This window comes from Labeo rohita, chromosome 9 (assembly GCF_022985175.1).
Source record: "Labeo rohita strain BAU-BD-2019 chromosome 9, IGBB_LRoh.1.0, whole genome shotgun sequence".
Classification (NCBI taxonomy): domain Eukaryota; kingdom Metazoa; phylum Chordata; class Actinopteri; order Cypriniformes; family Cyprinidae; genus Labeo; species Labeo rohita.
Window position 1 is genome coordinate 7528858 of NC_066877.1, and position 110068 is coordinate 7638925.

General features: G+C 36.5%; 3 protein-coding genes across 5 annotated transcripts in view; all 3 read left to right on the forward strand.

Annotated features, from left to right (window-relative positions):
* Positions 1-15184: 15184 nt before the first annotated feature.
* On the forward strand, positions 15185-74587 carry fstl1b (follistatin-like 1b). Of its 2 annotated transcripts, none has more exons than XM_051119249.1 (11): positions 15185-15356; positions 15489-15545; positions 57556-57660; positions 60691-60820; positions 62040-62072; positions 62610-62740; positions 66628-66746; positions 67823-67935; positions 70405-70515; positions 70821-70909; positions 72640-74587. In XM_051119249.1, exons 1-11 carry the CDS (start codon positions 15354-15356, stop codon positions 72679-72681), a joined length of 933 nt encoding a protein of 310 aa, XP_050975206.1. In that variant the 5' UTR covers positions 15185-15353; the 3' UTR covers positions 72682-74587. The 2 variants fall into 2 exon arrangements, with proteins under 2 accessions (XP_050975206.1, XP_050975205.1); XM_051119248.1 differs by having other exon boundaries at positions 15193-15356; positions 57559-57660.
* A 2041-nt stretch (positions 74588-76628) lies between these two features.
* Positions 76629-85418, forward strand: lrrc58b (leucine rich repeat containing 58b). The gene is made up of 4 exons (XM_051119768.1): positions 76629-77341; positions 81448-81576; positions 82324-82601; positions 84146-85418. The coding sequence occupies exons 1-4, from the start codon at positions 76887-76889 to the stop codon at positions 84337-84339; spliced, it is 1056 nt and encodes a 351-aa protein (XP_050975725.1). The 5' UTR covers positions 76629-76886; the 3' UTR covers positions 84340-85418.
* Positions 85419-90680: 5262 nt separating this feature from the next.
* Positions 90681-110068, forward strand: part of gpr156 (G protein-coupled receptor 156) — a 21268-nt gene continuing 1880 nt past the window's right edge. The window contains exons 1-11 of one of the 2 annotated variants that reach the window (XM_051118416.1): positions 90681-90822; positions 93107-93350; positions 102322-102475; positions 103121-103248; positions 103346-103481; positions 105498-105608; positions 105703-105828; positions 106031-106126; positions 106237-106473; positions 106992-107153; positions 109086-110068. The exon at positions 109086-110068 is cut by the window's right edge and continues 1880 nt beyond it. In XM_051118416.1, coding sequence (XP_050974373.1) covers positions 102359-102475; positions 103121-103248; positions 103346-103481; positions 105498-105608; positions 105703-105828; positions 106031-106126; positions 106237-106473; positions 106992-107153; positions 109086-110068 — 2096 coding nt within the window. In that variant the 5' untranslated portion in view covers positions 90681-90822; positions 93107-93350; positions 102322-102358. Of the gene's footprint in view, positions 90823-93099; positions 93351-102321; positions 102476-103120; positions 103249-103345; positions 103482-105497; positions 105609-105702; positions 105829-106030; positions 106127-106236; positions 106474-106991; positions 107154-109085 lie in introns of those variants that run through there. The other variant, XM_051118415.1, reaches the window with a different exon arrangement.

The following is a 110068-nucleotide window of genomic DNA, read 5'->3' on the forward strand; positions in this document are numbered from 1 at the left end:
TCATCTTCATCTGCTCAGGTTTCCTGTTACAGTGTTGAAACATTGGGAGAACAACAGAATGCAGTTTATTATGAACAGCAAACATCATATAACAATGTCAATATGATAAAAATCAGAGGGTGATCACTGGATTTGTATTGTTTAATGGCTCACAAATGTATTTAATTTGTCCACAACAGACATCAGGAGATCACAGGAGAATTACGTACATATATATATTTTTTCTAAAGAGTCGACTAATACTCTAATGAGAGTTGTGCGTTCCAATTAACCTCAATCAAACTTCAGTTGGGTTATTCTGTTATAAAGTAAAAATTACTAAAACGTACAGCTAAACTAACAGAATAAAGCACAATAAAAACATGATAACATAAAAAACACACACACACACACACACAAAGAGTTATCTGTTTTTTGCAAAAAGTGTTACTGGAAAAGCTATTAAAATATATGCATAAAAGGCATTTGTAGCGGAAATAATTTATGATGGCATGATATAATGTGTCCAAGACATTTTTAATGTGACCTTTATATGACAAAATGAAAAAGTAGAAATCTGTTTGTTTTAATGATTATGAAGTCTTGGGACATAAAAGTGTGCAGAGTTGAAGAACCACCATATAAAGATTTATAAAAGTGATTAGAAAGAATATTTAGAAGGATATTCATAAACACTACTATAAAAACACAAAAAATAATGACTCACCTGTTAATGAAGATGCTGATGGTGATGATCAGACAGATTATAATGACTCCAGAACATGAGATGATGGTTATGATGATGTACAGCGGCATTTGATTAGGTGATTGTGGTCTGGCTGTGTTTTCTATAAGATACATAAAAGTCAAACAATCATGATATCAGTCAACCAGCACTACTCACTATTAGTTAAAAAATACTGCTTTGCATCTATATAAGTCCAAGAAATCCAAGAAATTAAATCATGTAATAACCTGTTATTTTTAATGTCCATCTTATCGCTGCTGGGTAACAGGTGTAGTTTCCTGCATCAGACGTTTGTATTTGATGAATTGTTAATTCTCTGTGAGCTGCTGGGTTGATGTGAATCCTGTTTGAGCTGAAATTTGTCTTAGTTATGTTAATATCAGAGACCTTTCTAAAAATAATAGTGTTGTTGATTTTCCATGTGAAATCATCATCCAACTGAGTTTTGTTGCAGTGAAGTTTAACTGTTTCTCCCACAAACACTGTTTTGTTGATGTGCTGACGAATCTTTTGCTCTTGATTAGATTTAAAATAATCTGATGAAAAGACAGAAAATCACAATCACTGCAGATTTACAGTAATTTCACTGGACGGAAAAACTGAAATTTATTTCACTGTCATCATGTAGTAAAAACAATGCACACATGCAAATGCTCATGAAACACATTGTTTATATGGCGACGTGATGAAAACATAAATGCAATCATAAAATTTATCAACAACTACACAAATGTTAAGTTACTAATTACTAATATTTCATCATAACACTGGGCTTTATACTCATTTTAACATAGATAAAGTAAATCCTGTTTATTGGCTTTAGACATCATAAACAAGCAGGGGGAAATGTTTATATTAAATCATTACCTGCATGAATCAGGAGAATAATGATGATAGAGAGATCCAAATGAAGAATTCTGGTGTGAAATTCTGCCATAACAGGGCTGTGAAGGAGTAACTGCTCAGGATCTTGTAGACATGCTGTAGAGACTGAACTAGTAAAGGAGAGGGCAATGCCAACGACAGCCGCTGAGTTAGCTGAGTTTGCTGAGTTTGCTAAAGCTACCGTAACATAATAATCACTAAATGATGTGGAATAACTGATATAACTCATGATTTCACACTGTCATGCAATTCAGTAATGTTTAAATACTTTGAATAATCTTTGTGTACATACAGTACTAGAAACTCAAAATAAATATTTAAATAACTTTTTTGTGACATTTTAAAATGTCTTTTTTTTTTTAAATGTATGACATTTTAAAATAAAAAAAAAAAAACAGAATTCAGTTTTGATTTTTAAGTATACTTCATGTGATAAGCAGAAAAGTATAAAGTAACAAGAGTTAGGATTAATGATGCTAAACACGTTGTATAGTGATGATTCACTAAGAGTGACAGGAAGACAAGCAGGAAGCAAGAAGCCACAGAGAGCTAATAACAGAAACAACAGAATTCACCTAATGCTACAGCGAAATGTATAAAGCACATAAAGCACATGTACAAAATCTACAAAATTCTGCACTTTAATTCCTGAAAATGAGTGACAAAAAACTGAAATAGTGAAAACATAAGCACTGCATGCGCAGTCCAATTTCCAATTGATATCCCATTCTGAGCTCTATTATTAGCCTCTCTTTTATTATGAATTTTTATGTGTACACCAAAACATAACATCAAACCTTGCCTGTCACAACGTCATGAATTTTGAGATTTGTATATAGCGCCATATGATAAAATGCTGTCTGATAGCAGCACAAATGTAACAGATGTAGCTGTGGTCTTGTTTCCTCAACCAAATCAGTTATAATGGCAGTCTTGCTTATGTGTAATATTTAATCTATATGTGGTAAGATAGCAAATTATTATTATTATTATTATTATTGTAGAACACAGCTGTGGTGTAACACTGAACACCATAAAAACTGATATAATTATTCACACTCATGCACCAGCAATTTGTAATTACGTGGTATAATTAAGGATTCCTTGTTATTGGAGCACCACCTTCATGTTTAAATTAAATTAAAAAGTAATAAAACAAAAATTGATTTTTGTTATTATTGATTGTGTGTTAAATGCTTTTTTATTTATTTTCCCTCAGTTTCACTGTCTTTCCTGATTTCATAAAGTCTTACCTACAGTATGTTTTTTCTGTTAATAATGTGGCATTATGCTGCTTGGTTCACGCCATATGGTAATTACCGTAATTTCGAGATGACAACATGTGACGTTCTACTCGGAGCTGTTCACGTCCTCAGACTCGGAATTATGCTTTTCTATGGCAACACTATCAACGCCTAAACAGAGCCTACGTTGGTACAGCGGTCATATGGCACAAGTCGTAGCTCTCAGAAGACTCCCAGTTGACAAGTTGTAATTACGAGTACGTGAACGCTTTTGGAACCTCCCGTAATTGCGGGCTATGGCGTGAACGCACCTTTACTGCATCAGCTCAGTTTTTGTTATGGCGCCACCTTGTGTTTACTTGTAGTAGGAACCTCAAGTGCTTCTAAATTTTGTAACTACACTGCCGTCACATCGACAGTGTCAAATATAACAGTTCAACCTTATTTATGTGTTTGTATTAATTTTGTTAAACAGTTCTTTGCAACAAACCACCTTTCAATCACTTTATTTCCCTAATGGATCTTTTCTTTTTTGTTTTCAGAACAATATCCTGATTATTGATAATGATCGATCTATCTAGTTATGCATATCAAAGATTAAAACTCATATTCTTCTGTATTAAAATGAAATTTATTTGCTAGATAATTTTAATTAAATAATCAAACAGCATTTTAAGGACAAATACACATTCACATGCAGTTTCTCTTAGACTGAAAAGAAATGTTAATAAAAACTCAGTGTCTCTCACCTGTGAATGCAGATGCTGATGGTGATGATCAGACAGATCATAATGACTCCAGAACATGAGATGATGATGATGATGATGAAGTACAGCGGCATTTGTTTGGGTCATTCTGGTCTGATCTGGTTTTCTGACAGACACAAAACAAGTAAAACCCACAAAATATCAGTCAACCAGCACTACTCACTACTAAATACAAAAAGCTGCTGTACTAAAAAATTAAATAATGAATAAAATCAAGCAATAACCTGTTATCATTAATGTCCATCTTATCACTGCTGGGTAACAGGTAGTAGTAGTTTGCTACATCAGACGTTTATATTTAATGTATGGTTAATTCTCTGTGAGATGCTGGGTTGATGTGAATCCTGTTTGAGCTAAAGTTTTTCATTGTTTTGTTACTGTAAGAGTCCTGCCTAAACATAACAGAGTTGTTCATTTTCTATGTAAATCATCATCTAATTTGGTTTTGTTGCAGTGAAGCGTAACTGTTTCCCCCACAAACACTGTTTTGTTGATGTGCTGCCAAATCTTTTGCTCTTGATTAGATTTGGAATAATCTGATGAAAAGACACAATCGCTGCAGGTTTACAATAGCTTCACTGAATGGTACATTTGTGAAAATAATTTCATTGTCATCATGCAGTTAAAAAAAAATGCAAACTTGCAAAAATGCAAATGCTAAATCTAATGAGACAAAACACATTGTTCATGTGGTACTTAATCTTTTAACCTGATGGAAAAATACATTAGAATACAATAACAACATTTTTCAACTACAGCATCACAATATAAACATAGGGTACATTCTTTTTATCGGCTTTGAAATATCGAAAAGAAAAGTACCTGCACAGTAACGACACAGAAATCCAGATGAAGAATCCTGGTTTGAACATTTGCCATATCAATACACTCAGTTTATTGTCCGTGAAGGAGTGTAAACTGTCTTACTGTATGCTCTGCATCTTGCAGACATGCTGTAGAGACTGAACTAGTAAAGGAAGAAGTAAATATATTTACAATAGAAGAGTACTGAACATAAAGATCACATTGTCAGTTACACGGAATATAGTTCGCATTGGTCATATGCTAAGTATTTAAATTTTTCGTAACGCTGTAGTTAAAAAAAATTGCTACAGATTTAAAGTGTGAATGCAAGCACATCTAAACAGTACTCACATACACTTTTAAATACTCTTTTAATTTGTGATAATTTTGCACTGATAAGGGACAACACAAACTACGAAAACATATTTTATTACATAAACAGTTTATACATAGAAAAAACATGAATTTTCGATTCATCAAAATATCCATCATTAGCAACTATTACAGCTCTGCATAATCTGGGCCTAAACTCATTGTTTTCATGTCTGACTTTGACATGTATATATTGCCATTATTATGTAATCAAAATGAAAATTATTATTGCTGGTCTTCAATGATAATGTCAAGTTACTTTAATGTATTTGCACCAAAAAATGATAAGGATTTATGCTGATATCGTCCCAAAACCACACCTTGCCAGGGGTGTTTCCAAACTATTGGAGGGCAGTGTACACATTACTTATGTAAATGGACGTTAATGTATTGTATACAAATATGTTTATTTATTTATTTATTTATTTATTTTATTTTTTTGCAGTGACCAGTAAAACCACAGAGCACATTTTCCACAGCAGAACTGTCACATCCTGTCAGTGTGTTTGATTGTCTTGTTAAGCAGTTCACACTAGTTCCACTTTGTGTTCACTAAAAGAATCTCTCCTTTTTTTCCTGTTGTTTTCATACATTTTTATTTCTGCTCTGGCTTGTACTTAAGTAGTTTGTTTTCATATTTCTGAGCTGCCCTATTACAACCCATCAAGTTGCATATACATTTGCCTTACAATCATAATAATAAAGGTGCTTCACGCTGCCATAGAACAACCTTTTTGTCTAAATGGTTACATAAAGAACCTTTAACATCCAAAGAACCTTTCTTTTTCACAAAAGGTTCTCTGTGGTGAAAGAAGGTTCTTCAGATTATAAAAAGGTAAGAAAGGTTCTTTAAAGAATCTTTGACTGAATGATTCTTTGTGGAACCAAAATGGTTCTTCTATGGCATTGCTGTGAAGAACCTTTTAAAGCACCTTTATTTTTAAGAGTATACAAAGGTAATGTAATGTAGCATCTTCTTGCATTATTGCTGATCTTTATCTCAAAAACCTCTGCAGTTTTTGCCAGTCATCTCAGACATCTTTGACATTCCATTAGCATAGTCAACACAATTTGCAAACTTACAGACAGAAAAATTCCTTATTTTTGTGTGATTTATATTGAGATAATCTTGCTATGAGATTCATTCAATTTATGAGCATTTCTCAAAATGATTTTATTTAATAGTTTACTGTCACTACATGAAGTAACACTCAAAATAAACACAATTCGCCGCTTTGGAATTATAAGGTTCTATCTGCATTCTGAGCACTTTTGAGATATCGAGCTTCAAAGTTTTTGCGTTTCATACTTCTGTAGATAGAACCCTTTTTGTTTTCTAAAAAAAAGGCCCACAACATACACAGCTTACAAAAGAAACATTGCATAATGTAAACAAGTTGTCACAGAATAAGAATACAGTATGTGAATAACTCCAATTTTGACAAAAATATCAGATAGAACCTTATAATTCCAAGGTGGCAAATTGTTACAACATTGGTAAGATGATATTTTAAACTGTTATAGGACAAACTGTTGCATAAACAAATCCAGGGATGAAGAAGTGTAGGATTCAGTGGAAGTGGTTTATTAGAATGAAACAGAAACAAAACCAGGAATCCAAAAAAGAAGGAACAGAACTGAGGCACCAACAACAGACAACATTAAATGACAATACCTGACAAAGAACACAGAAAAACACAAGGGCTTATATACACAGTTGAAACCAGATTAACTAGACAAAAACCCATAATGACAAGTATAAACTGGAACACGAACCAAGCAAAACTACAAACTAAAAGTGCACAACAAAGCAAGGGCACAAGGACGGGAAGAAAATTACACAAATATAAAATAATTTAATATTAAATTCAATAAATACAACTGTCCCTTCCCAATTTTATCGTTGCCCATAGCGCACGTACATCTGCAAAATGATCTGTTAAAGATCGTTTGATCTGGAAAGCATCTGCTGTATACAGACATCTGACAGACGTCTGTAAGATATCACTTTTACATACATTCTAAATCATAAACATCTATATCTATTTGACATCTGATAGGAAACAGCCTATAGACGTATTGCAGATGAGCAAACGCTCTAGAAAATATGTCTTCCAGAAGTACATGCAGACGTCAAATGGACGTCTCCATGATGTATGTGTGCTATTAGGGTGACAGTTAGCATTCATTTAGCATTCAAGATTTTCAATTAGCTTTAGCATTCAAGATTTTTATGCACACATAACATGGTTGACCATATAGAGGCTTGACTAATTAAAATATTCAATTAGATATATTCAGTAGCATTTAAGGAGTGGGCAAATATGCAAATATACTTACATGAATAATATCTAAAGTTACATCAAAAGTAAAAAGTAATCAAAATAAATAAATAAATAAATAAATAGGAGGGGTGGATCCAGAAATTTTGAAACTAAAGCACGTTTCATGCTCACATATTTACTTATTTGGCATAAAAACTCTCATTATTGAGGCTAAAACCATCACACTAAATAACCAAGCTAAACTACTAAATAGCACTTCACACATCAACCACAAAGGGGAAGTGTTGCATCTCTGAGACCATTTTCACATTCTCAATCTCTGCTGATTGCACAGACTACTACAAGATTTTGCACAAAGATATTAGATGATCAAGCATGCTTTCTGCTGTTGATTAATTTCATTTTTCTGAAAAGCTGCTTTCGAAGTGGTGTTCATAGTGAAAAATGCATTTATTTATCAACTAAATAATTGATTGATTCATTAATTCACTGTTTTTAAAATGCTACAATGATGCTGTAATACAATTACTGTCAGTGAGAACTGTAAAGGTGATGTTGAGGGGTTATGATTACATATCAGTCGGGGCAGTCGTGGCCTAACGGTTAGAGAGTCAGACCTGAAGGTTGCGGGTTCGATTCTCAGGTCCGGCAGGGATTGTAGGTGGGGGGAGTGAATATCCAGCACTCTCTCCACCCTCAATACCAAGACTGAGGTGAGACCCTTGAGCAAGGCACAGAACCCCCAACTGCTCCCTGGGCACCGCAGCATTGGCTGCCCACTGCTCTGGGTGTGTGTTCACAGTGTGTGTGTGTGTGTGTTTGCTCACTACGCACTACTGTGTGTGTGCACTTGGATGGGTTAAATGTTGGCCACACATCACATCATTTCCTTTCCTTCCTTATATGCTTTATTTATTCTGTACATTTGTGTCTAAACAGCCAAAGTAAATTATTTGAAGGGATGCTCAAGTCAGATAACAGGAAGATTTGTCCACAGTGTAACAGACTCATGATTAAATGGATGAAGCATCTGTAGCAAGTGTATCGTGAAACACTCTTTCTGTGCTGTATGAGACTGATCAGCTGTGATGGACATCTGGCTTATATGATTCTGACAGGATTCTCTGTGATGGGAGGGAACTTGTATTACTTTGACAGACAGGAAAGTTTTCACTTTTACATTTGCTGAGACTGTGACTTAATTCCAATTACTGTCAAAAGCATACAGTACCATAATTAACATATCATTGCTTCTGAATACGTCTAAAACTTTCAAAGCACTTGATTTGCAGTGATTCAAGGTCCTCTGATCTCTTATTTACAAAGAAAGAAAGAAAGAAAGAAAAATTTGAGTTTTTTTCTTCATTACTGCCACCATATTGTGCAGGAGTGAATTTTGGTTAGCCCAACAAATAGCCTCATGTGGGTCTTATAAAGTCAATAGATCATTTGTCGTTTTGTTCGCCTTTTCATTTTGCAGTTAGTGTAAACAAGCGATTGACTGTGAATTACCAAACCTTTCTTTGCTCCTTATGGACATACCTATATCTTTTATATGTTTGTACCTGCAGAGTTGGCGGTTGCATGAAAGAGGAAGATAAATGGATTCTACAGGAAGGAAAACAAAGGCTTCATCAGCACTGACCTTGCTTCTGAATATCTGACTGGCCGGTGTTAAAGGTGTAGAACAGGAGATTGAATAGCAGATGCATTTGTGACGGGTTATTCATTCATGAAGTGAATTTATGCAGACACTGTTAGATAAACAGTGATGAAAAGTAGCTGTGGAGAGGCAATTATGTGCTGTTCTGATTACCAAGCACTCTTGGCTGAAAGACATTAGGAGGACAAAGACTGGGTTAGGTAAGCCTCTATTTGCTCTTCCTGATTGGCAAGTCTCACAAATAAATCTGTGTGGCACAATGAATGTACTTGAACACTGACTTCAAGGCAAAGTATTTGGCATTATTTCAGATTTTTCACTGTCACAACACTGTCACACCCGACTTTTTTGATACATCAAAGCTCATTTTCTCTTTTTAAAAAGAAGGCCCTGTGTGCATTTGCTGTGGATATCATTTCAATTTGATCAGTCATTTGGCAAACCTGCATCTCATCAAAATTCTGCATTTCAACTAGACTAGCCACAAGAGAGACTTGTTGCTATGAGAAGCAACTAATGAATTGTTAGGTTGTAGTGATAGTTCACCCAAAATGAAAACTCTGTACACCTTTATAATACACTGAAATTCAGCATTATTTGCTTCTCCTAAGATATTTCATCCACACGAGATCTCATTAAAATCTTACACATTATGATTTCAGTTTCATAAAAGTGCATTTAGAATGACATAAAGGTGAGCAGGGGCAAATGTACTGTAGAAAATCATTTATTTGATTGGTATGAGGACTAGGGATGGCAACACCGAAGCAAGCGTTCATGCATAGCTCATGTGGGAATCATTTGTGTCTAAAAATGAGCAAAACAGTTTTATTTTCTCTAATGGTCTACAAAAAGTCTGTTTCAATTAAAAATAAATAAAGTGTAAAGGTCCAAGGCAAAAAAGCCTTGTCTGTTAAACACATCAACAATGTCTGATTTGGTCTATCATTGCAAAAGTTGTGTTAATAATTTTCCTACTTCGTTGACATACATTAAAAGAAGATACACAAAAATAATCGAAACTCACCATTAATGTCACAAAACAACAAAAACATCAACAAAACCTTTCTGTGTTGTTCCTTGCCTCTAGAATTATTGGATTTAGGTTTTTTTTTGTTGTTTTTTTTTTTCATTTTGTCAGATGGCAAAAAGGTTCCACAAGCCAGGAATGAGAAAATGCTAGCCTCTACAAGACAAAGATCAAAATAAGAGAAGTGTTGAAAAATAATAACACTTGTTTGACTGCAATCACACACATTCCTTTTCAGTTGAGATATGATTTCTTAGAGGACCTCTGAGTTAGTCATGGTAGGGGTTTTTTTTAGCTATTGTACTACTGTACACTGGCTTTGCTGTATGTTTTTGATACACTAAAAAGAACCAGCTCATAAGAGCCATTTGTTTGTTTTTGAATCAGACTACATTGGATGTGGTGGTGCATGTGTGTGCAGCCTGTGTGGACAACTTAATAGAAAAATGTTCTGTCTTGCCATTATTTCATGGTACACAGGCTTTCATCTCATTACGAAGCACAGCTGCTCAAAAGAAATGAACCACTGCTTATACCTTTTATAGAATGGGATGCTAAAATGACAAGTTGGCAAGGTTTTATCTTAGGATTGGTATGCCCGTTAAGGTGAATAAATCTTGACAAAATTTAGATTTAGCACACTGTCAGAAAAAAAGGTATAGTTCTGTCGAACCCTAAGGTACAAAAGTGAAAAGGTACATCTTTGTACCTAACCGATGCATTAACTTAATGGTTTGTTAACAGTGAGAACTGGACCTTGAAATAAAGTGTGACCATTGAACATATTTCAAAAACTGTCTAGTGCATCTGTAGATGTGATGTGATAGTAGATGTGCTGATTTTTTTTTTTTTTTTAAGTGAAAACAAAACAAAACAAAAAAAAAAACAGTGGGTGGAAGTCTCCATCATACCAATGTTCAGACACCTCAACTTTAATAAAAAAAAAAATCTCCTGACAGCTGATATTTACCTTAATTTTTCTTTGTTTTCTTCATGCATCACATTTCATATTTCATCTCAAACTATTCTGACACTGCTGTTTCCTTGATAAACAAGTTCTCCAACTTCTAATAAAACTCTGCTAGTGGCAACATTGGTGTGATGGAAGTGGTGCAGCAACTGTGACACATTAATCTATAATTACAGAAAAAAGATATTAATGATAATATATATAAATAAAAAAAGGAGCAAACATGTCAAACAAAATGTGATGTATGTATATATACAGAGCTGGGTAGACTACTTACTTACAAACTGCAATCCATTACTGATTCCAAATTGTAATGTATGTGTAATATAATCCATTACATTACACATATAATCAGACTACTTTTAGATTACTTGTAGATTACTTTTGACCTCTCTCACATTGACTGTTTTTCACACTGATTTAAATATGATAATCTGGTACCATATTGATATAAAATACAAAGAGTAAAAAAAGTTCCATTTGTTATCAACAACACTCAGTTAAATTCAAGTTTATTTGTATAGCGCTTTTCACGATACAAATTGTTGCAGAAAATTAAAGTTTTTACAGTATAGTTAATAGTAGCTTACTAGTGGTGACTATGTTAAATTAATGAACATATGTTGAGATGTACGGTAAAAAATCAGTTAATGACGTAATCAAACACACAATGAACACTATGAATTATATGTTGCAATCAAAAGCTAAATTTGGCAGTGCTGTATATTATTTATGGATTGGAATAATCTGAGGTCCTCTGAGGTGTTGGCATCATCTCTTCTTAGGTGTTCTGGATCCAGACTGAAGCTTGTGTAACAAGCTGTGAAGCCGTAAAGACATGAAGTGCATTAAATATTATATTACGTTAAGGTAACTAAGGAAACTAAGTTGTGAAGGAACTCCAGGGAGATTAACTAAATCATAAAAATGTTAAAACAAATAATTTTATAATAAGTCAAAATAATACATTTACTGAAAAAAAACTAATATTTTATTTGTTTACCAGCATTTCATTTCATCAGATAGCAATGAACATTGAAATTATAATGAGATTTATTTTAAAATCTCAGGATTACTTTAAATAAAAATATATTAGGTGAAAGAGGATCAAATTTGCGCATTTAAATGTGTTTGAAAGACAAACGCCTTCCAAAGTAATACATTCCAAAGTAAAATAATCGACTGAGTGATAATTCAAATAAAAATTATTGTGTTCATCAGTAGTTAAAACACGTCTTAAACCTGAATGTCGCCACCTGACTAATGACAAGTCTATGTGTGAATGTCCCCAAACTGGAAGATTTTCTGAGTATATATAATGGTAGGCTATTTTAGAAAGTAATATTTAAAGGATGAAAAAGAGAAATAGAGGGTCTGGTCAGTTACCCTGATGCGCGGCCATCGCGGCGATACTCATATGTAAACAGAAGCATTGATTGCACGGTTAGTGTACCACTGAAGACGTTGTTCTACTAATTTATGCCGTCTAAACTACAGAAAATGTGTGGAATCATATAGAGCTGCTAAATCATATAGAGAAGGACTTATTAAGCAGAAAAGGTCGTTTTATTTTGACAAACTAAAGTTAATACAGGGCTCAATGCTTAGCAGTGTTTCCTTGGTTACTGCTGTACACAAAGCTCCACTACGCTGCTTTATAATGCCTTACACAGATGCTAGATGAAAAGAAAAAGCCATGTAAACTTTTCTGAAAACAGACAGTTCCCCTCAGAGACACATTCTTATAAACTCCTACCCCCAATTCATTATTATGGGTGTCTTCCAATATTTCGTGCATCGTGAACAGTGAGATTGATCTGCCTGCTACAATATTTTCTCCTTTTTATGTCCGTCTTCAGCTGTTAACGGCCTTTTACAGACTAAGTATAATAATAACATAATATTTCCACACAAATGACATTTTGGAACACGAATGCAGTGCAGTGAATGTACTTGCATGGGCCACAGCGCAGTCCATATTGTCCAGCCCTGTAATACGTGGTAAACATCCGTACGATCTGCCTCCATTGTCGGGCGGATGACCCGATAGTTCTTCCCTCTATTTCTTATCTCGACATAGTGAATTACTTTAGTTTCTTAGTTTTTTCGCCAAACCTACACTGTAAAAAATAAAAAACACAATTTGTTGAGTCAGCATAAAATAATTTCTTACCCTGCTGCCTTAAAATTTTAAGTTCAGTCAACTAAAATAAGTTTAGTCAAATTGAAATGTTAAGTTGTACTAAGTAACAACTTAGATATTTGTGTTTGCTAAACTTAACAGATGGGTAAGTAACCCAGCTGCCTTAAAATTTTAAGTTGATTCAACTCAAATATCTAAGTTGTCACGTAGTATAATTTAACATTTAAAGTTGAATAAACTTTTTTTGAGTTGACTAATTTTAAGGCAGTCAGGCTACAAATTATTTTAAGTTGACTCAACAAATTGTTTTTTACAGTGTATACGCGAGTTCCATTCGGTTCAATGGCATTGTTTACACTCAATGCCACCGCAATGGCCGACTTCCAGATTGATGACGTAACGTGAAAACACTCTATTAGGGAGAATAAACTATACAGTAAACCAGTGGTTCTCAATTCCAGTCCTGGGAGCCCCCCTACTCTGCACATTTTGCATCTCTCCCTTATTTAACACACCTGACTGAGATTATCAGCTTGTTAGTTCAGTTCATGGTTCTCTCTCCTAATGAACTGATGATCTCAATCACGTGTGTTAAATAAAGCCAGGCTCACACTACAGGATTTTTAAAATCCTATTCGATTATGAAATGCGGTTGCAGCGCACAAGGAGAATTTTTGCAGATTATCTTCCCTTAAATCTTAAACATGCACACACTACAAGATTTGAAAATTGTGGCGCATCACACACTACAAGATATTATTAAGATTATCATGAGGGAGGGAGCGCCTCACGTGATCTTACGCAATAGATTACATATGTTTACATATGTTAGCTAGCATGCTAGCAGCTTTATGCACTTACTATGTTGAAAACTTAGATGATTTCAGTCCACAGCTTTCAGGCGCTTGTGGTATGTTTTCAACATATTATACAGACAGTGTTACTACAAAAACATAAGAAGCAGTTTCCTCCATCTCCACTATCCAATAGACTGTACAGCAGCTGTTTTGCAGTCGCACATTGCCTGTTGTGAAAGTACTGACGTAATCATAGTCGTGATCATCCCGATTTAAAATCCTGAATATCAAACATGTTTGATATGATCGGGGCGGCCCCGATTTGTGTGAGAACAGATCGGGAGGTGCAAGATTCAATCTGTGAATGTCTCACATTACCAGATAATCCGTGCCGAACATCGAGACCGATCGAGGTGCTCGACAAGATTTTTGCTCCGATTCTCGGGAGGGCAAAATCTGGCTAAAAATCCTGTAGTGTGAGTCTGGCTTTAGGGAGACAGAGCAGGGGGCCCCCAGGACCAGGATTAAGAACCAGTGAAATAAACTATGAATAAATCATTGCTATTGTGTAAATAATATGTAATCATGTAATCCATATAAAAGTAACTGAGTATGATTATGAGTATTTTAAAGTGTAATTTAATCAATCTCTCTCTCTCTCTCTCTCTCTCTCTCTCTATATATATATATAAGAATGTCCAAGGAAAATTAAAATCTTGCCCATATAATGGTCAGCATTCAAAATGTAACCAACAGCGATTATATATTTGCATATTGAATTACAATTGGCATAATTTGCCATGTGTTCCATCCATTTTCATACTAAAATGGCAATTTCTTTTACAATAGATGCAGAATCTATATTCATCTATACACTGTAAAAAACAATTTGTCGAGTCAACTTAAAATAATTTGTAACCTGGCTGCCTCAAAATTTTAAGTTCAGTCAACTCAAAAAAAGTTTATTCAACTTGAAATGTTAAATTATACTAAGTGACAACTTAAATATTTGAGTTGAATCAACTTAAAATTTTAAGGCAGCTGGGTTACTTACCCATCTGTTAAGTTTAGCAAACACAAATATCTAAGTTGTTACTTAGTACAACTTAACATTTCAAGTTGACTAAACTTATTTGAGTTGACTGAACTTAAAATTTTAAGGCAGCAGGGTAACAAATTATTTTAAGCTGACTCAACAAATTGTGTTTTTTATTTTTTACAGTGTATATCACATATTATCAGTCTCAGTCTGTGTCCCTTTGCCCGCCTTTATTTTCAAATCTAATTTTATTTTACAACTTTTCAAATTATCATTTGACCTAAAACAATATTCCATTGCATTGCTTCCACACAAGCAATGTTTTCTTGTAATTTAATTAATTTGCACACAATATACCCTGGACTGGTGTAATATGGACTCTGTAACCTCTAGCAGTCTGAGTCGGACACTCACTCACCGAGGAGTGTGTGAATTTGAGCGTGTGCTCTTTATCTGGATCTGCTCCACGGCGTTTCACGGGCCACGTCACGTCACGGAGGGGGAAGAAACGGATTCCTGAGCGCTGCTCGAGTTTCCTGCGATCACATCCTCAGATCCACATCTACAGCGGACCGAGACGCCGCGCTTTTTCTCGTCCAGCACACTCAATCGGCTTTTCTTACAAAAATGGTGAGAAACCTGAACACCATCTTTTACAGCATCTAAACAACTTGTGTCGTATCGCCTTGAACGCTTTCTCTGTTTATAATGTCTTTTCCTCCCGTCTCTCTCTCTTCTCTCCGCCCGCTACGCCCGTTACAGATGTTTCGATGTTTACCCGTGTTTTTCCTCCTGGCTGTTGTCTGCTGTCATGCCGAGGTAAGTTATATCAAACATGCGTTCATTAAGGAGAAGAACTCGTCTTTTTAAAAATGTTTATGGGGATCCGGATTATAGTCTTTCTGGAATCCAACTTGCACCTAATGAACTGTAGAAGAGACGAGTCCGGTCAAGTACCGTTAACTTAGAACAAAACAAGGGGGTAGGCTAATAATGATTATTTTAAAGCTGAACTCAATATTTTCTTCTTTTTGCTAATCGGAAAAGTTTTACAAATGATGAAAAAGAGTTTTAATGCCATTAGATGACTCCAGACATCAGTCTTCTAGCGAGAAAAAAAAAAAAAAAAAAAATGGTGCATGGAGCGGGTCGCAACTTCATGGGCGCCGTCATGTTGACATCACGTGATTAGTCGTGCAATTGACTAACTATACTACTAGCTACTACTACTGCTACTATTTTATTTTGTATATAGCTTTGATGTGTTGTGAATAAATACTTTTTTATATAATTTTCCCCTGCCACTGAAAAAACTTGGTAGTGAAACAATTTTCACTCAGAAATTGCTAGTAAATTTCACAAATAATTACAAAGAGACGGCACATTGAATTAAACATGAATTTTTGAAGCATAAAATAGTATTTTCTTGCAAATTATACTCTAATAATCATTGTACCCAATTTATAAAGGCACAGCTGAGATGTCAAGATGCATCTGTCACAAAACACACATTTGCATCACCTGGTTTGTGTTTGTGTGGTTAATTACCTCATTGTGTGGTGAGAGGTTGGTGGTCTTTGCATTGGAATTTCAAAAGAGCTGTAAACAGACAGCTGTTAAAACCAGTCAGATAACAAACTGTTAGGAGGTGTTTGGCCAGTGAGTTTACACTGATTTCAATGCTCAGCTTGAGCTGATGATGGGGGCCATATGTTGTCTTTGTTAGTGTTGGGTTAATTGTGTTCTTTCGCAGTCTGGTGTAATAACAACCTGCCAGGTGAGCAGCATTTTAAGCCACACAAGAAGAGGAACTCAACACTTACAAATGAAAACATTCTTACGTTATATTGTGAAAATGACCTTTGAAATCCAAGATAAAGCCTTCTACTTTTATGTATTTTAAGAAACAACACATTTTGGTGAAAGTTGTTTCTTGTGTCAGTGATACACGTATCAAGAATGTACTTCCTGTGTAAAACATCTGCAGTTTCTCAAACAAGCACAAATATACTGTGTGCTCAAAACAAAGTGGCTTTAGTTTTTAAAATGTATCACATGAGATTACCAAGCATTATTTTTTTAATTTTAATGAAAAGTAGTCATTGTTAAAGCATGCTATTGTATTACAACATGCACACTATTGTATGGTCTCCACTCTAGAATGATCTGTAAGTAATTTCATGCTGACACGCTTGATAAGAAAACACTTAAGCTAAAAGAACAGCAACTCATAATGGGTGTCATGCAACCCGCATGATTCTTCTCTCCACTATTCACGCAGTTCGTGCTGTGGTTTGTCTCTTTCTTGTATCTCACTCAGTGGGGGCTTTGGAGCTGTCAGAGCTTGTGTTCCCTAAAGGCATGATGTGCTGCTTACATAGACAAGCTCTTAAAGAGTGTCACCCCAAATTAAAACACACTGAATTTCCTACTCCTACAAATACAATTTGTGCTGCAATGATTTCGTAGTTGGTTGGCAGAATATGCACATTATAAGTGGAAGTGTATAGATTTGTGTGCATGTTGAAATCTGAGGCAAAGAAACATTATGAAGTATTTTCCACATTAATTTCCGACAAATGGAGAATCAAACCAGCTCCAACACAAATCATAAACTTAAAGCAAAAAAAAAAAGTATATGAGAATAAGACAGGTCAATAATTGTAATGAACTACTACTACTCATCCAGTTAACTAAGTGAATGATATAACTGAACAAAAAATGAGGTTGCAGTACACAACTATTGATTTATACTAATATCATTGCTTAACAATCTTTTGTGGTAGTCTTAACTGAAAGGTTTGCACATAATTGCCAAGCAGTTCTCTATAGAGAAAGTCCATGGGGTTTTAAGTTTTGCACTTTATTGCATGTTTTATGATAGGTAGTCAGCAAGAAACTTGCTCTGTCATCATTTACTGTCATTATTTACTCACCCTGTTGTTCCAAACCTGCATGACTTTCTTTCTTCTGTGGAACATAAAAGATGTTTGATGAGATGAGTTTTGGTTACCATTGCCTTCCATTGTATGGACAGAATAAAACAACCCAGGCTTATTGAAAATACCTGCATTTACATACATTTCTGCAACACCGTAATAACGTACCTTACTGCATGTTTTGTGGCAGTTTCAAAGTGAAATGTCCAGAGACCGGTGCTAAAACACACATTCAATACGTGACCGTGGCACAGTTTTATGATGTTAGTACAGGCACGTATTGCTGCATTTTTATTACGCTGTTTAAGGTACGCATTGCGGCTGTTCAGAATTCAAATATCCAGGGAGTGTCGCTAAAGGTTAATGCTTTATCATGTTGGAAATATCCCCTACACCAAACCCAATCCTAAACCTAACCAATAGTGTTAACAAATGCAAAAGTGATATAAAAACTCATTTGTTGACGCAGCCATGCTATTTTAACTTCCTCATGCGGAGTTGAGATGTTTTCCCGAATCGTAGTTTCACAGAGTTCGTACCGGAGCTCTTCATTACTCAAGCGCATGGTCGTATCACATGAGCTACCGAACAAACCTACTGAATTAGAAAACTCATGTATATGAAGCTTTATATGTGACGACAACATTCAAAAGTATCAGTTTTCAAATGGCGCAGGATGTTAAAATTGTTTTGAAGCCATTATATAATATTTTGCAAGTAATTGTGTGAAAATTAGACTTTATTAATCAAAACTTTGTGTGTAAATTATACTTTGTGTGAAAAGGAATAAAAATTGTGAGAGTTTTACTGCCTCTAGTGTTCATTTCAACCGGAAACTGCAGTTATTCATACATATAGGTACGCTTTTTTAGTTCATATATGTATATAAAGTGTATATAAAGACACGTATTTCCAATGTTGGAATAAAACATTAAAGGTGACCTACTATGCCCCTTTTTATAAGATAGTAAGTCTCTCATGTCCCCACAGTGTGTATGTGAAGTTTTAGCTCAAAATATCCGATGGATAATTTAAAATTGCTTGTTAAAACTGCTATTTTTAGGGTATGAGCCAAAATGCGCTGTTATTGTGTTCGTGCTCCTGGCCCCCTTTTCAGAAGAAGGTGGAGCCTCAAGAGCCGACAAAAAAACAAAACAAGACAATCTCATGCACTCAAAATGTCAGAAACTCTCAGCACAGTTTTATATTATATTAGAACCGGAATCAGTTTAAAAATCTGAGTCTGATTGTACTGTGCATAATAAATGCGCATTTATAAATTGCACAGGCAGGGAGCATGGTGTGATAAACATAACGACATAGCTGTCTCATGGTGCCATTGCGTGCTGTCACAAACTTTTAAGTCCTACTTGCGATTATGAGCTCGACAGATTTAAGCGACTGACTTTACATTGCTTTCATATGCTGTTTTTAACTACCAAATTCCTATTTACGATCATTCTGGTAGAACCTGAAAGCAGCATCAGTGAAAACAGGCAGAGACAATGGTAGCTTTAGCAACATTAGCCTTACAGAGTGCCAAGAAGCTTATTCAGAAAGGCAGTTTGGAAAACAAACGCCTGATACTAACTTTGTCTGGAGCTGACGTTTGCACGCGAAGCGTTGGTATTGATCCCTAAACACAGTATCCTCAGTGGCTCAGATGGAGGGAGTCTATGGAGACTCTTATGTCTGTTGGTGCATCCCAAAACACAACACGTAATGCCTCTTTGGCGCTGACATTGTATATCTTCAGTAATGGCAGACTGCTGCTTCTCACTCAGGGCTGTCTATGCTAATATGGCAGAGATCATCACAAATGGACGGGATTTTTTCCTTATGATTATGTGTACGTATAGGGAGAAATTTGGAATTGCGTATTCAGAGAGACTGTTTATGTTTTGTTTGGATTCTAAAAAATGAGTGCGTGTTCAAACACCTTATAAAAGTGATTTTTACATAATAGTTTACCTTTAAGACATCATTGTAAGCGATATTTAATCTTCCACAGAAGAAAAGTCATACAAGTTTGAAACAACATGAATGCGAGTACATAATAAGATGAACTTAATGCGCAAAAGCCCATGCACAAATTGGCATGCTTAAGGATCAAACTCTAAAGAAAAACTCTGGTTGTGCAATAAAAGAATCCAAAAAATAGCCAACAGTTCCGTTTTAAGAGCCCTTTTTTCTGTCCCTTTCAGTCTTATCTTGTGTCTCTCTCTGTTGTTTACCGTATACATTATTGTACAAAGAAAATAGGAGAAGACGGTCCAGAATGTGAAATTTTTATCACACACGTACACAAACAAACACATCACCACAAACTTCTCACGGCACTGGGGTTTTTCTAGCACGACTAAATGTAATAACAGAGGCAGGATAATGCAGTTACCTAAATCCCATCCTACGATCAAAAACGGTGCTTGCAGAGTTTTGAGTGGCTTTCTACCTGCGTTTCCCTGCTGCCTTACAGCAGGTGAATCGACTGCGCTTTAAGCCCTGATAAAAATAGAAGTTACCGAGGGAAAAAGAAAATGAGGGAGAAAGAGAGCGTGAGGTAGGGAAAAAGAGAGGTGTAGTGAAAGAGAACACTGTCAGGGTCACAATGCCCTGTCTACTGCAGCTGACTGGTCTTTACTAAGAGACTAACTAGGCTCTAATGATGGTCTGCTGTGCTTTTTTTTTTTACTAATAATGGTGCATTTGAGTAAATTACAAATCAGACCATACGGAAATTGTTGTTTTGATCTTTCCCGAAGTAATGCCTTTGTCTTTCATGGTGTTATAATGAGAGAAATGTAAATGCACTATGCTATCATTTTGTTCCTAATGCATTTTGGTAGTTGTGCCAGAAAAGCCAGCTGCCTCACAGCCGAGTCAGTCAATGACTTAGTGTTTTGTATGAAAGCCCCTCATATGGAAACTGCTTGCAGACAGGCTTCCATAGAACCATAGCGTCATGTCTAATGATCCAGAACACATGCACGTGTGCTAAGAAACAACCAAGGAGGTGAGAGCTGTCCATGAGTGTTCCCTCTCACCTCAATGGAGCCATTGTAATCAGTGTAAATGTAACTTGCCAAAAAAAACGTTTTATCAGAATACACAACTACCTTTGAATGGCTGTTGAAGGAGAAAGAGGTGTCTTACATCAGCAGGGGCTAACTTCTAAATTCTAAACCATTTAGGCAATAACCAAACAATTTTTAATAACAGTGATACTTGCTTATCAGTAGACGGTGTTTACAGTTGAGGTCAAAAGTTTACATATACATTGTAGAATCTGCAAAATGTTAATTATTTTACCAAAATAACAGGGGTCATACAAAATGCATGTTATTTTTTATTTAGTACTGAATTGAACAAGATATGTCACATAAAAGACATTTACATACAGTCCACAAGAAAAAATAATAGTTCAATTTATAAAAATGACCCCTGTTCAAAAATCGTTCTTAATACTGTGTTGTTACCTGAATGATCCACAGCTGTTTTTTAGTGATAGTTGTTCATGAGTCCCTTGTTTGTCCTGAACAGCCCGCTGTTCTTCAGAAAAATCCCACAGGTCCCAAATTCTTTGTGGTTTCATCATTTTTGTATATAAATTTATTCCAACAATGACTGTATGATTTTGAGATTCATCTTTTCACACTGAGGACAACTGAGAGACTCATATGCAACTATTACAGAAGGTTCAAACGCTCACTGATGCTCCAGAAGAAAAAAACGATGCATTAAGAGCCAGGGGGTGAAAACTTTTGAACAGAATGAAGATGTGTACATTTTTCTTATTTTTTTCATTTAGTACTGCCCTTCAGAAGCTACAGAAGATACTTACATGTTTCCCAAAAGACAGAATAAGTTAAACTTACCCTGATCTTCAAATTCAAGTTTTCACCCCCCGGCTCTTAATACATAATTTTTCCTTCTAAAGCATGAATGAGCATTTGAACCTTCTGTAATAGTTGCATATGAGTCTCTCAGTTGTCCTCAGTGTGAAAAGACGGATCTAAAAATCATACAATTATTGTTGGAAAGAGTTCAAATTCACAAAAATAATGAAAAAACAAAGAGTTTGTGGGACCTGAAGAATTTTTCGGAAGAACAGTGGGCAGTTTAACTGTTCAGGACAAACAAGGGACTCATGAACAACTATCGTTAAACAAACAAAAAAACACAGCTGTGGATCATTCAGGGAACAACACAGTATTAAGAATCAAGTGTATGTAAACTTTTGAACAGGGTCAGCTATTATTTTCTCTTGTGGACTATATGTAAACGTATTTTATGTGAAGTATCTTATTCAGGTCAGTACTAAATAAAAATTACATGCATTTTGTATAATCACTTATTTTGGCAAAATAATTATTTTGGTGTATGTAAACATTTGAATTCAACTTGTATGTGTTCATTAGTTCTATCAGACACCATTTCCACCAACTGCCAAAACGCAAACAAAGCATTTGGGGTTTTCATAGGCAGCAAAGGACACATCTGCTGCCGTCAAATAGATGAAAGCTGAATTACATGACTTTCCAGATTTTTGCCTCAATTTACAGTCTGGACGAGTCGACACTAGTGGCTGAAAGTCCAACCAGATTTGACAGATTTCACTGAAAAAGCTCTGATTTTTCTGCTTCAGATAATGATTTTATCCAGTTCAAAGAATAACAAACACATTTTATATTTTAAACCCAAACTGTGTTTTTTAAACACAAATTGTTAACTATGTGGCACATGTTTTTGTGTTCGGAGTGACTTGAAAGTCTTGTAGTGTCTGATCCTCAGTCGTTTAGTGTAAGAAGCCCAGTCGACAAACAAATGATGCCTAGTGTTTTTCAAATCTGTTCAGTTTTAAAAAATGTCGTATTTTTCAGCCTTTACTAGACAGGATGTTCCTCACACGCTGGATTTGGACTTGATGTCTTCATGGCCCCATATAATGATACACAGCATTTTTTCTGTCAGCACAGTCAGTATTTATAAGCATCACTAAAATGCTTTCAGTAATCTCTTGCAACGAGGCTCTGAGAGAAGGAATTTTTTCTCCCTCAGGGTGTGAGTGTAGTGTCCACAAACAGCTGGTCAGTCTTTTATAAAGAGGATATAAACAAGCTCACCTGGTTATACCAGTAGGACACAGGGAAAAAGAGCTAAAATGAGAGCAGATGTTTTAAGCTGTTCATCTCAGTCTCTGAAAAATCTGCAGATTCTGTCTGGAACTGATCATATGTTAATTTAGACTTACAAAAACAGCTGAATACTAAAATTGAACTTTAGTGCAGATACAAAAGTCTTTTGTTCGAAGAACAGGGCTGATGCAAACTTGCTATGGTTGTTGTGTTGCTCAGTGTTGCTTGTGAGCTGTAATATATTTCATACTCTGACTACAAACCATCTGCTGCATATTAGCATTGGGGGAAAAATATCCACTCTTTTCAGTCTTTCCTGTATCTCTGTCACTGCTATCTCATGTTTGATAAGCTTTCACTCTTATCTTGATTCTTCTCTTTTTCTTTCTTTTCATATCACCTTCATCACCATTCTGTAGTTTGCATTGTTTACCATCTGTTTCTCTCATCCCTTCGACTATTCCCTCCCCCATGTCTCTCCATGAACGCGCAGTGTCTTGTCACTGGCTTTGTGCTGGTGTTTTATGGCCTTGTTTTGTATAGCCATCACTGCTGGCAGAGCTTGAAAGAGCCTTGTAATGAGAAGGAGGAACAGACAGTGGGAAGGATGAGGTGATGAGGGAAATTACACAAGGGATCAAGAAATTTAGCTCTGCACGTTCTGACACTGGTGCACGATGTGATACTGGGACAAGGAGAGTAAAAGTAGACATAATAGAGACTATTTTCTGGTTTATATCCAAAATAAACTCATTTTTGTGATGCTTGTTCTCCAGAAAATTACAGGCTTTTAAAATGGGAAAGCAAAATGGGATGTCTAAACGACAGTCTCAAGAAGGCCCTGTGTAATTAGGGTCCACCAGACCCTGACACATTTCTCAGAGGTGTTCTTTTGTTCAACAGCAGCTAGACAGACAGAGTGCAACAGGGTGTATTACAGTTTTAAAAGTTTTCTTTTCCTTAAAAAACAGTATGTGATCAGCCAAAGAAACCCTTTTTCATGTGTGCACAGACAAAAATAAAAAAGATTATCAGACTGAAAAATAGACAGCTGTTCAAAAAAAAAACGGTCCTATTTTTTTTTTGCTCTTTTTTTTCTCTGAAGATGAAGGAATTGTTTACAGTTTTGCTATGCTGTAACTTTAACGGAAGTAAATTTACAGACATTGTGTTCTTTGAATGGATGCCAATGGAAGAGAGGCTCCACTGCGATGAATAAATAGCGTTTTAGAAGAAACGGCTTATCATTTAATGAATCGACAGCCTATCTGCTAATCTTTAACATGTTGTACTAAACAATACTTTTGGATTTAACTATGTTTAGAGTTTGCCAGGAAAAAAATGCTATTTTATAAGAAAAGTCACTGACTTTTTGCGACAGGTGGGATTCAGCTTAAGACATTTCTCATTAATTCCTATGGTTTCCGTAAATGGCGACTGAGTGTCGCACAACTCTGACTGAAATTCAGTGACGTCAAGGCTGTAATGTGATTGGTTATTTAGTAACACATGATTCAAGTTAGCTGTTACACTTTCTCCAGTAGTAAGTAATACAGACCCTCTCATCTCCCTACAGTATAAAAATCTCTGCAGACACAACCTCTATATATTTACTTACATGTCATGTGATCATTAACCAACATCATAGAACTGTAAACATGCAAATGTGTTGTTAAATTATTCATATATTTACTTTAGAATTCAGGGAGTACTTGAAGTAAATAAAAAAAGATTCTATGTGATCCTGCCCTATTTAGACAGTGGCAATAGATGCGAACATTTCAGAAAATGGATATGTAGTGGTCTCTGTTGCATCAGCCAATGAACTTGCTAATCAATATTTAAATAGTTTTGTTCAGTGGTTTTAAAGGATTAGTTCACTCCTGAATTCAAATTTCCTGATAATTTACTCACCCCTATGTCATCCAAGATGTTCATGTTTTTCTTTCTTCAGCCGAAAAGAAATTAAGGTTTTTGAGGAAAAAAACATTCCAGGATTTTTTTTCTATATAGTGGACTTCAGTGGGGATCAATGGGTTGAAGGTCCAAATTGCAATTTCAGCCAAGAAATAAGGGTCTTATCCAGGGTTGCCAGGTTTTTACAACAAAACCCACCCAATTGCTACTCAAAACTAGCCCAAAAGTTTCGTTTCGAGGGGTCCCCTGTTAAAAATCCCATTCCGTGGGGTACCCCTGGTAAAATTAGCATTCCAGGGGCTAAATATTACATTATTGGGGTTGCTATAACCCGTGGACATTAAAAACAATTTGTGGCAACAGTGTTAAATTAGCCCAATTCCACGGGAAAATCGCAAAATTGGCAACACTGGTCTTATCTAGCGAAACGATTGGTCATTTTCTAAAAAAATACAAATTTATATAATTTATATAATTTTTCACCACAAATGCTAAACTTGCACTAGCTCGACTTCATGCATTACGTAGTCATGTTGAAAAGGTCACGCATGGCGTAGGCAGAAGTACGACTCTGTTTACAAAGCAAACGGGCAAAGAAAGTCAAACGTTTTTTACAAAAAAGGTAAAACAACAATGTCAGACAATTTTGAAATGAATGAGACCTTAGCTTTTTAAACCGAAGTACACAGATGAACAACTAACCAAGCGTGACATTTCCATCGTGATTATGTAACGCATAAAGTCGTAGTTGCGCATAGCAGAGCTAGTGCAAGATGAGCATTTGTGGTTAAGACCCTTATTCCTCGGCTGGGATCGTGTAGAGCACTTTAAAGCTGCACTGAAACTGCAGTTTAAACCCTTCAACCCATTTATCTTCATTGGAGTCCACTATATGAGAAAAATCCTGGAATGTTTCATCAAAAACCTTAATTTCTTTGCAACTGAAGAAAGAAAGACATGAACATCTTGGATGACATGGGGGTGAGTAAATTATCATGACATTTTAATTCAGGAGTGAATCCTTTGAGCAAGCCAGAAACCCTCTACCTCCCCCAGCTCCACCTGTCTAGATCTGCTACGGGTAATTTATGTATGTGTACATATGCATCATGTATGTTGTGCGGCAGCAGTACATGTTCGCAGCAGCTTGTCTGTGGATTTATTGGCAGTAGACAGTCTCTGCACTTGCTCTGCATCAATAGCAGCAGCACAGCAAATCGATTCTTTCAAGACCAAATGCATCTACATTGTCATATCCATTACCATGCTAAACTATTCAGAGAGTTATACAGTAATAGTGCTCTGTACTGGCAACAGAAAGTAGGTTGACTCTGTGTAACAGACTTGCGTCAGATGTCTAGTAGGGGACAAGAGGGTGGTGTCCCGGGCCTCACAGGACCATAAAACACCCCTGTCTCCTTTGAATAAATTACCATAATTCACAACTAAAGTGGTGTTAATGATAGCTAAGAAAACAGAGCAGTACATGGCCATTTCTGAGTGAGAATACAACATCCATCTTTGCAGACAGGTCCTTCACCATATTATGGTGCCTTGTGCAAAGAACAAGGCCATTGTGAAGAATGTGGGACTGAAAACAAGCACACTTCCTTCAGCAAACACATGTCAGCCATTGACCCAGCTCTCCCAGTCCATGACTCTTCATACAGAGCCACAGCAGACGGGCCTGGGCAGCTGGAACAGAGCCTAGATACAGATGGAAGGCGGGACATAGATTGAGAAGGGTAACTTGGGTAAAAGAGAAGTTGGCGGGATCTGCAAAAAGCAGAAGACTGGCTGTAATCCTGAGCGACAGCCAAAATGAGACAAAAGACTAGAGGCCAGAGAAGAGTAAAATGGATCGATTCACTGAGGTGCGGCGAGAGATGGTGCCACTTGAGAGGAAGCTTTAAAGAGAGAGATGGAGAAGAGAGAAAGTAAGAGAAAATGTAATTACAGCAGCTGAAATGTAGGAAATAAAAAGGGAAAAGACTCTCCCATGCTGCCCGCAGTGCGCTGGCGTCCATTCACTGTCTTATTGCCAAAACCAGATTTGGAAACTGCTGAATAGACATTAAAATGGTGTCACTTCGATGATAGAAGCATTTTTTGGATTCATTTACTTGTAGAGGTTTATGAGAAGTCATACTTAGTGCAGTATCAGCACTTATTGATACCTCAGACATTGTATTTTTAACTCACAAATTTATAGATATTAATATTATATTATAATATTTAACATCTTGCTTTAGTAAAAAACAATTTGATCTTGGAAACAATAACAGTTTTTATTTTATTTTATTTTATTTTATTTTATTTTATTTTATGGAGAAAAAAAAATCCCTCAGAAAGACTAAGTTCTATGAACTTTAACAATGGTCCTGTTGTGTTGTGTGTATTTGTGATATTTCAAACTTTATGCATTGAAATTATGACCACTAAGAATCTTTGGACAAAATTCCATACAATATAATTTTTGGTTGTCTGCAAGCATTGGTATTTAAAGGGATAGTTCACCCAAAAATTTAAATTCTGGCAACTGACACATTCAAGGCCCAGAAAGGTAGTAAGGACATCATTAAAACAGTCCATGTGACATCAGTGGTTCAAACAGGAGACAGCATTCTGACGTAGAACATCTATCTCTCTTATTTCATCGTCTGTATATTCTGGTTCAGTGCTCCAGACTTCGACTAAAATGGTCGCATTTGCGACTAATGATATTAATTTGCGAGTGAAGTTTTTGCTAAGGTCGCCAGTGGTGACTACATAAATTGATATGTTGTGGTTTCAAAATGTGCATGTAATGCCTTTTTTCCTGACTGTTGTGCCATGGCGTCATTTGCTATGTTGACGTAATGAACTGAGACGATGCGCATCAAAGTTTTAGAGAAAAAAAGTGTTTCAAACAGTCCTCATTTCTGCCGGACTTCAGCGTTGACGGCACAACTGCTGAAAGCAGCTCGATTGTGCAGTATGAGAGAGGTTGAAATGACGGAGACGTCCAAAGTGAAAGCACGGAAAAGCAGTGTCTATTTCATGTACAACTTGAACAGTAGTACTGTACAGAACAGTAGTTCAAACTTCGGTAAACGTGTGAAGCATAAACAATGCCACCCAACAATACATTTACCTCAGAATAACCATTCGGCATCCATAACCTTATCAGTCAGCTAGAAAAATAACTATTAAGAGAAGCATTTTGCAAAATTTATGCACTATATTGCATATTCCTATTTTACTTAACCTGTTGTCTACATGATAAGAAACGATGCAAGGATCTAAAGCTAAAATTCAACACATATAAGTGATGCTGACATAGTTATGGTCCATGATATTGTGTAATAAACAATTCTTTGTGAATGTATATTCATAAGTTGGAAAAGACGTTTAGTACCCAGAACATCTACACAATGGATTAAAATACTGACAAAGACAAGAAAAGATGAGATATAAACACATGACAGTATGACTGAAATGTTAAAGGGCTAAAAAAAAAACATAGCCTAAATAAAACACGTTTATTCTGTGGCACCCAAAAAAAAGAATTTGGTGCCTAATTTTGTTTCTCATAGGAGCCGATGCCTCCTGAATTGTTTTTTTTATTTCAACCCTGTGGTTGAAATAAGTAAGGCTGGGCGAAAAATTGCAAGTCATCCTCTTTGTCGTAATCTTCAGACATGTTTACGAAGACTGTTTTATGTACAGTGTGCGTCTTTTTCTGCTTGTAAACAAAGCACAAGCAATCCATCGTGGTACTCTTGGAACGCACGTCGAAGACTGACACAGAAGAGAAGAAATTGTTGAATAAAGTCAACAGTTGTTGAATTGTTGAGTTATTTGGCACAAAAAGTATTCTCGTAGCATCATAAGATTATGGTTAAACCACTGATGTCACATGGACTATTTTAACAAAGTACTTACTAACTTTCTGGGCCTTGAACATGTCAGTTGCATTGCTGTCTATGCAGGGTCAGAAAGCACTCGGATTTCATCAAAAATATCTTAATTTTTGTTTTGAACATTAACAAAGGAACAACATGAGGGTGAGTAATTAATGACAGAATTTTCATTTTGGGTGAACTATGCTTCTTGAATTGCTTCTGAAAAAGCAAATCTATTTCTACTCAGCCTTTTTTTTTTAAGGACCTTGTAGTCTTCATGGACAATTGAAATGAGAAAAGAACGCTGTTATCTTTCTTGAGTGCTGTTTACACCCCCCTCATAATGCACATTTGCTTTTCATCTTGTCTCTATCCCACTGCTACAGAGCAATCTGCGTGGCTCATTTGAACTTTTAACTGCTCTGCCACATTCACACACTCTCTTTCTTTGTGTGAGTGTCACTGAGAGCACACTCCTGAGGCCTCAGCGCCGCTGCTTACTGAGAGCTCCATACAACCTGGAATGTGATGCGTTAAAATAGAATGACATCACTGGCATTCCATTCCAACAAAGGAGAAAAATGGTCAAGCATGCACAGATTGGACGGCACTCGTTCCTTTTTCATTGATATGTTGGGAGGTTTTGTTTTGTTTTGTTTTGTTTTTGTTTTTCATAACAAAAAGTAGTTTGAGTGAACTGGAATTTCAGCTGCATATTTGTGACAGCTTCTCTGACCCATATAACTGAGAGGTTTGAAACGGGACAGACTCCACTGGAGAGACCCATGAGAATTTAGCAGAGAGGAATTCCTCTCTGTCCTCCCCGCTCGCTTTTTAGGAGGCATTTTTATTGAGTGGAAATAACTAACGCTGTTGTTTGTGGAAAATCTAGACTCTGAGTTCTGCAAGCTTGTGTATAGAAAAGAAAAGAGGAGAGACAATAAAAGATGAATGAGGGAAGAGAAAAGAAATGACATCATACCATTGCATACTTTAGAGAGAATTTGAGCTCATTAGCTCTGAGATCATCTTTTAAACATTAACCGTTAAATACACGCCCAAAATGCACTGGAATGTAGCTTCAATCAAGTTGAAAAGGAAGAAATAAAATAGATTTTAAAGGAATAGTTCTCCCAAAAGTAAAAATTCACTTAACTTCAGGTCATTCAAGATATAGATGAGTTTGTTTTTTCATCAGAACAGATTTGAAGAAACATTGAATCATTTGCTCACCAATGGATTCTATGCAGTGAATGGGTGCCGTCAGAATGAGATTCCAAACATCTGATGAAAACATCACAATAATCCACAAGTAATCGACACAACTCCAGCCCATCAATTAACATCTTGTGAAGAGAAAAGCTGCGTGTTTTTCAGAGACAAATACATAATCAAGTCATTTTTAAACTTTTTAAACCATTGCTTCTGGCTAAAATATGAGTCCATTATCCATTATACTGCTTCCTCCAGTGAAAAGTTATCTTTTCTGGATCAGGGAATAAATATGCACAGATTAAGCTCAGTTTACGAGTGACAACAATTCAAAACAGTTCCTAACAAATATGTTGGTGGATTTTGATGTGAGAAGACAATAGGGGATGGACTCTCAGCTGGACTTTCATTCTGACGGCACCCATTCACTGCAGAGGATTCACTGTTGAGCAAGTGATGTAATGCTAAATTCCACCAAATCTGTTTTAATGAAGAAACAAACTCATCTACATCTTGGATGGTCTGAGGGTAAGAAAAGTTCAACTTTAAACTATTAAACGGTAAACTATTCCTTTAATTTTTCTAGAATCATTCTTTGAATTATTCTGCAATTACACCAATATATATATTTTGAGGTCCAGTTCTTGATATTAACAAACCATTAACTACAGCTTTTGCCTCAATAAACTCCTAATCTGGTGCTTGTTAATAGTAAGATAGTTGTTAAATTTAGGTAATATAGGATTATGGATGTAGAATATGGTCATGCAGAATATGTGCTTTGCAAGTACTAATAAACAGCCAATATGCTAGTAATATGCATGCTAATAAGTAGCTAGTTAACAGTGTGAATTGGTTCCTATATTAAAGTGTTACCACATATTTAGCAAAAACCTGATAATGCAAAATTTTCACTTTCCTTGTTTTTTTGGGAAAATAACATTCCACAGCTCAGTGTTTCTCAGAGTTGTGTTACGGCACAGGGTCACAGTCACCATCTAACAAGGACATTGATTACAAACCTATACGCTCTGCCTCATTAGGATGTGCTACACTTTGCTTGTCATTATAATGCTGTTTAGAGCTGTATTACACATTCTTTTGCTTTTGGTCTTCATACAGTTGTATTTCACTGTATTTGCATGCATTCCTATCCCTTTACCAAGTTACTTACTAAGTTACATATCATAGTGTAAGACACAGTACAGTGGAGAGCGGGGTAAGATGTGCCACAGATTCCTTTTAAATCTAGGGAACTTTATTAATATTTTAATATTTAATATTTTTTCACATGATTGTAGCCCATTCATTTGTCCGTGACTGAAAAGTGCGAGTGAGAAAAATGGAAAGTAGTTATGAGCATCGATGGTGCAAGGACCCTATTGGAATTGGAATACAGTTTCTTCTTTTTCTCCAAAATGAACTGCATTTTTAAGGGCCTAAACATGATCGAAAAATTATGAAACTTTGCACACACGCCAAAAATGGTGAAAATTTACATCTGATGGGTTTCAGAAGTGGGCAAAATGGTTTGATAGCACCACCTATAAAATTTCAACAAAGCGTCCCTTTGAGCTATGTTACACATACATGTACAAAATTCGGTAGACGCATGTAATGCACCAATACCTACAAAAAAGTCCCCCAGTATGAAGTCTGTTATTTTGAATTTTTTCGGCAAGTTTTGTGCTGTTTTTGCCATTTTCAGGCGTTTCAGCCAAATTTGGTCAGTGTTATCTAAAGCTCTTTATGATGTTAAATTGTGAAGACCCTGAATTTTTGTTAAAGGGCGTGTCCATGGCGGCCTGACAAACTTTGATGTTTCGTCCGATCTGCACCAAAATTCACATGTTTGATAAGAGTCCTGTCCCGAACACATGCCCAAGCCCATATTCGGTTATAATCATAGCGCCACCTGCTGGCAACAGGAAGTGGCATTTTTATCCAACAAACTTCCCATAGAGATTTAATGACATCAACATTTAGATGGAACAGATCAACACCAAATTTGGTCAGTGCAATCTAAAGCCCTTTGCAATGTTAAATTGTGAAAATCTTGAGTTTTCTTTAAACGAAGACGTCTGTGGCAGCCTGATAAATTTTGATGTTTCGCCATGGAAAAGGAAGTTGTTATAACTCAGCCATACAATGTGTGATCTGCCCCAAACTTCACACATTGAAAACAACGCAGATAAGCATAAGTATTTAGAAAAAAGGTAGTATAAAGTGTTAATTATTATTTTTTATTAATGTATTGTATGAACAACTCATTTGTGAGCATACATCTATTTGAAAAGTAATTTATGTATTCTCTAATGATTTATCATTCCCTAAATTTAGCCAATTATTATTATTTTTTGTTGTTGTTGTTGTTGAAACATCATATTTCCATTACCCCCCCCTGTGTTATAGATCTTGTAATTTCAGGTAAACGCAGACATAATGAAACATAATTTGATGTATTCATTTTACAGCTGTCTCATTTCTCGTTGTCTAGACAGCATAAGCACAAAGTGGCCAGAGAAATTATATTTTTGTGGTATTATAGCCTTCCTGTGTCTCCAGCACTCCTTACCTCTCTTTCTTATTATTTTAACCATGTAAGCGTCTCCTGGCGCACAGCTTTTGAGTGCTTTGAATTCTTGCTCAGTGGAGGCATTGGTGGATTGCCATAGTAATAGAGATGCTGTTTGACATGCCTTTCATCTAACGTAATCAGCTTACAGTGATGCTAGAAGGAGGCCTTGAGTGTGGTTTGTGCTCTCTCATGCTCTTTAGCTCAGTTGCTATCTTTTCCCCCGTATCCCTGCTCATTTCCAGTCCACCGTTTCCCAGCATGTCCCTCGACGTGGAGTATATGTGAGCTCCAGCAGCACTATATGTGCTCGTATGCCTGTGTGGGGGAAGGTCAGGAAGTGAAAGCTTGGCTTTGTCTGGAGGGATTGCTTTTTTGCACTTGCATTCTTACGAGGAAAAATCTCAGTTCGAATTCCCAGCCTACCATATGCAACCATTTATCTCCCTTGTAGAGCAGAGGTGAAGTATGCTATGTGGACACGCAAGAACAATTGGCTTTTTAAAACATTATCTCCCAGTTGAAAATAATGACACATTAGTGATAACGGGTGGGATTAGTCATCATGGTGGCAGCAGTTTATGTTTTTGATAACATCTATTCACCATGCAAACCACTAAAACAAACATTGTGTGCCTGTGAAAGCAGACATTTTCCAGTGTGTGTGTGTGCGTTTGATTCTGGAGCTAATGTATGATCCTCTCAGGTTATTTGCATTGTAAGATCAATGTGCTTTATGCAAATATGTGTCATCTAGCATCCTAGGGACAGAGTTAATGATGTTTATAAAATAAGCCTTCAGCTAGAAAATTTTAATTATCCTCTCTGACTCTTGGGGTTGTCAAATATATATGGGTCAGTAGCATGACACTCTTTCTGATTAAGTTATTAAAAAATACATTAGAAAAAACTAATTTATACAGACTATGATTTATGAATACACCTTTTTATGATGTACAAGTTTTAATTTTTGAATTTCAATTATCTTTTGTCAAGCTTAAATGTGTGGGATGTGTAAACATTGTCTAGAGGTTATTGTAAAGAAAAAATCGTATTAAAAGCTTATATAAGGATATATTGTTTTATTATTATTATTATTGTTTTTAAAATAAAACTGTTAGAGGGATGATTTCCCTCAAAAATGAAAAAATTACCTCATGATTTACTCACCCTCAAGCCAGGTGAAAAAGACTTTCTTCTTTCAGACGAGTAAAATTTGAGTTATATTAAAAAAATGTTCTGGCCTTCTAAGCTTTATAATGGCAGTGAATGGGTGTTGAAATTTTGAAGTCCAATAAAGTGCATCCATCCATCATAAAAAGTACTCCACATGACTCCGGAGGGTTAATAAAGGGTTAATAAAAGACTTTCTTCTTTCAGACGAGTAAAATTTGAGTTATATTAAAAAATGTTCTGGCCTTCCAAGCTTTATAATGGCAGTGAATGGGTGTTGAAATTTTAAAGTCCAATAAAGTGCATCCATCCATCTTAAAAAGTACTCCACATGACTCCGGAGGGTTAATAAAGGGCTTTTGAAGTGATCTGATACATTTGTGTAAGAAAAAATATCCATATTTAAAACTTTATAAACTATAATCTCTAACTCTGGTTAAACAAAGATTCCATGTGGCCAAATAAATATGCTTTTTTTAAATATGCTTATAGACAAAGCATGTGGCAATCTATTAATCAACACCATTGCTGAGTATTTTCTCCTTAAAACTGTAGTTTCCCAAAGGAAAACTGTCCCAGAAATGTGGTTTGAAACAGCCCTTTATTTGCTATGTCAAAAACTTCAATAACCAGCCACGTCAAAGGATAGATTCCTATCATTAGCATGGAAAATGTACCAGTCGGATTACCAGCACAAAAACAAAAGTTAAATAGAGCAACACCGTTAGTCGCTAACCGGTATCTTGAATAATAACCCCCAACAACAGTGTAATAGTAGCCTGGATTCAGGCCCACCTCCAGTGTTGCCAAGTGTCCAGATTTCCCGCGGAATTGGGCTACTATAACACTATTGCTGCGTGTTGTTTTTCATGTCTGCTGGGTTGAAGCAACCCCAATAACATGATATTTAGCCCTTGGAATGCAAATTTTACCCCCCTTTGAAACGCGATTGGGCAACTTTTGGGCTACTTTTAAGTAGCAATTGGGCGTGTTTTGCTGTAAAAACCTGGCAATCCCACCCATCTCTCCCGCCTTGGCGTTCGCACAACTTGGAATTACAAACTAGACTGCATTCGAGCCTTCAAGGCATTTTGAGGGCACAACATCATCAAGTAAGTATCTTTAACAAATGTTACAGTATCCACTGTCCTTGTCCGCTAGTAAAAACATAATTTTATCAGCCATTATCCGTGAATCGCCATTATATCACATTTACAACAGTTCAGTTAGTGGATCTGGGCCTGTATTCACAAAACATTTTATCTTACCACTAAGAATTCTCCTAAATAGCAGTAAAAGTTTTTAGTTTTCTCTTAAAACCTATTCACAAAGCTGCTGAGACAAACTTTAACTAAGGAATGGAGAGAAGTCTTAAGCTAAGAGTAAGGGTGGGGTTGACATCATTGCTATGGATGATGTCAGCATGCTTATGCACACAGTGATTGGCTGATAGGGGAGGGGTCTCTGTCAGATATTTGTTCATAGATATATTGTAGGGTGTGACATTATGTTGCCTCAAATAAAGGTTAAAAAAAAGGTTGCCAAATAAAGATTAAATAAATAATGATTTTAAATGTCAGCCTCTTACATGTATGCTTCTAAATATGCATATAAACAGCCTTTTAATTAACAGAATAGAATAATCATGGTTAATAGTAAGACATGCACATGTAAAAGAAAACCAAACTGGATGCAAGGAGCTGTTACTTCTTGCCCAACTGGTTAAAGGAGAAGTCCACTTCCAAAACAAAGATTCACATATAATTTACTCAACCCCTTGTCATCCAAGATGTTTATGTCTTTCTTTCTTCAGTCGTAAAGAAATTATGTTTTTTGAGGAAAACATTTCAGGATTTTTCTCCATATAATGGACTGCTATGGTGCCCTGATTTTGAACTTCCAAAATGCAGTTTAAATGCGGCTTCAAACGATCCCAAATGCGGTTGTAAACGACCCCAGCCGAGAAAGAAGGGTCTTATCTGGCGTAATGGTTATTTTCATAAAAATAATACAATTTATATACTTTTTAATGTTAAATGCTTGTCTTGTCTTACTCTGCCTGGACTGTTTTTTTCTGGTTCATGAGAGTTAGTGTATGTCGAAAAACTCCCTCAACTTCAAAATCGTTCTATATTGCTGTTTTACTTTTTTTGTTAAGACTGGGTCAGTACTTCTGCAGTGATGTAGGATGATTTTGAAATGATTTTTGTAGTTGAGTGAGAAAATACGAGTTTTTTGACATACGCTAACTGTCTTGAGCCAGAATACACAGAGTTCAGGCAGAGCGAGACAAGATGAGCATTTAAGATTAAAAAGTATTCAAATTGTACTTTTTTAATGAAAATAACCAATCGTTTCACTAGATAATACCCTTCATCCTTGGCTGGGATCATTAATAACTGCATTTGGGATCGTTTGAAGCTGCACTTAAACTGCGTTTTGGAAGTTCAAAATCGGGGCACCATATCAGTCCATTATATGGAGAAAAATTCTGAAATGTTTTTCTCAAAAAACATAATTTCTTTATAATTGATGAAAGAAAGACATGAACATCTTGGATGACAAGGGGTGAGTACATTATATGTGAATCTTTGTTTTGGAATTGGACTTCTCCTTCAATAAAACAAAGATATAATCAAAAAAAAAAAAAAAATCTGGAGTTGGGATAACCTCCAAAAACCAAAGGTTTTTTAAAAGCTCATAACCGTCAAATGTTCCTAAAATGTTAACGCTCCGAGGCAGATTGCTGGCAACAGCCATTTTAAGATAGTTTGTAGCTTGGTCTTAGTTTTTAAGAGTCCTCTTCACTACTCCTAACATTTCACAGATTTAGGAGCTAGTTTTAGTGCTAAAATGCTTTGTGAAATACTCTTAGACCAGAAATTTCAGAGTCCTAAATTTAGGACTGACCATTATTTTAAAGATTTTCTCCTAAATTATGAGTTATGAACTACATTTAAGCTTAAGATGCTTTGTGAATATGGGCCAAGGAGGCTCTGGCTGGTGGGACTGAATGGAGGCAGGGCTAATTTGTGTATAGTAAATGAGGCAAGGGGGTTAGAGTTACATTCAAGCAGTTTTAAAGCATGAGAAAATTATTTTCACAAGAAAAAAATATTTAAATATGTCATTTTGATTATCAAAGATGAGTTTTAAGGTATAACATTTTTGACTACACAAGGACTTAAAATGTAGAGTATAACAAAATAATTAACTTTTTCACATGGTTTTCTTTGTTGTAAACAAAACTTGTTTATTGTGAGCACATTCTCACTGGTGCTTACGCTTTGTCTATGTCATGCATCATCCACTGGAACGTCACTCTCTCGTGAACGTGTGTACGACAGTTAGCGGAAGCTAGAGATTACGGTTTATAAAGTTTCAAATATAGACTTTTTTGGCTTTAAAAGGCATTCATTAACCCCTGGAGCCGTGTGGGGCACTTTTTATGATGGATGGGTGCACTTTTTGGGCTTTATAAGCTCAACAGCCATTCACTGCCATTATAAAGCTTGGATGAGCCAGGACATTTTGTAATACAACTTCAATTGTATTCATCTGAAAGAAGAACGTCATATAAACCTATGATGGCTTGAGGGATGAGTAAATCATGGGGTAATTTTTAAGTCAGCGTGGATTAACCAAATTTCTGAAAGCTATTTTGTTGTTCTGTGACAAGAAAGTCACAATGTTTAATTTCCATAATCTCTGATTTAATCGTTATTTGTCATTGTCGTATAGTGTACGAACACCCAGAAGAAAGAAAACATTTGCCCTGACCTCCAACGCGTACACCACCCTTGTGAATTGTATGTTTTATGATCGTCACAATGGTTTTTCTCTGCTCGTTTTCATCTGTACATCCTCTACTTCACACATTTACAGTTACGCCCAGCAGCATTCAGAACAGCTGAAGTCAGCGTGTTGCTGTTTCCTCGCAGGGTGACATTTATGCTTGAGTTATGGAGATGTTGATGCTCCTGGAGGGAGATCAATGAAGGTTTTCTCTGGCTGGTGACATTCACTCTGGCAGTATTGACTCAGAAATAATGTTCAAAAACAAACAAACAGGCTCCTTTGGGGTTTCCTCCGCACAACGTCAGGGGTTTGGGTCGCATCCATCTGTGAGTCTAATCAAGCCCACCCAGCTGCTGGCTTGGTTATGAGAAAACAGCTCATTCTAATCAGCACAACTTATTGGTAAACACAGAAAACAATGAACCCTGTAGCTAAACGAGCAAGCACAATGAGTTTTATACAATGGACTCTGGAAATTGTTTCCCCGAGAGGTTTTCTTGAGTTTTCCATGTTGGTGGCATTGGATTTTTGAATGATATTCATAGTTTTATTTGAAGCACTTAGAAGCATATTCCCTTATTAGATATTCATAAACCACATTCAGTTTTCTGACTGAAAAAATCTGTCATTTCACATCTGGATTGACAGAAATTGTAATTATGAAGTCCACACACCGTTCATGAAGCGACTCTAATATGCTTATTTGAATTTGAATAAGTTCTTTCTATGCCAGTTTATTGTTGTGGTGTCGAAGCTTTTATTTTCAGCACATTAAAACAAAAATTGGCTGCTTTTTGATGGCTAAAATTCAAAAGACTAACTACACAATACCTGTACATGTACTATTTCCACAAACAAGTCTTTTTCTGTTTTCTCTTGTATTAACTGTAATCTTTTTCCTGCACTCTTTCTCCTTCAGTTTTATTGTCCGGTATAGCCATTATGTTTTGCCGGTAGTATCTTCCGAATCTCTTTGTTTTCAAATTGTTCAGTTCGCTCCAACACAAACTCCCTTGCTTCTGTTTATATTCAGTTCTCCAAACTGCTGAAAGGAACCCGACAACCTCATGCCTTTTGTGTTGTTTCAGACAGGATTCTCACTGAACTGCTGTTAAAAGCAAAGACAGTGAAAGCTGTCTTAAGATAAGTGGCATCATTGGAGGACTAGCTGTGCATGTCAGATGATGTTTTTTTTTTTTTTGCACTGACGCAGGTCTTCTGTTAAAGTGCACCCTGTTTGAGCATCTATTTGTGATGCGATCTGGACAGCATATTATCTGGTTCCAGCAAATTCATCAGTAAACATTAGGCTTTTTAGTATGCAGCTTTTTCAGTAATTAAAGATTCAACTTACAAGTACATTTTCACGAGTGAAATGACTCACGCATGGTGTGCTGCCATGATGTTAGTGCTGGTACATCAATTTCATCCATTAACAAAGCACCACAGGCTACACTTTATATGTACATTGAAATGTAAAATATAATGTTAGAATTACAAATTAACTTATGTAATGCTGTGTTTGGTTTTTATATCTTTCGGTTTAGTTTGGGTTGCTTTTGTTTTGGCAAAAGGTCATTGAAAACCTAGTGGTTCAGTCATTTGTAACTGAATAATGTTACAGCTCACTAATTATTCAGATGTTATAAACTAAGAGCTGGAAGCAAACAATGATGTGGAAGAATCACATAAACCTGAACACAGATCAGACTGAGATGCAATTCAAATGTCACTCATGGCATAATTATGCTCACGCTGTATAGTACATTGCATAATTATACTCAATTATGCTCACATATTGTAAAAACCACCTGCTATTTGCCTAACGGTAGGCGGACTCTCTTATGCTCACCAAGGCTGCATTTATTTAAAGAAAAATCAAAACAGTAATATTGTATTGTGAAATATAATTTAAAATAAGTATTTTGTAATATTATACTGTATTTTTCAATTTATTCCTGTGAGTTTTAAGTCATTAGAACTAATATGCTGATTTGCTGCTCACAAAATATCGATGTTGGAAAAAAGTTGAGCTGCTTAATATTTTTATGGAAACAACATTTTTTCAGGATTCTTTGATGAATAGAAAATTGAAAATAAATGTTTTTTATAAATGTTTTACTGTCATTTTTGATCAATTTAATGTGTCCTTGCTGAATAAAAGTAATAATTTCTTTAATTCATGCAATGGTACTGTAAAACACAAAACATTTCTACAATATGATGAATTACCATTTTCGGTCAAATGTAATTTTACAGAAAAGTAAAAAAAACATGTTTTTGTATGCACAAATATTAGTCACCCTAAAGAAGCCCATTTCCTCCACTGAATAAATAATAAAAAAAAGGTTATTGCGACTTTTTATCTCACAATTCTGACTCTGTAAATGTAAATTTGCAATTCTGACTTTTTTTCTTAGAATTGTGAGATATAAACTTGCAATTGCAATAGTCAGAATTGCAATATATAAACATACAATTCTGAATTTTTTTCCTCATAATTGCATTGCAGTTGTGAATTATGAAGTCAGAACTGCAATGTATAAACTCACAATTCTGACTTTTTTTCTCAGAATTCCATGATATAAATGCGCAGTTCTGACTCTTCTCTCAGAACTGTGAGATATAAACTCGCAATTGCAAATTATAGTCAGAACTGCGATATATAAACTCAATTCTGATTTGTTTTTATGATATAAACATGCAATTCTGACTTTTTTCTCAGATTGTGAGATATAAACTCACAATTCTGAGTTTTTTTCTCAGAATTCCATGATATAAATGCACAGTTGTGACTCTTCTCTCAGAATTGTGAGATATAAACTTGCGGTTGCAGGTTATAAAGTCAGAAATGTGATATATAAACTCACAATTCTGAGTTTTTTCTCAGAATTTCTCAGAATAACATCATTTCTCAGAACTGTGAGATATAAACTCGCAATTGTGAGTTATAAAGAGAGAATTATGAGTTTGTTTCAAATTTTATTCAGTGGTGAAAACAGGCTTTCATAATCACCTTATATAGAGGTTATGTATGTGACGTCACTGTCAGCTGTAGTGGTTGCGGCTCCACTGAGTGGCAAAAAGACTGAGTGGCAGCATTGGTTTCAACGTGAATGCTGCGACAGAACACACAAAACACCTCTAAAACCAGAACGAGCTTTGTGATTGATTGTACCAAGAGATTTGACAAGAAACCTGAGGTATATTTTTACAGACTGCTGAAAGCTGCTGAAAAGAGAAGCAAATTAATCGCTGCAATTCAAAGAAACAAATGGGCTCCAGGCAGCGAAACACGGATTTGCAGTTAACATTTCATGTTAATATGTTGAATTGTGCAGTAAAATCATATCCTAAATATTGCATTATAGTATATTGACAACTCATCAACTAAATATTTACCATCTTAAATTCTGCTTAACTGGATGTTTTTAAATGAACACTGACAAAAACTATATACGTTTTTCAGCTTGACGATATAAATAACATTGATATAAGTGATCACCTGGGTTTAGACCAGCCTATTTTGTATTTAAGTGAGCTCACGGGCAAATTTGCTTTATTTATTTTCCCCAGCATCAAAATCAGACACATATAAGTGTTAGAAAACATGATTTCTGGCTGCATCAATATGCATTGACCACTGGATATTTGTTAAGTTGTTAGGAACATTAGATCAAGTTCAGCAACCTTTAGTTTAAACTGATCATCGTTTGTTTTACTCATGTTTTCGCATCTTCCCTATTAAATCCATTCACGCTGAAGGCTCTTTTGCCACTCAGTCCGGCTGAGGGGGCGTGTCCCGGTGGGAAAGTGACGTCAATGCATACCCTCTATTATGGTGAAAAAAGTCTTCCCAGATTCCTCTATGTGATGCATCACATTTGATTATATTTCAGAAAGTTATAGTCACAGTTATTCTATAGTTTGTGTACAAGAGATGGATTGAGCTACATTTCATGTTATGCATGTTATGTTTTTGTGTTTAGCACTGTGCAGGTATTTTAGGGATTTAAAATAAACATTTTATAAGTATATTATATACAGACAAAAAAAAAAAATATCACGAAACATCATATTTTATGGTGAATTTCTGGCATTTCTCTGCATATGTGAAGGGAAGTGTGACGTTTGGTCATTTTAGTGGTGAGAAGAGCAGGTAATGATTTTCACTGATTTGATTACAATCTCCATTATGAAGCCATACGATGGTCATTCACTCTTTGAATCAGTTTGTGCAATGAGAAAGTCCAAAAATGTGCTTTTCTCTGGGTGAATAAAGATCCAGCATGGAGAGCAGGCTGTATGATGGGGGAACTATCAAGAGGAGAAATAAAAAGTTGTCATCTACATTTTCCTCCTTGCATTGTGAAGTCAGTTAACCTGCAGCCCTGGGTTCAGTCTTCCCTCAATCTATCAGTCACTGCTCTCTGCATGCGCCCATTAATTCTTACCCTGAAACTAATATTGCTCCTTTTCCTGTTGTCATTCTCTCACCCTATTCATTCTGCAATTTCTTACTTTCTCTGCTGAGAGCCTGCATTTGCCCTTTATACACTTGTAGTCAGCACTGCACAATGCTCAGCACTTGGAAGCCTAATTTATAAAATTCAGTAAGCACAAAGTGTGATAAAGAATAGACAAAAACAGGCAGAGGAGGAATAAAAGGAAAGAGTAAAGTAAATGAAAGATTGAAACCATGGGAGACTCTTTCAGTGAGATAGGACAAGATTCTGCTTTTATTGTAAGAGAAAATGGACGAGTGTTATCTTCAGTTGCAATGTAGCATGTTATCTGGACTATTATGAAAGAGAGGCGTTTTAAGGTGCTCTGTACTGTTCTTCCACAAGGTCCACTAGGAACAAATGAAAACAGATAGCAGGATGATGGAGAGGTGACAAACAGATCTCAGCGGGCCAGACAAGGACAGAATAACTTTTTCAGCGGCCTTGGATGTGGAAGCTTTTTTCCTGTTCATTTTCTCCATATGTGGCTATTTCAAAATATCCTTCAGTGTTCAAAGCCATGAACCAAACCACCCAAACCATACCAAATTTGAATAGGCATGAAAATGAAAAGGCATTCACCCTATCTATTTTCTTAATTCAAGATCTTTTTCTTATTATGAATGATTCATCCATGCATGTTTCATTATTTTTTTTCTATTCTGAAATGACATATAATAACTGTATATTCAGGTGAAGCAACGGTCTTTCATTCTTCTTAAAGGGATAGTCCACTCAAAGATAAAAATTCTGTCATTAATTACTCATACCCTATAATGATAAAAATCCATGCAGTGGTTTTTAATTAATCTGTAAAAATAATATCCCCTTTTTCAAAGTGAGCCATTCTCAGATGCCTGACAGAGGCCGCTCCCACGGTAGTTGATTGACATGAGCGTCTTACCTCAGATCAGCTGTAACAGTCAGACCTCCATTGTTTCAATGCCAGAGCAGGGATGTAAGTTAAACAAGAATATCTCCGATTGAGTGATTGAGGTGTTGTGTTGCTGGATGTAATAATGAACATAGTGGTTGTCATTTACTCCCGACATCTGAGCCGCTGAAGATGCAGTAGATTACATTTGTTTGTGAAGGGAATGCGCCTCCTGATCTACAAAAATGCGTCCATGTTTGTGCAAATCATTCGTGATCCAGCTTCACCTACAGCAGAAGTGAGTACAAGGTTTTTTTTATGAATCTCTGCAATCACCTTTCCTAATAACGTGCTAGTTAGCAAGTTTCGTGGCTAAACGCGCTAAATGCGGCTAAAGTAAACAATCTCTCAGAGCAGCTTGTCACTCTAGAGAGGAGCGGGGCAAGCAGAGCTCATTTGCATTAAAAGGAACAGTCCCTCAGAATGGGATGATTTTTCCAGAGCTCATTTTAAAAAAGATAAAAAGGGTGTTGTTTTACACAACCATTAAGGATTTTTAACCAAAGTATATTACAGACTTTCATTAAGACCCTAAAGAATCATATCAACTTGTGGAAAAATGGGCATCCCATAACCCCACATTTAAGGTCCAGAAAGGTAGTAAGTACATTGTTAAAATAGTCATTAAAAATAGTCACAAAATAAGCTATTTTACAGAATGTTGGTAACCAAACAGTTGATGGTAGACTTCTATAGTATGGAAGTCCATGGCTGCTGTCATGTGGTTATCCAAATGCTTCAAAATTTCTCCTTTTGTGTTCCACCAAGGAAGGAAAGCTCAGCTGTCAGTGTGGACTGACACAAGGGTGAGTGAATGATGACAGATGTATATCTTTGTGCGACATACTGTATCTTCTTTATGTTATGTGGGTAGCTAGCTCAGCTAGCCTGCAGGAACTCACAGCTGCGGCCACCATTCTTGTTTCCATGGTAACAGTGAATTTTTCATTGGTGGATCTTACTTCAGGAATTTGGGTAGTGTAGTACTACATCAGGAATTCAGCTATTAAAAATGAAGTTTATGTGAGTTACTGCTTCTGCAGAGCCATATACTGTACCATCACTTCACAAACCTTAGAACTCAGGAAGTCTTGAAAGCTTTACACATTCTTGCTTTAAAAATTCTCTTTGGAATCCAAAAACCATTGAAGTCTCTTACTTATAATTCAATATCTGTGTTTTAGAGTTTCAATGTTTTAGCTTGTGTCTGACAAAAATATTTTTTAGTTATGTGCAAATCAGCATAATCGAATGATTTCTGAAGGATCATGTGACACTGAAGATTGGAGTAATGATGCTGAAAATTTAGCTTTGCATTACAGGAATAAATCACTTTAAATATATTCAAACAGAAAATGGTTATTTTAAATTGCAATACTGTTTCACAATTAATGTTTTGCTGTGTTTTGTAGTGAAATAAATCTTAGTGAGAATAAGAGACTTAAAAAAACATCAGATGTAATGTATTTTTATATTTGCACTTCGAAAAGAAAAGATTATAAATGCAGAACCTTATAAGAGTGAAGTGTGTAGCTGAAGACTCTTCCTCTCAGGCTTTGCTATTTAATTGGAGCTCTCTTTCCTCCCATGATACTGGGTCTTTTCCCTCTAGCTGTCCTCAACACTTTCCATCTTTCTTGTCTTTTCCACTTTTCTGTTATATCCTGAATATGCCTTCTCCACACTTTCCTGACAGTTGCATTTGAACAAGCATAGGATACCCATACTAACCTTCTGGGCTGATCGCCAACAGCCTGTTGTGGCCTAAATCAGTCATTTTCATTTAAATTAAAGAAGACCTATTATGCCCCTTTTTACAATATGTAATATAAGTCTCAGGTGTCCCCAGAATGTGTCTGTGAACCCCACAGATCATTTATTAAATCATTTTGAAAATGCCTATTTTGAGTGAAAGCAGAAACACGCGGTTTTCAAGTATGTCTCTTTAAATGCAAATGAGCCGCTGCTCCCCGCCCCCTTTTCCAGAATAAGGCTGTGCCTTTACAGCTCATACCTCAGATATTCTGCTAAAAACCATCTGTTTGGTTTTGATTATCATGTCTATCATGCTGAAATAATACGCTTTAAACCATGTTAGTTTAAACCTCTGGTATTTCTAAACGCACACATCCAAAGCACACGCACAGAAAGTGGCTGTCACATGACATGTGAGTACTAAACGAATTAATTTCATGTCTTATTGCGCTTAAACTGTCAAATACACACAGGTTTATTTTAAAACACACATGAGTTACAAAAACAGTCAGTTATGTCTGTGAAGGTAAACAGCTGGGAAAGAAATTGTATGTTTATATTAGATCTGTGTGGCAGCAGTGTAATATACGGTAAATAAATCAATAAATCCACTGCTCTCTTGTCTCCTCTGAGGCTGAGACTCTAACGTTCTGTGCTCATCTGTGCAGCCAAAGACAGAACAGTTAGTTTGCTTTGCTCAAGCTTTTGCAATGGTGTTACAACTAGTACACTGTCGTCGCTTGCAAAAAACAGTGACGGTGCATGGGTGGAAACGTACTGATCTAGGAGAGGTAAAAATATAATAAGATCCCCCCACCACATCACGGGGGAGCGAAATCTGAGTGGCTCATTTTTTCACAAACTTGCAGAAAAAGGCTTACCAAGACAAAGTTACTGAGTTGTCCTTTTTCACGTTTTCTGGGTTGGTAGATGCACCGGGGACCCAATTATACCCACTTAAACATGGAAAAAGTCAGATTTTCATGATATGTCACCTTTAAAATAAATAATTGCAATTATTATAATAACCGAGTTGCAATGTGCTGATTATTTATTACAGCACATCTGTACAATCTGACCTTTTAGCTTCAATGTGTTTGTTAGTCCCACTGTCTCGGTTTTCAGAGTCATAACAAACAGCTGTCGTCCGGTCCAGAGAGATTTCAGCTGTTCTCTGCCACTCATCATCCCAAAACAGAAATTGTTTACCCAGAAAAGTAAATTCTGTCATTGACTCACCCTCAAGTTGTTCCATACCTGTGCAGTATTTTGCGTTGAACACAAAATAAATAAGATATTTTGAAACAGGGCCGGACTGGGACAAAATTTCAGGCCGGGAAATCTCACACTCATCCAGGCCACACCAAATTTTGAAACCTCGGACAACAATATTTTTTTATGACCATCATCATCACATAAAATAGTTTCAGTTGGCTAGGGTAACAAAAAGAAAGGGAGGAAATTAATTTTCGTTTCATTTCTGTATATGAAGAGTAAGAAAGCTCTCGGATTCCATCAAAAATATCTTAATTTGTGTTCCAAAGATGAACGAAGGTCCTTCGGGTTTGGAACAACATGAGGCAAAAATGACAAAATTTTCATTTTTGGGTGAACTATCCCTTTAATGAGTTGTTCACACAGTCAGAGACTTTGCAGCTTCAGACAACATTAGCAGCACAAACTTTTAACAATGAGGCGTAGTTCAGCAATATGCAAATGAGCTGCTCCTATCAATACAATAACTCATACAGTTGTATACACTGCAGTCTAGTGTAAACTGACTGCACAGAGACTCCATGAACACCATTTCAGACACATTCACATGCTCTGAGCTGCTTCGACCGACTAAGTTGCCTCTTCCTTGCTTGAGGCACAAACCCACATGATGGTTTTTCACTATATTAAACTTATATTACCGCTGCAAGCATTTGGTTAACAGCTGTTGACAAACCTCTGCACTGAGAAAGGTTAGTAGTCAGGCTGATGTAATATTACTCTAGCATTTATGTGTTTCATTTGAAGCGAGCTGAATACACACCTACAAACTTTATATACAGTTGCTGAATCAGTCTTTACCAGTGTTAAAACTAATCTTAAACCATTGGGCCAGAGGGAAACAGAGAATAGTTTGTTATGAGATTCATTTCATATTTTAATTTAGCTGCAAATGTGAACTGATTTGCATTTTAACTCTCACTGTGGCACTGTGACCTCTGCTGACATTGTTGTTGGTCATATGGCAGTAGATTAGTGTATGTGTTAGCTGTAGTGAATGGGATTCAGTTGAGGGGAAGGTCACATTTCTATCTGGTCATGATTCGTGAGTCAGACACAGCCGCACATTCCTCGACTCTTCTGCACCAGGAATGTTTGCTCTCTGTCTTTCCCCTCTCCTCTCGCCTTGGCAATCACAGCGGCCCCTCTGCCTGCCAGAACAGCCCTCTGGATAAACAACAGCAACACTGTTCAGATGTGCTTAAGGGAAAAGACTCTTTCCCACTCAACTACTGATCTGTAACCGCTATTTTAACCACAGCTCTGACACCTGCGTTTATACTTGCAAATAACATTCTTTGAATCAGTATTTTGTTTTCCTAAACATCCCTAAAACAAGGTGAATTCATTTGAGAAAAAAGTTTCAGATAAGTTAAGTTTGTGTTTAACTGTTTTCTATTTGAATATATTTTAAAATGTAATTTATTCCTGTGATCAAAGCTGAACATTCTGCATCATTACTCCAGTCGTTAGTGTCACATGATCCTTCAGAAATCATTCTAATATGCTGATTTACTGCTCAAGAAATATTTCTCATTATCAGTGTTGAAAACAGCTTTTCTTTCAGAATTCTTTGATGAATATAAAGTTTAAAATAAACAGCATTTATTTCAAATAGAATTTTTTGTAACAGTATAATAGTGTTTACGGTGATTTTTTGCCATGATCTTTTGATAAATGTAAATGTTTTAAAAAAGCATTTATTTAAAATATAAATGTTTTGTAAAATTATAAATGTCTTTACTGTCACCTTTGTATGGAAGCCAGTTTCCACCACTGAATAAAAGATTAAAAAAAATACCTTTTTTCTCAGAGTTGCATGATACAAACTCGCAATCCTGACTTTTTTTTTCTCAGAATTGCGATATAAACTCACAATTCAAACTTTTTTCTCAGAATTGCATGGAATAAGCAGTTTTGACTTTTTTTTCTCAAAATTGTGATATAAACTCACAATTATTGTGAGTTATACTGTCAGAATTACAAGATATAAACTCACAATTCTGACCTTTTTTTTTAGAATTGCATGATATAAACAATTCTGACTTTTTTCTCAGAATTGTGATATAAACTCACAATTATTGCGAGTTACACTGTCAGAATTACAAGATATAAACTCACAATTCATATTTTTTCTCAAAATTGTGAGATATAAACTCACAACTCATACTTTTTTAAGAATTGTTCGATATAAACATAGAATTCTGTCTTTTTTCTCAAAATTTCATGAAATAAACTAGCAATTCAGACTTTTTTCTCAGAATTGTGATATAAACTCAATTCAAACTTTTTTCTCAGAATTGCATTAAATAAACAGTTCTGACTTTTTTAAAGTCAGAGTTATAAAGTCAGAATTGCGATATAAACTCACAATTCATACTTTTTCTTAGAATTGTGTGATATAAACATACAATTCAGACTTTTTTTTTACCAGAATTTAATGATATAAACTCACAATTCATACTTTTTTACCAGAATTGAATGATATAAACTCACAATTCTGACTTTTTTCTCAGAATTGCATGCAGTAAACTCACAATTCTGACTTTCTTCTTGCATTTCTGATTTTTTTTCTCACAAATGCGAGTTTATATCTCACAATTCTGACTTTTTACTCGATAATCCTGACTTTTTTCTCAAAATTGTGCGAAGTATATTTGCAATTGCGAGTTGTAAGTCAGAATTGTGAGTTTATATTACAATTCTGACTTTATAACTCACAATTACAATTACAAATACTTCTTTTCTGAATTGTGAGATATAAACTCGCAATTGCGAGTTATAAAGTGCAATTTTGAGGGGGGGAAAAGACTGGTATGATCTTAGAATTGTGAGTATATGTCTCACAATTCTTAACTCAAAACTGCAAGTTTATATCTCACAATTATGAGAAAAAAAGTCAGAATTGCGAGCTTGCATCATGCAATTGCGAGAAAAAGTCAGAATTGTGAGATAAAAGTTCTTTTTATTAACTTTAACTACCTTTTTTGGTTTATTTTTATTCAGTGGCAGAAATGAGCTTCCACACTTTGAGTATTAATTTCCGTAAAAAAAAAAGAAAAAATACATTTTGTTAGTGTATATGCTCAAAAAAAAAAATCAAGCAAATCATTTGCTTCTTAGGTTTTTTTTTTTTTTTTGCAATGCATAAGCATGATTATATTTGTACAAGCATTTTAAAATATGAAGACTACCAATAAAGGAAACAGCTTTCAGAAAGAGTGAGATATCATAAGTTAGATAACACCCATCTGAGACAGTGTAACAGCACCATGCTTGCAATGAAATTCTGGAGGTCATAGTTCAGTTGCAGGCATCTTGTACCCCATCTCTCACTGACTTTCTCCTACAGCAAATTTTATGGCTCTTTTCAAGCCCTCCTGCCTGGTTGTCATGGAAACGTATCTGCTTTTTTGATTTGATTTAGCTAACGCACGCTACAACGTTCATTCGTTTAAATGTCAGCATGGCTTCCCTGTGGAGAAGGAGATTCATTTATGCATGAGGCTTGGTTTTGTTCTCTCTCCTTTAATGTACCTCTGTTACCGCCGGTCCGCAATAGTATCTACCTCTATTGTCAGGACAAAACTCTCTCAGATGAATATCCCATAAACTTTTAATATGGCAGCGCTGTGTCTGAAAGTCCTCTGATGACCTCAAACGGAGCAGATTGTGATTAGAAATGACTGTTGATCTGTTTTACATCATATTCCTCTAAAACTGTGGACATGAACGCAGCCCTCGGGTAAAAAAATCTCCCCCTGGAAAGTTTGCTTACATTGTATGAGTCATGCATGAGCTGGAAGCGGGGGAAGGGGCCGTCTGTGTGAGTGTGTGTACTGGAGTTAGTCAGGGTGGAACCAGCAATCACAGTCCATGGGAAAGGAAAGAACAGGCAAGAGTTTAGATGTGACGACACACTGCTTGAACACACACACACAGACTGCATTTGATTATAGTTAGACGCTAGGGAGGTTTTGGAAAGCAGGAGGGGTATTTCAGGAAACTCCTAAATCGTTACTCCAGGCACAACTTGGCAGCACGTGATTGGCTAGCTCGCTATTCACATGACTTTGCTGTGATGTGGAGGAGACTGGGGTCCTGTAGCAGGGAACACAAAGAAAAAGGGCAGAGAAAGAGGAAAGACAAGGGAATTTGTCAGACGTGAGGCAGATTCAGTGACCTTGTACATAAATCAAACACCGGAGAGAAAGTTCAGTAGGACAAAAGCGTCTAAAGAGAAAAAAAAACAATTTAATAACCACAAAGATGTCTAATCCAGTTATGAACTGAAATGCTCTGTCTGTTTTAAACATGGCACTTATACAGGATCGGTTTTTGGATGTTATATCAAGTTTTAGAAACATGTTGAAATGCTCCATTTCATTGTGTCCAGTCTAGTTCGTTTAAGTGAAAGAACGTGTCTCGAGTGAACGACCCATTAATTACACTGTAATCAACAAACCTGATATCACAGCGCCATCTGCTGGCAGAAGAGTGTAAATCACTTTTGATAACCTGAGAGACTGGACACTGATGATTTAACCCAAAAAAGAACAGAGTACCATTTAAAAGTTTGGGGTCTGTAAGATTTTTAAAATATTTTTTTTGTTGTTTACCAAGGCTGCTTTTACTTGATCAAAAATATAATAAAATAGTAATACTGTGAAATAAAATTATTGCAATTTAAAATAGCTCTTTTATATTTTATTTTCAAATGTAATTTATTTCTGTGATGCAAAGCTGAACTGTCAGCATTACTGCTTTTATTTGATCATAAATATAGTAAAATAATATTGTGAAATATTATTGCAATTTTAAATAACTATTTTAAACTTTTTAAAAGAGTCTTGCTAAAAAAAGTATTAAAGCTTAATATTTTTGTGGCAACATTTTTTTCATGATCATTTGATAAGTATAAATGTTTAAAGACAGCATTTATTTGAAATATAAATATTTTTAACACTATAAATGGCTTTATGGTCACTTTTGTATGGAAGCCTGTTTCTGCCACTGAATAAAAAAAAGGTTATTGCGACTTTTTATCTCACAATTCTTTTTACTTTTTTTCTCAGAATTATGAGATATAAATTCACATTTGTTAGTTTTAAAGCCAGAATTGCAGGATATAATCTCAATTCTGACTTTTTTTTTCTCAAAATTGCATGATATAAACTCACAATTACAAGTTATAGTCAGTAAGTTTATTTACAAACTTACAAAGAACGCATTCTGTATAAACAACACTTAAATTGTTCAGCTGCATGTTTAAAATGTAATTTTATGTTAAAATGTAATTTATTCCTGTGATGCAAAGATGAATTTTCAGCATCATTACTCCAGTCTTCAGTGTCACATGATCCTTCAGAAATCATTCAAATATGCTGATTTACGGCTTATAAAACCCCTAATTATTAATCATCAATGTTGAAAACAGCTACTTTTGTGAAAAACCTGAAACATTTTTCAGAATTCTTTACACAGAAAGTTTAAAAGAACAGCATTTATTTAAATATATACACTGCCCTCCAAAAGTTTGGAAACACCCTAGAAAAGTGGGGTTTTGGACAATATTGACATGAATCCTTTTTAATTTGTGATAATTGTGCACTGATAAGGGACAACACAGACTACGAAAACGTCTCAGGTTACGTATGTAACCCTGGTTCCCTGAGAAGGGAACGAGACACTGCGTCCTCTAGGGGGCGCTAGGGGGGAACGCCGTCTGCGTGACCCGTGTCTGAAGTATACATACAAAAACACCAACGGAGTTGGCCGGCGACAGCCTATGACGTCACTACCGGCGCGACCACAGTATAAAAGGGCGCCGGTAGAGCAGGACGGTCACTTCTTCGTCTGAAGCCCACATCCTGAAGCATGGCCCTGAGCCTAGAGGACGCAGTGTCTCGTTCCCTTCTCAGGGAACCAGGGTTACATACGTAACCTGAGACGTTCCCTTTCGAGGAACTCGAACTGCGTCCTCTAGGGGGCGCTAGGGGGAACGGTTATACCCACGCTGCCATGCTGAGGGGAGTGCCTGACTTCGGAGAGACAGGCACTAAGTACCAACTCCCTAGACTTTAAGGGAGTTGCCCCTGGAATAAGTGACGGCTGTCAGAGAAATATCCCCTACGGCCAGAGCCTGGGCTACCTGCCTAACTTACCTGTAAGGGTCGAGGCTGACCCGAGGCAGAGCCCAAGCTTGGAAACCGAGGTATTCCTTTAAGGGGACAAGGCCGAGGGCCTAGGCAATCTAGGCTGGCCTGATTCTCAGGAGCCACTGTAGTTCCATATGATTCCCTCAGGAGTCATAAACAGAGCGCAGTGGTAACTCCCTGCTCACCTCGGTAAGCGTAAATAAGGAGCGCGCTGGAAGAGCGCACAAACCGTTCCTTTTTAGCCTGGCAGATGTTAAGGAGAGGAACCCAGGGTGACCGGGGTTTTTTAGCCATCTCGAGAAAGGGTACGGGCAAAAGCGCGTGAATCCCTACCATAAAGGATTTTAGAATGGACGCAGAACACCGGTGCATTCCATACCACAGCGTGGATTTGAGAAAAGTGCCCAAAGGTTCACGTGTGCACTTACCATATTTATGGATTTTAGACGTACCGTTGAGAAACGGTGAAAAGAAGAAGATCCCCAGGTTGAGGGGAAAACTGCCGGCTTAACAAGGCTATAGGGGAAGGCAGTAGGGGCATAACTCGTCGCCAAGAAGGCAATGCTCAAATGAAACCCTCAGGAGAGGGGAGCAAAGATGCCAAACAGATAGTAGCCTCGGCTATCTATCCAATATACTGCCAAGAGCCGAAAACACGTAACCGCCCAGGAGACGGCAGTGTATCGGGTAAGGCTTCCACTCCCGGAAGGAGGAGCCACTGATTCCCCAGAAGGGACGAGCTCAGAGACTTCTTATAAAAAGAGGGGAGCATCGTCGAGCCTTGGATAAGATCTGGTCCTGGTAAACAGTTCCAAGGGGCCAAGGGGGGAACGGCAGTAAGGGCAAACCTCAGTAGCCCGAGGGAAATGCTCGGGCAGACTCAAAAACTCCCCGAAAGGAGAGGAGCATGCATCGAGCAGACAGCGGCCGCAGCTGGCTGTCTAACTGCCAAAAAGTCGATACACCTTAATCAAAAAGGCGGCGTATCAGAACAGACCTGTATTCCCGAAGGCGGGAGGGAGGTCTGATGCCCCAAGGGGGACGAGTCTCAGCAAACCCTTCCCGCAGAAAGGGGAGCCTCGTCGCGCCTTGCCCAGGAAGAGATACAGAGACCAGACCTGAAGGGGAGCCACCTCTCAAAGGCTGCAAAGAAAGCAGCAACATCCCCAGCCCTCAGGCTGTTCTACGGGTAACCTCTCAAGGGGGCTTATGCCCTTCCCACCCGACACAGACCTATGCTTACCACCTCGATGGAAAGCAAGGGCCCTGCTCTACCAAGGCCCGCAGAACCCTGGGAGCGAGGGCCAAGAAAGAGGCTCCTAGACGTGATCAGAGAATTTCCCCAGAAATAACTCTGACTCGTAAGATGGCGAAACAGAGCATGATCCGGCCCACTCCTCAGAGGGGCGACCCGCTAGAACACCACCTTGTCAGGAGCAGGTCTGTGTAAAGGGCGGAAACCCCAGCAGCAGAAAACCCCTCAGGGCATGATGCAGATAGAGGGTTTCAACCCGGTGGCCTCAGGTCCATGTGTCTATCCCAACGACGGAAGCTCCCTGTGAAGAGATTTTCAAAGGGCTTACCTAGAGATGGGACCGAGACCCTAGAAGTAGTGCTGTAGTGGGGACCTGAAAGCTTCCTATTCCAAAGCCGGAGGCAGATCCAGGCAAGCAGACCATAACCATGGTCGAGGACCAGAGGGGGGTGCTCGAAGAGGACCTACCAAGGAAGCACACAACAAAGCAGGACCCCGACATACAGCAGGATAGACACATAGTACTGAGCCGTACTCACCCCACCGTAGTTCCTGCACATGACTCCGATAGCTCATAAGTTCTCCTGGAGGAACCACCCCGACCATCTGCTTATGACCCAGCAGGGGAGATAATAAAGCAAGGTTATAGGGGAGTAAATCACGCATTGACCAGAACATGCAATGGGCTGCCTACCCAAACCATAGGGAGAAGACAGCATTCACCTGGTCGCCTCAAGAGACCGCTATTAGAACCCCTGAAAGGGAAGCGATCACCAAGCTCCTACCTGGCTATAATAATAGACAGATCTAGAAGGGTTTCTAGAGACATAAAAATGGATCAAACTCACCCCTCCATGGTTCCTGCCATCCGAGCCCTGTAAGGGAGGCCTGAACCATTCTCACCCCACACAGACCTGTGCTTACCATCTCAATGGAAAGCATAAGGCCCTGCTCTATCAAGGCCCGCAGAACCTCGAGAACAAGGGCCACAATGTAGCCAAAGGCTCCTTGGAGCACCAGAGAGTTTCCGCAGAAATGACCCTGATTCGTAAGATGGCGAGACATAGCGTGATCAAGCCCACTCCTCGGAGGTGCGACTCGCTAGATCACCAAATGGCATGAGAACAGGTCTGTATGAAGGGGTGGAAATCCAGAAACAGAAGGCCCTTAGGGCGGGAAGCAGAAGAGGGTCTAACCAGGTGGCCTAGGTCCATGTGTCTATAAAGCATGTCCAGGAGCTCCCTGCGAGAAAGACTTCCGAAGAGCTTACCTGAAGGTAGGACCATAGCCCTAGATGCAGTGCTGTAGTGGGGACCTGAAAGTTTCCCAATCGATATGCCGAAGGCAGATCCAGGCAAGCAAACCATAACCATGGTGAAAGACCAGAGGGGGGTGCTCGAAGAGGACCTACCAAAGGAAATGCACAAGACAGGTCCGGAAATACAGCATGGTAGACACACAATAAGGGATCAAACTCACCCACCGTGGTTCCCACGTCTGACTCCAGTTACCAGAAAGACCTTCTAAAGAAACTGCCAGACCATCATAGTGGGTCACCTACTTATAACCCTAACAGTGGAGATAACACCATCTAGGCAGGGGCTCAGGGAGACCACTGCTTAAAAACCCTATAAGGGGAGCAATCACAGAGTTAACAGAAAAGGGAAATCAACCACGATTGACCTGACCACAAAGAATGGGCTGTCTACCCACATCCCAGGCAGGGGAGACAGCACTTACCTGACCAGGAGCTCAAAGAGATCACTACTTAGAAACCCTAGGAAGGGGAACGATCACCGAGCTAACACCTGGCTATCCTCAGATAGACAGCTCTATGAAAGGGACAGGTTAACACACAGCTAGCCTCAGATAGCTGCACTTAACCACATAAATAATGCAAAGAAGCTATAACCATCCTCAGATGGCTATACTATCCTCTTCATTTTCTGTCCATACCCTCGAGTATGGCAGAAAATTAACACCACAATCGCAACGCGCAGCATATGTTCAACCCCCTAGGGAGCTGAACACGTTCCGCCCACGCGCCAGACTCCCGCGGGAATCAGGCGGAACGGAGCCGCCGCCGCGGATGCGTTGTTAATGCCCGAGAGGCGAGCACACTCATGCAAATTCGGGTATAGAGAAGACTCGCTTCCCTCCTTTGCGAATGCATCGCGATGAGCACATCCAGTTCCCTCGCGAGCTGGACGCGCTGCTCCCGACCGCACGCACACAGCTCGCGAGCTTCGTGCAAGCGGCTACGAGAGCACACCAGTCCATCGTAAGAAATAAGTACTGAATGTGACGATCGCATTCAACTCCCTCGAGAGCTGAAAGCGCAGCTGACTACCGCACACACAGCCCGCGAGCCCTGTGTAAGCGGGTATGAGAGCGCGTCTGCCTCTCGCAACAAGCAATAAATGCGGTGATCTCGTTCAACTCCCTCGAGAGCCGATATTCGCTTAATCCTCACCATATAAGGACCGTATGATAGGTGCGGGTATCAGAGCGTGCTTGTTTCTCGCAAGAGACAAGCAAAGAGCGCAATAAACTCCACGGGAGCAAAGAGCGCTTGCTCTTTACCACGCATCGTCACACGCGAGCCATAATTAAAACATTGGTGAGAAACATGCACTCAATTCGAGCTTTGGTTACAGACAAAAGGTCAGTGAAGACGAAGAAGAGACCGTCCTGCTCTACCGGCGCCCTTTTATACTGTGGTCGCGCCGGTAGTGACGTCATAGGCTGTCGCCGGCCAACTCCGTTGGTGTTTTTGTATGTATACTTCAGACACGGGTCACGCAGACGGCGTTCCCCCCTAGCGCCCCCTAGAGGACGCAGTTCGAGTTCCTCGAAAGGGAACATATTTTATTACATAAACAGTTTATACATAGAAAAAACGTACATTTTCGATTCATCAAAATATCCACCATTAGCAGCTATTACAGCTCTGCATAATCTGGGCCTAAATTCATTGTATTCTAAACATAATTGGCAGTCAACTGTTGAAGCTATTAAGGTGTGCTGACCCAAACATCTTTTAAAAACCTGGACCAAGTTTAAACCAGTAACCAGGCATCACAGCTGACAAAGGGGCATGTCTGACTTTGACATGTATATATTGCCATTATTATGTAATCAAAATTAAAATTATTATTGCTGGTCTTCAATGATAATGTCAAGTTACTTTAATGTATTTGCACCAAAAAATGATAAGGATTTATGCTGATATCGTCCAAAACCACACTTTGCCAGGGGTGTTTCCAAACTTTTGGAGGGCAGTGTGTATATATATATATATACATATATATATACATATATACATTAACAACTTTTGAATAATTGTGGACATTGTTATCCTATTTTTTTTTTTGCCATTTTATCACATAAACTTGTTAATAATTGTCAGCTATAATTTAGTTATTCATTTAGTTTTCTATTTATTATGTTATTTTTGTATTAAAAGTCTTAGTTTACTCCATCTGTTCATCTGTTATCATGTTTTATATTTTAATGCTCTTATTTATTTTTATCCTGTTTAGCAATAAAGCTAGCATTCATTTAGCAAATACTTGTAGGCTACACATAATATAAATGGTCATTAAACTTTATTTATTTAAATGTACATAAATCTGTTATAAATGGTTTTTAAAAAAAGACAAGAAGAAAGTGAATCAACTGGTCTGTGTACCAATGTACTACATATATATTCGATATGCATTTTGTACCTTGTGGGACACACATTTGTTTTAGAGGTTGCTGTTCCAAATCTGCAGATGTCCTAGTTTTCAAGGAGAACCGCTAGTTGTCAGGGAAACTGGTGGCAGGAGGCTCTCAGGAGTGTTTGGAGTGGAGAGAGTTCGGCCATTTTTGGAGAGAGTTATCAATCTTCTGTCCCCAGACACCGAGGAAACACTGTTTGTGTGTGAGAGAGAAAGAGCAAGTATAAGTGTGTTTGTGTAAAAGTGAATTTGTGGTCCTGTACCAGCGCTGGTTTCTGTTTTAAAAGGTTTTTAGTTTAGTTTAGTGTCTGTCCTGGTTTCATTAGGCGATTAGAATATAGATCAAACCACAAAACATCCTTTACAGACGGTCTTTTGTGAGAAGTGTACGTTATGTATGCCAAATATAGAGAAGGGTATACAACCAAATCTAGATGTTGAAATGATTAACGTTTGCAGCAGACGCCCTCTGGTGGTGAGAGTCTGTATGTGCACAGATGAACTTATTTTCCTTCTGCTCAGTACCTAATTAGAGTTTGCAGCTGTGAGACTGTTTGTGTTTTATTTATGGTGTTTATTTCTGTGTTTTCAGCAGGAGGCTCAGAGCAAATCAAAGGTGTGTGCTAATGTGTTCTGCGGTGCTGGGAGAGAGTGTGCCGTGAATGAGAAAGGAGAGCCCAGCTGTCTGTGCATTGAGGTAAGGCCTCTTTTCAGAGAAACTCAAGAAAACCTTCTAGAAGAAATATGCAGGCTTTTGACTAGTGAACTTCCTTGACTTTTATTCTTTCGGATGTGAAGAACTGTAGACATTTTTGAAAGATTGCAGTCAATGCGCTTACTGAAAAGCAATTTCTAGCTAATTATATATTTAAAGCGGAGTAAATCTAGAAAAAATGAAGAAATTTGCATGACTTTTAGTAAGTTCTGTGATGTGATTTTTCAAAGGTTTTAAAGTTCTCTGATATTTTGTGGTTTTCCATGACTGGAGAAACACTGAATAACCTGAAAAGAAGTACATTTTAGCCTACTTTCAAAAACAGACATATTTATCATGGAAATAATAAAATTTAAATCTATACTTAAAGGAGAAGATGACTTCCAGAACAAAAATTTACAGATAATTTACTCACCCCCTTGTCATCCAAGATATTCATGTCTTTCTTCAGTTGTAAAGAAATTGTTTTTTTGTGGAAAACATTTCCAGATTTCTTTCCATATAGTGGACTTCAATGGTGAACTTCCAAAATGCAGCTTAAATGCATCTTCAAAGGGCTCTAAATGATCCCTGCTGATGAAGAAGGGTCTTATCGAGCAAAACGCTTGGTCAATTTCTAAAAAAAAAAATTACAGTTTATATACTTTTTAATCTCAAATGCTCATCTTGTCTAGCTCTGCATGAACTCTGTGTATTCTGGTTCAAGACAGTGTAAGGGTAGGTCGAAAAACACCTGTTTAATTTTTTTTCTCCAACTTCAAAATCATCCTACATTGCTGTTTTACCTTATTTTTGTAAAGGGTGTTTGATCTTTGCATGTTCACTTTGTAAACACAGGGTTGGTACTTCTGCAGCGATGTAGGACGATTTTAAAGTTGGAGGAGAAAATGAGATGGGAGTTTTTCAACATAACCTAACTGTCATGAACCAGAATACACAAGAGTTCACGCAGAGCTAGACAAGACGAGCATTTAAGGTTAAAAAGTATATAAATTGTCAATTTTTTTTTTTAGTAAATAACAGATCATTTCACTAGATAAGATCCTTCTTCCTTGGCTGGGATCATTTAGAGCTGTTTGAAGCTGCATTTAAACTGCACTTTAGAAGTTCAAACTCACAGGCACCACTGAAGTCCACTATATGGAGAGAAATCCTGAAATGTTGTCTTTAAAAAAACATAATTTCTTTACGACTGATGAAGAAAGAAAGACATTTTGTATGACAAGGGGGTGAGAAGATTTTCTGTAAATGTTTGTTCTGGAAGTGAACTTTAAGTGCAAACTGAATGTAATGTTTTTAGACATTTAAATGCATATTAACTGCAAATAAATTCAAATGCATTATAGTTTAAAGCTATATTAAATGCAGTTATTTGAATTTATGAGTGCTTTTTGGTATACTTAAAGAAACACTCCACTTTTTTGAAAAATGAAAAGTTGTGATTTTCTAGGTCGATATGGCCAGGAACTATACATTCCAGCGAAATAATCAAGGAACTTTGCTGCCATACCATGGGTGCAGCAGGCGCAATGATATTACGAAGCCGTCAACTCTGCCGGCTGCAACTCTGCATCTACACAAACTTAGTGCTGGTCACTTTCAGCCGCTGCGTAATATCATTGCGCCTGCTGCACCCGTGGTACGGCAGCAAAGTTCCTTGATTATTTCACCAGAATGAGAGTATAGATCCTAGCCATATCAGCCTAGAAAATCACAACTTTTCATTTTCCGTCAGTCTTAGTACACGATGTAACTAGAGAAGAGTCAGGTTTTAAATAGGAAAAATATTGTCATTATATATGGTCATTTTTGAGCGAGATGCTACCGGTCTAATCTGATTCAATGATCTATGCTAAGCTATGCTAAAAGTGCTACCGCCAGACCCGGAAATCAGCTGAATGGATTCGAAAATGGTAAAACTCAACTGTTTGACTCCAGGGGAATTGGAAAATGAGCCAATTTTCCAAAAAAAAATTAAAAGTGTTCCTTTAAGTAGGACTTAAGTATCTTTACATGTAATTTAAAATGTCTTTGAAATATCTTTAAAGTGTACTGCCAAATGTACTGCCAAAAATTGACGCTACACTAAAATATATTTTTTTTTTATGTCATTTCTATTGAAACGTGTTTGTTGTGTAGTTAAATATATTTTTTATTACACATTTGCATTTATGAAGTTCCAACCTAGTACATTTAAATGACTACATTTACAAAATAGTATATTTACTAAACACACTACAGTAAAATTATGATCAAGTACCTTATATGTTTTAGTGTGTTAACACATCAAAATAGTTCTTTATAACATGAAAATAGATTATTAAAACAATGATTTAAATTAGAAAGTAAAGCTTTTAGCTTGGTACTATTACAAAGTGCGTTTAAATGTTTTAGGAAACAGTTTATATTATCTGCAGTTACAGTTGTTTAAAAATATACTGTACTTTTAAGATTTGAAGTACACTGTGCATGTTTAATACAATCAATAAATCCTCACCATTAGAAACTTTTCCTTTTCCTAAAGTGTTTTCACCATCATAGCAAATACTATATTGGTGTGGCTCTTGATGCTTTATTGTTACACTTAAAGTCAGAATTGTTCTGAACAATGTTCTAAACAAAATGTGAAATACATTAATACAATAACAGTAGTGTGTGTGGGATTGGGGTCTTGTGTGTTGAATATACCATGTTCTGTGTCTACTCAGCTCAGCAGATTATGCAGTAAAACTATTCCATATAACACACAGACATTCACCCCATTGTCCCGCCACCAGCCGGGCCCCAAGCTTTAATTTTATTACAGGCTTAATGTCAGCTTTCAACCAGAGGCGTGAGAGGAAAATCAAATGACAGCCACAGTGTCCTTTTTACATATATATGTATACATTTGTTCTTGCTTGCAATGTTCAGATTTTAATTTGGCAGTTAATAGTGTAATGGTGGCAGTTAATAGGTAATAGCTTAAATTGTTGTGTTGTGTTGTTAACAGTATATTGTGTTGTCCTGCAGCAATGCAAGCCTCATAAGCGCTCAGTGTGTGGCAGTAATGGAAAAACATACCGTAACCACTGCGAGCTGCACCGTGACGCCTGCCTAACTGGACTCAAGATCCAAGTAGCCCATGACGGACACTGCAAAGGTGTGTGGAGACTAACATGCAGGAGAACAGGAATGAATTGCAGGCATGCAGTCTGAATAGAAATGAAGTAGAAGCTGATACAGACTTATTTTCTGCTCCCTGTAGAAATTATTACATGTGCATAGATAACGTCATCAACACTTGTCAAAACTGTGCAATATAATAAAGATACAATATAATCTTTATAAAACAGTCAATCCCTAGGGTGTTTGCAGTGATAATTGATATTTTTTTATTATAATTTCAGAGCAAGTTTAAACCTTTATGCTTAAAAATTTAACTCTGGACAAAAATGATGAGAACAACATCACAAAATAAACTCAATAGTATAAAACTGCTCTATAATTCAAACTTCGAACCAGCACAGTACTTTGGACATCACAATATTATAGTTAATTTTGCAATTGCACATATACTTACATACATGTAGTATATGCAATTAATACAGCTCATTTAATCATTTATTGGTGTAAAGGTATTAATGTAAACATTAATTATAACTGAAGACCAGCAGTGATGATTTTGTCTATTACATTATAATGGCCATATATATACACTACTTTTCAAATGTTTGAGGGCATTAGGATGTTTTAATGTTTTTGGAAATAGTGTTTTAAGCTCAGAAAGACTGCATTAATTGGTCAAAAATACAATAAAAGCTGTAATATTGTAAAATATCTTTACAATTTAAAATAGCTGTTTTATGTTTGCATATGTTTCAAATTATAATGCAAATCTGACATTTCAGCAGCCATTACTCCAGTCTTCAGTGTCACATGATCTTTCAGAAATCATTTTAATAGAGGATAAGCAAAATAAAAAAGAAAGGAACGTAATGTGTTAATTCATGTAGACATATCCACCTCCTAAGATCTGTTGGGAACAGTTTATCTGACTGGAATAGGGTATTCGCTCTAACTCTTAGCACTGTATTCATCAGTCGACCTCTTAGACTTACCATCTCAGCAGAGAGTGTTGGATCATTGGACGTTGAACATACAGTCAAACCCGGGTCTTCTTCTGATATCATGTTATTTTGACCCTAATATTCTGACATTGCGACATGTTTAAGGTGACACTGTAACCTCTTATCTATATTTGATGCAAGGGGCTGCTCAAGTGATAACCAAGGGAAGATTCAGCTAGAATTACATGCAGATTGTTCACCTGTGAGATATCACACCACTCACGTTTATCTTATTTATCGCGTCTCTTACAGAAAAGAAGCATGAGAAAGCCGCGGCCAGCCCAGGTGAGTTGTATTATTGCTGTTGGCTCAGAGCCAAGCTAGATGGCTCTCTGATGACTCTATTTATCTGCATGTTGCACAGATTACCATTAATTACCAACTTATTATGAGCTCGTAGATACAGCGAGCAGACCCGCTACAAAGGAATTACTTGTGCACAACGTTGTTTAGATGTAGAAAATGCATTTAACCTCTTATGACCCAGTTTTTACCATTTAGTCTTTTCCATTTTTATGTTGTTATAGTATTTGGAGCTTGAGGTTATTGTATGTACTCTGTAGAGAACTCTGTAGAGAAGGTATCATTGCCAAACCCCCAGACATTTCTAAAAAGTCATCTTCAAGATGTACCGCAAGATGGATGTCATTAATCAAATGTTCTTTGTCAAGGACAAGTTGCTGAAACTCAAAAGGACAAATGCATTCATTAAATCGGAAACATCCATTATCATGAGTGATATGTGTTGCCTCGTGTCATTGTGCTTCTTTCTAAATGTTATCCTCTTCATCCTGTCTGGTGGTGTGTGTGTGATGTCTGAAGTTGTGTGTTATGTTGCTGACCGTAATGAGCTGCGCAGACGTGTGATCGACTGGCTGCAGACAGAGGTTGTTCCAGATGGCTGGTTCACCAAGGGCTCCAACTTCACTGATATCCTCCTCAAGTACTTCAAGGTGTGTGCAGACAGTCATTTACAATATTAAACCAGCAATAATTTGTATAGTAGAGTATTTTAAGCCAGGCGAAAACATTGCTTATTAATGCACTTGTCAGTTTTAAGATTTTGGGCTATTTGTCTTGTATAGCATGTTGTTCAGTGTTGCCAGGTCTGTGGTTTTCCCACAGAATTGAGCTACTTTAACACTGTTGCCACGGGTAGTTTTTCATGTCCACGGGTTAAACGAAATGTATTTTTTATGTGTATTTTACACCCTGGAACACGTTTTTACCGGGGGACCAACCCGAAATGCACGTTTTTACCAGGGGACCAACCCGAAATGAGCTAGTTTTAAGTAGCAATTGGGCAGTTTTGGTTGGAAAACCTGAAAACCCTGGTGTTGTTTTAGAGTTAAACATGTAAAATACATATTTAAGTGTTTATTATATTTACCTATTTGTATCTGTAAATTTCAGTTACAATACATATTTTAAGTATCATTTTTTTCAAGAATATATGTATTTTTTTATACACTGACAGTGTTTCCCCTGCCATTATATTAGGGGCACCCCCGGCCCCCCTTGAAGGTCAAGTTAATTATTATATTTAATTTTATTTTCTATATAGCACTAGATCACAACTATTTATAATTTAAGATTATTAAGACAATAATTTAAGATTACATTTCCTATAGAACAGATCTGTACTTTGTTCTATTAGTAAACAAATGACATGTTCTTATGTTATTTATTTTATTTACATGACGGCATGTCATTTCTGTCTCTATGGGGACATGCGTCTATAATTTCTCCTCCACAAAGTCCATTCATAAAAAGTAGAAATGTATTACTCTTGTATTATTTTTGTACGGTATAACGTATGTCTTTATATATGTTTATTTCTGGCCAATTTAAATAAAAAATGAAATGATAAAAATTATTATTACAACCAGATTAACTACTTAAATGTAAAAATTCTACAATTACTATTAAAACTTTTTTGAACAAAATATTCACACAAATTTTCTTGCATGTATTAATGTTAACAGTAAACCTCTGTTTGTTTGCCAAACATAAAAGGGTTTAATTTTAATTTGATTAAAAATAAATAAATGTTTAATTAATGTAAATAAATGTTTACAAAAATTTCAGGAAAATAAAGAAAGAAAAAGATTGTAGGGCCCTATTGTTCAGAACATTGAAATTGAGAGTTTTGGACTCTCTTTTTGATGTTTTTGTTATTATAAAGAGAGTAAAGTAAAAAAAAGTAAAGAAAAAAAAAGCACAGTTGGGTACCGGCTCCCCTGCCCCATTCTTTCCGGTTTATTTAAGGTTTTTACAGTTGGATTTGTTCATCATTCACCTGACATTAATATTTTATTTCTGAAAACATGGTGCAAATTGATTTATTTTGGCTTCATCGAGGCTTTATCAAGTGTTTAGATTTTCAGTTTGACCTTTATGTAAATTAGTGAATATTTAATTAAATAATGCTTCATTTGCATATTTATTCAGTTTTATTTCAAAAAGTTTTGAAATTCTTAATGTAATTAGTCAACTCGGGAACTATGGTGGTGTGTATTAGTTTAGTAAAAAAATGTACCCTATTTTACATTGTTCACCTGGATGTCTTGGCTTAAAAGGGAACACCGGGTATTTAGGACTTGTATGGCTTAATATAGCATTATATTTCAGTCTCTTACTGAAATATACCCATTACAATTTTTTTTTTTTGTACATAAAAATACACATTGTTTTATACATATTTTAAACTACTCGGTGAGCTACTGGCGCTGCCTGTTGCTATTTTTACCACAATACAACTCAGAAAATAATATGATGACCACAGCTACTGAAAGAGCTTGGCGATGGATATCGAGTGAAATCAATGCTGAGAAACTCCTTCAGTGGCTGCGGCGTCATGACAAGCGTCAGCATGTTTACATCCTGCCAGGATGGCATCTAGCGTTTCTTGTCTCTGCCATTTGTAAGCTCTTTCAGTAGTTGTGGTCTACTTGTGTGGCGTCATATCAGGATTTTATAGGATTTTATTTATATCGGAGTTGTGCACTCCGAGTTGCAACACCAGTAGCACACAGAGTGCAGCCATTTCGTCATCAAAATAATGGTGCCCCCATAGTCCAAAATATGTATAAAATTATGTGGATTTTTAAAATAATGTAAATCTACTGCTTTTACTACATTTTTCAGTAAGAGACATCATTTTTGCTATATTAACCCACACAAGTCTTAATACCCAGGGTTCCTTTCAACATTTAAGAAATGTTCTTAAAATAACTTATAAAGTACAACAATATGCAGAATTACTAACATCATAAGAGAAGCGGAACATGATACATGACCATTTTGGTTTCCAAATATAAATGTACAAACACAAATGTTTGATGTCTGACTGAAATGTCTTCAGTGTATTTCAGTGAAAGGATTGACATTTATTGCAGCATAAAAGCATTCATTTGGTTTGGTCCCTTCATCGTCAGGGCTTTGTGTATATTACCCTCCACCAGGCAATCACTGCGGCCTCCTGCCGCTCTTCAAAGTGCCTTCAGGACGTGCCACATGATTTTTCTGACAGCCTCCGAAGGCATGTAAAATACACCTAAAATGACTTCTGTTTGTATAGCAGTCATGCAAGCACTCATGCTTTTTTGATGAATCAGTCTGTTTCAATATTAGCTCACCTTTGCACTGTGAGCTGTGACACTCAGCTGATGAACAAGTCTGTACAGTTGTCAGCACAATCCATATATCTGACTGAACACTATCACCAAACCAATAATCCATATGCAGGTCAGATCACTTTTATCTGTTAGGCATCTTTCTCTAAAGTATTTAAAGGGAGAGGTCACCCAAAAATATTTTTTGTCATTATATACTGATATATTCTAGTCATGTATGACTTACTTTATTCTGTGGAAAATGAAAAAAGATCTCCATACAATGAAAGTGACTGAGGTCAAATGTTGATTTGGACCCCAATGACTTTTATTGTATTAAAAAACACAGCTGAAACATTAAACAAAAGACTTCTTTTGTCATCCACAGAAGTCATTTTCAGGTTTGAAGCGATAAATGATGGTGGAATTGTAATTTTTAGGTGAACCGTTCCTCCGGTTGACGGAGAAGAACAAGGCCTGAAAGTTTGACTCAGTCATGAACATGTCCTTTACCTTTTGTTTATTGGTGAACATGTCAAAATCAGCTGTACCAGGCAGATTACAGTCTCCTGACAAACGGTTGAGATAAGATTAAACCGAGAGCATGATGTGTAAGTTTCAAAGTAGCTTATGTATGATCACTGGTCTATGTGTCTTCATAAATTGAAGATTTTCCTGTTCATCTTTGTCATTATGGATCCTTTTCACAGACTGGGATTTCCACAGTTATTCACATTAGAAATATATATATGTTATTAACATTAGAAATATACATGTATCTGACATCTTTCTCATGTAATCAGTGTCTCTATGTTTTTCCTCTTTTGTAAAATCATAGAAACATTGCCATGGCTTTTTCACCACTATATAGATGTTTCCCCAAATATGACGACTTCTTATTCTGAGAACACTGGAAATGTGAAAATGTCAATATATTGTAGCACACAATCTTCTCAAGACCTGCTGTCCTACACACATGTGCAGATAACCCAGTAAATAGCTGAAATGATCAGACACATCAGTTATCAGACTACCTGTTCAGAGCAAACTGCACAGAGAGCAGATGACCTCAGCGCCTGCTGCGCCTCACAATCCCAGTCCCATTTCAATCTCATTTCCTGTTCCTCTCTTCAAATGACATACAAACAGTAACCCCACTGAAACGGCTACCTGACTAAAACTGAAGTGTGCAAAAATTCATTTTTTTCATTTTATGTCTCTTGTAGAATTATGATAATGGAGACTCTCAGCTGGATTCTGCAGAGCTGCTCAAGTTCATTCAGCACAACGAAACGGCCGTTCAGATGAACTCTTACGCTGAAGAGGAGAACAACCGCCTGCTCAGGTTAACACACGCACAGTCACACAATCACAAAGAACAAGTCATCCTGAAAAATTAAAATGTATTACAGTTTCCACAAAAATATTAAGCCGCACAACTATTTTGAACATTGCTAATCAGAAATGTTCCTTGAGCAGCAAATCAGCATACTAGAATGATTTCTGAAGGATCATAAGACACTGAAGGCTGGAGTAATGATGCTGAAAATTCAGCTTTGCATCACAGAAATAAATTACATTTTTAAATATTTTCAAATAAAAAACATTTCATTTAAATTGTAGTATTGTTTCACAATATTACTGTTTTTAGTAAAACATTTTACTATGTTTTTGATCAAATAAATGCAGCTTTGGTAAGCATAAGATGATAGCACCAATACTGAACGGTAGTTTACAAAATGTGGTCTATTGTGACTAGGGCTGGCAAACGATTAATCGCGATTAATCGCAATATAAATTCTATTAAAATTATAATAACTACATATACTAGTAAATATTTCTTAAATATATACATGATTGTGCTTGTATTTTTTTATATATACATAATAATTACACACAGTACACACACATATATAAGGCAAACTCAAACTTTTATTTTGTATGCGATTAATCATGATTAATCATTTGCCAGCCCTAATTGTGACATATGCTGGCTTGCAAGAATAACCAAATATTTTATCTGTTCAAAGGAATGCAAAAGAGAGGCTATAATGTAGTTCAAAATACTGTCTTTTCTAAATGAGGGACGAAATTACATTTTTGAGTGAACAATCCCTTTAACCAGTTATAATCATCATAATCATCTCTGTCACACTGGACTTCTTCCTGTTTCTCTCACAGTAGAGGTTATGTGAGTTTACTGTGTCCATCTGTCTGTCAGGATGAGCCAGAGGGCAAAAAACTCTATATTCAAACACTGATAAAGCCAAGCAAACATTTGACTGCACAGCTGTGCACTATTGCATATCCGGTTAGCTAGATAGTGTATTGAAAACACAAATAAGACTCGTATTTTTAACTCTAAATGAAATGTTTTGTTCTGAAAGGAATGTTCAAATGATCCCTCCATGTGTCTCACAGGAGCCTTTGTGTGGACGCTCTTATTGAGCTCTCAGATGAGAACGCTGACTGGAAACTGAGTTTTGATGAGTTCCTCAACTGCCTGAAACCTGGCTTCAACCCTCCTGAAAAGAGTAAGTCTCTGTCCGTCTTGCTTCTGTCTGCACCAGCATGGAGTTTATTGAGCAAAGTCTTTATTGAGCCAGCGAGCAAAAGTCAGAAACTCTGAGCAGCACAGAAACAAATGACAGCTGAAATTCAAACCACATATGTGAATAAACGATTATATCACTTGCATAATGTGAACAAAGCCATGGTGCTTTTTTACACTGAAGGAGCAGTTGTAAATCCTTCAGAGTTGGACGTTTTGCTGCCATATTGAAGATTCTTCTTATATTCAAAGTTACATTCCAGAGTTTTCCCAGAATTGTAGTTCTGTGAGGCAGAGAGGGAGTGAACGCGGGGTTTTCCACTCTTCCACAGAATGTTCCTCAGGCTCCACATGCAGAACTGGGTGAAAGTTCAGTGGGAGGAGCTGCTTTCTCTGGCATCATGTGAAGCAACTTTTACACATTCAAACTCAGAACCAGTGCTGTTGCTGTTGACTCAAACTTAAACTAATAAAAAATGTTTTTGGTCATTGAAATACAGCTGAAATATGATTGTTAGAAATAAAATTAGGGTCTCACTTCAGTTTGGGGGTCAATTCTCGCTATTAACTAACTATTAACTACAACTTTTGCCTCAGTAAACTCCTAATTTCCTGTTTATTAATAGTAAGGTAGTTGTTAAGTTTAGTTATGGGGTAGGATTAAGGGATCCAGAATATGGTCATACAGAATAAAGTATTAATATGTGCTTTATTAGTATTAATAAACAGCTAGTAATATGCATGGTAATAAGTGAGAAATTAAGTTAATAGTGAGAATTGGTCCCTAAACTAAAGTGCAAACAAAATTACAAATTTTGCCAAAATTAAAAATTACTAAAACTAAAATATAAAAATAAATGGAAGTTAAATAAAGATATTAAAAAACAAAAATGGCAAAATCACATGACAAAACTACTATATAACAAACTACTATATACTATACAACAAACTACTAACTACTATATAACAAAACCTAAAATAAAGTAAAAACTAAAAATATAAAAGTAAAGCTCATTTAAAATATGAATATATACTATAACATATAAACAATCCTAAAATAACACTGTTCAGAACATAACTTTTGTGTGGCACAGGATATAAAAAGGACATACTAGAGAAAAATAGACAGATCTGAAGAAGGATATATGACATTTATAAATTCTGATGTCTGCATTCATATGCAGCATTTTTGTATCATATTAAATCAGAATCAGAAGCAGATGTCTTGGTTTTTGCTTCTGATTTGACTTGCCATGATGGTTGAGAACTGCACATTTCGGTCATATTCATTTACCCTAGTTTCTCCTGGATGGTTGTAGCAGCATAGTCATACCACAGTAATTTCCTGTTTACTATTTGGGAATCTAGGACACAGGCAAACAGTATTTGGTTGCAATTCATGTTTATACAGCTTCTCCCGATTTCATCTCAGTTTATATGGAATTACACTACCAGTCAAAAGTTTTTTAATGGTTTTTTTTTTGAAGAAGAAGAAGAAGTCTCTTCTGCTCACCAAGCCTGCATTTATTTGATCCAAAGTACAGCAAAAACAGTAAAACAGTGAATAATTTTACTATTTAAAATAACTGTCTTTTTTGTTTTTGTTTTTTAATTTGAATACATTTTAAAATATATTTTTTTGATTTCAAAGCTGAATTTTAAGCATCATTACTCCAGTCACACAATCCTTTATAAATCATTGTAATATTATGATTTGCTGCTCAAAAGCATTATTATTATTATTATTATTATTATTATGTTGAAAACAGCTGAGTAGAATTTTTTCAGGTTTCTTTGATGAATAGAAAGCATTTATCTGAAATAGAAATTTTCGTAGCATTATAAATGTTTTTGTCATCACTTTTGATCAATTTAAAGCATCCTTGCTAAATAAAAGTATTAATTTCTAGTTAGTCCAAGCTTTTGAATAGTATAGTGTATAATGTTACAAAAATACTTATTTCACATAAATGCTGATCTGTGGATATTTCTATTCATCAAAGAATCCTGAAAAATATGTTCTCAACTGTTTTAAATATTGATAATAATAATAATAATAATAATAATAATAATAATAATAATAAATGTTTCTTGAACACCAAATCAGCATATTAGAATGATTTCTGAAGGATCATGTGACGCTGAAAACTGGAGTAATGATGCTGAAAAATTTGCTTTGATCACATGAATTAATTACATTTTAAAACATATTTAAATAGAAAACTGTTATTTTAAGTTATAAAAATATTTCAAAATTTTACTGTTTTTGTTGCACTTTGGATAAAAAAATAAATGTAGGCTTCTCTAAAAACATTAAAAATCTTACTGTTCAAAAACTTTTGACTGGTAGTGTAAGTGTTCTTAATCAGTAGCTACAAGTTTTTGTAGCCTTCTGGTAACTTATTTTGAAAATTATTTTAGTAACCTGGTTATGGTTTGTGTGTTATTACAGAGTGTGCTCTAGAAGATGAGACTTATGAGGACGGCGCCGAGACGCAGGTGGAGTGCAACCGCTGCGTCTGTGCATGTGGAAACTGGGTCTGCACTGCCATGACTTGTGATGGTGAGTTTAAACCACCAAAATCATGATAGAAAAGGAGAGAACGGGGTAAGCTATGCCAGTTTGATCTCTAGTCAAGGTGAAAGCTTGAGACCTAATTATATTTCTGGATGTCAAGATATATTTCGGGAAGCATAAATAATACAAGCCATAGAAATATGACTTGTCAAAAATGTGATAAAGTAACACAAGAGAGATTCCAAGAAAGTTTCTAAAAGGGCTGAAACATCTTACCCCACTTTCCCCCACATGAGCAGTACTGATTCAGTTTTATATTAAAATGATAATGAGACTGACTCACTCCACAGAGAAAACTCCAGTTATTGACACTGATGGGGATCAGGAGATGACCGAAGAGGAATGGACCCGTCGTGTGGCTGAACTCAACAAGCATCAGGTCAGCTGACTGACTGCATTGCAGCTAATTAATGTTATTCACGTATTACAAATTAAAGGAGAAGTTCACTTCCAGAACAAACATTTACAGATTATTTACTTTACTCTTGTCATCCAAGATGTTTGTGTCTTTCTTTCTTCAGTCGTAAAGAAATTATGTTTCTTGAGAAAAACATTCCAGGATTTTTCTCCATATAGTGGACTTCAATGGTGCCCTGAGTTTGAACTTCCAAAATGCAGCTTCAAATGGCTCTAAATGATCCCAGCCGAGGAAGAACGGTCTTATCTAGCAAAACAATCAGTCGTTTTCTAAACAAACTGACAATTTATATACTTTTTAACCTCACATGCTCATCTTGTCTCTGCGATGCACATGTAAACTCTGTGTAATCTGGGTCCAGTACAGTTAGGGTATGTCTCAAAACTCCCATTTCATTTTCAAAATTGTCCTACATCGCTGTTTTACCATTTTTTGTAAAGGCCGTTTGATCTACTTTGCATGTTCACTTTGTAAACACTGGGTCAGTACTTCTGCAGCGATGTAGGACAATTTTGAAGTTGGAGGAGAAAATGAGATGGGAGTTTTTCGACCTACCCTAACTGTCTTAAACCAGATTACACAGAGTTCGCATGTGCATCGCAGAGAACAGACAAAATGAACGTTTGAGGTTAAAAAGTATATAAATTGTCAATTTGTTTAAAATTACAGATCGTTTCACTAGATAAGACCCTTATTCCTCAGCTGGGATCGTTTAGAGCCGTCTGAAGCTGCATTTAAACTACATTTTGGAAGTTCAAACTTGGGGGCACCATTGAAGTCCACTATATGGAGAAAAATCCTGGAATGTTTTCCTCAAAAAACATAATTTCTTCATTTTATCAAAAATATCTTAATTTGTGTTCCAAAGATGAACGAAGGTCTTACGGGTTAAGAACGACATTTTAGATAACATGTCCTATAAGACAGCATACAGAAAATGTGTTTTTACTTAGTGTTTATCACTTTACATAAAACTATGCAGGCACACCAACACTAAATACCTCAGTAAAAGCAGGAGCTTGCTAATTTAAGGAGAACGTTATGCTCTCACACTACTGCATATGCTAATTCTTAAAACAAGGACATAAATCATAAAATGATGCCACTGATAGAGTAAGTGGTGTGTGTAGATATCATTGACACAAAACTCCATAACCAGCTAGTTCAAGTCAAGACATGTTTCCCTGAGCCTGAGGGAGGACATAGTTTGTCAGTTCAACTGACTAATACTCTTTTTAGAGGTCTGTAAACTGCAGGTGGGGATCCTCATAGGCTGTTACATGTCATTTTACTAACTGCTTTTTGATTTTCAGTGTAAAATACAAGCTGCCGCTGTACGTGTGTTAGCCTGAGGCAGAACCTACAAAACTGTAAAAAACAAAAAACAGTTTGTTGAGTCAACTTAAAATAATTTGTTAGCCTGCTGCCTTGAAATTTTAAGTTCATTCAACTCAAATAAGTTCAGTCAACTTGAAAAAGTCATAACTTAGATATTTAAGTTGACTAACCTAAAAATTTGGTTATATGTTGTCACTTAGTACAACTTAACATTTCAAAATGACTAAACGTTTTTGAGTTGGCTGAACTTAAAATTTTAAAGACAGCCAGGTAACAAATAATTTTAAGTTGACTCAACAAATAGTTTTTTACAGTGAACCTGGACTGATTTATTCTCTTTTTCCCTCCGTCAGGAGACTGTGGAGAAGATGAAGGCCAGCACCAAGGAGGTCTAAAACAGGACGGAGACACGAGGAGGGAGATGACGTGGACGAATTCCTCTCCTACTGATCACAATCAGGATTCCTGACATTATGTACTGTTAATGGAAGAATCACACCATTTTCTATAGATAGGTTATTACTTTTATTGCTATCCATACCGCATCTATTCTCTGGTTATTGTATGTCATGGTTTACTTTTCTACATAGCTTTTCACCATTTTGTACGTTCGTTTGTGTGTCTTCGAGTGCTGTAAATTGTTTGATTGTGTCACTCCAAACGGGCCTCAGCACTTTGTAACAGGGGCCCTTGTTTTATTCACTATTGTTTGATTTGATGTATTATTCTTTATACCATTTATTTGTTCGTCTATCTACAGTTATATGTGGAAATATGTATTTTTTTTTGATTGAGACAATGGCAATAGAAGAAGAAAAAAGAATAGGAAGGGGTTCGAGAGTGATGCTGAGAGAGCAAAACAACACGGGTTCATCCATCAAGCTTCAGAACAAAATATATCCTTCAGTCAGATAAAAATCGACACGCTAGAAAGAGCTTGACGGATATAAATGCAAACTAAATGAAGCTTATCATGGCCTCTCTCTCTTTCACTCTCATCTTGAAGGCAGTCATAGTCTTGAGACCTTTCGTAAAGGTGCTAATGTTAGTATTCCTCTGTTTGCTGCTTTGCTCTCTGGCTTTCGACGGTAGATTACGCTCGGTAGGACACGAACAGTAGAAGCAGAGACAGTGTGGCTCAGTGAGAGGGTTTTTAATATCATTATGGGAAAACCAACCCACCATGTTATTGCTACTTGACAAACATGCTTTTTCATGAGCGACTTCGATTAGAGCAGATCACCTCCATTAGTAGAAAACAGCTGCGCTTGAGCTTGTATTTATGTTAGTTGCTAGAGGCAGTTCATGCTGAAACTCTCACACTGTGCTCAGTCCTACCAAAAATGAACTTACAAGCCAGATTTGTAAAAAACTAAGAGAGCAGTTTGGCTCTCCAAGATGGGACTGAGTACAGATGGAGTGATCTGAAACCAAAGCCTGATGTTTAGGATGTTTAAATTGTTGTACGAAAACCTCCAGGTATACCACTACTCTGGACCCAGCAACTACTTTATACCTGTTACGTAAAATAACTGTCAGAATTAGAGAAGGATTAGAGTCGCTATTGCCTCTGTAGTGTAGTTGCATTCTTACCCACTTAAGAGAATTTGTGTGTATGTGTGCAAAATGCATTTGTGTGTTTGTGTGAGTGTGTGTTAGTTTGTTTAATGTCCACTAAATTCCACTAACAGTACGGATCCTTTGTGGTAATGAGTGCCTTATATATACAAACAGTGTGCCATGGATGAAGTGGCTTCTTCTGTAGGTATAAACCACCTAATATAGGACACAGTGCACATGAATTTTCCAGTATTATGGTAGACAACTAGCAATTGCCTTTTATATGTCTGTATGATTGTCTTATTCAATGGGGCAGAATTAAAACCTTTTATTGTAAAACCCTTGCTCTGTTTTATTCATATTTACATCTCTGGTTATTATTTGAAATGTAATTTGTGCTAATGTAATAATAAAAATAAAAGGTATGACCATTTGATAAGACTCACAAAAATGTATTATGATCGTTCATGTGGATTTTACTTTTTTTTTTTTTTTTTTGTTTTAAAAACCAGTTTGTATGTGGATTACATATTTCCTTAATTCAAAAGACATCGTAAAAAATGGTTACATGAGAGACATTTTTTGCTCAAAGATTTGTTTAAAAAGACATTTCATTATGTTTTAATGTATTTGTGTTAATCCATTTATTTTGTCATAATTTATCATTTCTACTCGGTTTTGGAGTCTTTACAACAGGAATTAGATGAGTTCAATGGTCAATAAAGTGCCATCAAATCACTGCTGATTAGTCACTTTTTCATCACTTTAAAGTTTAAGGCAGAAGTTTAAGTACAGTTTTCAATTTTAGTTTGTTGAATTTTAGTGAGGGTGAACAGGCCTGAAAGGTGTGCCATTAGACATATATGGGTCATTACAGAACTGGTTCAAACTGCTGTCCCACAATCAAAAAAACACACATTTAAAAAGCATTCAAGTATTCAAATCTTAAGTGTTTACTAAGATCCTTCTATTATCTATTGAAACCCACAATAATATTTAAAATATCAGAAAGCTTAATATATTTAAAATCATAATCTATTGGGCTTTTCAATTAGGAGGTGGCTGTCCCGAACCCTAACCCCTAAATTTCAACTTATGAAAATGATATTTAAATAATTTTAGTATTCTTTCCATTGTTTTTAAAAGTACCTTTTTGATTTTTTTAAAAAGTGAAGTTCAGAAATATTTATTTAATATTGTCTTTATAAATTATGAAACTTTATGTAAAGACTGACTTTTTAACTACACACCTACATTTATGATCAGGAAGTATTTATGTGTTATTCTCTCTAATAGCTACAAGGTGTGAGTAGATAAGCCCCATCATTTTGAGGTAAATGTGTCCAAAAGTCTGAAAAATCTGTGTGTAACTTTTTAGAAATGTCACTACCGAACAACTTTTTTCTATAATCAAACACACTTTTTTGGGAGTTATTCCATAGCATTTAGTTTAATTATGTGTAACACTGTTTAGAACTGTGCTAGCTAACCATGTGCTGATTAGCACCTTTGAGCTAGGTTTAGTTTAAAACCGTCACTACCGAAACAGTCACGAGTCACGACCAAGACATGTCAGCATTGTTTCAGTAGTGACAGGGAACACACAATCCTCATATTTGGGGGAAATAAACTAAATATTAAGTATTTTAAATATTAAGTATATATATAAGTAATTTAGTTTTAGCAGTGTTTTAGTATGCAAGTTAAAATTCTGTAATGTGATGTGGTCGCTACCAAAAATGTGCAGTCACTACCAAAACATGGGATGTTTTGTCAAGTTTACACTGTAAAAAATAAAAAATGCAATTTGTTGAGTCAGCTTAAAATAATTTGTTACCTTGCTACCTTACAATTTTAAGTTCAGTCAACTCAAATAAGTTTAATAAACTTGAAATATTAAGTTGTACTAAATAACAACTTAGATATTTGTGTTTGCTAAACTTAACAGATGGGTAAGTAACCCAGCTGCCTTAAAATTTGAAGTTGATTCAACTCAAATATCTAAGTTGTCACTTGGTAAAATTTAACATTTCAAGTTGAATAAACTGTTTTTGAGTTGACTGAACTTAATATTTTAAGGCAGCCAGGTTACAAATTATTTGAAGTCGACTCAACAAATTGTTTTTTACAGTGTACTTAGTATATAAGTTTTTGGTTCAATGTATATTCAAACTGATGAATCCATAACTTTGATAGTTGTCCTCTTACCTCTAATTTACCTTTAAAAAATGTAATAAAATATCAACAACAAAAAAACATAATTACATATATATATATATATATATATATAGCCTATTATATTTACAATGTAGATGTAAGCCAAATCTTATTTATCTTATTTTATTTCAGCTTCATTTCAGTTGCTATTTTAATACATTTATCTATAGCAAACACTAGTTTCTGGGAAAAAGCAATTACAAAACATGATTGGACAAATATCCGCATTCAAGTGCAGCCTTGTAAAAAGAAATCAATCTGTGAAAAATAAACAGGCATATTTATGAAAGCTCTATACCATCTGGAACTGTCCGTGTAGATAAAACAGATGATCGATAGGTTAAGCAAAGAAACTCACTGACTTCTTATATAATGAAATCTAAGCTGTGCTTGCATAACCACCAAAAAGAACCCTAAAAACTAAAGAAAATAAATAATTTAATTTCACGGATTTTAAAGAGAAGAGACTGGACATGTCGATCTTAGAGAGAAGAAGGGAAAGTTTGCTCGGGTTATTTGTATTATAAAACATGTTAGGCAACGTATAGAGTTCACTGTTTTTCTCTCGCTAGTTCTAGTAAAGGGTTAATACAATCAGGCGGAGCCAAACGCCAGTTTAGCCCCGAAACATGAATGTTAAATAGTGAACGCTTCACAGACCGTCTTTGATAACTGTAATGTGTGAATGCTGCCATTAGGCCGAATAATTTAGGTTACACATGGACGTTCGGGACGCTTGGCGTTGGGAGTAAACTCAGTCGAAGTGTCTGGAAACAGCTTGAGGCAGAAGAAGCGGGTCTCTTTTGCGTTATCGGCTACTAAAATGGAGGGTTTTGAAGGAGCCTGCAGCAGCGAGGGTGTTTTAGATCTGTCCCGTTTGAATCTAAACAATAATAGTTTAGACACGGTCAGCGATAAACGTCGGAAAGACACGAAACAACTGTACCTGTGTTACAACCGAATGACGAATCTGCCCGAGTCCGTCTCTTTATTCTCTAACCTGGAGTTTCTCGACATCAGTAACAACACGTTGTCGGTCATCTGCGAGGACATCACCCGACTGACTAAACTCAAAACGCTCATAGCCAAGAATAACCGTTTAAATGAGTTTTCTCTGCCCAAAGACTTTGGCTCTCTGCAGCTGGAAGTGTTAAACTTTAGTGGAAACCGGTTTGAGGAGATGCCGAGCCAGTGTCTGCAGCTGCTGCGACTACAGTCACTGTCGCTGGGAGGAAACAGACTGAAGAGCATCCCAGCAGAGATTGATAGTCTCGCCAGGTAATACACGAACATCTACACACACCTTGGCTGTCTCAAAACATTGCTAGTAGCAGGGTTGCCAGATTTTCACAACAAAACCTGCCCAATTGCTACTTAAAACTAGTCCAGTCGTGTTTCGGGAGGGTCCCCGGTAAAAGTCACATTCCAGGGGCAAAATATCACGTTATTGTTGTCGCTTCAACCCGCGGAAACAGTGATAAAGTAGCCCAGATTTGCTGGAAAACCGTGGTCTTGGCAACACTGGCGAGTAGTGATGTCAAACGATTAATCGTGATTAATCGCATTCAAAATATACTTTTGGTTTACATGGCCTAATATATGTGTGTACTGTGTATATTTATTATGTAAATATGCACAGATACATGTATATATTTAAGAAAAATGTTTATATATTAAAATATTTATATATAGTATAGTTATATGTATATATTTGCATATGAAAATATGTAAAAAATATATACTGTATGTGTGTATATTTACATAACAAATATACCCAGTATGCACACACATATTATAAAACAAAAACTTTTATTTTGGATGCGATTAATCGTTTGACAGCACTAGTAGGGATCTTCGAGGAAGCTACTCTTTAGAGGAATGCCATACGTCAGGTTTCCTCTGTGTAATTAAAGTCTAATGATTAGATTAGCTTAACTTTCTAGGTCAGTGTAATTTTATATCTCCTAATATGATGGACGAAATAGCAAACTTATTATTTTGCAAATATAGAAATGATACCATTATCTAATTTTCACATAATTTCACTACACTGAGCAGATGTTGTCAACTTTGCCATGTACATGCGCCAACTTTCTAGTCACATAATGACGTCATACTTCAGGAAGTGACATCATTTTAGGTGGGAAAGACAGTAAATAGTAGGGCTGCACAATAAATCGCATAAATCATAGCTTGTCAGTGATTTGCGGCTCCAGCTGAACACACGTGATGGAGATTTACTACTAATCAAAGTACTGGCTTTACTGACTAAACGTGCCTGGTTATTTGATTTAACACATGGAAAATCACATCCTTGTGGCGTCATCTGTAATATTTAACAAAAGATACATTACATACAAAATAGTAAAATGTTAGTAATCTAAATGATGCCTAATTAAGACCAAAAATAAGCTTGATCATTGTCTGAGTAACTTATAATTTAAGAATCTGAATTCGACCAGAGTATATATCTAAAGTTACAGAGTTACAGAGTCTGTATAACAGGAATGGCCCTGCTGATGTGTAGGTTGACCGATTATGGATGTTTCAGGTGTTGAAAATGGCAATTACTGGTTATTTGACAAAAGATGAGGAGCGAATGTGTTGTGCGAAAGCAGCTGTTCTGACTGTGTCATGATGGACTTATGAAAGTCACAACAGCTGATTACACAACAGTAGGGATTTTGAGAGGTGTGTGAAGCCGGATATGAAGTCAGCAGAAGTTACCCAACTTGTCCAAAAGCATGACTGGTAATAGATTTTCTAAAAAAAATAATATGACCTGTGATCAGTCACAGATAATTTATAGATTAAACCAGAAAAAGGACTCATCTTTCATCTTTAATTTATTAGGGACTCTAATATTCCATTCTGGATGTATGTCCCATACTAATACACAGGCTTTCTATGCTGCACCAAAGAAGTACAAGAGAATAAAACAGCAGAGGAATGTGAAATAGGCTTGACAATTCATCAGTTAATAACTGGGAATGTAACATGCTGTGATTCTGCTGCAAAGCAAATCATTATGTTCCAGCTGATGCAACTTTAGAAGTGCATGATCCAAAAGGCAAGGCTGCCTTTTTCCATTTATACCTTGTGCTCTGAACAAAGTGCATTGAGTGCAAAAAAGAGGTCATGTTGACGATTATCTTCCTCTGTTCTCTTCATATGTCAGCTTCTTTAGAGTATTCCTGAGTTCTTTCTCAGTACTTCTGTCACAGTGCCAACTAAACGGTGTCCTGAACAGTCGGGACACCCACACAAAATGGGTCTGCACTAGGACCCAGGGGATATAGCCGTTTTAAGTGTAGCTTGTATGCTGTCAGTTCTCTGCTACAGTGCTTTAGGTGATCTTATTCTCAGTATATAATATTAAAAAGTTTATAGCTTCACATTTGATTACTTGCATGTTTTTACTAAATGATCAAAGGCAATATGAGATTTAAAGGGATAGTTCACCCAAAATAATCTGAGAGCTTTCTGACCCTGCATAGACAGCAATGCAACTGACACATTCAAGGCCCAGAAAGGTAGTAAGGACATCATTAAAATAATCCATGTAACATCAGTGGTTCAACCGTAATGTTATGAAGCTACGAAAATAGCAAAGAAAACAAAAATAACAACTTCATTCAACAGTTTCTTCTTTCAATTTGTATTTTTATTTAAATCAGGCACTGAGAGTAAAAATTGTCATATCGTTTAGCCGATTAAATCATACTGCATAAAATAGTAGTAGTAGTCTATAGATTTGTCTAGTTTCCAGTTTTCAGTTCTTTTTTTGTGATGTTGTGATTTATCTCGAAGTTGGTTCATGTGGTTCAAGGCTTGGAAGTGTTTACAAGTTCTCTGCCTAATCTTTGTTTACCAAATACCTGCTTCCTTATGCTGGCAAGTTTATTCCAGATCTTATCAATATTGTCTTAATTATTAGTCACGTGCATATTAATAAACACCTTTTGTGATGTCAAGGAAATTGAATTACCAGAGTGTGACTCACAGTCCACCACCCCAAAGGTTGATGATTAAGTGATTGTGGCAATGACTGATATGGGAAATACTAGACAACATCATATACAGTCTGCAGCTGTAGGATCTGAAGGATCATGTGACTGAAGACTGGAGTAATGATGCTGAAAATTCAGCCTTGCATCATTTAAAATATATTGAATTATAAAACACTTATGATCAAATAAATGCAGCCTTTGTGAGTAGGAAATTCTTCCTATAACTTTTGAATGGTAGTGCACTTATAATACAAGTATCATCTGCTTATCTTGAAATCCAGTTGTAATGTCATGACAGTAAAGTGCTTCTTTTCGGCCAACCACAGAAAAGTCTCTGATTTGGGCTTTGGCTCATGCTGAGACAGTGAAAGTGAATAGGAACTCTCAGAGAGGATCAGTTTGCCATGAGGCCTCAGTAGAGCCGTGCTGAAACCGTGTCTCTGCTGAGGCCGACTTGGCTGCGAGCCATCCCATCATAAAGAGATGTGCCCTGTTGGCCCACATTACACTCAGAGTTGGTCCTTTTCAAGAAATCTGGGCCTCTTTTCCCTTTGCCATCTCTGCCTGCTGTGGTAATTGTAGAGACTAAGCCGAGATGGGCTGGTGAAGGGAATGAGGTATTAAAGTAAAAATGAATGCCTCTCTTCAGGGACGACAACAAATGGACAAAGTGGCCAGTAGGGTAAAACGGTAGAAGATCTCTCACTCCTGTGCTCTCAGCGACTCATTCTTTTGTAGAAGAAGAATCCCTTTTCATTTCCGTGGGGTTTGAAAAATGTTTCAATAAAGATTCCAAGCTATAAACTAAATCAGCTGTAAGTCAGCTGTGATGAATCACAATGTCACAAACTTTCCTTCGAGGCAAACAAGACAAAGGTACAAAACTATGTACTTAAACTAGTCATCCCATAGAGTAGTGGACGTGTGTTGTCTAGGCTGGAAGTGTTTGTGACACGACACACAGGATGTTTGCAGAAGATATCTTCTTTATCGTGAAACATTGATCTGTATTGGCTTAAAAACAGCTAAAGGCTAAACGATTTCCTCATAGCTGTTTTTTGCATGATTGCATTTCCTCACTGGAAGGCTTCCTTACCAAGTTAAAGAAACTTCCACTTTATCCTATATCAGTGGCAGTAACCATAGCGCAGAATTACTGTTGGTTTTTAATGTACTTTAACACAGTTGTTCTTATTACAAAGATGGGCCATATAGAGGACACTGGCAAACTTCCAGGGGGGCCCAAATAAGTAAGATTATTTAAGTTTAGTTACAGTATACAGTATATTAATATGTTCTTACTGTTATTTTGTCACTGTTTTGACTTTTTTTTTTTTTTGCTTATATATTTATAATATTTCTTTCTTTTTCTAGCTTAGAGCTGTTGTATCTGGGCGGTAACCTGATCTCCTCCATCCCTGCTGAACTAGCTAACTTACCCTGCCTAAATTACCTAGTTTTGTGTGATAATCGCATCCAGAGTGTCCCACCTCAACTCAACAAGTAAGTCTGAGATATTGCGTAAATTCTTGCTAACAAAATGTCCTTTAGGGCAAAAAAAGCTGTTGTTTTGTCAGTTTTACATACATTCTAAATCATAAACATCTAAAAGACATCTGTCTATTTGACATCTGATAGGAAACGTCCTACCCAGATAGCACATGTACGTCTGCAAGATGTCTGTTAAAGATGTCTTGATCTGGAAAGCATCTGCTGTGTACAAACATCTGACAGACATCTGTAAAATGTCAGTTTTACATACATTCTAAATCACAAACATCTTAAAGACATCTAATAGATGTCTATTTGACATCTGATAGGAAACGTCCTACCCATATAGCACGCGTACGTCTGCAAGATGTCTGTTAAAGATCTCTTGATCTGGAAAGCATCTGCTGTGTACAAACATCTTAAAGACATCTAATAGATCTCTATTTGACATCTGATAGGAAACGTCCTACCCAGATAGCACGCATATGTCTGCAAGATGTATGTTAAAGATCTCTTGATCTGGAAAGCATCTGCTGTGTACAAACATCTTAAAGACATCTAATAGATCTCTATTTGACATCTGATAGGAAACGTCCTACCCAGATAGCACGCATATGTCTGCAAGATCTGGAAAGCATGTATTAATATTCTATGATATATTACAATACTTAGTAGTAATTTTAGTAAGTAATATTAATAAAAGGAATATTAAAATGTTTCTATAAAATGTCTATTCTGCTGTTCTTTCCTCCTTCACAGGCTCCATTCCCTGCGCTCTCTTAGTCTGCATAATAACCTGTTGACGTATCTTCCGAGAGAGATTCTGAGCCTAGTGCATCTTCAGGAGCTCAGTCTCAGAGGCAATCCTTTGGTCGTACGCTTCGTCAAGGACATGACCTATGATCCCCCGTCACTTCTGGAGTTGGCTGGCCGAACCGTCAAAAGCAAGAACCTCCTTTACTCGCATAAAGACCTCCCAAGCCATCTTGTCAACTACCTAGACATGGCCAGCAAGTGCCCCAACCCCAAGTGTGCAGGTGGGAGAAGAAACAAGAGATAAAGACAAGCTTATATAGATATACTGTACTTATAAACTGAAAGTATCTAGAGAGTTCTAAATCAATGAAAGTCATTTATATATTTAATTCATGTTTATTGTTAAAGGGCTTTTCATAATACATCTTGTTTAGAAGCAGCTTTACAGAAAAATGCTTGTGTCAATGTGAAAATTAGGGCGTATTCTTTTATCATCTAGAGATGAATCAATGTCTACATGGCAGTAATGTAGAGGAATATGTTATTACATGTTAAGTGGTTAGTTAAAGTCATGTACTTATTTAGGCAGACACAACCTGCTAAGCAGGAGTTTTTTTTTTGTTTTTTTTGTTTTTTTAGTGATATACAATATAAGGATAATATTTGACAGTTTTGAATGTTGATCATATATAGAATGATCATATAGAATAATTTGCTCTTATTTAAAGGAATAGTTCACCCCCAAATTAAAATTGTCATAATTTACTCATCATTTGAAACCTGTATGATCTTCCAAACATGATTTTTAAAAAATATTATATAAAATGTCATTTATTTTGTCCCTTCTTTGAAAGTTCACGCAACCAACATTTTTAAGCTTAAAGAAATTGTAAAAGTAATCACGTGAATTGAGCAGAGCCAGGTCTTCTAAAGAAACGTAATTGCTTTATATGATAAACATTTAATTTAGGCTTTTATTTACATTTAAATATTAATCAACACATATACATACGATAGAGTCACATTTCATGTTGATTTGTAGTCTTTTCAATAGGAATCCATACGATTGGGAATTTCACATAAGGGCAAAATGTTTCTCAACAAGTTCGAGTTTGTCGCAAGTTGGATTTGCCGCATTAACCAACATAACTACAAAAACCTACGAAATTTCGTTCATGTGACAACACCTATAGAGCATGTCAAATGTGTGTGCTTAAACTGCTCAATTGATATGGATCAAGTATACAAGAACTCTTAAAAAAAAAAAAAAAAAAAAAAAAAAATGGTTTGGTGGTATGGACTTTTGGTTTTAGGAACCGAAATCTCTCCCCAGATAGCATGCGTACGTCTGCAAGATGTCTGTTAAAGATCTCTTGATCTAGAAAGCATCTGTTGTGTACAAACGTCTGAGAGATGTCTGTAAGATGTCTGTAAGATGTCAGTTTTACATGCATACTAAATCACAAACATCTTAAAGACATCTAATAGACGTCTATTTGACATCTGATAGGAAACGTCCAATAGATGTATTACAGATGAGCAAACACTCTAAAAAATATGTCTTTTAGACGTAAATGCAGACGTTAAATAGACGTCTCTGTGATGTATGTGTGCTATCAGAGTATAGATATATTGCAGATAAGCAAACACTCTAAAAAATGTTAATGCAGACATCAAATAGATGTCTCCAAGATGTACGTGAACTCTGCTATTCTTTTAGATTTGGGTGAGTTTTCAGTCTTTATTTTTACCATTAGCGTGAATGGGCCTTTAGTCAATTAAAAAGCTTTTCTAACCACGGTATATCTCTTCACCTCATTCCCAGGTGTTTACTTTGACTCATGCGTTCGTCACATCAAGTTTGTGGATTTCTGTGGGAAGTATCGCCTGCCCTTGATGCACTACCTGTGCTCCCCAGAATGCACCTCTCCCTGCAGCTCCAACCCTCAGAGCGACGCTGACTCAGACGATGACAACAGCGTGCCTGCCGATCGCCTTCAAAGAGTCCTGCTAGGATAACCTCGCTCACCCCGCACACGTCGTCTTCTCTCTCACTTACAGTGTTATCAGCAAGAACATTGAACTTTACAGCCAGCTGGCTTGAAAACCTCTCAGCTGAAGCCAAATCTTATTGCCAAGTGATTGAGCAAGTGGCATTCTGGGAAAGACATCTGCAGATAGTTTCTCTACAAAGGCCTTGCTTTGCAAAGGCAAAATCAAAAACACTGGCGGTTCAGAATAGTTGTTAGTTATATTAACTAAGATGCCTTGGTCATCAGTCTGTTTAGCTCTTGCACTTTTGTAATATTTAGAAAATGCAGTTTAGGTACATGCATATCTTTTGCTTGGCAATAGTTTGCTTTGTCTCTCGAAGGAGAGCGCTAACTTAATTTTTTCATTATACGCACAAAGATTTACTGTGAATAAGGAAAAATAAACATTGGGAACACTTAACCTTTTTAGGTTTGTGAGAGGTTTAGAAAAAAGTTTGTAACTGCGTGGCCTGCAGCACTGTAAAACAGTGCTACATCTTCAAAAACGTGCTTGTGTCGGCAAAATATCTTGTTTCAGCTTTCATGTTAGTATTGAATTCGCTGACACTCTGCAGTTGCATTCAAAAACTGGGGCAGCATCTAAAATCTTGAGATAAACAGTGACAAAGGTCACTAGTCAGTTTGTTTTGAAGGTTAATTCTTCATTCTGCATTAATATAAAATATATGATATTGTTACAGAGCCAATGGACAAATTTGTGAAGTGTTTGTGGCATTTCTTTTTAAACTGAAATTTTCCAGACTTTTTTATAAACTCGCTCACTTTTTTAGTTTCTTCACATGTGCCTTACACTTTTAGGCTTAACCAATATTGACTATGCAAATAACTGATGCAATCATTATTTCACAGAGTTTTAAAATTCATATCTAAGGCTTTTATACTAAATAATCTTTTATGATATTTTCTTTACATGAGTGACAAGATAGAATGTATTTTATTTAATATGATGAAGGCAGATTTGCATAACATTCACTCCTCTAATGGTTTGTAAAAATGTATTTGCACTTCTTATGTAGAGTACTATAATAAAAATAATAATAGTCATTTGTGTATGGGTCAGTTTTTTTTAAATTAATGTTGCATGTTTTTCTGGAATTAAGTCAGATTTCACAACATATCTACAGTCCTGTTGTATACAAATCTTGATATTTAACAGAATTACTAGTGAAACCGAACCAAACTTTTCATTACCATGGTGTTTTGAGCATGAATGCGACACAAAATCTCCCTTTATTCTATAGTTTCAGCTTAGGAATATTTGTTCATTTTTGTATGTCTGTGTAATGCCAAAGATCTACAGCGATACCTCCGAAGACAGTATCATAAAACAAGTTTAATACAGTCTTGAGCTGATTTTTGTTATAGTGTATGATCCACTGTAACAAAAAATTTGGACAGGCCCATTTTTTTTAAACGACCCCATTATAGCTTCCCAAAGGGTAAATTTCAGAGTTGATAGTTTGACCATTTTTTTTTTTATTAATATTATTGATATTCACTCTCCAGAGAATCTTTTTTTTTTGCTCTGGTTTGGTTCAGATCTACTTATTTTGCATCGTCAATAGCGGTGTGCGCTTGCACTGTATCTGGGCAGGTCACTTCTGGTCTTCATTCCTTGGCCATACTGCAGATACATTAGGCCACAGCATTGAAGGACCTCAGAGAGCTGCGTACAGTGATCAACCTCTTCCTCTGGTACCCCTTTTCCACCAAGGCAGTTTGAGTGCTGGTTCGAAGCCAGAGTCTAGTTTAAAATCAGTTCTTTGTTATTCGACCCCCAAAGCACCAGCTCTGTACCAGAAAAGGTGGTTTGTAAGTAGCTTTGGTGTTGTGCTCCAGTTTGTCTGTGCAGCGCCGATGCACTCTAGCCCGTGTAAAAAAAGGCAAACCGGTTCTTAGAAGGCTCGCTAGTCAAACCAAGTCAGAATTGGCAATAGCACTGGCTCGGAACTAGCACCTGGTTCATGCTGGTGGAAAAGGGACATGGGTCACCAAAGTCACGGCGAAAGCCCTCGATCTGTCAGTAGCCACAGGAGCATGACCTGTGGTCTGATTTTGTGGAGATTAAGGAGGCCAAGAAGGTGATGTTTTTTAACACCCCTATTTCCCAAGCAGGACTGTTTGAGGAAGCGGTGGAGGCCTTTACCCAGAAGTTTATGGACGTGAAGAAGCAGATAAAGGGTGCTCACCACACCTCGCCCACTCCATGGCCACTGAGGTCATAGTCAACCCATTGCTGCCACCCAGTGGCACCCCCTGCTGCTGACCCAGCTCCACTAGTGTGATCTCAATGCCAGAGACTGCAGAAGAAAATGGGTCTGCCTTCTGCTAACATGATGGAGGACATTGCCAAAGAATTCTAAGCATCCCTGAGGATGATGGTCCAGCAAATGGTCAGTTGCTAAATGCCTGCCATCCAGCCCAAAAGATGGCACGCACCACATTTATTACCCTGGTGGAGGGCCAGGACGGAGCAATTTCTGTTAGAGTTTTGGTTTAATTTTGAAGGAGAAGTGATGTCACTAAAGAGAGTAATATTGTTCATCCACTGCACATTACACCTGTAAATGATGTCAGTGGTTCTCATGGACATGATGGTCATGCATTGAGCACCAGCGATGCAATATCAATAGGGGCTTTTGCACTTTGTAGTTCTAGAAACTAGGAACTAGCCAGTATGGTGGTGAGAACCAATTTTCCCCTCTGTCTGTTTTCCTGGTTGCATTCGCACCAGCAGCAGGAACACTGAAGCGGCTGACAGTGACGGCTTTATTCGCAACATTTACAAATGTCAACAACCAGTGAATAGAGGATGCCATGTTTGGAGTTATTTTTGTTGTGGGTCTTGTGATAGCAGAGATGGAATGTAAACACACAATTTACACACTTGAAAGAGCATGAAAATTTGACTAAGTCTCCTATGACAACTTGCAGTGCTCATCAAGGCTGAGACAAGAGCACAACGCTGCAGACAAAAGGTAGATAAATGTTGTTTTCACTGTTCCATGTTCGTAAAGTAAATATTTTTACACATCTATTTAAAAAAGCTGGGTAGTCAGCGTTTTGTATGTGTTTGGCCAAGCAGCGTACACTTGTACGTCACTAATAGTCCCTACAGAACTGTTTTAGAATCTATTCTTGAGTAGGAGCTAATTTAGTTTCCCCAAATGAAGTTCTTAGAACAACAAGTTCCTAGTTCCTGCGGAGTGAACATCCCAAAAAGCGAGAACTTCCACCAGTAGTTCTAGAAACTATGAAATGGTTCCTCCGGTTCCCCTCATGGATGTGAATATTTGCCTTTAGGTGCTGTCCAGCAACAACGCATGTAGCCTTAAAGGGATATTTTCACTAAAAATGAAAATTCTGTCATTAATTACTCACTCCATGTCATTTGAACCCCGCAAGACCTTCATTCATCTTCGGAAGACAAATTACGATATTTTTGTTTAAATCCGAGAGCTTTCTGTCCTTGCATAGACAGCAACGTAACTGTCAAGGCCCAGAAAGGTAGTAAAGACATCATTAAAATAGTCCATGTGACATCAGTGGTAATATTATGAAGCTACGAGAATACTTTTTGTGCGCTAAGAAAACAGAAACAATGAATCAAAATTAGTACAACATCCACAATTTAACTGAAATAAGGGATTAAATTAATAAAATGTTTCCATACATTAATAAGTCATGAGAATTCATTCTTACATCATTGCCAAGATACTTATTTCTCCATCTGTATGTTAAGTACATAAATCATCCTCCAATTCCTCAATGAATACTTTTTACTCACTGCTTCTGGCTAACATTTTGTTTGCGAAGTCTGCACTTTTCTGAACATATTCAGTGTGATTACCTGCTGCTTCTCTAAACTCGAACTTATGTGTAAAAAATCTTCCATTCAAGGTATCATTGAAATTTAAATGTGTTTTAGTTGGCAAGATTGATTCCCCTCAGAATCCATTAGCCAGACACTTGTCAGTTCAGATGGTCATGGAGAGATTCAGCATTTGGCACACAGGACTGAGTTCCTGCATTTGCATATGAAAGCCATCTCATCACTACCACTGAATACAGAGGGACTTTCTTTTCACCTTCCAAATTCAGTTTTGTTCTATACAGGACACTCTTTATTTGAAGGAGAAAGACCTGGTAACACAAATTGATGCCACTCTTTTTTCACTTTATTCTGTCTTGCTTTCACTCCCTGAGGGTTGGCTGATCCTTGATGGGTTTTGAGGGACAGATGTGTTATTTGTCCTGCAGTTTGTTTGACCACTGCAGTTTGTTTGAACACTTGTTAGGAGCTCAAAGCCCCATGGCACCCTACTGACAGCACATTCAAAGTGTCTCTCCTCACTCCAGAGCTCCTCAATATACACCCATGTGAGCTCTGAGATGTCGCTTTCTCATAGCTTGCACATTTGCTTAATGGTAGATGCTTCTTTTCACATCTTTTATCTCTCCTCTAGTGTTCGTTACTTTGAGAGTAAACAATTCATATTAATACTGGAGTTCAGACACACCTCTAAATATCTTGCTACAAATTTAGCGAATAGAATGTCTATTAGCTTGAAACAGGGATTGCTAAACCTTTCATAATCATATAGTTAGAATCATATGATCAGTCTTAAAGGATTAGTTCAGTTCCAGAATAAAAAATTCCTGATAATTTACTCAAAAAAAAAAAAAAAAAAAAAAAAGGAAAACATTCCAGGATTTTTTTTCATATAATGGACTTCAATGGCAGCCAACATGTTGAAGGTCTAAATTTCAAAGGGTTCAACACCATCCCAGCTGAGGAATAAGGGCCTTATCTAGAAAAAAAAAAAAATTATATACTTTTTAACCACAAATTATTGTCCAGCACTAGCTCAACTTCACGCATTATGTAATCACATTGGAAGTACTGACCCAGTGTTTACAAAGCGAACATGCAAAAAAAGTCAAACACCCTTTACATAAAAAGGTAAAACAAAGATGTCAGACGATTTTGAAGATGGAGGAGAAAATGAGTTGGAGTTTTTCGCTCTGCCCTACCTTTACGAAGTACACTGATGAAGAACTAACCACGTGTGGCTTTTCCAACATGATTACATAATGCATGAAGTTGTAGGCACGCATCGCAAAGCTAGTGCGAGATGAACATTTGTGTTTTTTTTTTTTTAGAAAATGTCTAATCATTTCTCTAGATAAGACCCTTAATCCTTGACTGGGATCATGTAGAGCCCTTTGAAGCTGCTTTGGATCTTCAATCCATTGATCTTCACTGAAGTCCGCTATATGGAATTTGGATTTTTTTCCTCAAAAAAACTTAATTTCTTTGACGCAACCCATCTAAAGGATTATAAACGCCACAAAATAAGTCTTAAATGTTAATAGAGGTGCAACAGCATGTTAATATATATGTTTTCGATGCAGAGTGCAAATGCTTTTGCATTTATTTGTGTTGTTAACTCAATGGGAGCAAAATTAAACTGTCTAAACAGAACCTAAAGTTCACTCTCTCCCCTCTTTCCCCTCTGGTCCACAGTGCACCACGCCTACTTTTGCAGCATTTTTCAAAACTGTGGTGAGAACTAACCAGTGCTGAAACAGGGGACCCTTTAAAATCTCACTGCCCTGTGTCTCACATTTTAAATGCATGGCTGTTTATGGAACTTTTATTTATTTATTTATTTTTTCTTGAGCTATCCCTTTAAAGCATGACACTCTGTAATCAATTTAAGAGTTCTGAGGGCAGTAAATAAAGGGTATGGGATGTTTTGATTAAAGGTCAAAGGTTAAAAAAGGCCTCATAAATAATGAAACATTCACTGAGCTTCGTAATACACAGACAACACATTGAACACTCCATAAAGTCCTATGTGTGTAGTAGCTACCTGACCACAGGAATGTGCATGCAGACAGCTGTGTGGGTGTCTGAGGTTTAGTCTTCACATCTTAAAGGATAATATATCTTTCTGAGGAAAGACCAACGAAACCTTCACTCTGTAATTTAAAAATTCAAAATCTTCCTCATACCAATACACACTTAAATCCTGTGAAACTGAAAATGCGTGCGGCTGATTAAAAAAAAAACAGAAAAAGTATGGGAAAATGTGTAAAGTTAATTAAGCAATGGCTGGGGATGAGTTAGTAGATGTACGTAGCATGCGTGCATGTATCTGTATAGCTGCAATTACTTGCAACCTGAGACGCATGAAAGATGCCAGGATGAAATTGAAGCATTCGTATTTAACTGGTTGTAAGTTGAGAGCTGTGAACAAAGTTTAGCGTTGTACAATGTCAGGCTCTCACTCTACAGAGAACGTGCTTTTGTCGAGTACACATGACAGATCCTTTATTCTGGAATAACAGTCTTTAAACATGTCTGGAGTATGACCCACATTCACACCGCAGCATACGACCATCCATAACCTGTCATTTTGGGCAGGACTACCTGCCAGAGGAGGTGAGTAATAACTGTGCCATGGCTGAGTGGGTGGAATGAGGAACTGTGTTCTTAGGATTATTCTGTTTTTTTCCATTGCAATATTGACCTTTTATGCCCTGCCAAGGTGAGTGTTGTCAACATGTATGCAGTCACCGGTGATTTATTTGTGTATACAAGTCACATCTTGAAATCGAGCTCAGCCATAAAGATAATTGCAGTGCTGTGTAATGACTTTTGGCCAGGTCAAGAGGAATTATTATTTTCTAATATAAAATGTAACCTTCACCGGAGATATAAAACGTGGACTGCAATTAGGACAATCCAAAGTTTTGTACACAGAGTTTTTATGACTTAGGCTACACATTTCTCAAGATAAACAAAAACAGTGAGGAATGCAGTGTTAGATAAATTTTTTACCTTGATTGATGAATTTCACTTACATTTCCATCATTTTTGATTTTTGCATTTTTTATAAATCATTTTGATTCAGAATTATTCTCTAATGAATCATTCAGACTGTTCTGTAGTTTGACAAGAACTACTTGTTCACCATTCAAAAACTGACTTACAGGCTACTTTTACACAGCACAACAGCAATATCAAACCAATGAAATATTTTAGATTTAATTTGACAAATTCTAGAGCACAACATTACTGGAAATTGTATCTAATCATTAACTATGGTTTTCCAAAACACATCTTAACAAGTCTCTAAAATAGCACTGTTTTCCATGACTAATCCAGCTATTAAATGCACGTTTTCCATATTCATTTGTGAAGAAAATCTTGAAAGTGAAAAGGGATTCAGGCTTGTATATAACACCACTGTATCCTGGTGTTTGTTTCATAGCACAGTTTTCCTACATTTGCGCGTCCATCGTTAGCCATATGCTGTTGTTATTGGGTATACTGGTTGTACACCATCTCCTCTTTCCTTACTCCGTAACTGAGTAGACAGCCATCTACTGTTGCCTCATGCAGATGAAAAATTTAGCAGGTCTTTGCAACATGAGCCTGGAAGCACTGCATCTGCCCTGAGGTCAACCAGGTTCAGACTCACAGTACTGATCCTCATTCAGAGGAAGAAACTTAACAGCCAAAAAGCCTCCTAGTAGGAAAGAAATGAGGAAAAATAACAATCTTCAAACCATTTAATATCTGATGCCAACCCGCACTGAATTCTGCCCAAATATCTGCATAATTCAACTGGATTTTTCACAATTGCTACACACCACTACCCATTATCTTTAGTATAGTTTCCTTGCTATTATTAAAATGATTGTTTAATATTATTTAAATAAAAGGTAAAATGTGAACATTGTGCCCAATTTGCTATTGCTTTTAATGTTTTAACCTTATTTAACCTGGCGTCTGTGTGAATTTGACCGAGTCCCGACAGCGACATCTGCTGGTGAAAATCACAAGTGACGCGCTTGACTGATAGACCACGAACTTCTATATTTTCTAAAATAATATGTAACAAAAATAAGAAAAGAAGAAAAGAAAAGAGACAGTTTGATATCTGAAGGCGTCGAGGCAGTAACGGAATATAATAACGATCCTAAAATGAGATTTTTTTTCTTTCTTTTTTTTTTTTTTTTTTTTTGTCGTTCCTTCCAAGGAAAAGCTAACCACATGATTAGACTTACACAATAAGAACCTGTAAAGTTTTAATAACCCCTTATGTTTCTGGCTGAGCATTGAGTTTCTATCATCTGCGTTATTAGTTGCGCACCTGGAGCGAGATGACGTCAGCGACTCATTGAGCCCCCCCCCTCCAAAAAAAATCAAAAATATGCTATGAAAAAAAAAAAAAAAAAAAAAAAAAAACACGCATGTTAACACGCATGCGCTTACTGCGTAATGGAGCAGGTGTGATAAACACGAGTGTATTTCTTTCCACTGAAATATATTTTTTGTTTTTATAATGACTCCCATGCAGGACAGAATCCACCCTATCCCACACGCCACCCTGTCCCGTGAGACCCCTCAGTTAAATAAACTAACACATGAGAAATCAGAAAAACAGTAAACTCTACAGCTACTGTCTTTTTGCAAAAGTAGTAAACCAGTAAGTAACATTAGTAAACCTAATGTTGCTGCCAAATTAAAAAAAATAAATAAAAGGTAACATAATCAATACCATTATTATAAATCAAAAATATGATTTAAAACAAGTCAACCTGCATTCATTAGAGACACCTACAAAAGTGAAAGCAAGGCGCAGCCTACCGTATCCAGTTTTTATAGTGCATTTCCAAAATGAACTTGTCTCTCTGTCTGTGTCTGCCCTCCCTCACAGCCACCTCCTCTTTCTGTCTCTGACTCAGTCCACCGCTCTCAGCGTTTCAGGAGTTCATACACTGTTTGCTGTTCATCATAGATGGCACAGACAAACAAAACTCTAAAACTACAGACTGAGCAGCCTTATCACCCCTGACTACTTTTGCCGCTGTGATGTGATGTTGCTTATTAAGTGGGACGTTTTGTATCGGATTGCTCAAGGATGTGGAGACAGGAGCACCTTTCATTCACATGGATCACAGGTTTGCTCAATCTATTTTCCTAAGGCAATTTCATGCAGATCATGCACGTAGAACTGGAAACTATTCTACACAAAAATATGGTAAAATAGTTTAGGCTACATACAACGATATTAGAATGATTTTACATGAATAATAATAATAAAACAATTGCTTTACATGTTATTACGACTTAAGTGATGTTATTGCTACTATAGCTATATTCTGTTGCTACTATTAAACCGATTTGTATTACTTTTATTTATTTATTAAGTTGTGTGTACGTTCCACGTCTCAAACTAAAGAAATACAAAAGTTGTCTAAGTTAATTTAACCTAAGTGTGCTCATAAAACGAACGCAATTTTTTTTCGTTTGAGATATGCGACTTTCATTTCGCGGTTTATTGTTGTCCTCTCAGTGGGCGTTGAGTCGAGGGGGGTAAACCAATAATAACTGGCATTCTTATACTTGACCAGCTTAGATTAAATTGCTAAACGGATTAAAACAGAGTGAGGGGGATTGTTCATATATGATCCTCAAACACACTAGCTGTGCTTTTCTTTAGTCACTGATGTCTCGTTCACTAGAGTCTGCTAGAACGTGACAGAAAATATGTTAAAATGCAACCTATTTATTTACTTGTAAATCCTAGATCTACTGTGATGACTAAATAAATCAGAATCATCATTTATCCCGAATACAAAGCGGCTAAATACAGTGTTTAATCCTTTATGAGAGATAAGTGTACTTCAAAGGAGAATAAAACAAGACACACCCCTGGAAGAGTGTTTTCTCTGAGCCTTGCAGACAGCAGCCGGGATCTATGTGTAGCTTGTGTTGAAAGGAAGCGCACATGAACTTCTTGTGCTAGTTATCCTGTCTTAACCGACAAGCCGTGAGCTAGTTATATAGGCCTGCTCTGGTCTGTCTTTACACCATCTCCCCAATCTGCGCTGAAGAGTGAAAAATGGTCGGAAATGCCTCTCTGTGCCGGTCGTGCCTGCAGGAAACTGTAAACTACAGATCTATATTGGGACAGATGACAATACAACTTTAGGAAGGAACTACAGGAATTTCCAAACCACCCTGACAAGAGATGTCACATGAATTTGATACCGTAATGCGTGCTTGTTTAAACACATCTGATGTTCAAAAAAATATGTGGATTTAGTGTGAACCCTAGATTTTTTTTTGTCTGACTGGTGCCTTTGCAGAAGGAATTAAAGTGTTATAAAGTCAGCTGACTTTATAATGCACAGCCTTTCCGAAGTCACTGACATAAAGTTTTAGCTCAAAAGATTTAATTTCAGCAACAGTAAAATGCTAACTAACGCTTTGATGATCCTAATCACCAAAAACTAAATGACAGGAAACTGCACTGTAAAAATATTTAGACAGAGAGCCTAAAGCTTCATGGTTACATCTAAATTAACTGTTTTTATTCAACTTAAATATGTGTTAAATTTTATTTAATATGACTACATCAATCTGAAAACACCAATAACAATTATTTTAAGGGTTGCGTCAGATAAAAATCACACAGTTTTAGCTTAATACCCAAAGAAAGTCTACATGTGAATTGTATCAAATCACATTTCATGTGTGAAAGTGTTAAAAAAGGTTAACACTTTACAGTAAGGTTCATTAGTTAACTACTCATGAACTAAGAATGAGCAATACTTCAACAGCATTTATTAATCTTAGTTCATGTAAATTTCAACATTTACTAATGCATTGTTAAAATCAAAAGTTGTGCTTGTTAACATAATGCACTGTGAACTAACAATGAATGATTTTCTTTAACATAGCAAAGATGTTGTACATTAACTTACATTAACTAATGGAACCTTATTGTAAAGAGTTACCAAAAAACTTGATGCTGATTGAATTTGTTTTTAATAAAAACAGTTTTAATGATGTATACCTCAACTAACAAGAAGTTAATGCGTTCGTGCATCTGATTTCTTAAGTCATATTGCAGAAATCAAGAATCCAGAGATGTTTTTAATCAATCTCATGCTGATTTTCAACCGTGCTCACAAGACAAGTGCTAAATGAATTAATCCTGGATAAGACTTATTATTATAGTTACAGGGCCTTAGTAGAGCTATAAATAAATTAGGCTTCTAATAAACTATCATTTAATATGCACTCTAATGAGGAAATCACACTAATAGTCCAACTGGATTAAATACTAGAATTTATTTCCAAATATATATTTTATACATTTTTCTGGTAAGAAGTCTTTCTATGATATTAGATTATTACTGTTAAATATTAAAATTTGATTTCTAACTGTGAAAGTGTGAATAAAACTACACTACCAGTCAAATGTTTTTGAACAGTAAGATTTTTAATGTTGTTTTTTTGTCACTTCTGCTCACCAAGCCTTCATTTATTTGATCCAAAGTACAGCAAAAACAGTAAAATTCTGAAATATTTTTACTATTTAAAATAACTGTTTTCTATTTGAATATCTTTTAAAATGTAATTTATTCCTTTGATCAAAGCTGAATTTTAAGCATCATTTCTCCAGTCTTTAGTGTCACATGATTCTTCAGAAATCCTTCTAATATGCTGATTTGCGATTCAAGAAACATTTATTATTATTATTATCAATATTTAAAACGGCTGAGTAATTTTTTTCAGGATTCTTTGTTGAATAGAAAGATCCAAAGATCAGCATTTATCTAAAATAATAATAAACAAGAAAATCTAAAAAGAAAATCTGAAATTTTAAGGATTTTTAAAGGATGCTTTAAATTGATCAAAAGTAATTACCAAGACATTTATAAAGTTACAAAAATCTAACATTTCTATTTCAGATAAAAAATAGAATGTTTTCAACATAATAATAATAATAATAATAATAATAATAAATGTTTTTTGAGCAGGAAATTAGAATATTACCATGATTTCTGAAAGATCTGATGTGACTGGAGTAATGATGCTAAAAATTCAGTTTTGAAATCACAGGAATAAATTACATTTTAAAACATATTCAAATAGAAAACAGTTATTTTACACAGTAAAAATATTTCAAAATTATACTGTTTTTGCTGTACTTTGGATCAAATACATGCAAATTTGGTGAGCAGAAAGGACTTCTTTAAAAAGCATTAAACATCTTACTGTTCAAAAACTTTTGACTGGTAGTCTATGTCTGATAAATGTGGTGTGTTATTACATGTAACACAAGACAAGCAGATGACAAGTAATTATTATATGTTGACATCATAGATGTGGGATGTTTGTATTTTTCCATATAAATTAATACACACTGCCTCTGTATTAAACAGCAGATAGACTCAGTCTCTGACTCATCTTGACTCATTAGTTCAAGCCTGCAAAATCACAACTAGCATTTGAAAAATTCTTTCCTCTTGGACTCAAGTTCGAGTCTCACATATCTCCTGAGACTAGCATCAACCTGCATCACATGTGAAATTATATATGTAGTTGTTTGACAGATGCCGTCTTACTAAAATACACAGCTGTTACAAACTCTACCTTATTATGTCAAAACTGCATATCAGTGTCAGAAATATCTTAGTTGCTTTATCAGTACACGAATGTGATGAGTGTTGGTTGAATTTTGGATGACTCATTTTTCTCTTGAAAAAATTCACCTTTCAACAGGTAATTTGTCTTCATACTTGATGTGTGAGTTTTTGAGTCCCACTGTGTTACAGATCAGAATTTGTATGTGGCTGCTGTCTGTTTTCTGAGACATTTGTTTGTTAGTAACCGTGAGGCGCTTGTATTTATGTCTGTGCCTCAGGCGTTTGAAGCTGTGCAAACCCCTGAACAGACAGTCTCAATCACATCCACACTATCGTACCAGATGCTGTCACTCTCTGGTAGAGTCATTGCTACATTTGCTCTGAAGCTTAGTCACACTTTCATGTGAGGCGTCAGGTTAGATTTCAAACCTACTGACACATATATACAGTCTCTCAGATTCATAAACAAATGAGCTAATACGAAACAGCTATTTCTGACTAGGCATCAATTACATTATAGTAAAAATATGAGATCCACACTTTAATAAACAGCTGATGCATTTTTTTTTAAATCAACATCAGTATTTTAAATGAAAGTTTATGAATTTATAAGTCAAAGTGTATATCTTAGGTTCTGTAAACAGTCATCATTTCTGTATTTTCATGCGCCATTTGAAGCATTGTTTACCTTGCCTAGTTCATTTTGAATGGTTCTGTAGTGTGAAAAATGATGGTTTCATGTCTGAAGTACAAATAATCAATATATACCGGTACTATATGATTCAAAAGTTTGGGGTCAGTAAGATTTTTAAATGTTTTTTTTTTTTTAAAAATATGCATTTATTTGACTAAAAATACAGCAAAAACTAATAAAAAAATATTACAATGTAAAATAACTTTTTCAGTATATTTTAAATTGTAATTTGTTTCAGAGATGCAAAGTTATCAGCAGTCATTAATAATAATAAAAAAAACCACACACACGTAGTAAAGCTGCATGATTAATTGTTAAAAGATCGTAATCTCAATTCAAATACCCACACAATCTCATTTCCTAATGACAACGATTCTCTGCATATATTAAACCTTTGAAAAAGTCTTACCGGTATGTTCAAATCTGTATTTGCGCTGCCGCAGACACAGAAAGCAGATAGTTACCATGTTTAGGTAAGAAACGGCTTCACAAACAGTCTTTTCAACGACCCAGCATTATTTCTGTCTTACAGTCACTCATATCACAGGAATACTGCGATTAAAGATTATAGTTCGGATATAAACATTGATGTCTATGGTAGCGATCAAAATAGAGCACGTCATCATTTGAAAGTAATTGACACTTCAAATAACGTTTGTGTTGATGGCACTGTTTCACCACTTTGTGGAAACAAGTAACTGTTAAAAAATATACTTGTCATTGAGTCATTCATTTAAGAGATTACTTTAAAAACGCTGATTTATCCAGTAATGGAACAAGTGAATTATTTATAAGTAATTGATTCATTAATTCAAACCACTTTTTCATTATTTTAATGTTAAAAATTGGTTTATTAAATATGTCATTTTAATTATATTTATTTTAAATACATACATTAAAATGTTTAATAATTCTTTAAAATAATTAAACACTTTTAAGTAGACTGTAGCAATTAATATTTTGTCACGCATTATTTTGTTTAGTTCAGAATCAGGGGAGAATCGTGATCTCTATTTGAGACCAAAAAATTGCGATTCTCAGTTTATCCAGAATTGTGCAGCTCTAATACATAGCCCACATAAAATGTCGCTGGTGCCTGTAATCTCATAGAAGACAAATTTGCATGAAAAAAAAAATAGTTATACATTTTTTTTTTTTTTTTTTTTTTTTTATGAATCAATGTCGATGTTTAAAAAAATTGCAATAAGCTTTGTTACTTTTTATATGAAACAAAGTCTCGGATTTTAAATTCTGTCCATTTCATTACAATATTCAAATAATAAATGCCGTTTTGGCGCTGTTTAATGTTAAGTGGCAGATCGTTGTACCTCAGTTCAAAAGAAATGGCATGTGAAATGATCGTCTCCTCTGCTTTAATACCAATTTCAGGACAAAAATAATACATGAATGAACATCCAAAGGTATGTTAAAAGTCCATTTTTGTCTCATGTTATCGTGTTTCAATCGCGCCAAGATGTCAGTTTAAATTTTTTTTTTTTTTTTTTTTTTTTTTTGGCAACGTCACATTTACCTCAGAAAGACGCATTCGGTGACCATAAACTCGTTAGTCAGCTAGAAAAACAAACTCTAGACAGGAGCATTTTGCTAAATATATGCACCATGTAACATATCCATTGCCATTTTTACTGTTCTTCACTATATAATTTACTTGGAATAAATCCGTCACGTTTTTATGACAGCCACCATTTAAATATTTATAGGCCTTTTTAAAAAAATGGAGTGGAAATATAATTACGTAATTGTTAATTATTATTATAAAAACTTAACTGAGTGTAATTTAGGCATTTGTATATAAATCAGTTAATTTAAACCTTCAATATTATAATAATGTTATACCAACTGACTCTCATGAATATTTTACAGCTTGAGACATTTTTTTTTCCTTGAGAAAATTACTGTAGGCTACCTTATGTACTGTACCTTATATCCAACATAATCGATATTGAATCGGTAATCAACTGGGATCGGGAGCTTGTGAATCAGAATCAAATCAAATCATGAAATTTGTGTCAAAATTTCAGCCGCACTGCTTAATGTTTTTGTGGGAAATTTGATGCATTTTTTTTTAATGAATAAAAAGTTTCAAAAGAACAGCATTTATTTGAAATAGAAATATTTTGTAACACTTTAGATGTCTTATTGTTAATTGTTAATAAAATGTTAATTGAATTTATTTAGATATTTAGATTTTTGGATTTGTTCAGAAGAAAGAAAGAAAAGAAAGCTACTGGCCCCAAACTTTTGTCTCATTGAGGATGCATCTCCATGAAGAATAATAACAAAGAATCAGCAAGGATGTGTCAACTTCCCAAAAGCATTTCATGTCAATTACCCACATGCCCTGCTCATAAATGCATACTTTCAGTGAGACAGAGGACACACCTACACACCCACAAGCTGGCTTGAAGAATATCACCATAAATACAATGCATTGCATTGAAAATCAGCTGCATAATACAGGTTATACTGCTCATGTTTACATGCCTCAAACAATCTGGCACATGTGATGTGTTACTGTAGACATTCAAACACATCAGACTTTGTGAAGATCACAGCACAGGTAATGTGGTTTGCCCTTTCAGGCTCATACATGCGGTTATTTTGCTGCTATGACGCACAGCGCTGCATTGTGAACAGTAATCTGTGCATCCATGTGGGATTTAGTGTCTTGCTTGCAGCTCTTTAAACTTTGTGTTGTGGAGGCAAGCCTGAGCTTTTCCCTCCTTTTTTTTCATTATGGACTGAGGATCAGCGTGATTACAGTTTTTAAACATCAGAGGTATAATTATGTAATGAAAAGGAGAATGAGTCTGTATTTTTTATGTTCTAATGTTAACCGTCACACGGGAGGGACGTTTGTCAGTTGGCTTCGGTTACTGATCTTTATGTTCTGTTTGAGTCTGAGAAAAGGCCATTTGACATGTCAGAAATTTCTAAGCAAAATTTCAACTTGATAACATGCTTGAAAGGTGACATGTCATGAAAATGTGATTTTTTTTTCCATGTTTAAGTGCTATAATCGGGTCCCCAGTGCATTAACCAAACCAGAAAACATGAAAAAGGATGCGGTCAGGGGATCCTATTATAATGTTACCGCCCCTTAATCCGCACATTTCCACCCAAGCGACAACGGTGTACCAGTTCTAACACCACGGCGAAAGTTTGAGCAAAGCATGCTAACTGTTCTGCTGTTGGCTGTACATTTGAGCACAGAATGTTATTTAGAGTCCCAGCCTCAGAGGAGACAAGAGCAGTGGATTTATTGATTTATTTACTGTATTACACTGCTGCCACACAGATCTAATATAAACATGCAATTTCTTTCCCAGCTGTTTACCTTCACAGACATAACCGACATAAACTTGTGTGTATTTGACAGTTTAAGCACAATAAGTCATTAATGGTTTAGCAGTCGCGTGCCGTTTTACAGTCGCTATTTTACAGTGCGTGCTCAGAAAATCGTATATCAGAAGTTTAAAATGATATGGATTTAAAACGCATGATTTCAGCTTGATAGACATGATAATCAAAACCAAACAGATGTTTTTTAGCAAAGTATCTGAGGTACGAGCTGTAAAGGCACAGCCTTATTCTGGAAAAGGGAGCGGGGAGCAGCAGCTCATTTGCATTTAAAGAGACATGCACAAAAACAGTGTGTTTCTGCTTCCACTCAAAATAGGCATTTTCAAAATGATATAATTGTGGGGTATTTTGAGCTGAAACTTCACAGGGACATTCTGGGGACAGAGACTTATATTACACATTGTAAAAAGGGGCATAATAGGTCTGCTTTAAATGCTCTCTTTGAAAAATGTTACATCTTTTTGGGACTGTCTTTTTGTGTACACATTGTAACGCTTAGCAACTGTTTTGACTGGGTTTGTTTTACTGTATTTTCCTTCACTGTGTTTTGTCAGGGTCCAGATCACCTCAAACAGAAATATCCAACTATTCTTCCATTTTCTATGTAGAGTCACTAACTGTCACTAAGTTTATGCCTACTTTGTCATTCAGCAGAGTGTAAACGCGTCAATAATGTCTGTCAAATGAGCTTTTTATTAGAATCTGAAGGAAAACTGAATAGTTACTGTGAATATTATGGTTACTGTTTACACATAAATCAGCTGGATCTCTGAAACCCACATAAGTCAGTCATATTATAACATGAGGGTTGTATCTGCACTGTGCCTTATATCTTTGTCAGAAGAAGTCACTCTGACACATAGACAGAAGAGTAACAGTCATAAATGACCACAGATTATTTCATATTGTTTTACAGCCCTATAAAGACAGATTGCCAAGACAGGCTGAACTGAGAAGAACTTATTACAGACAGAAGACACTATGAATTACAGTGCCATCTTGTGTTCAGTTTTCTACAGTGTAGATTGTGGAATATATTTTTAATGCATAGTATATTAAAAAATATATTTTGTTAAAGTACTTTAGATACATTTTAGTATATTTAAAAACAGTATTTTTAGAAAAATGAAATTTTGTGAACACTCACAAATTAAAAAAGCACACTTGAATGGCACATTTGACCAGTGAGAATTAAGTATTCAACATCATTGTGTAACAACTGTGTCTGATACTTAGGAATAGACAACACTGAGTGTTTCATGTATTTTTCATATATAAATGTAGCTTAATTTTGTTTTACGTGTGGCTGTAGTGACAAAACATCAAATGCCTTTTTTACTGATTACAAGGATTTGTGACTTGTTTGTTTCTGTAAATATGAAACATTGTCTGAAGACGTTTTCTGTCTTTTAGGATGTGTGTATGAGTTGAGATAGAGCTCAGGCCAGTGATGGAGGCAGGACCGAACTGCAGCTCTCACTGTGAGTCTGGCGTCTGCTTCATCTACCCAGGAGTGAACAGCCAGCAGGGCTGGGACGTCCTGCAGAGACTCTGTGCGCTCTCAGCGGTACATTCACACACTCACCCCTGTTCACCACCACACACTCACATACACAGATAATTACATTCACAAACAGTGGGATCCACAAGTTTGAGCCCGTAGAAAACACTTCTGCTTTGTATTTTTCTTATTTAAAGATCATAGAATTATCATGTACACTACTGTTTGGGCTTTTATTCAGCAGGGATGCATTAAATTGATCAAATGTGACATTTATATGAAGTTACAAAAGATTTCTACTTCAAATAAATGATGTTCTTTTGAACTATCGATTTATCAAAGAATCTTAAAACTTATAATTTTTCACAGAAATATTAAGCAGCTGTTTTTAACATTGATAATAAGAAATGTTTCTTAAGCAGCAAATCAGCATATTAGAATGATTTCTGAAGGATCATGTGACACTGAAGACTCCAGTAATAATGATGAAAAGCTGCGCATCACAGAAATACATTACATTTTAAAATCCATCCAAATAGAAAACAGTTATTTTAAATTGTAATAATATTTCATAATGTTGCTGTCATTACTGTATTTTTGATCAAATGCAGTCTTGGTGAACTTTAAAAAGTTTTAAAAAATCTTACAGACCCTAAACTTTTGAATGGCAGTGTATATATTCAGTATATTGTGCTGTTTGTTTGTGTCTAGAGGGGTGTGGATCTACAAAGTCGATCGCTGTCTCCTGCTCTTCGTGCTGTAGTCTGGACACTGCTCTCTTGTGGGATTCTGCTGGCGCTCTTTTTCCTCATTTTTACACTGCGCTTCAAAAACAACAGGTACAGGATCTCTGGATTTCAAACATGACCCATTTTTTGCTTTACAGGGGAGCTTTTGTCCGCTAACATGAATTTTGACTATGTACCTCTGACACAGGATAGTGAAGATGTCCAGTCCCAATCTGAATGTGCTGACTCTCTGTGGCAGTGTACTCACTTACGGCAGCGGCTTCTTATTCGCCATGGAGGAGAGAGCACTGCTGTCTGGAGCAGGATCAAGAGCTGTCTTACAGGTACAAACACACACACAAGGTTATTTAGGTAGTCTGATGGAGCTGGCATTCAAAAACTAAGACCCTCTTCTCTCTATACCTGCCTTTGCATAAGTATAACTAAAGAAGTCCTAAAAATCATACAGCTGGTGTTTTGTTTGGCTGGCTTATTGCTCTGAATTGCTAAATGGCTGTTTACATTTTACAACACCATAAACCTTGTTTACTTTACCAAACATGATTAACAGAATTCTTGTTTACTTTAAGCTGTAGGGCTTCTCAAACCATACATCTGTGATTGATTACATACCTGTTGTTTATGCTAGAAATGGCTCTGGATTTAGTTATTTGAATGTATGTGTCTGCATGTGAGTGTGTGTTGCTGTTTTGGATCAATTATATATGTCAAAAGTTTACATACACCTTGCAGAATCTGCAAAATGTTAATTATTTTACCAAAATAAGAGGGATCATACAAAATGCATGTTGTTTTATATTTAGTACTGACCTGAAAAAGGTATTTTACATAAATAAGTTTACATATAGTCCACAAGAGAAAATAATAGTCGCATTTATAAAAACAACCCTGTTCAAAAGTTTACATACACTTGATTCTTAATACTGTGTTGTTACCTGAATGATCCACAGCATTTTTTAGTGATAGTTATACATGAGTCCCTTGTTTGTCTTGAACAGTCAAACTGCCTGCTGTTCTTCAGAAAAATCCTTTAGGTCCCACAATTTTTTTTTTTTTTTTTTAGCATTTTTGTGTATTTGAACCCTTTCCAACAATGACTGTATGATTTTAAGATCCATCTTTTCAAACTGAGGACAACTGAGGGACTCATATGCAACTATTACAGAAGGTTCAAACACTCACTGATGCTTCAGAAGGAAACACAATGCACTAAGAGAACTTTTTGAATTAGAAGATCGGGGTAAATTTAACTTAATTTGTCTTCTGAAGAGCAGTACTTAAAGGAGAAGTCCACTTCCAAAACAAAGATTCACATATAATGTACTTACCCCCTTGTCATCCAAGATGTTCATGTCTTTCTTTCTTCAGTAGTAAAGAAATTATGTTTTTTGAGGAAAACATTACTGCATTTTTCTCCATATAATGGACTGATATGGTGCCCCGATTTTGAACTTCCAAAATGCAGTTTAAATGTGACTTCTAACGATCCCAAATGTAGTTGTAAATGATCCCAGCCGAGGAAGAAGGGTCTTATCATTTTAAAAAATACAGTTTAAATACTTTTTAATCTCAAACGCTCGTCTTGCCTTTCTCTCCCTGAACTGTATTTGACTGTGTATTCTGGTTCAAGACAGTTAGGGTATGTTGAAAAACTCCAATCGTATTTTCTCCCTCAACTTCAAAAATCATTTCAAAATTATCCTACATCACTGCAGAAGTACCGACCCAGTCTTTGCAAAGTGAACATCCAAAGAAGATCAAACACCCTCAACAAAACAGGTAAAATAGCGATATAGGATGATTTCGAAGTTGAGGGAGAACATGAGATGGGAGTTTTTCGACATACCCTAACTGTCATGAATTGAAACAAAAACAGTCAGAGGCAGAGTAACACAAGATGGGCATTTGGCATTAAAAAGTATATAAATTGTATTGTTATTTTTTTATATAAGACCCTACTTTCTCGGCTGGGATTGTTTACAACCACATTTGGGATCGTTTGAAGCCGCATTTAAACTGCATTTTGGAAGTTCAAAATCAGGGCACCATATCAATCCATTATATGGAGAAAAATGCTGAAATGTTTTCCTCAAAAAACATAATTTCTTTACGACTGAAGAAAGTAAGACATGAACATCTTGGATGACAAGGGGGTGAGTACATTATATATATTGTTGAGCTATGTAGTTTAACAAGTTATTAAATGTCCTCTTTATGACTTCATTGTGAATTTAAAACAAGTTCCAGGTTCAGTACAGTGTCATGACTTATATGGCTAAAAGCTGATCTTGTGTTAAATATGTGTATCTTTTTCTGTACCATCGCAATTTCCATCTCAGGCGCGGATATGGACACTGTGTATTGGCAGCTCTCTGGTGTTTGGCCCCATTCTTGGGAAAACATGGCGGCTCTATAGAGTATTCACTCAGCGTGTGCCCGACAAAAGAGTGGTGAGCTGTTATATATGTTTGTGAATGAACAGACTATGATTTATTGGTTAATATCGCTGGCTTCAACATAGTACATTGTTCGGTTGTGTTTCAGATTATTAGAGACATCCAGCTGATGGGTCTGGTTGCTCTGCTGGTCCTAGTGGATGTTGTTGTTCTAGCAGCATGGGGTTTGACAGATCCGATCAAGTGCTCTCGCTCTGTTAGTGCTATGGTGAAGGTATACCCACTTTCTAAAGAACGCATAGCATATAAAAATAAGCATATCTCTTGTGAGCCACATTTACTCATACTTCATTTTTGAAGCCTCACAGCTAATATTTTAAAATAGAGGGATATAGAGTCATTTAAGGATAACTGGTGCAAGGCTAAATTATTTATGGCATCTGAAGGATTTTGTGTTGTCTCTCTTTTTTTGTCAGGTAGTAGAGCGGGACGCATCCTACTCTCTGTCCCAGTTGGACTCCTGTTCTTCTCTCTACTCTGACCTGTGGGTAATCCTGCTCTCTGTGCTCAAGGTAAAATTTAGCTTTGCCTTCACAGGAATCAATTACAATGCAGTTTATATGTGTCACAATAGTGAATCTATCTATCTTGCTTTACACTGACTCTCTTTGCTCTTTTGCAGGGCAGCCTCCTCCTGTACGGCACGTATCTTGCTGGCCTGACAAGCAATGTGAGCTTACCTCCTGTAAACCAGTCTGTGACCATCATAGGTGCTGTCTGCCTGGTTACCATGTCGAGCGCTGTGGCTGTACCTGTCTCTCTTTACCTGTACGCCTGGCCCAATGTGGTCTACAGTGTAGTGTCTGGAGCCATCTTCATCTGCACAATGGCCATAGACTGTCTACTGTTTGTCCCTCAAGTACGTACCAGTATATTCACTGCCAATTTCTTGTGGTTTTCAATTAAGCACTTAGTCTGTCTTCGTCTAGTCTTTGTTTTCGGTCTGAAATACTTAATCAAAAGGCTTATGTTGAGGCACAACCAATCGATAAATCTGTCAAAGGAGAGGCAGATCCAGGTGATGAGTCAGCATCAAACATCAGATGTGTTTACACAATGTGTCCTGTAGGTTTGGAGAGGACACTGCTAATGTCGGCTCTTTATAACAGTGTGGATTTTGGATAATATTACAACAGTGTTTTTTTGTTGATCAATCAGAACCAAAGAGCATGTGTGTGGTTAAGATAAAAAGGCTGGCAAAGTCAAAAGAAACATTTGGTCAGTGAATCACACAGACATGATGATGCCTGCTCAAAAAAAACTGCACAATAACTAAATCGTTCAGTATCTGAACATAAGCAAGAAACACTTGATAATATATACAGTTTATTACTCCTGCCATACCTACATCTTCATCACTGTTATTCTTCCCTCTAGCTGACCCAGTGGAGACAGTTTGAAGAGGAAACAAACTCTCACCCCAGTCAAATGGCCAAATACTTCAGCAGTCCCAGCAAGACCACACACTCCATGTACAGCGAGGATGAGATCTATTATCTGCTTGGAGAAAATGACTCCATGAAAAGACTCATTAATGAGGTAACGATTATTATTACATTATCAGTGTGTTATTTAAAGGAAAGCTTTACACTTCACTTTTGTTCCTTTTTAGTATATAGGCCATTCTACAGAATTGGTGCAAACTGCTGTACCACAACCAAAAAACACATTTAAAAAGCATTTAAGTATTCAAATCTTAGATCTTTACTAAGATCCTTCTATTATCTATTGAAACCCACAATAATATTTAAAATATCAGTAAGCCTAAACAGGTCCTATTATGCTTTTTCACTTTTTTCCAAGAATTACAACGAACGGCTTCTTTGGACTACAGCGTTTGTTTTCCGCATGTTATGTCACTATGCGGCCCATTAGGATATCATTAAAATAAATCCCACCTACAAAAATTCGAATGGTTAGGGGGTGGGTAGGGACGAAGTGGGGGGTTAGCCTAACTTTGCAGCGCAGAAAGCAGCTTTTGGGACACTTTAACGAGCCGTAGCGCGGCGGGTATAAACACAAACATTGACTAGAGTGGCCGTGTTGGAGCCATAACATGCCGCAGATGTGTGCAGTGTGTTAATGTTAGGCTGCTTTTAGCCTTATGCTGGAGCTGGTTTTGGGCAATGAAACTAAATATGTAAATAATTAAATAAATTAGCACGATAATATCATGTATTGGCAATCTCGCAGGCTGCTCTGGCATTGAAACTGTGACGCCACAACGACAGGCATCTGAGAATGGCTTGATTTGAAAAAGGGGATATTATTTTTACAGATTAATTAAAAACCACTGCATGGATTTTTATCATTATAGGGTAGATGTGTATATACACTGCCAACACACATTAATATTCAAACAACTTGTAAAAGTGAACTTTGCATCCCTAAATGACCCCTTTAAATGTTGTCTTAAAGGGGACATCGGATGCAAATTTCACTTTTACATGGTGTTTGCATATAAATGTGTCTTAGCAGTGTGTGGACACAACCACCCTACATTTGACAAAAATACATTCACTCAGTTTTTAAATCCCCAAAACTGTACGCTGTCCGCCATAGCGGACAACAATGTCTTGTAAACAATGCAGGTGTTTTCCAGTTGGATGTAAAAGTGGACATAAGCGTCTTCAACATCAGAGTCACTGAGGACGCAGTGCATTAGTTTTGTTTTTGATGGTAATATACAAAAAATGGAAGATGGGGTGAAGTGAGAAGTAGCTCATTATCAGTTAAGTTATGCACCAAAACGGGTCACTGTGAACAGAGCTGTTTTTGACAAGGTAAAAAGGTGTTCTGTTACATGACCACTGAAGAATTTTAGAGACCCTGTAGTATCATACCATCTTGTGGAAAATGGGCATCTGATGTCCCCTTTAAAGAGAGCTGAAAAAAATAAATAAAGTAATCTAAGGATGCTAAGTTGTTCTGAATGGTTTCTAGATAAACAATTTGAAAGGTAGGTAGGTAAACAGATTGATAGACATTTTCAAAGGACGTCTATGGGATTTTAGTTAATTGGCTGCTGGAAAACCATCAGCCGATTAGACACAGTCATATAGCACATGAAGTCAGACTCAGAAGATGCTGAAGGACTATGATTGTGGTGGATGTAGCTTAAAACCTATAGGAGGACTTACATTTAGAGATTTTGGTCTTGGTTTAAAGGCTTTTGTCAAACCAACATTTGCTGAGTAAAGCGATGGAACTAGTTTTGTCCACACAGTGATTACTGGTTTGTATAAGCATCAAATGATAAATTCCAGCATTGGGTGTGCACAGCAGTTTGTTTTGCGTCACGCGATCCTTTGTTTTACATTTCCTCAAGGCACCGCTTTGTAATCTCACATCCTGTAAAATTGGCACCTAACCCATACACCTACTTAGCGAACTGAGTCGTTCTAGATAATGATCGTGATTAGGGTGATGAGGTTTTTAAACCATTTTCCCATGTGTCCTCCATATTTGCAGAAGAATGCCGTTATTGATAGCCTACAGGAACAAGTGAACAATGCCAAGGACAAGCTGCTCAAACTGATGACTGCTAGCCACCCCTTGGACGAGGGAGAAATGGACTCCTCCAACACTAACCTCAACTCCACCTCCACCCAAACCACAGTGGTATCTCCTGATTCTCCAACTCTAATGAAATACTCAGAAGTTGCTCCCACCAGAGCTTTCTCTCCACCTCCCTATGTACCTCCTCCACCGCTTCCCGCTCACACTACCTCACAGCAAACATCCCCTGAAGGTCCAGTAGCTACAGAAGTTCCTCCTTCTTCAACACACCTGAGGTCTTCACCTCCTCAAGATGACAGTGAGGTCCCTCAGGTTGTAAGTCTGAATGAAAACACAGAAGAAGTAGCTCCAACCATGAACAATATTAGAAACTCAGGTCTTGGAAAAGAGATTTCGGAGAAGCCACTTGATGTGCCTTTGGATCAGGACAAATTAGCACAAGGCTTCTCTCGCCTGGGACCAGCTTGGTGTAGTTCATCTCACGTTGAGTCTCCAGGGCCTTCAGCCTCTGTTGAGCTTCCCACCATGTCCCCAACGGGACGAATGGGTTTTGTAACCAATGAGCAGCTGGTGGAGATCTTGCAGGACCTAAGCATGGATGCCATAAGCAGCTCCGTCAAATCCCCTGACCGGGCGCGAAGCCCATCCCTCAATCCAGATGAACTGGGCACAGCTCTTTCTCCTCGATCTCCTCTACAGTTCTTCTTCCCCACCATCTCACCCTATCTCATGCGTAAACGCAGACCTCCGTTTTACTCCTCAAGAGGTGGACCTCCACCTTACTATTTTCCAGGCTCGGTTCCTCCAGGGCGGGGAAGGGCATCAGCACTAATGGACAATGAAAAGTTAAGAGACGATGACTCTCAAAGACATGACTTGTGGGATGAGAGAAAGAGGCGGAGGAGGAATGCGAAAGCACAGGCTCGACGTGGCTC

Excerpts from the sequence above, each read along its gene's own strand:
- fstl1b (XM_051119249.1), top strand. Across the intron at positions 15,546-57,555 it reads TTGTCTGCTGTCATGCCGAG|CAGGAGGCTCAGAGCAAATC; the intron begins GTAAGTTATATC and ends CTGTGTTTTCAG. Across the intron at positions 62,073-62,609 it reads GAAAGCCGCGGCCAGCCCAG|TTGTGTGTTATGTTGCTGAC; the intron begins GTGAGTTGTATT and ends TGATGTCTGAAG.
- lrrc58b (XM_051119768.1), top strand. The coding sequence starts at position 76,887 with ATGGAGGGTTTTGAAGGAGCCTGCAGCAGCGAGGGTGTTTTAGATCTG. Across the intron at positions 77,342-81,447 it reads GAGATTGATAGTCTCGCCAG|CTTAGAGCTGTTGTATCTGG; the intron begins GTAATACACGAA and ends TTCTTTTTCTAG. Across the intron at positions 82,602-84,145 it reads CCCCAACCCCAAGTGTGCAG|GTGTTTACTTTGACTCATGC; the intron begins GTGGGAGAAGAA and ends CCTCATTCCCAG.